Source organism: Necator americanus, chromosome III (genome assembly GCF_031761385.1).
Source record: "Necator americanus strain Aroian chromosome III, whole genome shotgun sequence".
NCBI lineage: Eukaryota > Metazoa > Nematoda > Chromadorea > Rhabditida > Ancylostomatidae > Necator > Necator americanus.
In genome coordinates this window covers 873,837-1,008,250 of record NC_087373.1, presented here as the reverse complement: position 1 = coordinate 1,008,250, position 134,414 = coordinate 873,837, and the positions used below count along the sequence as shown (strand labels likewise).

General features: G+C 40.4%; 11 protein-coding genes across 22 annotated transcripts; 5 read left to right on the top strand and 6 right to left on the bottom strand.

Annotated features, from left to right (window-relative positions):
- Positions 1-746: 746 nt before the first annotated feature.
- RB195_008247 (uncharacterized protein) lies at positions 747-1,058 on the bottom strand (the record flags this gene model as incomplete). Its single annotated transcript, XM_064194661.1, has 1 exon — positions 747-1,058. One exon carries the CDS (start codon positions 1,056-1,058, stop codon positions 747-749), a length of 312 nt encoding a protein of 103 aa, XP_064045806.1.
- An 8,180-nt stretch (positions 1,059-9,238) lies between these two features.
- On the bottom strand, positions 9,239-9,511 carry RB195_008246 (uncharacterized protein; the record flags this gene model as incomplete). The annotated part of the gene is made up of 1 exon (XM_064194660.1): positions 9,239-9,511. The coding sequence occupies one exon, from the start codon at positions 9,509-9,511 to the stop codon at positions 9,239-9,241; it is 273 nt and encodes a 90-aa protein (XP_064045805.1).
- A 14,252-nt stretch (positions 9,512-23,763) lies between these two features.
- Positions 23,764-42,909, top strand: RB195_008245 (uncharacterized protein; the record flags this gene model as incomplete). Of its 2 annotated transcripts, XM_064194659.1 has the most annotated exons (11): positions 23,764-23,941; positions 24,205-24,255; positions 24,314-24,478; positions 25,900-26,017; positions 27,104-27,201; positions 27,419-27,484; positions 35,906-36,075; positions 39,501-39,617; positions 40,833-40,933; positions 41,136-41,253; positions 42,889-42,909. In XM_064194659.1, 11 exons carry the CDS (start codon positions 23,764-23,766, stop codon positions 42,907-42,909), a joined length of 1,203 nt encoding a protein of 400 aa, XP_064045804.1. The 2 variants fall into 2 exon arrangements, with proteins under 2 accessions (XP_064045804.1, XP_013293428.2); XM_013437974.2 differs by lacking the exons at positions 23,764-23,941; positions 24,205-24,255; positions 24,314-24,478; ... (1 more) ...; positions 41,136-41,253; positions 42,889-42,909 and having other exon boundaries at positions 25,917-26,017; positions 39,501-39,632.
- A 515-nt stretch (positions 42,910-43,424) lies between these two features.
- Positions 43,425-53,994, bottom strand: RB195_008244 (uncharacterized protein; the record flags this gene model as incomplete). Its single annotated transcript, XM_064194658.1, has 21 exons — positions 43,425-43,526; positions 43,603-43,752; positions 44,187-44,318; positions 44,911-45,027; positions 45,171-45,249; positions 45,359-45,429; positions 45,579-45,683; positions 45,932-46,042; positions 46,962-47,093; positions 47,321-47,413; positions 47,644-47,796; positions 47,995-48,063; positions 48,115-48,225; positions 48,281-48,367; positions 48,717-48,828; positions 49,639-49,767; positions 49,821-49,936; positions 50,145-50,222; positions 50,335-50,394; positions 50,546-50,668; positions 53,908-53,994. The coding sequence occupies 21 exons, from the start codon at positions 53,992-53,994 to the stop codon at positions 43,425-43,427; spliced, it is 2,217 nt and encodes a 738-aa protein (XP_064045803.1).
- Positions 53,995-55,202: 1,208 nt separating this feature from the next.
- On the bottom strand, positions 55,203-63,055 carry RB195_008243 (uncharacterized protein; the record flags this gene model as incomplete). Of its 2 annotated transcripts, XM_064194657.1 has the most annotated exons (11): positions 55,203-55,278; positions 55,437-55,539; positions 55,618-55,672; positions 56,347-56,438; positions 56,524-56,608; positions 58,123-58,210; positions 58,628-58,788; positions 58,851-58,965; positions 59,019-59,065; positions 60,988-60,996; positions 62,975-63,055. In XM_064194657.1, 11 exons carry the CDS (start codon positions 63,053-63,055, stop codon positions 55,203-55,205), a joined length of 912 nt encoding a protein of 303 aa, XP_064045802.1. The 2 variants fall into 2 exon arrangements, with proteins under 2 accessions (XP_064045802.1, XP_013293430.2); XM_013437976.2 differs by lacking the exons at positions 55,203-55,278; positions 62,975-63,055 and having other exon boundaries at positions 55,424-55,539; positions 58,851-59,065; positions 60,988-61,066.
- A 397-nt stretch (positions 63,056-63,452) lies between these two features.
- RB195_008242 (uncharacterized protein) lies at positions 63,453-85,796 on the bottom strand (the record flags this gene model as incomplete). Of its 3 annotated transcripts, XM_064194656.1 has the most annotated exons (33): positions 63,453-63,465; positions 63,515-63,648; positions 66,566-66,644; positions 66,713-66,792; positions 69,120-69,263; positions 69,323-69,439; positions 69,585-69,676; positions 69,980-70,161; positions 70,218-70,337; positions 71,111-71,194; positions 71,255-71,431; positions 73,334-73,455; positions 73,528-73,673; positions 76,343-76,432; positions 76,576-76,648; positions 76,708-76,794; positions 76,981-77,160; positions 77,218-77,333; positions 77,434-77,574; positions 79,059-79,151; positions 79,341-79,465; positions 80,558-80,562; positions 81,131-81,172; positions 81,301-81,456; positions 82,318-82,443; positions 82,504-82,596; positions 82,743-82,840; positions 83,083-83,152; positions 84,282-84,443; positions 84,531-84,721; positions 84,981-85,131; positions 85,379-85,555; positions 85,647-85,796. In XM_064194656.1, the coding sequence occupies 33 exons, from the start codon at positions 85,794-85,796 to the stop codon at positions 63,453-63,455; spliced, it is 3,816 nt and encodes a 1,271-aa protein (XP_064045800.1). The 3 variants fall into 3 exon arrangements, with proteins under 3 accessions (XP_064045800.1, XP_064045801.1, XP_013293433.2); XM_064194655.1 differs by lacking the exons at positions 63,453-63,465; positions 80,558-80,562; positions 81,131-81,172; ... (8 more) ...; positions 85,379-85,555; positions 85,647-85,796 and having other exon boundaries at positions 63,490-63,648; positions 79,341-79,464; XM_013437979.2 differs by lacking the exons at positions 63,453-63,465; positions 63,515-63,648; positions 66,566-66,644; ... (17 more) ...; positions 79,341-79,465; positions 80,558-80,562 and having other exon boundaries at positions 81,056-81,172.
- Positions 85,797-87,259: 1,463 nt separating this feature from the next.
- On the top strand, positions 87,260-98,588 carry RB195_008241 (uncharacterized protein; the record flags this gene model as incomplete). Of its 4 annotated transcripts, XM_064194651.1 has the most annotated exons (17): positions 87,330-87,412; positions 88,960-89,019; positions 89,230-89,311; positions 89,366-89,475; positions 89,590-89,759; positions 90,084-90,236; positions 90,421-90,527; positions 91,898-92,038; positions 92,692-92,814; positions 92,875-93,000; positions 93,176-93,233; positions 94,491-94,593; positions 95,253-95,343; positions 95,686-95,789; positions 95,952-96,105; positions 96,168-96,279; positions 98,401-98,588. In XM_064194651.1, the coding sequence occupies 17 exons, from the start codon at positions 87,330-87,332 to the stop codon at positions 98,586-98,588; spliced, it is 1,965 nt and encodes a 654-aa protein (XP_064045796.1). The 4 variants fall into 4 exon arrangements, with proteins under 4 accessions (XP_064045798.1, XP_064045799.1, XP_064045796.1 ...); XM_064194653.1 differs by lacking the exons at positions 95,253-95,343; positions 95,686-95,789; positions 95,952-96,105; positions 96,168-96,279; positions 98,401-98,588 and adding an exon at positions 87,260-87,265 and having other exon boundaries at positions 87,321-87,412; positions 89,233-89,311; positions 94,491-94,672; XM_064194654.1 differs by lacking the exons at positions 95,253-95,343; positions 95,686-95,789; positions 95,952-96,105; positions 96,168-96,279; positions 98,401-98,588 and adding an exon at positions 87,260-87,265 and having other exon boundaries at positions 87,321-87,412; positions 94,491-94,672.
- Positions 98,589-100,862: 2,274 nt separating this feature from the next.
- On the bottom strand, positions 100,863-107,362 carry RB195_008240 (uncharacterized protein; the record flags this gene model as incomplete). 2 transcript variants are annotated; one of them, XM_064194650.1, is made up of 7 exons in its annotated part: positions 100,863-100,922; positions 100,992-101,075; positions 101,133-101,222; positions 101,387-101,435; positions 103,226-103,266; positions 104,349-104,443; positions 107,296-107,362. In XM_064194650.1, 7 exons carry the CDS (start codon positions 107,360-107,362, stop codon positions 100,863-100,865), a joined length of 486 nt encoding a protein of 161 aa, XP_064045795.1. The 2 variants fall into 2 exon arrangements, with proteins under 2 accessions (XP_064045795.1, XP_013293435.2); XM_013437981.2 differs by lacking the exons at positions 104,349-104,443; positions 107,296-107,362.
- A 15-nt stretch (positions 107,363-107,377) lies between these two features.
- On the top strand, positions 107,378-107,758 carry RB195_008239 (uncharacterized protein; the record flags this gene model as incomplete). Its single annotated transcript, XM_064194649.1, has 1 exon — positions 107,378-107,758. One exon carries the CDS (start codon positions 107,378-107,380, stop codon positions 107,756-107,758), a length of 381 nt encoding a protein of 126 aa, XP_064045794.1.
- A 227-nt stretch (positions 107,759-107,985) lies between these two features.
- Positions 107,986-108,219, top strand: RB195_008238 (uncharacterized protein; the record flags this gene model as incomplete). Its single annotated transcript, XM_064194648.1, has 1 exon — positions 107,986-108,219. The coding sequence occupies one exon, from the start codon at positions 107,986-107,988 to the stop codon at positions 108,217-108,219; it is 234 nt and encodes a 77-aa protein (XP_064045793.1).
- Positions 108,220-109,622: 1,403 nt separating this feature from the next.
- RB195_008237 (uncharacterized protein) lies at positions 109,623-134,054 on the top strand (the record flags this gene model as incomplete). 4 transcript variants are annotated; one of them, XM_064194647.1, is made up of 50 exons in its annotated part: positions 109,623-109,677; positions 109,803-109,943; positions 110,011-110,151; positions 110,292-110,440; positions 110,878-111,025; positions 111,302-111,372; positions 111,431-111,550; positions 111,614-111,718; positions 111,772-111,916; positions 112,606-112,686; positions 113,018-113,137; positions 113,660-113,742; positions 114,649-114,758; positions 114,829-114,979; positions 115,329-115,504; positions 115,574-115,789; positions 115,844-116,132; positions 116,183-116,293; positions 116,719-116,862; positions 116,914-117,057; positions 118,942-119,112; positions 119,807-119,866; positions 120,069-120,158; positions 120,237-120,295; positions 120,376-120,472; positions 120,532-120,619; positions 122,427-122,509; positions 122,571-122,754; positions 123,462-123,527; positions 123,579-123,668; positions 123,721-123,872; positions 124,087-124,239; positions 124,296-124,418; positions 124,490-124,584; positions 124,633-124,788; positions 124,837-124,969; positions 125,188-125,358; positions 125,535-125,615; positions 125,678-125,754; positions 126,243-126,324; positions 126,416-126,428; positions 126,493-126,529; positions 128,442-128,502; positions 129,473-129,616; positions 129,673-129,764; positions 129,908-129,960; positions 131,514-131,635; positions 131,714-131,790; positions 131,862-131,902; positions 132,400-134,054. In XM_064194647.1, the coding sequence occupies 50 exons, from the start codon at positions 109,623-109,625 to the stop codon at positions 134,052-134,054; spliced, it is 7,206 nt and encodes a 2,401-aa protein (XP_064045790.1). The 4 variants fall into 4 exon arrangements, with proteins under 4 accessions (XP_064045790.1, XP_064045791.1, XP_013293439.2 ...); XM_064194646.1 differs by having other exon boundaries at positions 129,667-129,764; XM_013437985.2 differs by lacking the exons at positions 126,416-126,428; positions 126,493-126,529; positions 128,442-128,502; ... (5 more) ...; positions 131,862-131,902; positions 132,400-134,054 and having other exon boundaries at positions 126,243-126,354.
- Between the last annotated feature and the right edge of the window lie 360 nt (positions 134,055-134,414).

The following is a 134,414-nucleotide window of genomic DNA, read 5'->3' as shown; positions in this document are numbered from 1 at the left end:
CCATTTGATAGAATGAGTACCTTACTGCGCATAGTGCTTGATGAACAGCGGGTGCCATACACTTCGATCTTGGGGAGAGTTCTGAAGATGTGTGACACTAATTCCTCTTGAGTAGGCTATAGCAGAGAAATAGATGGTCAGTTACTAACGTGGTTTTCATGCTACTAGTACTGTAAGATCCTGCGCTGTTGAGATTCACTATATCTTTCCAAACCATTATCTGTACATAAAGGAGGTTCCGAAAGGAGGAGATTTGTCCTCTCCACTGCTTTTGTTCTGTACAGCTTATTTACTTCGTGTTTGCCGTTGCGCTGTTTGTGCATTTTGTGTCGCGCATGTTTCACGCAGACGCACAGCGTCTGCTGCGTTAGCTGGCCAAAAAAGGGAAGCGTGAGTAGAATTAAAGGCGGGTCGTAGATACGACGTCTGCGGAGTATTTGGTCGAGTTACGCTGCAACTGGCCGATGATGTCGACGGAAGCTCCTGATCGTACGGCGAGGGCACAGTGTACGAAGTTAGTGGATCCACCAATATATTCACTCAAACTTGGGTAATTAAATTAAATAAACAGAACCTGTCCATACTCCTCCACCTCGGTGGAGACGGCAGCTGGCCCATCTCCACAAAGCACGACAACCTCTTCGGAGCTTTTCTCTTATTCCCTTGATAGATTTCCTCATTTTCTTTCTTGTTTTCTAATGTATTAAACCGTAAACAGGAATATCAGTTCTACGAAACTCCATAAGTTATAATATCTGTGCTATTCTTCCTCCACAACGGTTTACCGCCTCATAGTGGCGAGGAGGTGACTCTGGGCGTCGAACTGCGATGCACAGCGGAGTACGTCCTCCGGTAGGGTTTCGCAGACTGAGAAGGAATTCGACACATCCGACTTCTCGGGATTGGAAGCCACCTCTTCTCCTTGTAAGATGGAAATCATTACGGAGAGGTTCCACTTGAACCTCTTCGACAGCTCCTGTGACCAGCCCGACCATCCCCACTTTTGAAGCTCCACCACGGATTCTCCCTTCGGAGGCACGAGTCCCTATATATAGCATGAAACCTAGCACAGCCTCTGGACCTGATTTTATATCAACATACTTTCTTCTGGCTGATGGCCATCTTCTTTATTTAATTCTAGACAATAGATGGACTAAAATAACGCCAGAGTGGATCCCAAGAGACACTAAACAGATAGATGCCACGAGATACACTTCGAGGGAGGCCGCCAACGATATGGGATCATGTGCACGGATAAACCAGCTAAGAGCTCAGCGAAATACGGCCATAGGTACGATAGGGAGGAGCCGAACTCTCCTCAGGTGAAGAGAGTCTAGTTCATGGGGTGCGGCGCAAGTGATGACGCAAGTGATGAGTGATGAATCCGGATATGGCTCAAGAACCTCGTCAACATCACTCACGAAACTTGAAAAATCTTGGGAATTGCGAAGGAACGAAGCGAGTGGGAAGGATGCTCGGGGTCTGCACGTCCAGTGAAGACGGACCATCTACGTATTTAAGTGAGTGCTGTTCTTACGTTATTATTATCTAACGTTATTCTTCATTATCCGACGATTACACCAAAAAAAAATTACGTTCTTAGCTAGTTTGGAAGTTTCTTTTCCTGCCATGGATTTCTTCAAATATTTTAATCTACAGAAACTGCATGTCTGCCCTGTCTTTTGTGTGGTTGTTTATAGTCGTAACTAAATGCTGATCGTGCTAATGGAAAAGAAACCTTGTTAAGACAAGGTCATTGAGTTAACGCAACGTACTCATAAACTGCTACAAAAAAAGGAACAAAATAAAGGAAGAAACCCTACAAAGCTTTTCGGCGGTCCAGTTTTGGAAGGGCGGTCCAGTGCACCCTTGCCTAGGACGTGGCGCATTACATCGACATAACATATTCCACCCCACTGTAGTCGGGATATCGCAAACAGATGTTTACCTCTTCCCATCTCAACGATATGAAAGACCCTCATCGTGAATACATCGACGAATGATCATGAATGTGTAATTAGGAAAGTATGAAATCGTGGAGGATATGCGGGTGTAGGAAAAAAATTAGTATCCAAACATAACAAACAGAGGGAACGGCAAACTGGCTCCCGTAGGAAATATGAAAAGAAAAACAGGCGTGGTTTTAGAGCCTAGGCACTTATTTCCCAGCATCCACTTATTTTTTATCACTTTCTCCCTTTCATATTCATATATTTATATTCACATGGGGACAACATAGGCTACAAAACACTTGAAGCTTACAGAATGCCAATTATACGCCTAACTTTTGAGAAGAAATATTATGTGTGGTGATATCACATTTGTATCCGTACCAGAAGTAATATGAATCCTTATGTAAAATACGAGAGGAAGCTGCATCTGATTGTTTCAAATAAAGTATATGAAATAAGAAGAAAATTGGTAAAATTCCAGCAAGACTTCCTTCAAAAGATCCCAATGAATGTGCCTGATTTCCTAGAGCAGTTTAATAGTTTTGAGCTCTACCTTAACGCAAAAGAAAAAGTTCCACGATGAAAAGGTTAACATAGAGCTCCCGCAACTACATTCCCCCAAGTGGCTTCATGTCTACAATGAACCAAATAGATTGGCTTTTTCGAGTTAGAGTAAAACGTCAAAAACGATATATGAAAAGCCCTGACAACTCCAGAGGAACACCGTCAGGTGACGCTGAGGGATGCGGTGAGCAATGGAGCACAAATTTCAAAACAGAGCGCAATATTCTCCGATCAGATTTCAATGGGTTTCATACGAGGATGGCACGTGAGGCTTACAGTGTTGTGGTGTGTTTTCTTCGTTAGGATGTCTGAATATGTGGTAACCTCATGTCTAGTGTTTTCTTACCCTTTTGTTAACTCATAAACGTTCTTGCCCCGCTCCAGTTCAGTTCTTAGGCAAGGTTCTGAATCTTTGTTCAATGTGTTACATAGATCACTAGAAGGAAACCTCTGTATGTTGTGGTTGCTCTGCCGTTTCTTTTTTCTGGTTGTCTTATTGTTGCAAAGAAAAAACCCGTCACTGAGAAAATCCATAGCTGTTCCGTCCAATTTTTTTCCTCACTTCCTGCTATGTTTCACAGTCCCCTTTCACAGGGATGTCCACAATGAGAAGATGCAGAATAAGAATTGAATGCTTGAAATGAGTTAAGCCTAGACCTCCGCAAATAACTAAAGCTGCTCGCAGAGTCCTAAAAGCGCTGGCAAAGTTCCCGCAGATTACCATCATGATGATTATCGATCAAACACTGTGGCGTAGGAGGCCGCAGTCGAAAAATGCCGCACTTACAGCCGCCCATATGTATGGTACCGAAGCACGGTGTGATAGGAACTTAAGAATAGAGCGAACTTTACCTAGGTATAACTAATTCGATACAGTGATCGATATAGACGGGCCAAAAAGGGCTGGAACCCGGTGCAGTTGCAGCAGCGACTCGATGCGGTGCGCTGGAGCGAGCGCTTAGGATCGAGGGAGGCCATTGCTAGCTTCACCGAGACTGCAGTGGTGAGTGGAGCCTCTGAAGATCTTCACTTGATCCTAAACGCTGGCTCTACCACGCCGCTTCAAGCACGCCTGCTTATATAGCTGTACCGAGCTTCAGGTCGTTTTGGGTCGACCATATCAAAGCTAAGATTAATCGCTTCTCACGTCGAGGAAGAACCGTTGTGACTTGTGACTCGATTGATTAGTCGTGATGATTGAAGCCATGTTAGCGACATGCAAGTGCATCTAAGTGCACTCACTTCACTTTTCTCCTTTTCGAATTGGTGTTGCCTTATGGAGACAAACGAGTAAGCAGAACTGAAGAACTATCACAGCATTAAAGGCATCACCCCACGAATCTGAGGTGGTGCAGATTTCAGGTGGAGTATTCTTATAAGGGATAGTAGATTATGGAGAGGAGGGTGATTCCGTCCATTTCTTCAGTTCTTCTTCCTAATTGCCGTAAAAAAAACGGCCCAGAAGACGCGGCCCCGCGCAAGGCTGGCGCGCTCCAGTCGAACTCCCTGTAGAAAAAAGTGCGCCAGAACGCCCGAAGCCGTATCTTCCGGGCCGTTTTTTTACGGCAATTAGGAAGAAATGGACGGAATCACTCTCCTCCCCATAATCTATTGGCCGTATACGAATAATCCACCTGAAATCCGTACCACCTCAGATTCGCGGAGTGATGCCTTTGATTGATAGCTCAAAATCCAAATTAACAGCCCATGAACAAACTAAGCAGCTTTTGTGGCTCCGGTTTTTCTTCACTCCTTTTCATGATTCATCGAGTTCCTACTACGATAGTCAGATTGATTATGCTATATACTACATTTAATATACTATATATACTTTCTCCAACATCAGTTGCTCCGCGAATGAGTTTAAAACTACCAAATATACTGTAGGTTTCTTACAATATCTTCTTCATAACTGCGGAATACCACCATTTGTAAGACGGTTCAAAGAGATCACCGCCACAAGAGCTGATGTTACAAACTGGTGGTTTCTTAACTGTGCAATGAAAAAAAAAACCATCATACGAAAAAAAAGATGTCAGATAACTGTCACTAAATTAGGGAATATCACACACTATTAAAAGAAGAGTTGGACTTATATTTTCGCATTATAAGTGAGATCCTGAAATAGTAAGGCCTGGAGGGAAACCTTTGCAAGGACAGAGAGCTGTTGGAAATGACAAGAATCCCGTTGATTCGTGCGCTTCGTTAGCTGAGCGTCCGGTTTTCACCTTGGCTGCGAGGGCAACTGTCCGCTTGCGCATCGAGTTTTAGCCGTCGAGAATCCGGTATTCCAGGAGAGAATGAGCGTAAGGTATGAGCCTTATTAGTCTTCAGTTCGCACGCACGCACAAATACTGTCAAAATCAGAAAAATTAGACGGGATTGGTCTTGGTTGTGTGATTGTGGTCTAAATGTAGTTTTTTTCTGGTAAAAGCGATACTTTATATTTTTCTTTGACAGCTCTGTCTATCATGAAAATAATTCTTTTTTCCATTAAAAATGAGCATAGAAGTTGAAAGTGTGGGCAAAAAATCGCAAATAATTTGGTAGAGAATTCCTGGCTATACAGGATAGCAGTGATTTGGTTTTTGGATTCTTTTGATGCTTATTTTTAGGGTCATTGAATTGAGTTGCCAAGCGCACAAGACATGGTATTTCTTCGACACCACTTATTTTTTTTTGTGTATGAAGAAGGAACAATGCTTGAATTTGTCGAACGCCGTACAAGATGATTTATCCCGCCACCGTAACCACATCTAGGCGTCAAGTGAAATGTGCCTGCCTAGACATGCGATTTGACGGCAAGGTGGATTACTTACGCTAATATAATAATCATATAGTATTACGCCTTTATGTTTAACTATCTTCTGACGTTTAATGACCGTTCAATGACGGTTGCACAACGTTTACCAACTGTAACAACATGAAGGAAAACTCCTTTTTTACTTTTTGGAAAAAAAACAACGATAACAAGTTGCTCTTCGACACCTCGTTTCGGTTTTTATGTTCCTTTTATGTTTATGTCCTCTAGTTTTTTTTAATGTCTTTCTCAGTTTTGTCCAAAGTTTTTTAATGTCTTATCTGGTGTCCTGCAGTCAAATCTTGCGAGCAGATTCGGCGGGGTTGAAATGCCGCTTAAATGCAAGAAACAGGGTTAAAAGAATACCCGTTTTGGCCTCTTGACGCTTCATTCCAAGGATCTCAAAAAAGGTTGAAAGATCGACTCACTACGGTCATTTAGATTGCGAATAGCTCTATCAAATTGTTCAAGACACTTTGACAGAAGTTTTTATTTCTATGCGCACTTTTAAGTCCGAAAAATTTAGACGATTTTCCCCTCAACCTCGGAAATAAAATATGCTCGGTCAAAATCCTCGATTTATGGGAAGTATCGCGTGGACTATTATGCCTAAAGCGACGCTATTTTTGCACGCGGTGGGTGAGGAGGGGACGCCGCGAGTAACTCATTTTGACATAGAAGATATTGCTAAGCAGGTGTTCAACCACGTGACGGCTACCGTCGATTCGTCGGACACAGAAATATCGGTGGAGGCAACAGGGTGACCGCAGATATTGGACCCGGCAGTACTAGTACACAGTATCCAGGCTAAAATTTGCGATCCGATTTCGTCATCGTGTGTGCGTGATAGAAAAGTGTGCCATAAACAAACAACAAACAAAAACAATTATCAAATGTGTAGTTCATAGCGAAAAGAGAAGTAGCGCTCCTGAGGGTGCATAATCAAAAATAGATTTGATTAGTAAGAGCAAAGCAACAAATTTAAAAAAAATACCGAAAAATTTTCCTATGCGTTCTCTGAGAGGAGAGTCTTGAAGCAACAAAGCGACAATGAAATGATAAAAAAGGTACGAGAAGTACGGATATAAAATGTTGGGCAAAACACAAATTTTTGTTTGTGTTCAGCTCAACAGTCTAACGAAATCTAACGAAACACCCTGCATTTGAGGCAACTTTTACTGCGTTAGTCTTTTTTTGGCTTACTTCGTATTATTGAAGAGAATTGCGGTCTGTGTAGCGTGAAAAGTGTGGTGAAGATTTTCGACCATAAAAAGTCCAATCATTAATCCAAAAATACTAGCCGAAAATCCGGAGATTTATGCCTATTATGTCGATGAGTGGTATTGACAAGTAAATGAAAATAGAATAGAGGCAGAGCGTCAGGAATCACCCAGACAAGTAGATTTAAGGAAATTGATCATAATAAACTAGTCGTTCCTTCAAAGGACAATGCCTCACACTCGAATATCCTACGATAACACAAAAAACTGTTAAATCTGAGTCCACAAAGGCAAGCAAAAACAAACAACTGTTGACGATTTTTGACATAAGTATAAGTGATAAATAGTCGGCCTGAACTACAAAAGCAGTATTGGTTTAAGTGTCATTGAGAATTGGTGGGATTGCCAGATGAAACTAAATACGGAACTAACCACCGTTTACGTGAAGTGAAAGTCAGTGCAGTTTTGAGGTTAGAAGGTCAGCAATGCTCCGATAGTGCGGACGCGGCCGTTGAATAATGGAAGGTACGTAATTGGATGTCTACGAAAATGAAAATGACCAAGAAAAATCCTGTTGTACCACCTTCTTCGAGGATCTTATAGCAGCGGAATAGTTTGGGCTACATTCTGCCACCCTGAACCCATAAATTTTAGCTAAATTTTCTCTTATCTGTTCAAGAAATCCGAAAATGAGTGGAAAGAAAGAATGTTTCTAGAGACGTTTAGACGTTCATGCCATTTCAAATTAATGACCTATACGAAACGCTCGAGGCTATTAGCGGTCTACTAATAAGTCCTACTCATGTGAATCATCATTATACTGCGTTTTCCTCAATTTGTACATAGTGATTGAAGAATGTTTCCTAGAAAAAAAATTCGACATAGGTTAGCCCAGGTATTTGCAAGGATGATTTGGCACTGTCCCCACTTTTTTAGACTCTGAAGAAGATAAACGCCAAAATTTTATTGTAATAGAGATAAAGAATTGAAATATATGTACTTTGATTCGAAGGTTTCGAGTGGAACATGCTTTGTGGCCTGACCTTCCGACACTCGAGATAACCGGTGATCGACAGGTCCTCGTGTTGGATTTTTGGTAGAAATCCAGGATTCGTCTTATGTTTTCTCGTTGTGATTTTTGTTTTGTGTCAATGTGTATTGATTGCTTGAATTGGCTATTTGTATTGGACTTGGGCCGTTGACTGTCTCGTTAGGTGTGCTACGCGGGATACTTAGCAACTTTGTTCGGGACCCTCTCAAAATTGGGTTATTAAACCGATGTAACAGTAGCAGCTCTAATGATAAAAGTTACATGGAATAGAAAAGAGAGCGAGCAAAAGTATAAACAGGATTTTGAAGCGAAGAGCTCGAAAAATGATACAGTGAGCCTTCTGTGGCTACTTGTACTGTACAGTGAGGGGGAAGTAGACCATTATGATGCCCCGCACGTGCTAGTACGAAGAAACCCTCGATCAACCTGTAAACATCTTTGTCCAAGTGAATCATTTCTGCAGCTGCGAGGCTAAGAACTACAAATCGGGGGCCATACAGCGTTAACGAAAGTTACAGAATGAATCACCGACCACAGACATTGTTACAAGGCAAAAAAAGGCACAAGAAACAGTAATTGAGCAAATTAAGTACTACCACGTTCGTGATACAATGTCTTACATTTTACACTAAGGTCACTATTAGAGCGTTTGTCACTTTAATGCTTTCCGAGTGCCAATCTCACATCTCTTTGTTGACATGTAGAAAAAACAGTAGGACTGAGCAAATGAAGGAGTTAATGAAGAACAACGAAATTGAGGGAAAAAAGCTTAAACTTGAACGGAGCTAAGCAGAGACTTTGTCGTGAAGCTTAGACGTTCCATCCAGACAGAAACGAATTAAGGAAGAGCTGAATAAGAGGAGAGTCCTGGTGAGGCTGTACTTGCTCACGCACGGAAGCTAAGAACCGGAAGAAACATACCGATATTGGTGACAGGTATAGAACCTTATAAACCCAGTGGACGCTAAAGTGATTTCTCCCTAATTTCGATCAATGTATTTATCATCCGCCAGTAAATCCAGGTTCTGACTCGAGAATAATGCAGAAAAACAAACCTACAACAAAATAGTAATACATAACTCAGAAAAATGTTCGAAGTCAAAGAGTAGAAATTTCATTAATTCCGGCTACTGAAACAAAGTCGCTTTCAAAAAAAAAACAGCGTTTTTGCTTTGAAACTGTCTTTGGGACATTCACAATGTATATTTATACTAAATATGCTGCAATAGCCTTTTTCAGTTGGTTTAATATTAGACTTTAGTTTGGAGCATTGAGTGCTGAGTTGAGGGAGATGAAGAGGATACTCGGTTGAACCAAGCATCTACGATTAATAGCAATAAAAGTAATATTAAAGTCCAGCGACTATTGGTGTCCCACGGAGCCAGAGAATCGTACTAGTATTAGGTTGGCTACTAATTTCTTTTTACGCACGCATACCCTTCACAATTCTATAGCTTCTTAGGCAAATATTGACGATCTCCCATCGATGTATCCGTAAGTGTTTATCACAGTGTTCCATCTCCCCGGGGAGAGTTACGATTCTTTGGGTCCGAAAAAATTGGAGGCGGGTAAGGCCAAGACTAAGGGAACAACCGAACAAGGGATTCGAGAGCACTACGAGAAGTGAACAGATTTTACGTCAGCTCTATGTTTAAGGGCTTGAAACAAGTGGTAGTTTGGTAGGGCGTGGTCCGAAGAACAGGGTGAATGGGAGATCGTTTCCCAACCTAGTACCCCAAGGCGACGATGTGCCGAAGCGACATTGGGCCGCGCGTTGTCGTGGAGGAAGTGAATGGCGGCACGTCTCGGTCGCTTTTCCCGGACGTCCAACTCGAGGAGATCCCGCGTGTACAATTTCGTGTCGACCGTGTAGTTGTCGGGCAGCAACTGCAACATAATCTTCCCCCGCGAATTCCAGAAGCATTATGTGAGAGGGTGCATCACCGAAGGAGAAGTTCTCCTCGTCGGGACTAGGAAAGCTTCAGGAAAAAAAATTAATCCCAGTGTTCAAATGATAACTTTTTTCAAATGTAAAAAAAAGTGGCCAACCTAATATTTAACTCGGGCGATATATCAGATTTTTTCATCATACTATACGAAATGCCCTCACGGAAAAGAACCTGAGAGTAGAAGGCTTAGTTTTAATTGCCACAAATAGTCACGCATGACTTCATCTTAATCTTCTCTGACGCTGCATTGAGAGGGATCGAGCACGCCGTCACGAACACGTCTCTTTGCAACCCACAGATCCGACTAATGCGATGTGATATCTTCAAACAAGAGCTATTTTCGAGCAAAAAAAAAAATAAGCGATGAACGGCTGAAGGAGTACTAGCTGCCGCTTGTTTTGTTTTCGTTTGCTTCGGATTTAATTCTCCATGGATGTTACGTAGAACGAACTAGTATGTAGAACAAAAGGATATTATTCGAAAACCTATTTGAACCACCTAATAATAAAGACGAATAATTTTCTCATTCGAAGCAAATCCGAATAATAGAGACGAAGTTAAAGGGATCACCACACGAATTTGAGATGGTGCGGTTTCAGGTGGGTTAAGCCTATACGTGGTCGTAGATTATGGAGAGGAAGGTGATTCCGTCCATTTCTTCCTAATTGCTTTAATATAGTGATATTATTATTACGAAAATGTACCGATATTATTATTATGGAAATGTTGATAACCCAAAGGGATTATTAATGTTTTCGCGTTATCAGTACATTAGTATTTGAAAATATTAATTTTTGAAAATATTGATAACCCCAAAGGACTAGGTAGAGTCGTAATTCCAACAGCCTAACGCTGTAACTTTATATCGGTGGAAAATTAAAGACAATATGTTAAAAAGATAACTTTGGGACAGCAAAGGTATTTCTTAATGATGTAAAATTGTCGTGGGCTTAATGTAGTCAACATTTAAATCACAGATAAGGAAACATGGACGTGCACTCAACGGAAATTCTAAGCGTTCACTCTAGGATAGGCTAATAAAAGAACTACACAGGCTAGACGATTTTGAACAGCATGGCCCGCCCCCTAGCAGCTGGACTCTTTTTCCTGCTACAGATCATTCTTTCTTAAGATATACCGTAAACAAATATGAAAGTAAGTATGTAGAATTCATATAACAACCAACAATTACATAGCGAAGGAATCGGGATGTTCGACTTTCGATGAACCTCGAGATGCCGTATTGATTTTTGGTGAGCTGTACACAAGGATTTTATTTGCTTTTATAGGCTAACATTTCGGGAAATCGCCTTCTTGATAGCCTGAGATGGGTGATTCACGATCTAAGCAAACAAATCTCACCACAACCATATATACAAATAATTGTTTTCTTTAATTGAGCCGTACAAGATTTTGTGATAATCCTTTATTCGTGGCTAACATTTCGGCAATATCTACCAGTAGAAGATAACATCGTACCTTAGGATCAACTGACTATCCTTCCACTGCTAGATGCCTGTTGTGAGGTTATATATATACAAACACTAAGCCTCATTTTTCAACCACTACGTAGTACGAATTCGATGAATTAAGCGCTGCCTTCAGATGTGGTTTCTCAGAAGAACAGAGTGAGACAGCACTGTGTCGGTTGTGGAAATAACATCAAACAATTTCAAGATTCAGCCAGTTAAGAACCACTTGTAAGACAACATTTTCGTACTTCCCGAAAATCCATTATTTTTCCCACAGGTAGGCCAAGAGATTGCATTAGCTGCAATATACCTGATTTCATGCACGAGCTGTGGTGGTGAATATGTCGCTGAAACAGCGCGACCGCCATACATTTTTACCAAAGAGCGTGTGAATGGCACGAATAAGTTATGGAACTTGACACCTCTAGGCGCCCATAAAACGCAAAAACACTACGGAGCCAATTTTGTAACCAGAATCCCAGGACACAAATCTGAAACGTTGGCTAGAAAATCGCCGGAGACATTTTAGATCCACGCTAAAAAAAAACCAAGGATAAATAACAAGAAAGAATGTCTGTCGGTTGGGTTGGAACTCATGCCATATTTCGGATGGCTCTTCTGATTAGAGTTAGGCATCCGAATCAATCGCTCTCGCAATCGATCGCAGTCACCGGTCGCTACGGGGCTTCCCCAATCCAACGTGAACATTTAGTGCAGTGGCCACGTTAGGGGCTTTTAAAAAAAGGCTAGAGTTTGTTTGTATTTTTGTACAGAGATTTGATCGCGTAGGTTTCGAATCGAGGCGTTCTTCTCAGGATGTAAAGAAGGTTATTTGCTGCAAAATTAGCCGAAAAAACCCGTTAACAACTTTGGGCACAACTCAAAAGAAAAATCATTGTCATATCATCAGATTTTTCTGAATAAATGATGTAGAATGAAATTACAAAAAGTGTTCCGAGCTTGACGTTAATAATTCAATCCAAAATGGGCAACAACCATGCACAAATTCAATAGAAAAGTAATAGTTAATGGTAAAAAACTTTCCTTCATTATACTAAAGACGCCCTTGGAGTTTCGATCCATTCTCTAAGTGCATCACTTTCGTTTTTGTTCATTTATTTTTTTAGTTCACCACGCAAACTGTTAAAGAAGTCCATATGCAGGCTCCATTGATTTTCGTCTTCCCGGTATTTCCGAAACTTTCTGTGTTTTCTTGTGTTTTCTCGGAGTACTGTTTGTTTATTCTATATTATAATGTAGACGAGTAGATAAATGAGCAAATATAAAGAGGCCTCTTCAAAATACTTCAAATATTGATGTTGATTTTGATTGTTTTTTGGGAAATCTAATTTTCTCAGGAATATGACTTTTATCCGAGAAAAAGAACCAAATGTTATATTTGAACCCATCACGAAGTGACGAACATTCTTCGGATAGAAATTTCCGAATAACCTTGTCGAATGCCATAGTGGTATAAAAAGTGCACATTCTTGATTAGGTTACCCCTCTATAGGCAGCTATGCCGCTTTGTATTCGACCGGAAGCTGCTATGTTATGTGTGGATTAAAAAAAAAACTGCGATTGACAAACGCTTGCCCAAAGTTGTGTAGTGCAGATGCTAGTTTTGTGTATCCTGGTCACAACTCTGATCATCGTCATTGTAAAAATAGGTCAACAAAAGGATTCCTAACTTCCAGTCTTTTTGAATGGGTTTATTTTCTCTATTTATGAAGTGAAAGTGGAGTTAGGGATAAGGATTTTGATTTAAGTCGTTATCGTTTTTCCAAACAGTGTGGCTATGTTTCGGTGCTCGTTTCTGCACCATAAGGACGTGTTCTTTGAACGTCGATCAATAGGTGCTCTTCTTCTTTGGGCCTAACGCCAAAGTTTTGCGATCCTACCATGAATAATTCCACTTTCTAGCTGGAAGATATTTCTCTCTTTCCATATGGTCTCTGCAGCTCTTCTTGTTGTCTTTGTTCTCCACATCCTCGATTATCCGTCTTTTCTGCTGTGTCATCCAATGGTCACGTGATTCCACCGAAAATTCCCCTTAATTTCTTCACAATTATTCCTTCATCATTGTCTTTATGACTGAATATTTCGCAAAATTTCAGGCAAATATCTGGTCGAAAATAAGGGGACATTGTGTGGTTTCTGAATTCCTCCTGATTATTATTGTTTTACCAATGTCACTAACTCCTTCCACTAAAAGCTATGATAAGCAACTCGCACAAGAATATCGTTTGTTTATCCTCTATTGTTTTCCATTTGTAAACATATAGTCGGCAGTGTTCGATCTGTGAGATCAACCTGTTTGCTGCAGCGCACCATTTTCCTCCGTTTGAAAAAAAAACCACCTCTTTCCGACACTGTCTCAGCAGAAGGCGTGTCGTGCTCATCCGGTTGAACGCATTCGACACTGACTTCATCGCCGTGGCTTGTTCCTCAGCTCAGCTGATCTTGATGCACATTCAATTGCAGGAGTTGGGCACACGGCAAATACTGTATGTTAGATACGTTTATTCTGGATACTGACACTGATAATACTTAAGTTCCAGAAATTACATTTATCTTAGTTGTTGGCAGACATTTTTAAAGGGTGGTTTTTCTTCGAACCTCTTGTTGCGTTCTCATGATCGGCAAATACCAGACTTTCTCACTCCTTCTCATTGCATAGATCTCAGCAGAATAGAAAACGATAGGGGATTTGAGAAATGACGGGAATGATAGTAATCTGGGCCAAAATTGGCTATTTGGCGCGAACTCAAAGTCCCGCTTAAAAGCATCACTCCACGAATCTGAGGTGATGCGGATTTCAGGTGGAGTATTCGTGTGCGGGATCGTAGATTATGGAGAGGGGGTGATTCCGTCCATTTCTTCCTAATTGCCGCAAGAAACCGCCTGGAAGATACGGCCTCAGGCGTTCTGGTGCACTATTTTCTACAACGAGTTATGATTGGAGCGCGCCAGTCTTGTGTGGCGCCGCATCTTCCGGGCAGTTTTTTACGGCAATTGGAAAGAAATAGACGGAATCACCATTTTCCCCATAATCTACGACCCGGTATAGGCATAATCCACTTCAAACCCGCACCACCCCAGATTCGTGGGGTGATGCCTTTAATTTGTAATGGAGTTTGAATAGCTGAGACAAAGCAACTGACTCTGTATCAGGAACTTTGCGCATGTTGATACACTAAGTTCTTATTTATCCATTTATTTATCGTATAATCATCGTAGAATCCGCAATAGTAACCGATAGAGGTGTATAGTTACACCTTAATTACGTAATTAGACTAAAATACTTTCAAAACTATTGTCGCCAAACAACAAAGCACTTCCTGGGTTTTCTGTGGGATAGCGTGCATAGAGAATTATTGACTTTTCGACCAGTGCTATATGGGCATTCAACTGCTCACTAGTATTCTCTCCTTCTGTTTTCCATAAAGGATACCCGTAATGGGAAAAAGAGGAAAATCGTGACTGCAGACTGCTCCTTAACTCCCGTGTTAGCGTAACCGTTATGACAAAATTATTCCCTCGGTTCAAAAATATATTTTGGTGGTTTCAACAACTAACTTCTAATCCTCATTTATACGGTCGACGTTGAACAGTGATAAATCGGTAGGTCCTGAAGAATTGCTGGATCTGGATGATCGGACGGGATTTTCCTTTTCTGTTCTTTTTCCGTTTTAAGTGTTTTTTTTAACTGTCATGTTCTTTTAATAGCTTATGTCCTTTCCCGAATGAATGTTCTCGAATAGATATGAATATGCAAAAATTTCTTCTTTTCTTTCTTTTTTTAAATTATAGCATCCACACTGTCAAACATTTTAATGCTTTTCAATGTCTCTAACTAGTCTCTGATTATGAATTTTTAAAAAATCCGTTTATGTCATTGGTCCATTAACTGAGTTATTTCTAACACTTCAGCCTATGGGAAGGAGAGGGTTAGTATTGGTTTTTGTATGGCTGTATTAGATCTGAAACAAATTGTAAATTTGAGCATAGATCAGTTGGCTCGAGGGTATTTAACTTATCATTAATTTTAATTGAATTTCTGAAGTAACTTTCAGTTCTTTTCGCCATCTATGGAATGCAGAAAAGACGCTAAATAATTTCATTTGATTAGGTTAGTTTGTTAGGGATTAGGTTTGATTACTCCAACTTTTGTGGAAATTATAAATACTACAAGAGACGAGTGGGGCTAGTCCTAGTTTCAAATTTTGACTTTCATTACGAGCTCTCGTTATTGCCAACGGTCACTAATGAAAGCGTGCAATGCTTTTTAAGATGTTTCTGATGTGTTCCCTAAGGCAGCAAGGTGAGAGCAGAGAGCAACTCCGACGTTAAATAATACCCTTAAAGGCATCACCCCACGAATCTGATACGGATTTATAGTGGAGAGTTCCTATACGGATGTAAAGGTCGTAGATTATGGAGAGGAAGGTGATTCCGTCCATTTCTACCTAATTGCCGTAAAAAACGGCCCTGAAGATGCTTCGGAGATGCACACGGCTGGCGCGCTCCAATCGAAATCATTGTAGAAAATAGCGCGCCGGAATGCTCGAAGCCGTATCTTCCGGCCTTTTTTCACAGCAATTAGGAAGAAATGGACGGAATCACCCTTCTCTTCATAATCTGCGACTCTGTATAGGCACTACCCACCTGAAACCCGCTCCACCCCAGATTCGCGGGGTGATGTCTTTAAAGGAGAAGAAAGCTCATAACGTAACTACGCAGCTAAATTGTTTTCTCCTATAACAAGAGGGATAATAAATCCAACTTCAGCGGCAGTTCCGAGAAAGTTCTCTACTGTCTAAACTTAGTCGCTTCAAACCTCCTCAAGTAAACTCATCAACTTTCCCTTCTGTGGATCTTCTGATAGGATTTTGAGGTATAAAGATGTGGGATCACTTACGTATCTCTTAATTACTCCATGTCTATGCACTTTGGACCTATGTATTCTCTGTCGTCCCTTTATTTAATCTAGTGTAGTCATTTAATGATCAGGCCATGAAGGTCGATAATTCTGTTTCGGACGTGAATTGGACAAGGACTGCGGAAATCTGGATTGATGCGAGACCAACTTCAAGAAATTATTCAACTAACAGTTAACCTCGGGTATTTCGCATTCGGTTAAGGGTCCACTGTTGCCACACGGTCGATGGTTCGAAACCGCCCCAGTGCCAACCAAGCCCTTCAGCACTTCGGCGTCGATAAATTGATACCAGATTTGTCTGGGAGGATAAAACTAAATTAGATCATCGGCTGGCCCCTGGCTTTGTTTTTGCCTTTTACTTTAACAGCTAACCTCTTGCATTTTACTCAAATCCGTTTCAAAAGAAGTAGTCCACAAGCAAACAAAGTCCTCAGATTTCATGGCTTGTGATGCCGAAAAAGGTACTTCTGAGCACCGCTCCTCCTCCAAACACGCCTAATCTTGGCTTCAAGTCCTTAAAAGGTTCCCTCAGCAATTTTCCATTTTAATGAAAGAAAAATGGAAGTAGATATCAGTAGAAGTAAAAGATCAAACATTTCATGTTGTGGGAGAAAAAAAAGGAATTTCGATCAAAAGACATAAGGAATTTCAGTAGTATTTCTTATTCCTATGCACGCTCATAAATTTGAAGAAAAAACCCTTACGATTTATTTTTCAACCCATTAGATACTGCTTTAAACCTTCATTGTGACAATGCTATGACAGATCACTTAATTTAAAATGACTTTGACAAACTAACAACTGAAATTATCGCTAGATTTCTGAGCATACACTCAAATATCAGAGTCTTCAACAGTCATCATTTTATTACTACTTATTCTGGAGACTACTTCTCTGAGAAAAGAATCGTAGCTGTATGGAAACGAACTCTTTGTTCTCTTTTAAATTGTCCAGTTACATACTATTTCTACTACTACTGCGCTTAGGTAAATTCTAACTTTTACCTTCCGTGACCGCTTTGTGAACAGCAATTCATTTCCGATTCTCTATGGGACCTACGTCGTTCCTTTCTTCATCAAACAACAGCTTTTTGTGATCAGTAAGAATGTTTCCATTGTCTTCTTTTTTACACTTCTTACTAGGCGTACCCTTATTAAAATGATAATGGTCTATGTTAATCAATCCGCTTAGGATGCGCCAACGTGTTTGACGTTTCAGTTTAGAATCGCTCGATGTTTATGAATGCGTATTCGGCTTCTTCAATGATTTGGGGGGGGAGTCGATGCATTTATTCTTCCAGATAAGTCTGGCACCAATTTTTCGACCCAGGAAGGATGAATGGATGAATGAAGAGGATAGTTTGGTTGGCTTGGGAAGGTTTTGAATCATCAAACCGCGCAGTCGCACCCAAACGACTCGCCAACTGGACTATACGCGCCGCCCCGCGCACTTAATGCTTTTTTTTAAATTACTTGTTATGGTATTTGTTCATTTCCGATTACATAGTAAAATTGGCGTGCGCTTATTTTCGTGGAAATAAGTGGCATGGAATTACTTTTCGTTCAATTTCGAACTCTAATTCTAACGAAAAGCTACCAATTCGCAGTCATCAAAAAAGACCAAAGGTTCCGGATCTGATTGCTAGTTATGGGACCTGCACAGGCTAGAAAATGAAAAGCGCCCCAATGCTATAAAATCAAATGTGCATGCGTAATCTTTACTCGAAACGAATGTCGTGCTCCTTTCAGGTTGAGAATGTTTTCTTGCAGTCTTTGTATATTTTGCTCGAAAATGTCCAGGAAACTATACTACGGATTGTTTAATCCACATTTCTACTCTCAACTGCTGCAGAAACCGTACAGAATGTATGTACATAACATTTAATGCTTCATCTTATTTGCAATCATTCTTTACGATATCGTATAGTGTGCAAGAGCACAATTTTTGAATCAAAGAAAATTCAGAGAAATCCCTCTATAAAGTTGTTTTCTATCCTTACGCACACAATGCATCGCTAATAGAACATCATTGTCAGATTTATGCAAAATTGTGAATAGTTTTAACCGGAAAGTTGGCAAAATATATATCGTACAAATATATATATATATATATATATATATATATATATCAAGAAGTAACCTACGACGTTGTGTGCAAGACATTAGATGAACGTTAGTAGGTATTGGATACACATTTATGCCCACAGTAGAGGAAGTACTTCCAGAAACAACAGCTAAGTGAACCTGTGCTAGGTAACAGTAGACAGCAGAATTAGGCCTGACACTCCACTCACTATTCGAGTTCCAAACACTTCCATTTAAATTTTAAAAAAAAATTCGCAGCATGATTTTGGCTAAGACTTTCAACCTCGCCAGTCCAGCATGCTGCTATGCGACCGCTCGCGCAGTCGTTTAAAGGCATCACCCACGAATCTGAGGAGGTACGGATTTCAGGTGGAGTATTCGAATACGGGACCGCAGATTATGAAGAGGGGGTGATTCCGTTTATTTCTTCCTAATTGCCGTAAAAAATGGCCCGGAAGATACGGTTTCAGGCGTTCTGGCGCACTTTTTTCTACAAGGAGTTCGACTGGTCGGGGCCGTTTTTTACGGCAATTAGGAAGAAATGGACGGAATCACCCCCCTCCCCCCCTTTCCATAGTCTCCCATACCGTATACGAATACTCCACCTGAAATCTGTACCACCTCAGATTCGTGAAGTGATGCCTTTAAGTAGATTTAGATGAGGCTCCTTCTTTATTTTAATTTGTGGGATGGTATTATCCTCGACCAAGCGTGTCATCCTTGAACACAGCTTTGCCCATCCTCGATCTACAACAAGACCTCATACAGAATCTATCCATTTTTCACTGTTTACGTCCTGCGCAACTTGATATCTCGGGTGAACTGAACTGAGTGAACCTAGTACCTCAAGACGACAGTGTCGGGCCGTGCAACGTAACGGAAAGTTTAACGAAAGATTCCACTCTCCCTCTAGGAGTTCGAACTATTTGGGTTGGGGTTTTGGTACAGGACAACACCTTTTTACTACTTGAGAAATTTTCGCCATGCAACTGTGCAAGTTGTATAGCTCGTACGTGTCCTGTAGCTTATATACACGCACATATATATATATATATATATATATATATATATATATATATATATATCTCGGTAAAACCGGTAATATAATAATATCGGTAATATCGGTAATACATCGGTAAGTCGGTAAAACCGGACTTCAGACTTTCTGTGGTATTCGCTCCCCTCACCTTCACTGACCAATGAAAATTAATAATACTGGCATTTTCTGTAAAATTAAAATTGTGTTTTCCTAACAACGTTTTCTTCTTCTTTCGAACAAATTTTAGGCGAAAAATTTCATAGTTTTCTTTCTAAACGCGTCAGTTCTTCATTTGAAGAACATTCAAACTTTATCTTCAAACACACTTTTGATTCCAATATAATATAGACATTTTTTGAAGGCATTATTCTATGTATGGACTTCCTCCTCTTTTCCACTAACAGTTAACAGAGAATGATGATTTAACGTAAAAAGACGGGAACGACATGATATTAATAAATGATGATTATCCTAATAAATCCTAATAAAGATCCTAATAAATGATCCTGATAAAAAATAACGTTCCACTTTAGATCATGTAAGCTGTTGGCTAATACTTGAGCAGTCATTTGCAAGGATGTTTCCAATTTTTGAAGAAGGCATGTTACCAACTTGGTGCAGAGCAACATGAGCGGTGGCCACAGTTATGAAACGGCTAGAACATCTCAATTGTCTTTTGCGATATGCACACGAAGTTACTGCGCAATACTACTGCACTACGGCGCACCAACTTGACGCCGTGGTGCAGTAGTACCAGTCCCACCCCATTTTTAGGATTTCGTGACACATACGCGTGATATACCTTGATCATGCTACATAATAACGGGCTTATTCCATCACGTTTGTGTGTGCCAGTCACGAATTTTAAAAATGGGGTGGGACAGATGCCATAGCGTCGAATTGGTGCAACGACGCCAATAACCGTTTTAATGGGGTGAGACTGGTCTAACGGGTTCGAGTTGGTGCGCTGGTGCCATGTAGATGTAAAATGAGATGACTCGGATCCAGAGACGTCGAACTTAGCATGGCGCTATGCAGTACTATTGTGCAGTAACTTCGTTTGCATGTCACAAAAGGTGATTGAGACGTTGCGACCGTTTCATAGCCATATCCTTGCGTTTCACCTCTATGACACCTCCGCGTATCTACTTCCGAGCGCGTTTGCCGCAGTTTGGCAACATGTCTTCTTCAAAGAGTGGAAACACGTGTGCAAACGGTTGCTTAAAGGCATCACCCAACGAATCTGAGGTGGTACGGATTTCAGGTGGAGTATTCGTATACGGCATAGTAAATTATGGAGAGGGGGTGATTCATTTCTTCCTAATTACCGTAAAAAAAACGGCCTGGAGGATGCGGCGCCGCACAAGGCTGGCGCGCTCCAGTCGACCTCCTTGTGGAAAATAGTGCGCCAGAACGGCTGAAGCCGTATCTTCCGAGCCGTTTTTTTTACGGCAGTTAGGAAGAAATCACCAATCACCCCCTCTCCATAATTTACTATGCCGTATACGAATACTCCACCTGAAATCCGTACCACCTCAGATTCGTGGAGTGTTGCCTTTAAATAGTACACAACAGTTTACATGACGTAATTTGGAACGTTTTCTTTGTAAATAAGATGATGATGTTCACGTCATTTTATGCTAAAACATCATTCTGTGACAACTGTTGGGAGAAATCAGGAAGAAAACCCATACTTCGAGTAATGCTTCCAAATTGTAACTATGTTAAATTGGAATCGAAGGAGTGTTTCAAGCTGATGTTTGAATATTCTCCAAATGTAGAGCCGAAAAGAAAAGAGAACTATGAAATCTTTTGCCTAAGTTTATGAAAAAAAGAAGAAAGCTACGTTAGGAAAACGCAAATCTAATTTTACAGAAAACTATTATTAATATTAATTTTTAATTTAATTTTTTAATTTAAAAAAAAAATTTCTCCATTATTAATTTTCATTGAACAGTGAAGGCGAGCGGAGCGAACACCACAGAAAGTCTGAAATCCGACTTTAGCTGGACGTTCATAAATCAGTTCAATTGTCACAAAAATAGTGTCTTTCAATTTTGAAATTCTCGGATATTACGCGTTAAAGGTTCCTATCAGCTACTAAGGAATTGCCAATTTCGCATTAGTGGAATACTTATAGCTGATTTCCATCGATAAAGAACATCCCTCTCCCTTTCGTCTTGCACTTGCCAGGAGCTTTGAATTACTCCTCGGATACCGTGTGAGAAGCAGTTTTCTCATCGTTGCCAAGGTGCATGCATGTGTTCGTCTTAGTGAATGTGTCTCTTGAATCACATGAATGCTTTCATGTGGAAAGTTCCTCGCTCCTGTTATTGGCATCGTACTCCAGAATATTTTTCCCATCTTAGAGCTGTCATTTTGAAGATGTTTTGCAGCGATGTGCACTTATTTTCCCAGTCGAAATCAACTTGACTCAAGAAAATCAATGAAAGGCTTATTAGAGTCTCTCAACAAGCTGGAACTGTAAAGTAGCACGTACTTTCACGCATATCCTGACCATTTCTAATCGTACCATGCGCATAAAACACATTAGAAAATCCATAAGGCCAACATATCAACATACTCTTCACGAGATATTGATTTTTATCCGTTTTCCCGCAAAAAAAAACTCGATACGGGCTCTTGAAATCGCTTCAGTTGCGCAGAAAGTGCTTGTGAGATGAAAGATAAGCATGCAAATAACTGTTTTTTTTTTGTTCGCATCAGCTTCTAGACACAAATGAGAACAGGCGGAAAAATTCGGTGCTGATGCAGGTCGAAGTGACCAAATTCACCAATAAACGTTAAAAAAAAGCCCACTGTGAGCAGCCTTCAATCCCAGCATCAGGTATTTTTTCCTTGCACAAAACCAGTTTTCTCCAACAACTTTCAAATTTTTAATCAGAATTTGCGCACATAGTACTATTCGTAGAAATATTAGTATTTTCCTTTCACATTACAAAACTCTAAGAATAAGTAATCTGGCTCAGACCAACAAGTTTGCTTGATGAGTGAGGCAAAGACATGAACAAGATAGACTGGTCACACCCGATCGTGTGCACTGCAAGTTCCAGACTCTCAGGATTTACTGAGAACTCACAACGCAGGAACTCCATTTGAGTTGTGTTTCCACGTCACGATTTCATTTCTCCCGTTTCTCTCACTCTTTTTTTTCTTTTTGAAGCTTTGAACAGAGCCATACCAATGGTTGAAGAATGCCGAATTTCAATCCTACAATCAGTTTCAGTCGAATCCTACAGTGTAGTTGTTTTTCTGAGACTTGCTGCCATCTGCTATGAATTATGTACACTAATTGAAGAAGAATGAAAATGAAAAAAAATGAAAAACTAACTGAAGAAGGATGGAAAATGAAAAGGAAGTATGTAGATCTTAAATGAAGATAAGGATTGGGGAAGTCTCATATAAAAGGTGTAAACTTATTTACTCCGGTAATCCACGACGCCTTACGCTCCCTGGACTACGCTTATCGGCCATCATCTTCCAAAATGTATCTCTTTAGTGCTTTTAACTCAACGCTTAGAGAGGAATTGGACTGCAAACATCAATTTTCGTCTCACAATCACCTTGGTTGCACTCACTCACTCACGTCGTGGTCGGCGCCGCCACAATTAGCGACGGGGTGGGCGTGGCCACGGTCACGCCCCCCATTCATAGCTTTCACGTCCCGCCTTTGCGCAATGCCACTCGAGCTCAAAGAAGTCATTTCGATACAAATTATGCAGCAACCCGCCGACGTTGACACCACTGATGTTTGACCGCACTTGTGTATCCACCAACTTGATCCGCAGCTTGTTGTTGTTGCTAATTTCTGAGCGCGCCTTCCGGAAATACGGATTTGCATTCATGTATGTGTATGTTTGTTTGCTCTTCTGACACCATCATTTAGCCTATTTTCGCCTATTTACATATGTTGTTAATGTTTCTTGGCAAAGAGCACTAGTGCTATGTTCCCAAAGTTTTGGGTTTTGCGAAGATAACCTACAAGATTTTTTTCTTCTGCTTCCTTCTATATTCTAATCCCTTATCTGTTGCGGATCTCCAACCATACCCTTCTTCAGTGCTAACTAATTTCCTTTACGACTGTTAGTAATTGATTTTGCTAAGCACAACATTTGGTTAGAGTGAATTTTTACAGCGCCATGAACGATGCACCACTAATTTAAATGCGTTGCTGTTGATGTTGTTAGCTACGACCACTTCCGAGTTCCGAGTTCGTGATAGAACTGAGCGCACTCTAAACTCAAAAAGGAGCGAAACTGCTCCCATTTTTGATGCGAATCAGTAATCACTGATGGAAATCATCAGTGGCAAAATCAGTTATCCCGTATGACTGGTAAAACATCAGCACTCTGAAGAAGTTGAAAATGAGGCAAATACTATTCCACTGCATATCCTGAAGTAGAGGATTATGACTTTCACAACAAACAGCGGGGATGCAGTGGTTTCGAGATGAAAATATGGCCTTGTTACAACTATTTTTCTATGAGATTATGTAGGAGTTGCTATTGTGACTAATGCCTGTTTCCCAACTTTCAAAAATCGTAAATGTATGTATGCATGTACGTGTGTATGTACCTATGCATGTATGTACGTATATACCTAAGGTGGTGTGTGGAACTAAAATCCAGAAAGCGAGGAAAAATCTAACGTCAGCCCGTCACCGTTAGAAATGTGCACCTTCGCCAAAAGACAGAGAGACGGGTCGCGCGGCGTCGAGGGATGGTACGGAACACCAGTACGCAGTAAAATGGTGCACGGCATTGATCAATCCCTACGGAAATGGGCGAACACGTTCTACTTCAATTCAGAATCCTTGAAGGTTTATGGAGGCGTGCGTAGCCGAGACAGTGAATTAGGGCGGAGTCTAGTCGTTCGTCGTATGAAGTCAGTGCTTTTGTCGTTCCTAGACAAGTCTGGTATCAATTCATCGTCCTCGGCTGGAAGAAAGTCTTGGCTGACTCTGGGGAAGTTTCGAACCATCGATCGTGCCGTTCCAACTGAGTCCCTTTGCCGAATGCGCTACACCCGCCCAAGAATCCTAACGTCTTTATAATTAATAATATATAACACATATAATATAATTAAAATTTGATCACTTCATTCTTTGAAGACGTTAGGATCGACGCCGAAAAGTATTCGGGACAAATAATCGATGTGAAAGGTGAACGTTACCTTATGACGTCAGTTCGTGGGTACTTTTTATGACTAATAATATCCAGACTCATCACCTAAAACTAAAGACAACGGGCGGCAATTCATTACAAGTGAAAGAAAGCATCCCGGACAGTCCTCCGAAATAGCAGCAACGAGTGAAAATTCAGACGAATATGCTTACTTATTACATGGATTCTCGCTTCTTCTCGCTATCGCTGCTTTTGATCACTGTCAGGATTACTCTCGTATTATATTTGCGAACCAGCACATAATCTACAAGCGAATAAACTCCAAAAACAGACATTTCCGACGCCATCTAACTAGTACAGCAATGTTCTCGTTTTACAGCATTACATCCACCTTTGCATCCTATGTTGACTCTGCCATTCTTTTTTTTTTCAATTATTTAGATGACACAGGTGTAAAGCAGTGGTAAGAGGTCACCACATTTTTCTTGGTCCAGAGATTCCTCACCATTCAACTCTCCGGGATCGACAATTGGTAATCATATCGGATTATTGGTATCAGAATCGCCAGAGAGGATGAGCGGTCTACACCTACTTGATACATACGTCACTGCAGGCAATTGTGCTGGTCGCATGCTCGTTCCCCATTTATTTATTCATGCGCTTATTTGTGGTTTTTTCAATATTCACCCTATGGATAAAAGATAAAGTGCACGGCGTTGATCAATCCCTATGGAGATGCGCCTACGCGTTCGACTTTAACTCAGACTTCGTTTGAGGTTTATGAACGCGCGTGCAGCCTTACAGTGACTTGCGGGGGCTAACCGATGTGACAAGTCAGTGATTTTATCCTCTCAGGCAGGTCTGGTGCCAATATATCGACCCTAATAGGTGAAAGTCTTGGTTTCCACAAGGGCGGATTCGAACCTCTGATTGATTCTTGCAACGCAGGAGCCTCTTACCAGCTGCGCTGCACCTCCTCTTACCAGCCTATGGATATTGTAAAAAATGGTTAGTTAATAGTTAAAGTAAAAGTCAACGAAGTCTTTTTCCTTCCAATCGTCCATTGATTTTTATTGTTTTTGGATTGCGCATAGTTAGGGGTTAATCAGCGTCGAGCAGTTCTTCCTTTATCCTTTGTATTACAATTTCATCAGATTATTTACAAACTGTGGTCACTAAACGGTACCAAAACTAAACTATTATTACCCCAGAAATAAATAACTAATTATTTTTGATCTTACTTGTAAGCTTTTGAAAGTTTTGTAATGAAACTAATAGGTCTTCGGCCAACATTTTAGGTTGTTCGAGTGTGTAAACAAAATCAGTCAACATCCACACATAAAATCTTTTTGCCTTAATCCACAGAACAGAAGAAGCTTAACATATAGTGAAACTGTGCTGCTTTGACTATTGTACTGCTGGTTTGGGAATGGAAAATGTTTCTACAACATGGTGGCAGCACGTTTCAGTTAACATCACAACACAGGTGTTAAGGATCACTTCGTGCTCGTTTGATTAGAATGGCATTGTTGATAGACCTACACAACGTTTCCCTGCTGCTATATATCAAACATTGGTCTTATTCTTCTATTTGAGAAGCTCTATTTATTTATTCTATTTATTCCAGTCGTCGGTGAATTTGCGTACCGTCAATAACCATTTTGTTCACACTATTCACTTAGGCGTGCCGTACCATGTGATGAGGCTTTGGCCGGCTGTGCTGATTCTGATGACTTCTGAGATCGTGTCGTCAACGTCGTATACGGAGAATCAAGTGAAAAAACGATCGAATTGTTTCAGGTACTGTATAAAATCCAGATCACTTCAACTCTTTTCTATAACAAAATCATATCGAGTCAGTAGTCAGTAGTCTGCTTTGAAATCTTACTTCTCAGCTCATGTGCTGCTGTCTTCCTGAATGGTCCATTAAAATCGATCCACTCCATACTGTCTAATAGTTTGCGGAAGCTAAGTCATGTTCTTTGACAGCTCTTAATTTCTGTTTTAATGACTAATCCTGCAAAAACCAAGAATTTCGGGAGGAAAGAAGTTCCCAATTCTTTTCCAGAAAAGAAGTTGGTTCCTTTCCTTTTGCAAAGTTTGTAGCAATAATCCGCTATAATTGCTAGGACTACAATTCATTTCTTTGTAGACTCCATTTTATTAAGATTCAATGTGGTTAATTTTCTTTTAAAGTTAGTGACTGCTGAGTAGTTTTTTTAGTATACAGCAAATTTAGCTCTTTTTTGATGCATGTGGAAAAAATTCCGGAAAAATCTAGAATTAACTCATTTGCAACGAAAAATAAATAGAGAAATAAAGCTCCGCTGTATTTCTTGGCTTATACAAGGGAACACTTGGCTTCAGGTTTGTTTCGTACTGTACTTACCATGAATGTGGTGAAACACGACAAAACCAAGTACTGATAATATTTTCTCAGCACCTAAACTGTCCAAGTTGATAGACTGTTGACCTACACAACAGAAAAAAATATTTTCATTAAAAACTCACTTATTCCATATAGAACTTGCTCAAGTCGACCTCTATTTATTTCATGAAAGTTCCCTTCAGACTGTCAAATACTCAAGTGGGTTGACAGCTGAGGATTTCTCTTCCGCGACTTTGTTTTCGTTCGGTTTCATTAATTTTACAGTATTCGTTCGAGTACTACTGTTTGTACTAAGACTCTTCCAACTTTCTACTCGCTATCCTTAAGTGACCAAAAAATTTTGTAAGATCACCCGGAAACCAGATTGTTTACGTGAACTCATCACATATCCCTTTTATAACCATCTCATCAGCACATGTAGCAAATGGTTGTGCGATCGCAGCTGAAGGAGCTCATGGGATGTCGTTTCCTACACAATCTAATTATACGCTTTTCAGCTGCGCCTCCTTTGCGTATTTACCGTTGTGGAATCAACTTATGCATCATTACTTCCCTCCAAAAAATTTCACCGATCGTTGTTGGCAGCCGGATGCAGGTGATGATGTTGTCAGTTGATCCAAGTTATCCGACGAAATAACAAACATTCTTACGAAACAACTTCTAATAAGCTTAACCATACTAGATTTTTTTTGAAACTTCCTACAAACTTCTAATAAGCTCGAACACATTAGTTCTTTTCTTTTTTTTTTTTTTTGAAAACCTTCAAGACTGCGAATTTCTATCAGAATTCGTTTATCGGCTATTGAGTTCAGGAATTGGAACGGTTCCATGCACGTCAGCGTGTTTCACATTGGTGGAACGAATAGACCAACAAGACTGTGAGTGCTTACTGTTTTAACAACTTTTACATTACTCTGCAACAAACTGAACTTGTTAGTTCTTAACACCTCAGTTAACGTTAGATATAATAGATAATAGGTGTTGTTTCATGGGAAACGATACAATCTACATAAAATTGCTGCGGAATACGTGTTGACGTAGAAGAAATAACTTCTTCCACTGAAAAAAAACACTTTCTACCTGCTTTAAATGTCCAAGCACTTCACGAATCTTTAGCATTGATTTCTCCGTCTTCCGTACTTGGCTGTGCTCGAATTCACTTTTCTTTTTTGCTAGACCACGAAAACGCTTAGAAGTAATAAATTCTGAAGGTTACGTGCAGATAAACTGATATATTGATTTTTATCCCAATATTAATTATTTGCGCTCATCTTCATCCTTATGATGACAACACATTTGCGACAATGCACTTTCTCTATAGACGGGGTTAGAAGTCTGCGATGCAGAAACATCGCGCATAGTCAGGAAGAAAATTTATGGGAATAGGTTGACTTAAAGGCATCGGAGATTCAGGGGAGATCGAAGGAAGAGCACGGAGAGGAGGACCGCCATCTCAATACCGTAAAAAACGGTCCGGAAGATACGGCTCATTCGTTTGGCGCACCATTTGACAAGAGGTCGATGGAGCGCCCAGCCTGTGCGGCCCCACTTCCGGGTTTTTTACGGCAATACCAAGAAAGGAAACCCCCCCCCGTAGCCCCCATCCCGAACAAACCCACCTGAAACTCACCACCCGATTGGTGGGGTGATGCCTTTAAGGTAATTTTTATCTTACATTGCATCGTGAATCAAAATATTTACGTTTTGCCCGGAATTCCTCTGTCCTGTAAGAGTCGAATCACAGCTTTCCGTCAAGGGTCGGTCTATAATTTACAACTACATATCATTGTTCCCGTTTTTCTCATCCTCAGAAAATAAAACCTACGGCACATTCGAATACCCAACTATTCTAAACTTTATTCAGTTGATAGAGTACGTCTATTTGTATTCTCGCTACCGCTAACACATTATTTCTTAACTTTTTAGGAAGTTTAGAATAACATATAGAGATTTCAGACTCTTCCAGAGAAGTCCCACCTAAAAATATTGCTCATTTTTCTAACTTTTGCTCTGATATTATCCGAAAATAGAAGACAAGAAAATCAAAAAGAAAGGGAAAAGCACGAAAAAAAAACCTACTGCACTCTCAGTTACCATTATTGGATTCAAAAAATGCTTTACCTTTACGCACCGCAGTGTTGGTGGCTTTAATGAGGTCTGTACGAGAGAGGCGTGCAAGACTGAGATTATAGTTAGAAAAACATTAAAAACATCCTGGAATTCTGGCAGAAATATCACGTAAGAGAAGCTAAAATAATTGGTTAGCGAATCGCAGTAACTACTTTCTCTCGCATTGGGCTGCGGATTACAGGAAAACACGATCCCAAACATCATCTAGGCGTGTAGATGACTCTCACACAACCGCAGCAGTGAGTGTAAAGGTCGGTGTGGGCATTCTTCGCGACAGAACGACGGAACTGAAGATTGGTTGCGCCTTTCATATAAAAAGTAACCTTAGTAAACTTTATCCAATGTCATTGTGGAAGCCAGAAAAGTATAGGAAGTCTAATGGTTCAAACTGCAATGTTATAACCTCTGAAGAAGCTGTATTTTCGAAGCGTCAGCCGCTCAGAAAAATAAAATTGCTCCCAGCAAGATAAAAGGCTCAAAATAAAAATTATTACAATTCCATTTGAATTGAACACAAAGAATCCCCAAGCTCGAGGATAAGGTAATGTGGTATGTGTTAATATTACTCTCGCATTATATTGTGCTAATTAATTTTTCATTAATCTTTATTATTTTCATTACTTTCATAATTCTATCTATATTTACTTTGTTTATCGCTGATAAGTTATGTCAAAAGCGTTTGGTCGAATTTTCCGACGAGAAAGAAAGCACTCAATGTGTTTCGCATCGTCCCCGCCGAAAAATTCAGGTTGTTTACTTTTCCCTCTCCTCTTTAAAATCGCTCACTCGCCTCCTCATCAGTCTTTAGTTGCATTACTATTGTCGTTGAGGCTAATTGACATATGGTGTCTACACTCGATGACTAAGAAGCAATTACCCAAAGGAAACCATCTTTGAATAAATAAGCAATAGAATTAATCAATAATTGATTGTTCCACAAACTAATGCAAAAATAAAAACTATAAGGACGGAATAGTTCTGTAATAAAAATCCGGAAATTTTTCTAGTGGAAGAAATATTCTATTATGCATACGAAAAAAAAGTCCCTAATAGGATTAATAAGGTGTTTACAGATCACATTAAATTATCGATTGGTTTGCTCACATCTCATTAGGGTATTTACTAGGACACTCATTAAGATTGATGAGTGATGTCCCACACCATGAGACCACTATTGGATCTATTTTCCCACTACCGTGCAAAGCGAAGTTAATTTAAGTACTTTTCGTGTAAAAGCAGGCTCTCCGCGATTTTATCTGTAATTAGACCGCATATATCATCACACTGTTTGAAATGCACTTGTAGCAATCGCCCTACAGTAGTTAAATACTTCCTAAAACCCGAAGATCTACCAGAAACACAACACGTTCTGTTCTGAATCAGCAAACGAGCAACTGGTTCAACAACACATTGGGTCCAGCCCTTTTCTTCAGTTGCCAAACACAGACTTGCGGTCGTTGCGAGGATTTATTTATTGTCAGCCGATGTGCACCATAGAGTTCTAGCATTTGCTAGGTCAGAAGCATATCTGGGCCAAATTTTCGAAAGGAAGAAATCGTAGCGCTCACGACAAGCCGCTGTGGAACACTGGAAGTTGCACAGGTCCACATTTGTAGCTGCATCTTGAGACCTGAACTGAAGCTCTGGGAAGCAGGGTGCATTAAAGGCAGCGTATCGCGAAATCATCTCAATCATTTCACTTCCTCGAACCGCTCTGAATTGGAAACGGGGCCTTCCGAGCAAATTTTCCTACGAGGCGCCGGGCAACGTGTCACGTGTACAAGTGTAGGGCGTAAGTGGATAATCAGAGGGCTTCTGAAGTTGTTTCTCACGCCCGCATACGAGGATCTCGCTGCGGCTAAACGTGTATAAGGAACCCCTTTTGCTTCATTTATTGCTAGAATTGAAACTTTAAACAGGAAAAAGCTACGGTGCTACCCAAAATGTCATTTCTCGATACAGCTTTTCCTACTAAAGCCAATTCAACGCTTTCGCTGTCCTTGACGCCATTACTTTGTTCAGAAGCGGTGGAGCGCATCAAATATGTGTATTCACATGTCTTCGTTTTTCTGCACGCAGTTGAACCACACTGATTTCAGCGAAGGTTTTGAATGGAATGGAAAGAAACCGAGAGTTAAGGTCTAATGCACTTGCAACCGATTGATCTGACGCACATCGAAGTCGCGGATCACTCAGTTACAAATGAATAATATCGAGAAAACTGCATCATGCTTCCACAGACCTAAAGACTTGAAGCGAACACGCGATGAAACAACGTTTGCTCACAAACTCTTCTGTTTTGTTCATTTTATTGTTCAAGCTATTACTGCAACACATTTTCTTCAAAGGATTCCGTGAAGAAATGCAACAATTAGGCTGCTAATTTTTATGTAATGCGTTTTCTGTGTAGTGCATTCTAACCGCTCTCCGTTCTGAACCAACGGTTGCCAGTGAAATCCAACACATGCCCGGGGCACCTAAATCTACATTCTTCGCAAATGTTTGACAGTACATTCGGTCCCTACCATCCGATGGAACAAAATGTAAGACAGAAGTTGGAGCTCCTCTTTTAAAGGCATCACCCCACGAATCTGAGGTGGTACGGATTTTAGGTGGAGTATTCGTATACGGGATAATACATTGTGGAGAGAAGGTGATTCCGTCCATTTCTTCAGTTCTTCTTCCTAATTGCCGTAAAAAACGGCCGGAATATGCGGCGCCGCACGAGGCTGGCGCGCTCCAGTCGAACTCCTTGTAGAAAATAGTGCGCCAGAAAGCCCGAAGCCGTTTCTTCCGAGCCGTTTTTTTTACCGCAATTCGGAAGAAATGGACAGAATCACCCCCTCTCCATAATCTACTATCCCGTATACGAATACTCCACCTAAAATCCGTACCACCTCAGATTCGTGGAGTGATGTCTTTAAGTGCATGAAGCGGGTTACTGCTACGATCACACCATCGAGTGAGCCCGATACTACACCGCAGTTCCCTCCAGCTTCCAAGGTGTTCTCTTCCTCATATATAGATCAGAATCAGAAGGAATGACAGCGTTAATGTGGTGAGAACAGATCCCGCTATTCGTAGTCTTCTTTACTACGTTCTCAATGTTTCTGTATGCTCCTCAAGCGACTCGTTTCCGTCCGCTCTGCACAGAGGCCGCATCGTTCATCATCTTCATTCCTCGACATTATTAAAAAATGCATAGATACACAATTTCAGAGAAGCTTTCACATAATCAGCTTGTTCGCGTGAGTCTGCGACCAAAAAGGTCATCCTCGTCATCCATTGGTTGAGATTCCAAACTTCTTCCTGTGATTGTTGATGAAGGCGAGGACTGGCTAGATCTGACGGGATAGCAAGTGTCCTTCTCACCTTCAGCAGCTTCAGATAATATTGCTGCTCTTTTCTCTTTGAGGTCTTTTTTTGTCGCTTCTTTGTAAACCATTATGAGCTCGCAAGTGAGCACATAGTTGCTCGCAGCTTTACAACACCACGTCGAAGCATCAGCTCAGGATCTTCAGACAGTTCTCTCTGTGTTTTGTGAGCGTTTGACTTTTCCCGTTCACACCTGGTATCTTTGCGCTGTCTTCATATTCTTCTTCGTGGCCTTCGCAACTTTCACTTTTTTGTTGGGAAAAAACTTCCTCGACGACGGTGGTGGCTCGATTCTGTTCAAAACTTTGGGAGAACAACGAAATCAATTAGGCGAAAGCTGCGTTGACGATCATCTCACTACGGCGTTGAACCATGAAATAACTTCTGCGCCCGGCGTAGAGAAAAAGGCTTTCTGAATAGTGAAGATAGTAATTTTTTCGTCGTTAAGCACTTAGAAGGCCTCTCGCCCTGCTCGTTCCATTTTAGTCTGTGAGTTCTTCTGTGGAAATCTTCTGAGATTCTCTGTGAATTGATGTGGACACCATCTCCAGCGGGTCTCCTGCTGTTGCTGAAGAGCCGCTGAAGATGCTGCTCAATAGAATAGCCTTCTTCTTCTTCTCCCATCTCAAGTGAACCTCTTCTCCAGTTTCATCATTCAACAGATGTTGTCATCTAGTTTCGACCGGTGCGTCGTATCTGATCTCTCTGTCTCTGCGTGATCCTAGTCGTTTTCCGTTTCAGAAGCATAAATGGCTTCCACGGCCCTACCCTTTCTGGTTTTGCCATACACCCTTTCTGAATAAACTCTTTTCTTGTGTAAAGGAAGAAAAAGACGAAGACAACTTGCTGATCCACAATACCATGGTGGCTAAATAAACTTATAGGTGTTTAATTTCAAATGATAGCAGGACACCACATCCGTCCCGGAGGTGGACAGCAAGAAAGTCCCCTGACTTTACTTATTTTTATTGGTAGGTTCAATGACATCTGCGGATAATCTACGGGGTTGTGCAATATTTATTTGCTCTGTAAAAGCGCTGCTGCTCAGCTCAAAGGAAAACCTACCATTTCAGCGTACTTCTTTCCATCATTAAAATATTAAATTGCATTACTGAATTTCTGTCAATTCCTTGCAATCATTTAAATATCGTTGATGATTTTTTTCTTTAGATATCCGTTAACAAAATAAATTCACTCTATGGTGCAACCACACAACGTTTGATATCTTCAATCTCTTTGAAGAGCTATCAAATTCGAAAGTACCTGGACCCCTGCGATGTGGCAACACAAAATCATAGCTATAATGGCCTCAGCCCACATTGTAAGTATGAGCCGGCCATAAAACAAAACAAGTAAGAGGTCCGTTCCTTAGATCGACCTGCATTTCAGAGCAAGTACAGAGTCGCTTTTGTCCATGTTTAGCTCCCTTTTCCCTTCTCGGGGACGCGCCATATTTTGACCGGATTCTCTCTAGTGAATCCCTATTCACTCATCAGCTTGGTCTCTATTCACTTAGTTCTTAACGCGTTTTTTCAATCCACCTTTTCCGACGCCAATACTCTATGCACTGCAGAGATTTGCTTAACATTTGAAAGAGTGTTGTAATCATCCCACACTAGGCGAGAAGGAGCAAAATCAACGTGATCTTGGCGCGGCGACGGCACAAATATTTTCATGATCGAGATCGGCGCAAAACTCGTGGAAGGTATGAATAAATTAGGCCAACGATGTGAATGATTATGCACAATTAGCATTAGTAACTACGTTTGACTGAGATAGTAACGAGGTTATTACGAGTGAACTTTCTCACAACAACTCCTGTGAAACTAGCACTAAGCAGACTCCTCCAGGAATCCTCTGCATGACTTCTCAGGCAAGACGAAAAGTCTAATCACCTATAGTATGGCCAGGTAAAAACGACCTGAGCTCGGTACAGTTGGGTAAGCGGCTCGACTCCAGCCACTATGCTCCACCACGTTGCTTCGAGCGCAGTCGCTTACACGACTGCTACGACTCCCAGGTCGTTCTGGTGCGACTGTAAAAAAACAGCTAACGATCCATCTGTTTAAAGGTAGCATCCATGAGTTTGGTGTGTTATGGATTTCTCATAGAAAGCTTCTGTACGGGGTTGTAGATTGCGGTAATCCACGTAGTTCCGTTCATCTCTTCATGATCATCGTAAGAAACAGCATGGGAATCTATTTAGTTCCTACGAGGTGAGTTAGAACGTGCCTCAGTGTGCACATTACCTTCCCCTCAGCTGTCTATTCATTGGTTTCACTTGAAAAGGCTGGTGAGCAGACCTTATTAATTCTCCTTGAAGTCTCGCTCGATGATGCGGGGCGTGCGCAAGGATTGCGCGTTGCGATGCAAGCTGTCGTAAAAAACGGCGGCTTCCGGGCCGACTACGGAGAGATGAGTAGAACCACCTGGTTTTCCACAATCTTGGGTGCTCTATAGAAGCTATCCATTGGGAATACTCACCACGCGAGATTATTATAAGTGGTGTGCTGCCTTTAAGTCAGTTCTCTGAAGATCTTCATTAGAACCACATTATAGGATTTTAAAACATACAGTTTGAAAAATATTATTTGAACATTTTAAAGGTCTGAGATCTAGTTCTAAGTAATCGAACCCACCTTTGGAAGGAGTGCGTGAGCTGAGCCTTTTATGGTTTTTGGAATAAGTGGGATTCACATTTCATCCATTCACATATGCGAGCACCAACCAGCCCTCTACATTACTAAACGATCGTTAATAATTTATCGAAAATGCGGAGAGTGGTGAACGTCGAAATGACTGATTGCGCACGCGTACATACGCATTTCGTTTGGCGGAAAAGGTTGAAGCGGTATTGATTTCAGTTAACGTTAACATGGACCAACCGGCAAACCTGACACTACTCTGAGGGCAAGAGTGAAGCTATGGGCTAAATCTTGGAGTTTTCTATGTTCTAAGCAGTAACACATATTTTTATATTTATATAATATTTGTATTCTTTAACGTTTTCAAATTACAAAACAGTAATTTCCGAATCCACTGACAATCTCTATGAAGTCATACGTGGGAATTGCTTGTTCGCAGCAAACCCGAAACGGCAACACTTGTTCAGCTCAAAATAATCTAAATTAATAATTGAACGGGGCGGGTGTAGTGTAGCGGTTAGAGGTTCCGCTTACTGCACAATCGATCGGAGGTACGAATCCGCCCTAGTGCTCACCAAGCCTTTCATCCCTCCGGGGTCGATAAATTGGTACCAGACTTGTCTGGGAGGATAAAAACACTGACTTGACACATCGGCTAGCCACCGCAAGTCATTGTATAGGCCAGATACACGTTCGTTAACCTCAAACGATTCTGAATTGAAGTGAACGTGGGGGCGCATCCCAAGCGGATTGATTAACGCCAGAAACTCTATCCTTTATCCTTTAATAATTGAACAGTTTCCGGTGATCGGAACCGCGCCAAAAGATAACTTTCAGCACTTGTCGAAGTTTCTTCATCAATGTTCTACTGATAGTATCATTATATTTTTTGCTTAACTACAGATGTTTATTTATGAATCGAGGAGTGATCGGAAAAACAAAAATTGTGATTTACACGGCCATGATATCTCCGTATCAATCCACCGGCTCCCACGCCATAGCGCTGCCGTGAGAGAGTGACAGTGACAGAATTCTTTACGGAATTTTATCTGACAATCATTGACCAAGACACTTTTTTTTTTGTTAAAAGGCAGATTTCGACCACTGATCTACGAAACCGTTGCAGGTTATATAATTCGTTCTTTACAGTTTTCACCGAACAACGCGGAGTACTGCGTGGATGTGTGGATCGACTACTGCTCTTCGGTCTTGACGACGACGTCAGAAGCGTGTTGTCCGCGTATACGAACCAGCATGTTTGCAGAGAAACAAACCGAAAGATCCTACGCCTCTACCCGCTCAGTGATGACAGCGACGTGGTGAATTTGATTTTAAAATCGTGCAAAATAGCGTAATCTATTTTTTTTGTTCTTTCCCCCGTATTACTTCTCTGAAAGGCAGCATACTCCGAAATTGACGAAATTAGGATCTATAAAAAAATAACAATATGTAGTACGGTCAAAACGACATGAAGCACGTCCACGCAATTGCGTACGCAGCTTCTCTCGAGGGGCTTCGGCGGAGCGTTGCAGCTACAAGCGTGGTGAAACCCTTGCTGGCACCATCCATCGGTGCAGTTTGCGACGGTCCCAACTCGGTCCCAACTGCTGCCTCCACCGCACCGTTTCGAGCGCGTACGCAAATCCACCGCAACTACATATATCTCCATACTCAACAAACCAATATTCCCGAACACAACCATAAAGTCGGTAGTTGCCGAATAAGAAGATAAGGAACGACCAAAAATTCTCAAGTGTTTCAAACTTCAAGCTTGTTGCTATACCTCGAAATCTATAGTTCAACGCTGCTGTTCTTGATCGTTATTAGTTCTTAGTGCGATTATTCAAGGCAGCATACCACGGATCTGACGTAGTGAGGGAATCCGCGGGAAAATCTAGAATCAGGGCTGTAGATTGTGGGATCAGGGGTAGTTCCGCTCATCTCTCCCTGATTGTCGTACGAAGCGGCGTAAGAACCACTTTGGCTATTACGAAGTACGCTACAAAACGCTTCTCTATGCACACGTTCCGGTCCGCTCAACAGCCTACTCATTGGTTTCACTTGAATAGGCTGGTGAGAAGACATCGCTGATCTTCGACCGACGGCACATGGATGATGTGCACAATGTGCATTACAGCTGAAATCGTCTTAAAAAAGACGTCGTCTACTACGCCGCTTCTTACGACGATTAAGAAGAGATGAGCGGGACCACCCCTAATCCCACAATCTACAACCCTAACTATAGATTTTCCAACAGATTCCTTCACCACGTCAGATTCGTGGTGTACTGCTTTTAATCACTACTGCATGTTTAAACATCTTCGTCAATACCACGTCAGGGAGCGGGATCATGAGATGCTTAAAGCATAAGGTAAGAGCCAAGCAATGGTCTGTTGATGGTACAACTTCTGCGCAGCGCAGTTACGGATCACCATTTCCAGCCGTTTCCCCTAAAAGGCATCACTCCACGAATCTGAGGTGGTACGGATTTCAGATGGAGTATTCGTATACGGCATAGTAGATTATGGAGAGGGGGTGATTCCGTGAATTTCTTCCTAATTGCCGTAAAAAACGGCCCGGAAGATGCGGCGCGCTCCAATCGAACTCGCTGTAGAAAATAGCGTGTCGGAACGCTCGAAGCCGTATCTTCCGGGCCGTTTTTTTACGGAAATTAGGAAGAAATGGACGGATTCACCCTTCTCTTCATAACTTACGATCCGTATACGAATACTCCACCTGAAACCCGTGCCACCTCAGATTCGACGTTATACAAATTGCTAATATGCACATTTCATACCCAGTACCTTTCAAACTCCTAATTTATTCAATCCTTAATAGCTCTAAATACTCGGCAAACATAAAAAAGGAGGTATTTCAATGAGGAATCAAAGGCAAAGCGCTGCCTGTCTGCAATTCTCATAAATATAAGCAATTAGGCGTTATTTATGTGCCTTGGCGCTTGCCAGGTGGGTAGGAAACATAGAAGCAAATACTCGCTGTGAGCAAAATATGGGGAACTGCCATATATAAAATCTATGATCTTATCGGCTGATTCCAAAAAAGGGCTGAGATGAGCCACTCATAGTTCTCGGCGGTGCTTAGCGTTAATGTAACAATGCGATCGATCAATAATTCGTTAGCGTTCGCTTTTCCATACATAGTTCTGATGCATAGTTCTGTTCCGATTCGTTTGAATATCCATCCAAATATTAAATCATAAAAACACGTTAATAAAGAAAACGATAAGGAATGATTCAAATCCTAAGTTAACGACGACAAACCACCAGTTCACCATGGCGACGTGAGTGGCCGGCGTCAGCCCAATGATCAATCAATTCGCACCGTTTTCGCGCACGTCAAAACACACGCGTTCCCGCACAGGCGCGCAGGGTACCTGGGGACCATCGGGAAGCGAAAACAACGATACGAGTGGAATTCTAGAAGGAAACCTTACACTTTGTTTACCTGAGGAGAATGGGCAGAAAGTTTTGCTCGCATTATGCCGCTAGAATGATAAGCATGTAGCAAATATGTAAATATCGATCCGTTCACCGGTCCACTCATTCATTTTTGTTTCGATTTCAACTGCCTATGTTTTCCCTTCTCTTGCATCCACCAGGAGTCATTCACTCTTAAAATACGTGCATCGCAGGATGAAAAAAATGTTTTTTTTTTTTGCGAGTAGAACTAAGTAACGGGTTTAAGAAGTTAGACGTCTGTTACAGCATGGGGAAATAAAAAAGTGGAAGAAATTACTAAACATTTCGTATCATTCTTCTTCCAATTCACTGCTACCTACAAATCGTCTACATTGATTATTTTTCCCTCCTCCACCTACCATTGCCTATTCCTTGGTCCGTTTTCCGCTCGTCGATTGTTTATTTGCTTGTTTTTTTCCAGTATCCCCACCTCGTAAACAAGTTTTTTTTAAAATATATATCTAACTACTTCATAGTTAGTCGTTTACCTGCTAATTAGTTTAGTTTCAAGATTTATTTCCTGCTATCAGAATTGTTTTATTCCTCTACCTCCTCCTCCAGTTCCACGTTCTCTCATTTAAGTCATTCCTCACTCGTTGTAAATGCACGAACGCATTCATAGTTGATGTGGAAAGAGAGAGGTGTTTCAATCTGAAATGATGAACGACCTAAACGTTTGGCTCTATCTAAGCAACCGGGGAAGTGGCTCGTATGTTATCGATCGGTTAGAGGCCTTGGAAGAAATTACTGATGATTGAAGGCAGTTGGAGACGATGGGTTCTCGTAATTATGGTATCCCAAATAAAAAGCATAGACTTCAAAAAGTCCAATGATTTTATTCTAAGCAATAGCGCGCTGTAGCTCTTTGTTTGGTATTGGACCTGCAAAACAAGAAATTTCTTCATACTGGCCAACCTCAGTGTCCAAGAATAGAAATGTCCCGAATAGAAACAAAAAGTAGAAGACAAAAAAGTTGTTAGAGAGTCTGGTTAGGTTCCTTTTAATGGTCTGATGTATTGGTCGGTACACAATATCAAGAAATCGATGACGATAAAAAACCGTAAAAAAGAACGTAATCACATTCTCTAGCAACTTTCTTATCTTCTAGTTTTACTAATACAGGTCGGTACACAAAATCAAAAAATCGATGACGATCAAAAATGACTAGTACAGGACAAGCTATGGTGAAAGAAGTGATTCAAAATGTTCTTGCTCCAAATTCATTATTTGGCCTGATGAATCTGTATGTAAACAAACATTTCCAGGTAACAATGTGCTCTTGCGTTGGAAACCACTGCAACGACCAGGACATGTTGTTAGCGCTCAATTCGTCCATCAACCAACAAACACTCATACATCTCACTTTTTTGCTCTTTTTATTGGTAATTTTATTGTAGAAGAAATTTTAGCGAAAGTGGGGCCAATTAGAGTTTAAAGAGAAAAATTTATCCAAATTAATGCGCTTCAAAATGAAACTCATAGAAATTCGAACGAAATTAAATTGTGAATGTTTCAAAAACCTCTGCCGTTCCAGCGATGATCTATGCCGGGTCAGTGTTTTGTATTTTCCCGAATTTTCACTCTTTTCTGGTTGTAGATATTTTTTTTATTGATGTGGTCACGTTAGTAAAGCAGAAATACCTAGTTAGTAGTAATATCTGGCTGATTTTTTCCGCATGTCTAGGGTCACCAGTTATTACCAGGCCATGTAACACTTCGCTCCACTCATTTTCTACTGTTCATCTCCATAGTATCGATTATTTGAATGTCTTTCAAGAATCTATCATGCGTCTACCGGTGTTGATATAGTCGTTGATCCTAGAATCAGTCAATTATCAGTTTGTCCTCTACTCATAGAGGACGAAAGTCGGACTTTGCTCAGTTTTTTTTTTTGCCATTTCTCGAATTGGTTACGGTATCCTGCTAGCAAACATGCTGTTTTCTTTATTCTCACCGTCATCGCCACATAGATATGGCATTTCACCTAATCTCGTTAGAATCAGTTCTAACTCATCACGGAGAATAAACGTATCGATTATTGTTGTTGCTGGATGTCACTTCCAATTTTAATGTCATATCAAGTGATCACGTGGTCAAGACGGTTAACAGTCGTACTCGATAGCAGTTGAAAAATTCAGGAAAAATGGAACTTTTACGTTCTCAGCTTATTTAAATTGAAGCCACACATAGTTTAGCACCATTTGTTAGGAAAAAGGTGAAGACGCACCTCTAGTAATAGAATAAGTTGTGAGATTCTATCGTAATTCGTAGAATTGTCTTGTCCCCTTAACTTAGGAAGCAAGGATGGAAGGATAAATGAAAAAAAAAATGCTAGGCACCAATCAACCCTCTTGCGATGCAACAACACGTTCGACTTCAGGATCTCAGGATCTTAAGAATCGTTTGAGATTTATGAACGCATAAGTAGCCTGCAAAATGACCTTGGAAGGCTATCCGATGTATCAAATCGATGCTGTTATCCTCCAAGACGGATCCGACCGCTATTCATAGACACCGAAGGGATGAAAGAGTTGGTTGTTCGAAGACAGTTTCCAAGCATCGAAGTATAAAATGCTTGGGGTGCTCAATCCCTTTAGGATACGCGAACGTGTCCCACTTCAATTCGAAATCGTTACGAATGCGTGGCTGTCCACGTGACCTACGATAATCAGCCTGTCTTAGCCTACTGTATCATCAAGTCAGTGTTCATATCCTTCTAGAAAAGTCTGGTACCACTTTCTTGACACCGAACGGACACTTGTGCCTGTCAACTTATATGTGTACCGCTTATTTCGTTTCTCTAACGCCTCTAACAACATTCTACCACTCTCCTCCTAATTTATGCTAATTGATGTATGATGTGCTCACACATGTCATACATGCCTATTGACTCATTTCAGTTCCATGCCCATATTAAGTTTCAACGTGCCGCCGTGCATGCACGCCACCCGTCTCGCTTCGTTCCTCTGCCATATGACGATTGATGAGGGAACCTGCACCTATAGTTACGTCCATAAGGTATCAATAAGGTTTCTGCAAGACTGAAATTATTTAGAAAGCAGCAAGAAATGGCCGAAATACCACCTAGACGTCCAAAGAAAAAATAAGAGTACAAATTGTGATGGAATGAGGGATGATCCCATGTCGCTTCACTGAAAATCTCACACAGCAAGTGACTTCGATCATTGAGCTATCTTATTTGTTATTTCCCGCTTTCCTTTCTCTCAGAAGCGCTTTCAAGTCTCATGCACACTTCCCACACTTTCGATGATTTCCCAAATCCGCGATAGTTCTGAAATGTGTTCGCTTTTCTGTTGCTCAGGTTAAATTCTCCTTTAACAAGAGTTTCTCCTAAAAGTGAATGGGATGAATGAACGGGTAGATGGACACGTCAAATTTTAGCCAGAAGCACAACTTAAAAAAACTCTCCAATTTTCTGTTGGAATTCAATTCCTAGGTTGAAAACCAAGCTTAAAACCTGTTGTTGAACTGAACTGTTGTTAGGTTCATTGCTCTTTAGCTAACAAAACAGTTACTTCGGAAAGTACTCATGATTTTGCAACTTCACACATATTAGTAGCTGAATCATATTCCACGCATAATTTCCTATAAATAGATGGCCAGCTTCCCCAGCTCACTTAACTGTTATTTCACAAATTCATATTTCGTAGTCGTTTATTAGTTACAACAAGTTTCTGTGTCGCAGTTGCATGGACATCGTTGCTGCTGCTATGAGGTAATAAAATTACCGGTAGTAAAGGTAATCGGGTGGAGCTCATAATGATATGTACGCTGGCGTCATAAAGCCCATTGTAGGGAACAGAAAAAGTACGTCGTCTTGGAAACATTTGTGATTCAGAGGTAAGACCGTGTTTAACACTAGAAATCCTACCAAGAAATATTCCAACCGTTTAAGGCAAGTCGGAGAGTTTAACGAAAATTCCGGAGTTTTTAACTATTATATTTAGTCAAAATTGCTTTATTTGTTGACACACTGAAAGAGATGGGACATGTACGGATTATACCTCATTGTTACTTAAAGAATGAGAAAACTGTTAGGAATCTGGGCGCCGCGCTTGCTCATTCCGAAAATTGCAATTCAGCGAAAGTTTTTAGTTCTCGCCCGCTCTTATCGAATGCGACAGATTTTCCCCATTCTTTTCAGAGTTCCCTACCGCTAAAAAAGTCCTCGTTCGATTTCGAAAATCATCGCAACGAACGCCTGTTTTGCAGACTTCAACGAGATCGTCTACAAAAACTGAATCAACAAAAGACCCTACTACATAATCCGTTTCGACCCTACTATATAATTCTCATCAAAGAGATCTTTGATAGGGATTATATAGTAGGGTCAGGACGACATAAAGGACGGCGCAATTGCGTAAGCGGCTGCGCTCGGGGCGGCGCGGTTGGAATAGATGTGGGACCGTCGGGAACTACAGCGAGGAATGGTGTCAACATTATATTTGGACCACTACTGGTGTAAAATTGATTTATTTCCAATTTATCTGATGAGCTGCACCTAAATGTGTAGATTTCAAACATTAAAAAAACACTTGAAATATAGTGGGTCAGCGTTTCATTCTTTACAATATTCATTGAGGTGTTCACTAATAATACTGTTTAACCAGTTACGTTCTAGTATATTTCTAGATATCGTTCACTGCATGCTGATTCTTCCTCTGAACGGAGATATTAGTTGGAACCTTTCGCAAACTTCGCGAATTTTCGCAAGCAGCAACAAGCATGCTCTAACTGTGCATCCTCGCTCTGGAGCACCGGCTCTGACTACCGCATGTATGCTTAAGTGTATTTTCACGTACTATTTTATGTGAACATTTAAACTTCAGTTCTTCAGATTTTAGTTAACAACCTTTGAAAAACCGGATTTTTTGTTTCCCAGCGCTGCTCCCTTTGTACCAGAAATTTCTCCGATAAAAATTCACGTGAGATCTGATTTTTCCAATGAGAGAGCATTACTTAATAGAGAAATGGAATAGTAAGATAATGGAGAGAAGTAAAGCTTTGCAAAAAACAAAAAAAAAAATCAGCCCAGAAAGATTTTATGACCAAACCATCTCCGGGAAGAAAAAACGTGAAGGACTTCCTATTAACAGCAGAAACCGCCCATTTAATAACAACAACATAAATAACATTCTCCAAAAGAAAGATTTCGCAGACCATCTCATCTACTCATTTTTTACTTCAAATTTAGGATATTTCTGCCGAGCTTCCGTCCATTCCATCCTTTCAGTGACTAACGCATGCACAACAGATCCCACCTCCGTCAGCTGCAAAACAATTCTATTAGAAGAACATAACAAACAAATAAGCTGTTCAGAAATAGATGTGATAGATTGAACTCACATCTAGCCTGATCTGTTCCATACTCTCGGCGTGTCGCAAGGTTACCGTCCATGGTAACTTCTCAGATTCGAAGTCTACAGTGACACCAAATGGAATTCCAATCTCGTCAGTCCGCGCGTAACGACGACCAATCGATCCAGCACTGTCATCCTCAAAAAACAGTGTAGAATCTACGCTCTAAGCAAATATGGATTTCTCTTTCTTGAAAGTATGTTCTGAATAAGTACAATTTCTAGTGATTATAGCAGCTAGATCGTTAAGAGCAATTGAAATTAAAGCGAGCTGAATCAGATAAAGTGCAATACGGTGAAGAAGGTTTCCAAAAGCAGTAGATCCTGTTATGATGCGATTGCAAAATGTTGCGCGAATTAACATCACGATGCTCGCTAGAGAAAAAATGTTGAGCTGAGACACCTTCACCTCCTCCCAACAACCGTTAGACCGTTGACTGTTTGTTATAAAATTTTGCATATTTCTGAGCTCACTTGTAGGACTTCAAATGAATTATCAGCTAAAATTGTACGTCGTAGTCGCTTTAAAAAATCTATCTCGATGAGCAACACCAAATAAACGAGCAAACATACCACGCGATAGCTAAGATCATAGCGAGCCAATTCTTCTCGCACAGCTTCGATAATTGGATTCAACCTCTCGTTGGCAGATATTGGCAGAACTGAACATTTGATTGGCGCTACTAGCGGTCGTAGAGCTAGGAACTGAAATGGAGCATGAACTGAGCTTCTTTTGAGAGGTAATCTTCAAAGGCGCGGGTGTAGTGGTGTGGTTAAAGGTTCCGCTGTCTGCACGATCGATCGGAGGTTCGAATCCCTAGTGCTCATCGAGCCTTTCATCCTTCCGGGTCGATAAATTGGTACCAGACTTGTCTGGGAGGATAAAAACACTGACTTGATACATCGGCTAGCCCCCGCAAGTCACTGTATGGGCTAGTCACACGCTCGTAAACCTCAAACGATTCTGAATGGGACATCCCAAGAGGATTAATTAATCCCACACACTTTATCACTGTATGGATGGGCGCACGCGTTCTACTTCAATCCAGAATATTTTAGGGTTTTTTCTAATGAAATTTTGCGCAGCCTTACAATGACATGCGGTAGCGAACCGATGTGTCAAGTCAGTGCTTCTATCCTACACGATAAGTGTGGTACCAATTTATCGACCACAGAGTGATGAAAGACCTGGTTGGTACTAGGGCAGTTTCAAACCACTTACCGTCTGGCCACAACGAACCTCTAACCAGTTGCCCCACACCCGCTCACGATTTAGGACAAAATAAAAGTAAATTACCGTTCTCTGTTCATCTCCTTCTCGTTGTCTGAATGAATGCTCCAGCACTGCATACATAACTCGCCCAATTCCAAATGAAGGTTCAATCACAGAGGGAGTGATTTCCTCCACGTGAACCTTAACGACATACGCCTATATTTATTTTAGTCTAGTCATGTGCTCACAACAATTAATGAGAGATTACGAATGGTATAAAAAAAGTGAAAGTGAACATTAGATGTAACAACTCATACAAAAAAAAAATCTGCAACAAATCATACCGTCTTCGTAGTCCGCTTCACGCTCACCATTGCTGGCACTAATAAGAATTCATCAGCATCTATTTTGAGTTTGTATGACCTTTAAATTGGAAAAGCTAGGAACAGTATAGGCAAAAATGAAGGAAGAAACAATTAGCATTAAAATGAAAGAAAGCTGAGAAGCAGAGCAGTAAGGAGAGTATGCTCACCCATCCGTCTCTAGCTGTTTCTCTAATGCCGTTAGCTGATCATCAGAGAGTTGGGATAGTGTTACTTGCACCTAAAGGAATCTGCTGTCCATAACATAGCCACACGATAATATTGAGAAGACAATAAGTCGTTGAATGACGATTACAGTACGTATCATAAGCTGTCGCATATAAAGTGTTAACTTATTTATACCTGATGCTTCTCAAAACTTTCACTTGCCTTTTTTGCATCCTTCTTGAATTCTTTTCCCAATAATGCCATGTTAGGTATCGCCTCCACAACATTAACAGTTTTCGGCTCTGACAATTTCTTCTCAGCAACGAGCTGGAAAAATTTGATAGGCAACCTGAACTTAGAAAACAGATCAAAACCCGCCTTAAAGGCAGAGTTCAGAAGATAATCTACAATAGCTACTTGAGAAAAAATTTGCTAAATGATTCGCGATAGGCACCATTTACGATCAATAACCCACTGAAGTAGTTATAATGGTAGAAATTATAATACAACGACATAAAAATGAAAACGATGAACAAATGTCTCAGCGAGGCACCAATAAAACCTTCCGCATTCACCTTAACGTTAGTGGCTCTGGAGTGCTGCATAAGATCGTAGCAAGACCGATCGGCATTTCCAACGCACTCAATCCATCCATAGCTGGTCAAGATTTCAGCATCCCAGCAATCCTTCAAAGGTATTTGAATGTGTTTATTGAAATAGGTTCGAATACATACTAAGAAAGTTTGAATAAATGAATAAATGTACAGATCACAAAATCAATAATGCTCGCATACATCGAGAACGAAACACAACGCAGATAACCACAATACGTTCGTAGGCGACTGCACTTAAGGGCAGCGTATCACAAATTTGGCGTGATACGGAAACCGCAAGGAGAACGTAGAGTTCGCGTTGTAGATTACGGAAGACAGCTTTGTAGCTGCTCAGTTCCCTCTGGTCGTAACAAAACTTCTTTAGTTCCTAGAAGGTACGTTAGAACGCACCCGCTTCGACCCCCTCAGCCAGCCTATTCATTGGTTTTCCTTGTATAGGCTGGTGAGGATACCTTATTAATCTTATTAATCTTCGACGCGGTTTTTACCAACGATTGGGGAAGGATGACCGGAGCCATGCTCGTTCCCGTATAACCCAAACTTTACGTTTCCCCTCAAGTTTCCGTGCCACGTCAATTTCATGATCATAAATTCAAATATGTATATCTAGCTATGATATGCCTAAGCTTTTCATGAAATATTCAATGGCATCAAAAATTGTGATGTCGGGTATCACGAGAACGTTTCAAAAAAAGTTCTACTACTCACTTTTCACCTACTCCAACAACGGCTATGAGAAGGATAAAAGGTAAAGTGGTCGACGTTGGTCAACTGTTTTGGATGAAGCAATGCGTTCGAGTTCAATTAAAGATCGTATAGCATATATGAAGGTATGTACGCAATTTTTACATGAACTTGCGGAGACCACCTGATGTATAATGAAGAACAATCTTAGCAGAATGTAGGGTTATTCTTATAAGAACGAGGTTGTACACCTCAAAAGAAGCATCACGTTCTCCATTACTTAATAATTAGTTTCAAAATAAGTTACCTGCGCATAATGAGCCATCTCATTCCCAAGATGTTGTCGGAACCGTAATCTTCTCGGATCCACTCCCATTTTGACAAGATATTTGTGAGTTCTTGCCATATAGTACCCCAGTGTTTCATTCGCTACTACACCCTAAACGACAACTCGATTTCAAGTATTTACCTAAACACCACTTCAGTTTTCAGTAGGGAACAAGGAACAGGAAAGCGGGCGTTATTCTTGAACCATGCGTTCTTCCAGAGTATAATTTCGTTGAGGAGGGTGAAGTTAAGGAAAATGAAAGTGTCACTAGGAAAATTTTCACAAATACTCTTGCTCGAAAGCCAAATGAACCAAACTAGCTCCAGTTAGCTGCCTACCTTCTTCACAGCATCACCTATCATCATTGTCTGTGCGGGTTGTCCATCCATCTGATTACAGGCTGAAAATAGCACCATCGGATAGGACTCGACCTGGAAAAAGTGGGATTGACTGGAGCTTACATAATGAAGCTAATTTTAAAAAAATACAAGAAACTTCAACTCTACTCCAAGAAATTGAGCGCTATTTTTTCGCACAGACTGTACCTCACTAAAGTGAACACCGTAAACTGTAGAGTTCACTGATAAGAAGTGGCTGCTATGACAGAAATTGTACCATTTCAAAGGAGGAAAGGAAATAGCTAGAAAACCTAGGGCAATACCTTCTTAAACTTTGCGAAGCTCTTGTCGCTAGGATCCACAAAGTGCTCGATCTCGCACATGGTGAATTCTCGAACACGTATCAAACCTTGCCTTGGAGAGATTTCGTTACGGAATCCGAGACCGATTTGGGCGGCTGCGAAAGGCAACTTGCCCTGGAGTAAAAACAAGGAAATTAAGAAAGAAAAGGGAAAAGATCTCAAAGTCCTTAGCTCATTCCCAATCAATAAACTGAAACATTGTTAGGCATCCAACAATTAGAAACATTTTCCACATGCGTAGATTCTAACATCGTTCCAGCTCCGGGAAAGTTATTTAAAACAGAAACTGGAGAAGCAGGGCATAAAAATCACCTGATTGAATTCCAGTAAACGTTTAAAGTTGACAAAGATTCCCTGAGCAGTCTCTGGGCGCAAGTAAGCCTGAATTACTGCTTGAATTTCTAAAGATTTTCATCAGTTGTTTTCTTGTACTTTGAAATCTCCTGTGGGTCCAATTTGTGTGGGGAACATCAAATTGAATGCAATTGCGGAAGAGAGGTCATTTCCTGTACTTGGAGACTTGAAGTTGAACTTTCTGATCACCTAAATGGTTTAACTGCAGAAAATCGGAAACAAAATTCCGTATAACTGTGCTTGCCTCATCCATATCCTTATTATCGAACCCCTCCAGTCTAGCTAGGACATCTTGGAGAGCGGTTTTCGTCGCATTATCGGACTTCTTATCCTAGAACACGGAGAAGGGTTGAAGAAGAGAAAGTCACGATTCGGTCCGAAAATTTGATCCAAAAAGAATAGAAAGCACATGCCTACTATTGAAGTAAAAGCTGTCAAACGAGACTTGGAGGAGAACGTTAAAACATTAAGTTACCGACAGCATTAAAAGTCAGTCGAAAGAAATACGGAGAGAAAATGAATTAGCGAACCTTCACAAGCAGTTCTAAATTCAGAATTGGTTCCGAAGATGATGTCACAGGAAAGCGCTTTAGAAGTTAAAGAACAAAACGCTTTTAAAACGCCCGAACATTTCACGGAAAAAAGCCAAATTTACGCTCCGAATTGCTAAATATACTCACTGCTATGATTTTTTCTGCTGCATTCTTGATTAAATGGTCAGCACGAAAGCACTCGCCATTTTTCAAGTCCTTAACCATCCAATCTGCGAATCGATCAACATGACCGGAAGCTCTGAAACAACTCGCATTCTTCGATGACTCAACAGACTAGTTGGACTGAAATCTACTTCACTTACTTTTCCAACTACTAAACATAAATCATTCTCATAAAACATAAAACAACACAAATCAACTCTTATAAACAGATAATTTTATGATAGGGAGAAAACGTTACGTAACATAAGTTATAGCCGAGAGAAGATACGTCGATGAGAAAATGATGGGCACACATGCATATGAGGTGCGCATAAGGTTGATACCTCCACAACGGTTTACCGCCTCATAGTGGCGTGTAGGTGACTCTCTGCGGAAGCTGTTCGAAAGAATCGGCCGAGGTGAGCTTCGGTGTATCTTCTTCTTGATAACGTGAGACCTAATATGGCTAAAGAGACCCGTCAAAAAAGAGACGAGCTAGGCTGTGACACAGTACCCCATCCTCTCTGATTATCACTTATTCCACTCCCAGACTATCTTGGCCAAGAAAACGTTCACCGAGTTTGATGACATTAGTCGGGAGCTCGCCGACTTCTTCGACTTTCAGCCTCCCGAATTCTGGGAGTAGGGGATCGCTGACTGTTTTTTTAACGGCTTCAAGGATAGAGAAACAGCAGTCAGCCGATTTTGATTTGCCTTCCATGTTTTATTTGTTTAACTAAGTCAAAAAGAAAGTACCATGAAAAAAAACCGATGTTTTATGAGAAATTTATGGGAACATCCTATCACGACATTTTGAAGGAATTAAAAGATGAACAGTCAAACAGAAAAAAGTGATGAGGAAGTAGGGTAAAGTAAGTGAAGTAAAGTAAACGGAAAAAGGACATACTTCAAGACCGGTTCCGGAGTGAGGGATGTGCAGTCAACCTCAAGCATTCCTTCCTCCAGAATGAAATGTTTGCGCCATTCTTGGATCATATTAGCCTTCAAAGCACACCCCATCGGACCGAAGTCATATCTAGGAAAAAAAAGTAGAAAAAATCAATCGGTCGCATCAAGTGTAGTACTAACAATCCTGTCACTCCTCCATAGATCGAAAACGACTGGTCGTAGAAGAAACGACGCTTCAGCAAATCTTCCAACTTTAAACGATCAAAAGAAGCGTCTTTCGGCGCTAAAGCAACTTCCTAAAACTGAATAGCGTTAGGAAGAATTAATTTCAAAAAAAAAACTGGAGAATGGAAACCAAACTCAGAAATACCAAGAATACATGCATTCAAAGTGTGCCAGAAGTGTTAGCACTTTTGGCACATCCGAAATTAGAAAACAATACAAAACGCCGACACATGTTTCCCAAAAAAAGACAGCTGAAACACTTTACTTAACCGCACTCACCATCTCTTCTAGCTTCTTCTTTCTAGCTTTTAGCTCGATAACCGCTTTGTCAACATCGATTTTTGGGGCACCATTTGTCTAAATAGGATATCACGTGCACACGAGCGGATATTTTAAACAAGGAATAAGGAAATATCCGCTTTTCTTGGATTTCATGATTATGGTTGTAGATCACTAAAAACAGTCTCACCTTCAGTTCACGTACGAGGTCTCCATATTCTTTCACAGCAATTCGCAGTGGAGCAAGCTGCTGAAAACATTTGTTCCTAATCTAGAAGAGGAACAACCAGAAATTAAAAAAAAATCCTTTGCCCAAAGGATAGGACAAAATGAACGAATCGTTTAGCTTTACCAACATATGGTTACTTAATTTGAGACAAGAAGTGAAGAAACATCTTTACCTCTTCAATTTCAGGAGAAGCCATGTTTTTTAGGTACTCTGACAGCTTCAACTTCGATTTCTTAGTAAATCTTGAAGGTATGGGCTTTCTTCTTCCAGATGTTCTATTGACTGCTGTGCTTGCCTTAACAAAGACATGAATATTTAGGAGGTAGTTTAGGCAGAAATGCAAGAAAAGCAGGGGTGGTAGCATTAAACTGGATGAGGCCTAGAGCTCTTTATGAACACTATAATATTTTACTCACAACGCTATACGCTTCTTTTTTTTCTTCCCATTAAAAAAGTATACAATTGCAAAGGTAAAGAAACAAAAGCAATGTATGACAACTTTACATCTTAACATGGAGTACTAGAACATGGAGTGTCATGTTTCCGCAATTGCACACTATTATTTCAACACGACAAAAGTAACTGCTACGAGCATTTTTATCAAAACTCTCAGAAATCTGAGTTGTAGTACATTGGCCAGATGCTTCGATCCGATTAAAATGACATAGAGAGTCGTATAAGTACAAAAAGAAACTAAAGGGGAAGGAGACGGAGAAGGTGGCATTAGTAGCTTAGTTTGAAGAATACCTCACAAACGTGAAGAAAGGTACCATTCTTCAAAGGGAAAATTTCTCATGAGACATAGAAAAGAAAGATACTTCTACGTTCTAAGAAATTGCTGGTAATCATATGACTTTTCCTAGAAGAAACTAGAAAACAGCGAAAGCATCGTATTAACAACAAAAGGGAACATGTTCTACTGGAAAAAAGAAGTGCACTGATGTTCCAAGCTATAACCCGTGTGAAATTCCGCACTCACCTCAACTGCATCATCATGACAGCTTTACGTAAGTATTATCTGCAGTATAAGTGGTGCCGTAGAGCTAGCGGCTGTGATCGCGGCGAGACCTTTACTCATCTCAGCACTTCAGCAACCGAGAGTCCCGCCTCGGTTGCAACGGTTAATCACTGCACCTCTCTACTGCGTATCCGCGTACGCAATTGCACCTGTCTTCAGATATTTTTGACCCGATAGTACAACGGTAAATTGCGCAGTAAAGTAAAGCCCCGGAACGATCGAAGCCGCATCAGCCGCCGTTTTTTAAGGCAATTAGAAAGAAATGGGCGGAATCACCCTCCTTCCCATAATCTACCCCGTATAGGCATAACCCACCAGAAACCTGCACCATCCCAGATTGGCGAGATGACAAGACGTGGTATGATGCCTTTAAGGATACTGTACAGTGCGTAGATCTCATGAGCCTTGGGTCAAAATCTGTAAGAACGCGGTGGTTCACCAGCCGTGCTAGTCGGTGAGACTGGTCAGTATGTTTTCCTTTTCGAGTTCTTGCGAAATGTACTTAGAACGATATCGAGGCTGCGCAAGGAGAGAGGAGGAGTTTGATGGGATATGCATATCAAATACCTCGAACCATTTTCAGGCCTTTGATAAAGACAAAAATGTCGGAACGTCAGGTCAGTAGTAAAGTTTCACCAAAACCTCGTTGGCATAACAAAAAAAAAACATAAATACAGTTCTTAATGCCGCGGTTTCAAGAAGAGAGAACTTGGAGGTTTTTGTGCTCTTATATTTAAAACTTTATCTTGCAAACTGCAACTTTTCCTAATCTTAAACCAACTGATTATATGTGCCTTGAAATGTATATCATCCAACTGAGATACTTCAGCAATAGAATTCAACATAGAATTATCCCAACAATTCCTATCAAATCCATACAAGGGAAAAGGAGATGATGATGCGGTAAGAAGGTTCGCAAACTTTTTTCGCTAGTTGTCTCTGTATGAAATTCATACGTCTGAAACAACCGTTTATACTAGCTATGTCATTTGTTTTCTTGGATTAGATCGCAAATGTCCAAAATTTGAATTTTATCAAAATTTACGAACAGGACTTATAAACGTGGGCAGTTAATTAAGTCCAACAAATAGGAAAACAGCATATCAGACGGCATAAATGGATCAATAGGTAGCATAATGCCTTTCAAGTAGTAGGTTGTTTAAAGATCTATTAACAATTGTCGACGGTGCTGAGGATAGACGAAAATAAAGCTCCTCTTTAGACGTCCAGTGAACTTCTCTGTGCCACGAAGAGCTCTCTAATTTCGAAGAAAGTTCCTTACTAAAAAGAGGGCGTACTTCCCAATACTGGATCAAAGCAAAAAACTCCTGAATGAGGAAGATGAATGAAAAACGGAAACATGGCCGCAGTTCGATGAGCTTTTTGATTTCGTGTTTACAAAGTCAAAAGGAATGTTCCGGAATGGTGTAAAAGAGCGTACAAAGCACTACACTTCACATCTTTGTGATTTCAATAACACACTAAGCAAGTGAGCACAGAATCGGCGCTCGCAAGTCATTTTATAGACCACATACACGCTTACAAGCCTCAAAAACTCTAAACTGAACACGAACTGCCCTACGCATCACAAAATAATTGATCAACGCAGAACATCTCATTACTTATTATGCAGTATTTTCAACACGTAAACATGAATCCCTGTCGCACAATAGGTGGTGAACTCCCACACGGTAAAATAAAATGGTATTCTCGGAAATATGCGTGGACAACAGAAAGCCAATGGAGGTGTGTTGGCCGTAATTTGTGGAATGTGGAGAAAATCGAAACTGCGCGGTCGCCACAACGCGGTATTTCAAGGCCAGATCAGAACGCTCAATATGACTCGCGGTTCATTCATTAGGAACAAGAACACTCGATAGTCACCATTTTGTTTGTCTATTCAGTTATAGTCGGGTCAAAACGACATGAAGCACGGACAATTGCGTAAGCGGCTGCGCTCGAAGCGGTGCGGTGGATACAGCAGTTAGAATCGAGGTGGGACCCCGTCGAACTGCAGAGATGTTCGCTGTTAGCGAGGATCACTAAGCAATCGCAACCACTACGCTCCACACCGCGCCGCTTACGCAACTGCCCGTAGTTCATGTCGTTTTGACCCAATAGTACGACGGTAAACTGCGCAGTAAAGTCCTGAGGAGCTTTTTATGCTCTATTTATGTTTTCTTGTTATGCCAATGAGGTTTTGATGAATTATTTTTGTTATTGGAACTTTATTATTTTATTATTTATTCTGACGTTTCGTTAATAACAATATAGCTATAAGTTTACCTTATCTCTTAACTTCAGACTTAGGACATTCTACCTTTTTTTTACAAGTTTTGAAGGATAAGTAAACAGAAAAGTTCACCCAGAGTAAGCTGGATAACAGTACTAACTTAAAGCCAGTTACCCAGGACGAATAACCGTGGACAAGTAGCAGCTTCTCAATTACTCGAATCTACGTCACAGCGGCTTTGCTTGTTGAATTTTTGTGCACTTAAAATAGTTCCAGCACCTACCTTGAAAAACTCTTGTGCAAATGTGACTTTCTGTACCGTTCGAAGTGATGCTATTCTTCTGAGCAGTACAACGCCAGCACTTAGCATAAACACCAGGCAATCAAGCGATAAAGCTTAAGGACGAGAATTAAACAATGATGCATCTAGAATTAATCGCTTCTCATGTAGACGTCTGCTCCAGAACACCTTCCTTTTTTTTGTAGTTTTACTTCAATTGACACTTTTCAATTGAACACTTCGTGTATCCAACTACAAACCGACACTATACGTCAACCTAACGATACCTTTTGCGGATTTAACTCAACAAAAAACATCATAAACATAAAATAATGGAACGATTTATTCAACAAACAAACAATGGGCCAGGTGGTGACTAAAGGAAAGACTTTTTTTCATTTGTTCTCATTGAACTTCGAGCCTATAGTAAGGCACAGCCATCTGTAGTGTGCTTTTAAGAGTAAGGAAATTCAATCATAAAGCTTTCCAAGTAAGATCCATTCATAAATCAAACTCAATGCGCAACAATACAACAAAGATTGGCGTTTTGATGCATCCTTTTCCTTCGATGTATGGTAAAAATATTGTCCATGCACATGAAAATAACAATCGATCATCGGTAATCTCATGTTCTAGTATACACACAAATCCTAGAAAATTATCAGAAAATAATTCAACCAAGCGTTGAACTCCCACCAAAAACGTATAGGAGTTTCGAAGGATCTATGGGGCTGCGAATGCGGGGACAACCACTGAATGCCAAGGCCTAGCATTCTGGTACGGAAGAGATGTGACATTACGCGACTTGAGTTGTCACTCTGGCTAAAATTATCTACCACGCTCAAGTCTTACAAATATTTGGCAGAAAAGAAAAATTACACCAGGAAAATAGATTTCTGAGTAGGATGAGATTAGTGACAAAAAACGATACCGAAATTGCCGCCATAAAGCAACCTGATGCGATGTATAATTGTACTGGATTTTATACAGTTGCTATTAGACAAGTGCCTAGTAGGTATTTTAACATCTTCAAGTTACATAACACATAGTCGGTTCAAAACGACATGAACGCAGTGCAGTTGCGTAAGCGACTGCGCACGAAGCGGCGTTGTGGAGATAGCGGCTGGAATCGAGGTAGGACCATTGCGTGCGTACTGCGAACTGCGGCAGGAACGGTGGCAATAAGGGGCCTCACTCGATCCTAACCGCTGCGCTCCTCCGCAACGCTTCGAGCGCAATCGCTTACGCAGTTGCACCGTGCTTCATGGTGTTTTGACCCTACTGTAATCTATGGGCATCTATTGAGAAGTGTGTAAGCGAAGAATGTGGGAGTGATATAGTGTTGGGCTGCGGGTGTCGTCGGACTCAATCGGTCTTAATTCGTAAGGCAACATTTTGACCACCATTTAAAACAATACTCTTGGATTTCTGCAGTTCTTCAACCTACTACTACCTACCTTTTCTAAAGCTGAGTCAGTTTCCTATTTTAGTTACTCTAGGTGCTAAGACTAGACTGTTATTAAAACAATGACTTCATGAATTTCTTTGACTCTTCGTATGTCACGAAAAGACTTCCCGATGCAAGACAAGTACGGATTAGAGTCGGAAGGAGACCCTTGTAGAGTGCTCGTATACCTAAAATAATATAACAAAAAAGTCGAGTGCTAATTATCTGAACTTTGTCGCATACCCGTAAATGAGATTGCCACCTACCTTCCGTGCGCACAACACTTAACGTTAGTCCTAGGAAGTTGCCTCCGCCAGAGACCTGAAAAAAAATGTGCACAACCACTATTAGGAAGTATATTGTCAATTACATGAAACCCTTGTATCTATAGACTTCACAAGATGACTAGAATATGATTTGTTTGATGATTCAGAATGACTAACTATGACTCAGAAACACTAATTAAAGAGGGAAAAGACAAACTACCATTAACTTCAACACCATTATTAGTTGACGTGCTCTTCAGAAACTTCCTCCGAGGGAGTAAGACAGTAATCGACACTGAAGCTGTCGTGAAGTTAACGACTATCCCTCTACTATTTCATCAGTTGATCTTGGTATGTCATGATTTTGGTGATACTTATGCGTTAGCAAGATAGCTGACTCAGATATGCACACGGTGAAAAGCGGAAAATTGAGGGCATGCCGTACCACAGGGCTCAACTGCCCTATTTCCAAGCACTGAAACTTCAATGAAGGAATCCACGCGACATGGAAGTAAATTTGAAGCATAGACCAGCGTAATTTTCTCTAGAGATGAAGTGAAGCTGGGGACTCAAAACAGAAAACCCCAATCTCACAGAGACTGCAAAATATTGGAATAAGCTATTAGCCCGTATGAGCGGGTCGAGGTTCCAAGTAGAGTTCACGATAATACGAACAATGAGACAATTTGAAATAGAAGTTAGAAGTTGCAAAAAGGCATATCTTCGAACCTGCATCCGAGACTTAATTGAATCAAACGGAAAAATTGCAGCCCAAAGCGCCATGCCGCCTACAGCACCAGATGCCGCTGTTTTCAGTAAACCTTAAGATTTTGAAGTAACGGATAGCAGAAGAAATCGTATTCACATTAATTTGACACTTCATTAACAATTCATCAATACACATACCTATATCGTCCTTTTCTTGTCCTTCTTTAGCTAACATATATCGTGAAGCTTCGTAGGCACCGAAGAAACAGAAATATCCTGGAACCTAAAACACAAATTCTGAACAAAGTGCCAACGGGGTCAAACGACCCGGAGCTCGGCGCAGATAGATACGTAAGGCGCTGCGCTTGAAGCAGCGCACTGGAACGTAGCGGGTGGGGTCCGGGGAAAACTCTCGCTACCACCACTCATCGCTGTTCTTCGAGTGAAACTAGCTATGCTTCCACTTTGATCCCAACCGCTAACTCAACGGCGTCGCTTTGAGCACAGCTGCTTATGCAACTGAATTGAGCTTCATCGACAACACTACGCATTTCGTATCACTAAAACACGCGCTTACTCAACTCAAAGAGGGATGAGTGTTTGTCTCACTTTGTCTCTCGAGAAAAAAGCGACAATTACTTATGTAAATGGGACATTTGTAGTTTTTGCTTTAGCTTTTCCAACATTAGTAGTTTCTGCTTGCAATCTGTGAAAAGCTCGCTACTAAGTCAGTCGTTGAACACAATTCTACGTAACTTGATTTACGTCCATCTTTTCGAAAACCACCAATCGATGCAGTTTTTGAGCAAGTTCCCTACCTGACATCCAAATATGAGAAAAAGCCGAGAGTTTAAAACAGGAACTTTTCTGCAACTATTTTTCAAAATCGTATGGTACCAATAACTTCAAATTAAAAATCTTGAAACTTTTCAATATAGTAGTCATCTGTCCCAGTATTAGGTATTCAATTTTGTTTCTGTGTTTTCGAACCCATTCATTAGCACAACATGCGAAAAAAAGTAGCAGAAATTAGTGCTCCATTAGTTTTTTCTAGAAGAGTAGACTGTCTTTGGCACTACACAATCTTGTGAAGTTCTAGCAAAGATAGGTCGACCTTCTACTGAAACAAAGTCTCTGAGAAACTTAAGAAAAATCAGACCTTGCACTCTCAAAAAAATTGGTAACCTCCCAGATATAATAACACTACTTCCAAATAAACAAATACTAATACAGTCAGTGACAAAAAAGGAGGAATGGATGAAAAACTATCTCAATTGCCCACGGCAGTTGGAAATCGGACATACAATTGGTTCATTTAAAGGCATCACCCACGAATTCCAACGAAAATCCATACCACCCCATCAGGCGTATGGATTTTCGTTGGAGTATACCTATACTATGAATACAGGGGTGGTTCCACTCATCTCTCCGTGCATCACTGTAAACAGACGGCTTCGGAATGCGGTTCCTTACGACGTCCTCTATAGCAACGCACCACCCTTGCGCCCTCGCCTGCGATTCATCGAATGAAATGATTTGCCTATCGGGGTGTCCGAATGTATTTTCAATTATATAGGTATACTCCAACGAAAATCTACACCACGCCAGATTCGTGGGTTGATGCCTTTAATACACAACATAAAACCGTTTTCATGGGAATGTTCGAGATAGCACCTAGTATCTACGTCGGCTAACTCTTTCCTAGCTGACATTCCACCTTCTTATCTCAAAAAAGGCCCGCATACACCCTGACATCAATTTGTTTACAGTTGTGGAAAACATAATTTTACAGTATACCTCTCTTGCTAATGTTGGCGACATTCCAATGAAGAAACCACGGATTCCCCTCTCATTGAACATATCCCGACATACGGAGAATGGAGTGCTAAAGGAACGTTTTGTTGAAGTTACGAGTTAGCCTTGGCATGAACAGCTTGGTGTGCCTTTTCTGAGGACACATCACTTTTTTCATAATATTGCGAACCTGATTCAAAAACCAGGGTTGTCGAGAAGATAACTTTTACACACGTGTCATTACTTTCCAATCAAGAACTAAAATCATTCCGCAGATCCGGAATGGAATATTTGCCAGGCAAGCCCACTGACAGTGAGGATGACAACCATCGACTTTAAATGTACAAAAAATTACTTTGCTTTAATTAAAAGGAAAAGGGACTAGTTCACGACATCCATAGTGTAGAAATAGAAGTGTTACTTCTGCAACAAAGAAGAAAAAAAAAATGAAATTCTCAACTCCAATATCGATATCGGAAAGAAAATAAAATTGTTCAAAAAAAAACACCATTTATGGCCAACTTCACGTGCTGCCTGTAGTCGACATTTCACCAGCTCTGTAGGACACAATACTAGGGCTGCAAATACAGATGCAAGCGATCCGGCAGATGCATTTTCAAGCGGTGTCATTGACTTCACGTCATAGTGGCCGGATATCACACTAACCGCCTCAAAGAGTAGCAGTACGATCGCAAGTAGATCATATGAGAAAAAGTAAATTCACTACTTACTTTTTGGCAGTAGCCGTAAGCAGTAAAAAGGACAGCATTTTCAGCTATATTCGCCACAAGCGCAGGCACCGTTCCAGCGTAAAGACCTCTAATTCCATCCAATCGATATGTATCTCTAAGACACGTCACCCAATTTTTGTAGAGCTTCGGGAAGGTTTGTACTTTTACTTTGACTGTATCAAGTGGTTGACCGGCGTAGACATTTGCAGTTCCACCTAAATGAAGTAACATACACCCGTTTCTCTGTTATTTGCTTGACGATATGACCGCCGCCGCAGATTAACGTGACAATGTTTTTTTTTTTCAAATTAATGATACCACAGCACTGTGACGCTGCCAATGTCTCACGAATACGGTTATTAACGAATCCTCTACTCTCAAGTAACATAAGGAAACTATTTGCTTCTTGTAAAATCATCATTAAAATAAAAAATCAGAAACGAAAAGTATGAGGATAGTTCTCAGAAATCGTAGTTCTGTGCTTTCACTGAGAGCGAATGCTGCTAAACGTGAACTGCATCAAGATTGTCAACGTAACCGCCAGGATCAGGTGGAAAGAAGCGTCTTCTTAACAAAATTTCGGGGAAATACTACGAAAATGCATGTTTTCCACAGTCACTGATGTTTGTCGTGAGAGAGATCGTTAAGGAGATCTAAAGATCCCAGACAACCGGGTAACTGACTTGCTTGTGATGCAGTTAACGAGGGTCCTATCCTATAGGAAATCCAAAAAAAATCTCTTCAAAGATAACGTACTATTTTACATCGGCCATTGGTAACTGAAGTGAGTTAGAGTTGGAATACTACCACCAAAAATGGACAACTTATCTCCTTTTAAGAGAAAGAGAAAGAGGAGAGAAACATTCATCGCAAAGGACCTCAAAAATTAATATCTATCATATGTGTTGAGTCAGTAGAAGTACAATTCATTCGCTAACCACTCACAAGCTTTTGAAAAAAAGTTCTATTAAATAATGCGAAAAACTAAAGTTGTAAACTTAGTCGCGAAACGCACGAGAAATTGTTTTCTTGCAGATTTTATTAGAAAACTACTAATCTAATCTAACTACTTTAACTACTAATGTTAATCATTTCTGGGGTTCAAACATGGCACATTAGTCAAAAAAAAAAAATTTCTAATAAAAATCAATTCTCAACATCTCCAAGGCCTCGAAATGTAGCTGCGTGTGAACCAAAATGTTCCCAATAACCTATACTTTACGAATATGTACATCTATTCACGTGAAGGATCATATATCTTCGGAGTGCAAAAATGTAAGTTGTCGCTATACGTATCCAGAGGCATTTTTTTCAGAAAGTACTTCAGCGAGAAGATTTGAGAGTCCTACCTAAACAAATTCGACATATCACACGGTCGGGAAGATCAAACTGAGGCGAGTTATGAAGGGAAAGTAATTTGTCAGAAGATGAAAAAGACAGAGATGCGCACCTTTTTTGTTTTCTGTTAAAGAAATAGCATTTTTAGTGTACAATTTCATTGGTTTACAACTATTCTGCCTTTCCTAGATCTGGTTTTGAAGGAGAAAAAATCGTTCGATTTTATGAGAAATTTGACGATGCTGAGAGTAAGAGAGAAAACAAACAGAGACAGGGGATACTCGTGATGGCACGTAAAATGTCGCAATCTCTTCATTGCAATACCTACTTTTTCCCATAATCTCTCAAACTTTATTTGAAACAATTCACTCAAAAAATAAAAATAAAAATAAAACTGAACAATTAGTCACATACATGTATTCTCCATGAGTACTCATTTGTTTGGTTTTTAAAAAAAATCCGCTGGCTTTGATGAAGAATTTATTAGATTAATTCTGCAATGTTTATAGTTATTGGAAATTCTTCCTCTCATATTATTCAACAAACATCGAAATAGAAGGTACGACAGAGCGAGATCTGGAGAACACGCGTATGCGAAGAACTCCGAGTTCTTGAATCCCCAATTTTGCCAAATTTACAGTACGATGGCAAAAAAGTTTTTATTTGGCACAGCATAGCTTTCGAACTGAAGAAATAAAACTGAACTTTAAAAAATTACAACAGCCTTTGACACTTTGCTTCTATCTAAATACAACTACAATAATGCAAAAAATTCAAAGCGAATAAAATATGTACTTACCAACGGTCCCTGCTATAAGATCAATGACACCATCCTTGAAGTGGTTAGTGACATCAATTTCTTCGGTGCCGCCATGCATCTTCTATTACTCTTAGAAACTGTTAGTAAAAACATTATGCACAAAAATTCAGAAAGAAACTCAATGAACGAACTCAAGGAATCAGGTGAATATGATACCAACTGAGAACCATCACTGCGTGCACATCTAGCAAGCGTTTAATATACTTTGCAGTATTTAAATGAGTGATACAAAGACCAAGATACAGTGTATTTGATAAGGTTCGAAAATAAATGCTGCACGCAAAAAAAAAACAGCTCGAGAACAATACATAGCTAGCAGTAAAATCGTAAACAAGCAAATGGAAAAGGAAAGAATGAGGAACTGCGGGGAAAGAGGGAAGAGGAGGTGACAGGTCTCAACAATTTGAAATGCACCAAGCTTACAGGTCGTACTTGCCGAGTTAAGTGATGCCATCCATGAACAGTACAGCAATGGAACATGCAGATTAAATACACAGGAATCGTATCTACCTCCTCCTAACTTTGTTAAACCTCTCACAAATTGGCTACAATGTCAGAGAACTGCTTCATAGGCTGTTCCGGTGTGCGGAGAACGAATTTGGGGCCAATTGAGTCGTTTTTTTTTAAATTTCATCCCTCCTAATTGAGATACGATACTTTGAAACTTTTGGTGTTACGTAAGAAATAAGGAGATCACATAACTGATACGAAGACTAGGCAAATGTCTGGCTTAGTTATTCCAGATTATCTAGAACAGGTCGAAGCGACCATCAGACAAAGGGGATATGTTCGAATACCTTAAGATCAGGAGTAAACAGTAGCAACAGAGAACAACAGAAATGTCAATCACAAATTGAGAATAATGATAGGCAGACCCGCAAAAAATGGAGGGCATATCGAGTTTTCGCATATACACTAGAAGAATGGAATAGAATCGCGCGATCGCTGCGCATCAAAATGAAAAAAGATCACAATCTCCGCCCGCTGGAGGCTGCACGTAAGTGGTGTTAAACTCTAAATGACAAACAATGTATTGCTGTATAAACTAAGGTGTTCTTCCGAAGACAAGAAAAAAAAACGGATAAAAACGAGGAGAACCGGTATGGAGATAGAAGAAAGCACAAATGAAATGAATGGAACAAGTTAGCGAACTTTGAAACTGCAAACTACTGCACCACATCAGTAAAAAAAAAAACTCACAACCTCATTACATGCTAGTTTACTAGGTCTTATGCTGATGCTACGATTCTATGATTCTTATGCCATAATTAACGACATACTCAGGGTATCGCGACCGAATTGGAGTGAACTTAATTTGCTGTCTACCGAGTTTTGATACAAATATTTAGCTTAAGCTAAACCGCGAAAACATTCACCAGTAAAGATTAATAAAGCACATTGGAAAATAACCCTCACAAAAGAATGCAGCACAAGGTGATCATTCTGCACCATCTACGCGAAATCCACTACGGACTAGCTGATAAGAATTCCTCTAGGATCAACTTGAACATTTTATGGCCGCTCAAAATCACTAACAACCTTCATTCCTATACGGAATCCATTGCTCTGAATATCCGAGCGAACATTGAAGTACTAACCAATAGAAATCAGAAAATCCGCTTCTAGATCTTCTTCGATCCGCTTAACTCATTTCCCTTTTCTCTATATAATTAATTATAAACACATGTTCCACGGAGTCACTTTTTTGTTATTTCTTCCCATTTTTTTTTCATTTTGGATGTTTTTGTGCTGAAGTGAACCACCTCTCCCTAAAGAAAAGCAGAAAAACATGGAAAGTGACAACCTACATCTGTTTACGACCAATGAAGACGTCGCATGTTTCAACTTCGGGCAGTGCAAATCCCCTCAATCTCTATAATTTTTGGATACGTCCAGAAATATGAAGATATCGTGCACCCAAGTAAATGGCAGCCCAACTAGATGCAACTGGAAATATGAAACCGACGCGTTCACCGGAACAATCAATAGAACTTGAACCGTCACTGAACATCTTCGGTAAATTAATCTCTTCGTCCGCAAAGAACATACGCGCTTATACTCTTGGAAGGAGAGTGAACTCAGAATGAGGTGAACGGCACATAAACGATCTGTGAGAAGAGGTGCAGCACAAGACAGGTGAATGGTTCGGGGAACATCGAGTGTGTTTCGAACAGTTTCTATTATATTATACATAATAACAACGAGGTAGAGCAATAATTTGACAGCGTTCGACAAACTTTAGGCGCTTCGTTCCAGCAAGTTGGAGGAATGAATCTTGCCAAATCAGAACTCTTTGTTCTGTAAAATGAAACGAAGCAAATGATCATAGAAGAAACAACATTTGCAAACATATAACGACTAATTAAAGAACCCTCGTATGACACGCTGACAGCGATAAAAAGGTTATTGTTTGGATGGGTGTGCGATAAGCTTTCAGCCCGCCTTCACATGAAGATACTGAAGATAGTAGTTCTATGTGAATTACAACAGTTTCCTTGTCACCAACTCGTACAGCATCCGTTGTCGATAATATGGCATGTGTTCTTGCGTGAACACTATCTCTGCACGTCTAGATGCAAATTCGGCAAACTTGCATGCAAATACACCGCAATCACTTCCGTTGAGTTGACGAGGAATATCCTAAAGAAGCACTGCAAATTAAACTAAATGCTTCAAAAACAGGAAAAAACGTTGTGGTGTGACTGCATGTGCATCTTCTGCTTTCTCCTGCAGCAAAACAAAAATAAATAAATAATAACATCCTAGGACTAGAGAGTTCTCGTAGATGATTTGTCAGAGGTAGTGCGAATTTAAGTGTCTCCCAGAAAATATGAAAAAAAAAACAAACCCTACAAAAACTTGATATTGTTTGAACTGCAAATTCATTCCATATACTATGAGCTTATTACATGATTCTGAAACAGATACTATGCTACGTGGGAGACGAAGACAATGAGGATAGCGTTATGTATGCCACTACAACTAAATGATTATTTAAAATCAGGCACGGAACTGTGCCAAGTTTCATGCTCCTGGTCGCTAATCGTACTTCCGAAAGAAGAATCAAGAGGTGGAACTTTACGAGAGGGGATGTTCTGGATTCAAACAGTAGTTGACGAACGGAAAAGGCTGGAGTAGAACCTTTTCTTCGTAATCACTCCCATCTTACGACAAGAAGAATTGCAAATCTCACTATCTTAAAGAAAGTACCCAGTTTTCAGGTAGTCGTCCTGTGACCACCACCAAAAATAGTGGGTATCTGACAGTCTTTGTTCCTTACCAGCATGAAAATCAGTCCTCAAATAAGGAGCAATTTCTATTTCTTACCAATGTAATCCCGCGCCCTCACAGAGTGGAGTAAGGTGAAAAGAAAAAGTACATTAATCCATACAAATATAGAAGGATTAAAAAAACAATAAATGAAACGGAAAATGAATGTGAAAATAAATAAAAACAAATAAAACAAAAACAAATCCAGTTCGTCTGCACATTCGATCACTATGAGATTATGCGCACCAGTTAATAGAATGCTTCAGTAGAAACTGCCAAACGCTACAGGTATCGAAATATGTTCACAGATAAAAAATTTGGAGCCTGTGTTTTAGTGGAATTATTGTATTAGGTTGATAAGGAAGTTTTGTCAGTTTTTTTTTTTTAAATTAAAGTCTAGAACTTTCGATTCTTAGTGGATAGTCGTGATGTATCATGTAGTAGTTGTAGAAAATTCTCTAAGCTTCTCTTCAAAAGGTTTATGTAGACGGACACCATTCCTTAATTTTAAGCACGATGTCAATTTGCCATGAGCAGCTTAGCAAAGACATCTTCTATGAATTGCGCCGCGGCAATGGAGCGAAAACATCAGTGCACAACATTAACGGTTCGATACTGTTGATTCCAGGATTCGAAGGAAATGCTAAGAGTTGCTCCCGCATAGTACGCGGTCATCATTGCCATTTTCGCCATTCAGCTCAAAAACTCGCAGAAGTTCAAGACGCCAGAGACGAGCTTCAGGGCATCTCCTTCATGGTAATGCGATAACATGTATGGGTAAGGAGACGTATCGTAGAGCTAGGCTCTGGCTTGCCCATTAGGTGGAGCACAACAATGTTGATCAAACTGCTGATTAATTTCCATTGTAGGCTGAATAGAAAATATGAAAAAAAAACTGATACGACTCTCTTATCAACCTAACATTTCACACTAGTGGTCTGATACTCTTAATTCTACAAAACCGAACCACTTCATACAAATAGCAGTGTAGAAGAACACATTTCTTTAAAACGCCTTTCTTTTTAGTGGAAAATTTAACAGCTACGAACAAGTTCACCCCCATTATAAGACTCCCTACCCTTTCATTGTTACTGAGCTTTTTAGTGCAACATAGATGGAACGTTACCGGAGCGAACATTTAGAGTTTACATTTTGAACTGAAGGAAAAAAAGGAGGAATGAACTAAAGGAAAAAGGATAAAAGAGAAATAACATTCGAATCAACCCTAAATTTATATTTATAGATCGCCTCAGTCACATATATGCAAAAAGGAACTGCCACAAACAATTCGGAGAAAGCGAATGTCATCATCTTAGCTCCCTGTATCAGGTCAAACTCATTAGAATTAAACGAAACAACTGCCGTGAAAGACAGCTTAATTCGATATCCTTCCGTCAGTCAACCTTAGCATGATGAAGGAGACAGATTCGCAGTCAACCTTAGGATTGGACTTCAGTTTATGATTACAACAAAAAAAAAACATGCTTTTTACCACGGTAAAGGATTTAGTGTCGAAGTTTTAATTATCATCAATAGTAATCCGTTCAGATTCAGTTTTTTTTTCGGAAGTCGCATTTCAGGTACCCCTACTTGTTCACGTTGGCAGTAAATATGAGCAACAGTGATAGCGAAAGCGGCTGAAGTGAACTTTGGGATTTCTGTAAGCAAATAAAGAGTTCGGGGAGTAGATTTACGAATATGAGTGTGGGTACGCTCAGTTTTCCCTAATCATTCTGGAAAACGACGGGGAAACCGCCTTCATTCTTACAAGGTAGGTTAGAACGAGCCACCTTCCTACATACTGATTCCCTCGGCAGCGTATTCATTAGCTTTACTTGAGTGAGCTGCTGAGGAAACCTCACTGACTTTCGGCCACTTGCTGGTGGATGCGTCATGTGCCCAGTGGTGATGCACCTTCACGTACCTCGTAAGAAGAAATGCCGTGTCCCATGCAGTTTTACGGGCGATTACGAGAAAAGGAAAAGGTGAAGGATTGAGAAGGTCTAGAAACAAATACAAAACTTTGCAGCATCGAGAATAGGAAACTCTTATCCCACGACAAAAATATTGAAATTCATCGTTTGATTGAAAGTCGATTCATAAAGATTTCATTTTGACCTGTTAGTTAATTAAAAATTTCTGGTACTGTCGTTGGGAGGAAGAGGAGCCACTCAGTGGCGCCCTTATTTCCCACACTCACAATTTCGATATGCACATTTAATTCATGGGCATGAATCAGCAGCATAGTGTACTGCTCTCACAATAAAATGAAAGTGCGCTAGCTCACCTTACGAAGATTAAACTCCCAGCCATCAAAATTAAACAACTGTTTTTTCTTGTCCTTGCACTCTTCTTCGAGATAATTCCTGGGAGAATGAAATATACTGAGAGACGAAAACAACTGTGTCAGAAAAATAAATGAAACTAAACTTACTTCAAGTCGTCAAGGCACTTTTGATTCCTTCCTAGTAACGAATCGTAGTAATCAATATGCTTTTTCCTGAGATCAATCACCTGCAGTGAGCTGATCAAATAATAAAACTACAAGGTTTCCAAAAGAAACTGAATTTGCATGAACAAAACCTCAAAAATAATTAATATACAATGAGCGACAATCAGCAACATCTAACACTGCCTGAGCAGTCATTAATACTTTTTGGAATTACATTAGTCAAACTTTTTACTTTACTACTTACTACTATTACTTTTTTCACGACTTCTATTCGGATCTCTTCGACAGCCACGTCCACTTGCCTCCTTACCATCTGTGGGAAGATGGACATGTCATTCCAAAGGTCCTCCCATGCCATTACGTTGGTGAAGAATCGCACTTCACCTTGTTCCGACAGAATCAAGCTTGAACATCTGAATCAATCCATTCGTCGCTTTTCCATATCCGGCGAACCTTTATGTCTAACCAAACTGCCTATGCACACCAAGGTCCTCTCTCACTACCTCAGTCCAGAACTTCCGTTTTCGGCCAGGTAACCTCTTCAAGATTGAATCCGACAAACTCCTCAAAACTCGTTGAACAAGGCGATCTGCTGGTCTCCTTAATATATGACCAAATAAGCGAAGACGATTTTCTGTATACACTTTCGATGGCGGTGAAAGATGTTGGTATCTTAAACGTGTCATCCGCCGTTACACCACAACGATTCCCGCTTCCGCGATTCACAAAGCTCTTCATTGTGACATATCCTAGGCCAAAATTAGCAAATTAGTCGTCTAAGCAGCTTTCTTTCCATGCAGTCAAGACTGTCCATCACCGTAGTTGGTGCTGCCCAAGTCTCCGATCCGTACATCATGATGGGGCGAATCGCGGATAGGTAGACTCGCAGCTTGATTCCGCTGGTGATGGCAGTCGACCGCAGGCATTCCGTTAAGGAGTTAGCTGCAAAAATGGTAGTAGCGCATCTCTGTTGAATATCTTTCTCGTAGCTGCCGTTGTTCTTCAACATACAGCCCAGGTAACAAAACTCATCGACGAGTTCGATCGGTTGTCCGTCCACCCTGATTCCCGCCCGAGGTCTCGAAAAGATTTACATCTGCTCGCATCTATCAGGGCGTAAACGTAGTTCATAGGCTGCCGCAGCGTCTTCGTCGATACCGAAGTTGAACAGGAAGGGTCCTGCCACTGTCTATCGTCTCACTCCAGTCACCACCTCAAACGGTGTTGTACATCCGGCTGGTTTTCGCGTCAAATCCGCGTCAGCCATGAACACCTTCAGTGGTGAAATTCCACCTCGCATTCTTATTGTGAAAATACGATCAAAAGTATAAGGGCTGGCACAGTTCCGTGAATTTATATCGACACACCTTTCGCAGAGTCAACCCTTCTTTCAACGAAATCTTAGCTGAATACATCAGCGGAGCACACAGCGAAAGGGTAGAAGTCGGGTTGTGGATTGCGGACCCACATCGGTTCCGTGCATATTTTCCTACTCGTCGTAAAAAGGGCGTGGAAACTGCTCTATTTCCTGCGAATTATGTTGGAACTCGTCTTTACCTACACTTTCCGGTCCCCTCAGCGGCCTACTCATTTGTCACACTTGAATAGGCTGATGAGAAGACATAACTGATCTTTGACCGCTCGCAATTGGATGCAGTGCGTGCACAAGGCTGCGCGTTGCAACTGAAACTGACGTAAAAACGGCTTTCTCTCGACATTTTTCTCGACGATTGAAAAAAGATGACCGGGACCACGCTAAGTTCCGCTCCAAAATCATGATACGCTAAAGCAAAATTTCCAAGAAAACAATCCTCCCACATATTGAAAACGCCACATAAAAAGCTCAGATAAGAAAAAAAAACTTATGAAGCTAGATTCTATCTGCCTCCCCCGTACAAGCATAGATCCATTTTCCCATCGTGAGAGCCCGCTAGTCAGTGTAGAAACGAACCTTACACCTATTCGATCAAGAAAAGGACGCGTCTCTTTTTATCCGACTTCTAGCATCGATGTTCTTCCACGACACACTTTTTCATCAGTTTCTGCCATGAAAATTGAAGGCGGTATAAAGGGCAATACGATTGTCTATCACTAAAGTTGCTCTTGGACTATTTTTGGGAGAAAGCGAATGCAGTTGCGCCACAATTTAAGAAATTTTGATCAGGCTTGTGGTGCAACTGGGTATGCATTTTCACCTTCGTTGAGGTCCTATGAACACAGAGAACGATCTGAAGGAGTAAATGATGGAGTAAATATTGGAGAATAAATTTAAAAAAAAAAACATAACGTAGCCTGTTTAACAAGTCTCATGAGTATGTCTAAAAGAATAAGAGTAAACGAAAATCGCCCGTTTGAATTGGTTTTACATGAACACTCAAAAAATACTAACCGCCATGCACCAATGAACACTTAGATGCACTGGAACGAGTAGCATATCATAAGAGAAGATGTCCACCTTCCTTGTCCACCGTTTTACCGAATTGTAGCCTTTCGCAGAAATATTCGCATAGAAAAAGGTGTTAAACGCATATGTCTGCAAAAGTCTGTAATTTTTCTGTATAACTTATGAGCCCCTTTCTAAAAACAGTCCACCTTGGGTAATCCCTTCATCTCATTACTTCGTTGACATATTAGTTGGAGGTAGAAGTTGATCACTTCGTCGTTGAGCCAATCTAATCCGGACAGAGTCGACAGGTCCTTCCGCGTTAGCTGAAATACAACAATGAGTAGTTGCAAGTAAAGTTCATCAGGGTTTCTGCCAGAAATGATAATAGTGCACAAACTATGGCACTCTATAAACTCCGAGAAAAGACACGGAAGTTCCATTAAAATAAGCAACACTACAAATACGAACCTTAATACCAAAAGCCTCAGTGAACTCTTCGGACTGTGGTGAACGCCTGTCCCAAACACGCTGGCATAGATCCAATGCTTCGTCAGGGAGTGCTAAATTATGCAATTTAATGCCTATGACCATGTAGTCGGGTCAAAACGACATGAAACTCGGTGCAATTCGGTAGGCAGCTGGACTCGAAGCACCACGGTGAAGCTAGCACTTGTGATTGATGTAGGATCACTGCTAACTGCAGCGGTGTTAGCAAGGACCTTTCTTCGATCCTAACTGCTATGCTTCACCGCACCGCTTCTGGCGAAGACTCTTACGCGAGTGCACCCTCCTTCATTTCGTTTTTATCCGACTCTACATAGAAAGCCCCAAGTCCGCACAACTTAACGAACCAACATACTCACGCACAAACTCGTCTTTTACTTTCGGCTTCCGAGCAGGGACCCGGACCCCGATAATTTCGAGATTTTTTCGAACATCCTCTTCTGCGGCTTCTCGTCTGAAAAGGCCTGCAAGATTTCGTATTCTTATTTCCTCTCTCAGTGCGATCTGCCTCTCAGATTTCTCTCGCAGCTCCTCTTTTAACCTGAAATTATGGACTCAATCAAAGAGAGCTTTGTATATAACCATACTCAAACTAGCCTTTCGTAAATAGTGTAGGGTGTCGGTCTTTGAGTCACGGTGTTCATTCGACTTAACAATTCTGTAATTTTCTCAACTCCAGTCGTAGATCTTGAGCTCACAGGCGTTCCGGAGCCAGAGCTAAATCAAAACAATTTCAAATTACAAACTAGTAGGTTGACGGTAAGTTATTGCAGATTTGTTTTGAGCAAATGGATTTCATTTAATTTTTTCAGACAACACCTAATGTTGGATTTGTTACAGGAGTTTCAAACAAAATTCTCAGCAAGGTCGAAGGTTTTGAAATAACTACAACACGGTAAATTTTCGAATCTGAACACACATTAGTGGGTGAATATAGACTGTATATCACTTCACTTCATATTAAAAGCTCGTCTTCTCACAAACGATCTTCTTCAAATCCAAGCGTTGGCATCTGTTTTCGTGCACTTTCAAAGCATTTCTCAAAAGCTGCATATATTCAGTAGCAAATCTCAAGAAAAGGATTGGAAACTTTCTGGCTTGTGGCAAATTTTAGATTGTGTAATATAAGAGATCTGTCTACGTAATCTTTCGACTCCAGATAACCTCACAGAAAATAATTGCATAAGAAAACGCTATAATGATGATGAAAGAAACGCTGTGCTTTCAGTACAGAATTTCTCCAGAACAAACGAACTATGTTGAGTATTTCAGGGCTCCATGTTAATTTAAAATGAAATCTAAAATATATTTATATGAATAATATAAATATATTTTAGATTTAGAATATATATGAAATCTAAAATGCGTTTTGATCATGTCGATCACTGAAAAAGGTTTGTTTAAAAATATAAGCAGTAAGCAGGAAATGCTGCACCAATTCCCATCAGTACATCAATCCATCTCGGTACCCGATAGCATTGCCACATTACCTTTGATACTCCAATTCAGTCACAAACGGTGCAGTGCCGACGGAACTGGCCTCCGACTGCTCCTGCTCACAGTCATTATCCTCGCTTAAAACCAGATATTAGAACAAAACAAAGCAGTGTTCATCCAAACTACGAAAATTTCACCTCGCTTGTTCGGAAGACGATTGTCTCTCGAACGATTTATTCGCTCCTATTGACCCGTCTAAGTTTTTCTCGTGTTTTCTTCTCTCATACTTCCTTTTCTGGATTTTGTCGAGAATCTTCCGAATTCTCACTTTTGCATCTACGCAGTCTTCAACAGGCCGACTTTTGCGAAAGGACCTTAATGAAAATGAGGGAATCGAACATACAGGCAGAGGAAAATTCCAGAAGCAGCACAAAGAAGGACAAGCCTAAAGGAAATGTTTAAGATATGAACTTTTCGAAACGTTGTAGTTTCAAAATACTCTTAGCATTACTCTTAGTAATAATAAGTAAAAAGTAAAGTAAATAAGTATAAGTAGTAACAAAATAATTATAGTAGGTAGTAACAAAGTAACTTCTCGTAGAAATCTCTTAGTTTCTCGAAAAAAAAAATTGCTGCAAAATCCGATATGAAAGCAAGAGAAGTGGACTGAAAATCAGTTGTTCAATCGGAATACTAAGAAATATTTAACCTCAACGAGATGGAACTAGAACATTAAGAAAAACGTTATTCTTTAAGCTTGAAATAAGTTGTCATACGCTCCTTTTCTGCAGTACTGCAGCTCTGTAGTCATCTAAGAAAAAAGAAATTGAACACAGGTGTGATAGACTGCAGTAGGATTTTGACAAGAAAAAGAAGGTCGTCTTTAGCAACGTATCTGATGTAGATCCCTCAAAAAGCGTTGGTTCTTCGAAAGATGCAAAACCCCATATTTTACTATATTATATTTATTATTACTATTATGTTACTTTGTTTATGTTATGTTTACTATTACTATTAGCACTACATTTTTACTATACCACCAGCAATATGTTTAAATACAATAGCTTCATTATGTTAAGACTTATCAATGCAGTGGAGGACACAAATACACTTTCAATCACTTCATCCTATTGAGAAACCATTTGGCCCGGCTCACGGTTGGTAGTGGAACAAAGGAAGACATTATTCCCATTAGAGCGGTGTAGTGCAGTCGGTAAGTGGTTCAGCTGTCCTTGCAACATGAACTGTCCAAAGTTCGATCCCGCCCAAGTGACAACCAAGTCTTTCATCCTTCCGGGATCGATAAATTGGTACCAGACTCTGGGAGGATAAAAACACTGACTTGATCATCGGCTGGTCGCAAGTCATTGTACAAGCTAGTTACGCTTTCGTAAACCCTAAACGATTCTGAATTGAAGTGAACGTGATGGCGCATCGCAATTCGATTGATTAACGCCAAGCACCTCCCCATTTTACACTTATTTCCTATTAAGTTCAATCCTCAGAGAATTCTCTCACAATACCACAAACTGAAGACGTCGCAGTATTATTCACTACATAGGTTATGCAGCGTAAAGCCTGCGATGGGAATTTCCCATCGGGGATCGTAAAGGGAGGGAAATGCAAGGGAATGTGGTCGTAAGGGAGTGTACCTCGGGCAGTAGTGAAAGGGAGATAACAGGACAACCAACAATCAGAACAAAATATTACGCAGTACTAGATAATTACATATATTATAAAATAATACAATAAATAATATTGAATGCTTATATACACTACAGGATATTATAAATGGAAATAAATAAATAAAATATATATAAAATAAAATAATAAATAAATACACAATATAAAAATGTGATATAAAATAAAATAATAAATAAATATATAATATAAATATAAATAAATAAACAAATAAAATAAAACAAATAGATAGAAACTAGAAACCTCCTAAAAAATGAAGAATACAATTATAAGTAGCTTTCATCAATTCAAAAGTGGATTTAGTGGAAAATAATTGTCAAAAAAAGCTTAGATTCTGTGCAGAATGTTTGTTGTATAAAAATAGCCAAATCGCTGTTTTTTTTCCTAGTCCTAATCATTTTGGAGTTTTGACGGGACGAAGATGGGAAATGCCATTTTTTACCACCAAAAAAAAATGAAGGTAGGATCCTCGACTGCCACTATCACCTATCACTGAACAATTCGTCTTTTCGTTCGAATATTCTACTCTTCAAAAGTCCTCTGCCACCTGTCATAGAACTAATTATTAAACTCACTTCGTTTTATCCATTGTCTGACTCAATAATGTCTCACTTCTAGACGGATACTCCACGATGTTGCCCATCCTTCCAATCATATCTACAAGACAATCACGAGCCAACAAATTCACATTTGACCCCTGAAACAGTGCAATACACAAGAAAGTTAGAAAATCATTATTTTCACATAACGTAAAAATTTGAGCACTTACTCCTGACATTCCATTCCAGCTTTCATTTCGTAGACGAGCAAAGGTTCTTTCGATGGATCCCAAATGTGACGACATTCTCGTGGATCTTCCTTTGGATATAAGTGCTCTGCGACGTCGCCATGGATCAGTGCGGGGTGAAGGTGTGTCTACAAACTAGGGATTTAGGATGAGCAGGAAGAGAGAAACAGGTTAAATAAGGTCGCTGCAATAGGGGCTACGACGCTGTTGCAACCACGATGGACACATCAGCAAGGGCAATTTTATTTTTAGTATATATGGGCAGTATTCGCTGCGACTATAATCAATATCCAACAAAAACGAAATCGCTACCGAAAGCAGCATATACAACGATTTGCGAGGGAAAGCCCTTGTTAACGCTAATACAAATCTGATGGGGAACCACAGCCGCAACTGCGGTTCAAGAGGATAGTGCTGGTAGAAAAGAGCAGACATATTCTAGATCTGCTAGATTCTTGAGCTCTCCCTCCCCCCACATTCGGACGAAGTCGCATGCGATTTATCTAATGGAATGTAAAAAAGTAAAAAGAGCACGAAGCAACTAAGGCAGTAAATAATGATACTCATATTAAACTAGTTTTTTCTCAATCATATATCTTTATAATACAATGAAAAATTTGAAGAATGCTATGGATCATGAAAACCAAGTGAATGTGAACTCGTGATACTACATAAACGTCAAATTTTTCACGGTGTTAAACATTTGAGTTTATTTCAATCAGCTGCCCAGTTACAATTATAGGTAATTATGCCAGGTTATGAATGGTTATGAATAATCTATTATATTTTCTCATCAGAATTTGATATAACGCGATCTACAATCTTACTGACAAGCGTCTTGTTGGACGCACTTTTCGCATCTAACAAGGGACGCTGCCATTGAGATTGTAGATCAGTAACTGTAAATTAAAATCAACTTGTCAGTAACTGATCCAGGGATGAGACCAGAATCATGACAAAGCTTATGTTTACCGCATTCACAGCCTGGAATCTAGAATGAGGTATGAACAGAGGAAAAGGGCGCTCTATTTTATCTAAAAATGAGCCCAACGACAGACTAATTTATGACGCGTCCGAACAGAAACATATCGAGCAGCACTGGTAACGTAGTGGACGGTGTGCTGAGCTTAGGTTTGGACACTTTGATTAGATACGCGCGTGAAGTCGCTTTTTTCCATTTTATCCTTTTACGTGTTGATCTCCATTCTGAACATCGAGATTCGGACGGTATATGACGCCTCAACACATTTAACTTGAACAAATGATCCATGTCACCTCGTGAAGCGGAATAAAAAGGATAAAAGGATAAAGTCATTGGCGTATCAATCCGCATGGGATGCGCTAACGCGTTTTACTGGAATTCGTAATAGTTGTTTTGGAACGCGTGTTGCCCTATACAATGACTTGCGGGAACCAGCCGATGATCAAGTCAGTGTTTTTATCCTCCCAGACGAGTCTGGTACCAATTTATCGACCCCGGAGAGATGAAAGGCTTGGTGAGCACTAGGGCGGATTCGAACCCTCGACCGTGTGGCTACAACGGACCTCTAGTCGACTGCGCCGAAGCGGAATCACCTATATAAAAAAGGAAAATAGCATAATCACACATATTTCTCGCTTTTGGACTTCCAGTGATGAGGAGTGAAATGGGATTGGAGGTTTGGATCTGACAGATAGGCCAGGTGATCCTAACGACCTGAAGTGGGAGGGGGAGGGGGGAAGATGAGAACGACAAGAATTGGAGGAGAGACACAAACGAGCAAACGCAGGAGAGAACTGTCCCATTTTTCGGGTGCCAAATGATACCGAAGAAAAGGGCAAGTTATTTTCCTACCTTATATAGAAAAAGTGAAATGTGTTCGTAAGCTTTAGGTATTTGTTATCGGAGTAATCAAGTGAGCATTACTATCGGCGCATAATTAATGCAGCTTTTTTTCTCTAAAAATTGGCGTTTTGTTTTTACTTTTTGTATGAGAACGGTCTTCCTATTCGGAGAACTGCATGAACAGGCGAGTACAGAATTGGCGATGTAGATTACGAGTATGAGCTAGTAGTTAGTTAATATGAGTTCCGATCACCTAATATTCCTGAAAAACGGCATGGGAACGGCGTTCGTTCCTACGAGGTAGCACGCGACACCCTTTTGCGCTATGGCTTCCTCAAAAGCCTATTCATTGGTTTTCCTTGAATAAGCAGATGAGTGGACCTCATTGATTTCCGCACGGCCGTTCGTGGACGCATTCAACCTCAACACCGTCAGTTTTGTGATGTACTGCCTTTGAGTGAGGAACGGAGAAGTCGGTACCGGCAGATTCTCCGCGAATGTTCCCGAAACATTATGTGTCCAGTGGATGTGCCGGGGAATATGATATATAAAACGACATGAAGCAAGGACAGTTGCGTAAGCAAGGCCTGCGCAATTGCGCCGTATTTGATGTCGTTTTGACTCCACTATATTTGATGTCGCGAAGACGTTAGCACATCTACCTGCTGCTTCATGTCGTTTTGATCTGTCGAACTATATATGTCCCAAGGCGTTAGGGATCCCGATGTTTGGTCGTAACAAACAAAAACTGCTAGAAAGAAGAAATGCAAAAGAGCGAAGTTGAGGAGAGGCCGAACCAAGGAGCATCCACACCTGAGCTTGTCGTGTCATCCGCTACTCCAGTGCTGTTGAGAACGACTCCTATCTATATACTATACAAACTAAATGTTAATTGCCGCATAGACAAGCATAATTTCTGAGAAGTAGTCAGAAGCTTTGATCCGCACATAAAATTAATTAGTGAAAACATACCGAATCTATGCCCATGTGGTGTTCCCTGCCTGCTCACACTGTCCTCAGGTGCCGGTGATGACGTGCTTGCCTGGTCACCCACTGGTGCCACTAAAAACAAAAATAAGATGCTGAAAAATCGTTTTTACAGGTACTCTTGTGCTGATTCACCACCAGCACCAGTTAATTTTCAGCAGCATTACGCAGTAATAAAATAAAAAGTCTAGCTGTTGCCCAACAACTACAAACGATACCTTCTGTGACAATGGATACCGAAGAGTTCGACCTTGCTGGGCTAGTTGCCACCGATATTGACAAGGAGGTTACCTGTGATTTTTCGTTTTCAACTATTTCGTAGATTAAGCGTTACAATCAAAATCACACACATGATCTCTCGCGGACTCAACCGATTTTCTGTTAGCTACCAGAGCTCCTTTTGGGGAATTGCAGATCTCGGCGACGATTTCAACGTCCTGTAAAGGAAAAACATCACCTAAAAAGCAAAAACGGCAAAAAAGACAAAAAAAGAAACATGAGACTATAAAAACCAAATATATCGCCCTTTCTTCAACAGGACCAAAACAACTTCCTTTTCATATGAAGTCCAGAGAGACAAACGCTGAATACTTATAAATGACAGCATTGAAGTTAATCCTCACATCAGTTTCATCTTGCCGTTCTACTTCCTTTACAAATTCTACATCCTCTTCGTTTTCCTCATCCTGCTTCTCCATTGCACTGCTAGAATGATTTGTTTCGACGAAAACAATGTCGTCATCTTTCTCAGCCTCTTTCGTCTCCAATAAATTGCACCTCCGCTCCATAGTTAGCTCTTGCGGCTTAAACCTTCGATAATAAGAAAACAGAGCGAACTACCGCGAAAAACGACCAAGAACCTGTCTCACTGTAGAGAGGAGTGTATTTTGAACCTCGGACACGACTTCCACATCGGTGTCGTCAAGCTCAGCTGATTCTTGTGTTAGGTCAACAATTGCACATGTTGTTGGAAACTCTAAAAATGTGACCAGGGCTCTTGAATAAAAAACCAAAGCACCGATACCAAATTGGAAAGAAGTTTCTTCGAAAATAATTTTAAAAAAATGAAGACGTACTTCCTACAGAGTTCCGATCACTCAACAAATCTGCACCGTTTTCTCTAAAGGTCGATTCGAAAGCAGAACCTTCGATATTGTCGCTGTCTTCGGCACCGATTAATCTATACACCATTCTCACCGGATTGAAGAAGAAGTCACCTAAAGAGTATAATATCGGTTCTATCAAAAAGCCCATGAGCAACGGAGAGTATACTAACACTGATCTTTTTCAAGCTTGAAAGGAAGAAATACGTGCAAAAATCATAAGTACTGACAAAGTATTACGCATCTTTTGATAGAGAACTTCTCGGCCAACTATACAGTTTTACGTCAATTGTTTTTTTTTTTTAAGATTTTATTGACTATTTTTTTTAGATTATTAAAATGGAGCGTTTACTGGACAAACGGAGCATTTTATACGTCTATTTTTGATAAGACATTTTTAAAAAATGACCAGAGACAATAGGAGACACCAAAAAACTTATTGGATGATACGTGGAGAAAGTTGGAAACGATAGGATGAACAATGACGGGGAAAATACCGCTAATCAATCTGCAGTAATTTTTTTTTTGAAAGGATAATGATTTAGGAGAGAGAAAGGTCTGTCTTGTAGGTCACAATTTCAATTTTTGACGCGACAAAAGAAGACAAATGAGAGTATTTTCAAGTATTGTTTTCACTGTACACAACACCAATCCCAATGTTAGAGCCCTCATCACTTCCCAATTTACTTACTTCTTAACATCCGAAAAAACTCAATTTTATCCATGTGTCTAGCGATCTAAAAAACAGGAATAAACAAAATCAAAAACTAACACTATCTCTGTGTAGAGCGAAAAAGTCTCCACCTAATTATAAATAATTTTTGTCGCACTTTTCATTTCTAGTGGCATTTTTAACTCTGAAGAAAACTTACTCCTCTACCCAATAATATTAATGGAAGAAGAGATCGCCTCTGTAGTCTTAGTGAAACGGGAAGCGTTGGAGTGACAAGAATACAAGCAATGCCTTCATTAAAACAAAGTGCAAAGAAAGTTGCTAATTTGGCTCAAGCAAGATAAGACTTTCGATTGACCTCCAACCAACATTTAGACAGAGTGATTTTAATAGTGAGACATTTTAAAACGAAAGTAGAGTGAACTATCTATAAACAAGTACAAAACTAAACCCTGAACCATCCTGAAATCATTCTTCACAATTCTCTCAATAAAAGGGACCGCTCAAAAAACTTTTCGAGGATGGGATCTCACCACCAATAGGTAAGAGCTGAGAGAAGTTTACAAATATCATGGTGAAAACGTACAATTTCTCTCCCCCACTCTGTGAACGCAGGAATCTCAACGACTACGAACATTCAGAGCTATCACCTTGTCCCAGTTCAATAGAAACACGTCAGACAAAATGATTTGCCCGTACCCACAGAATGAAAAAAGACTACACTTAAGAAAGTTACCAATAGGTTAGGAAAAGATTAGTTACCAAGAGGTTAAGAAAAGATTCTATTGCTCTAGCTTGAGCTAATTTTGTGAAGGTGCGAAAGTTATTTTTGCAATCGAATTACCGAAACAAACAACGCACAGTTTGCACCTTAAAATGAGAAGACTAAATATTCCGGAATGTTTATGTTACTCTCTGAGCTTACCCAGCGAAAACGACGTCGACGACGTTTTTCTTCTTTTTGGCGAATGTGCGCTACTGGAACTCGCCGTAGTGCCGAAGAACTCGCGTTTTCGGACTTAAAATAGTATACAATTAAATAGAGATTTTTAGCCAGCTTTTGGTGCCTGAAATTAGCGGGATCGTCCATCATTTGTTGGAAGCGACTGAGTGAAAATCATTTCAAAAAATTCTATAGTTTTCCAAAAAAGTATCCCTTCAAAATTTCCGTATTTGTAGAAAACGGTATAATGTTTGTTGACTTCACCTTTACGATCGTCTTCTTCGCAGACGATGTCAAGCTGTGGGCTAACTGAGCTCCGAATTGTAGAAGGATGGTGCAGACTAGATGACGGCGTCTCACCTAGCGTCCAACGACGCACAAAACTCATTCTGAAACGCAGCCAGTTTAGAGCCTAGATTCGTGCAAAATTCATATAATTAACTCCAACTGTTGAAAAAAAACCACATTTCTTAAGTTTCGATAGGATCACTGATGACATACCATAAGAAAGAACTTGTTAAAGGCATCACCTCACGAACGCCCTCTGACGTGGTATGGATTTCCGATGGACAGACTCTATACGTAGTCGTAGATTGCGGGATCAGGGGTGATTCCACTCATCTCTGCCTAATCGTTGTTAGAGTGTCGTTCTAACGTTCCTCGGAACTAAAGCGGTTCCCATGCCGTTTTTTTTTTTTGAAGGACCATTAGGGAACCACCCCTGATCCTGCAATCTACAATTCCATCCTAGCTTTTGCAGTGGATTCCCTCACCACGTGAGATTCCCGCTATGCTGCCTTTAAAAATGAAGGGCTTGCTGAATCACTTCTGACTTTCTCGCCATTTAATTTTCATGCAGTTCCAAAAGAACTCAGTAGAACAGCATTGTTTGCAAACGATACAAATGCCGATAAGCAGAATAAACTACGAGCAACGAAAATAAAGCTCAACAATTTCCTAAAATCGAAGTAAAGTTTCCGGAGAAAATGTAGTTGAAAGGCACCCTTATTTTTAGACGCTCCATCTTGCTTTTTCCCTTAGTAATTTTGGCTTACATATTATAGATCCTCCAAGACTAGTGCTTAGGTGTGAGGGCCTCCGACTGATTTGGTTATTTGCTTTCAGAAATAAGTGCGCCACTTTTCATTTTTATATGGGTTTCTTTCTTTTATACTAGCTCACTCCTGGAAGAAATGTCTAAAAAAATACTTCGAAACAGCAATCAAGCGAAATATTAAACGACAGATTATGGAATCAAGACACCTCCTTGACAAGACAACTAAGGTTCAGACATTTACAGAAAATCACCAGCTGCAACAAAAAAAAATTTCAAAACAAAATATCATATAAAGGACAAAAGTCAGAACAAGAATACAGGAAATATTTCTGACAACGTCATTCCAATACTCCTTCTTATCAAACAATGGAGAATATCTTTTAGACTACAAGGACCCGTGGGCAGAGCTGCTCGCAGATCTTACCTGTTCTATGCACTATAGTCCAATCCCTGCTTATATATTGTCCTCAATAGATTTCGCAAATCTTAAACAGTTCACGTATAGTGCAACACATTTGAAACACTTTAATCCGACTCTATTCATATGTGGAAACCAGATTAAGACACGACACATATAGCAGGGCTGTAACCCTTCCCACCGATAAAGAGGCCAAAACTGACAAATTTATAGCATCATACGATACGAACCACATCAAATAAACAACTCACATAACAAACATGTATATTTCAAAAGAAATGAAAATACAAAAAGAGCTACAAAGAACTGATAAAATATTAGTTAATGAACACGTGTAACGGATATCCTAAAAACAATATAAGGAATAATGTATCAGGAAGAGAAGACGTTCAGAAGTTCAACTGAATACCACCTTCTGCCCAGTAATCAAATCGAAAAAAATGAGAAAAAAAACACAAATACTATTGGACAGCCACTATATCAGCAATTCACCACTTTGTGATTTTACATGGAATAAATGCGTAAACTTTTGTCCATTGATGTTGAGTAGACAGATCGTGCGTGATCCCCGAATCGAACAGCTGTGACTGCGGCGGTATGGTTATCGAATGCAGCCACGACCTAGAAATCTCAAGAAGATGAGCATCCCTGACAACGTTGGAATTTCACATTGGAAAATTCATTTGAGGTATGCGTTTTTCGGCAAACCTCAGCAAGCAGTTATGAAATGGCTACAAAATAAAGCTTACCTGCCATGATTTAACGTGTAACACCTCAACATCATTTGATCCCACCGCCAAGTATGTTCCAGAATGATCAAAGCAGATATTGTTAATAGAATGTTTCCCATCGTGCAAGCTCAATGTCTTGAGATTCTTCAACTTGCGCAGATCCCACAGTTTAAGCTAAAAAAGGAAGTGTTAAAAATTTCGGTGAGCACCACGAACTGTGGAGATTGTGCACTTAACGTGGATTTAGGGCCTGAATTGGTTCTGGAAAGCAATTTGAAGCAGAACAACAGTCGTAAACTTTCAAACTTACTAACATGAAGTTCTATTTAAAAGCTAATATATTACCTCACTTACCAGAAAAATGCATTTTATTGCAAATCCAGCCGATGTGTCAAGTTAGTGTTCTCATTCCCCAAGGAAATCTGATACCAGTTTCAAGTCCCAGATATTATTCAAAAGTTCAAACAATTCTAATACGATGCCTTAGAGACATTTTTTCCAACAAATCCTGCAGTTTTCTCACATGTTAGAGGATTTCTGGCGCAACGAAGGGAAATTTATTCCAACTTCACCCAGAAAATGAAAATATGGATCTGAATAGAACAGGGTGCAGCTCAAGTAATGAGTAGTGTGCTCAAGTATGCTAAGCAGCTGCACATCTTCAGCAAATACTAGAAACTGTTGATCTTTTTTCTCAATTAGATTGCATTTATAAATAAGATTATATGATAAAGACGATTGCAGCTACTAACACAACCACTATTAATTCGAGCTGCGAAATAGAGGGTTGAAATCCAAGCCAGAATTACATGAGTTCTTGTGCAAATACATTACCTTCGAAATAAACCGCATAGTCCACGTAAGTTTGGTGTTTAGAAAAATACTCTTTCGCTGCTGCTAATGCGCTGACCTACGTGAACGAACTACGTTTATTCACGAACTTTCAGGAGGTTATGTCCCTACATTTCGGATGAGCTTAACTGAAAGGACTATGCCTAACAAGAAATATAAAGATATTTCTAAAAGAATGATTACTTCTCCATCTTCTGCACCCGTTGCTAAATAATATCCATTCTCCGAGAATGCAATTGCTCGCACTGCACCTTGATGACCTGGGAAGTTTGCCACATTTGTCTGCTCTTTCAAATCCCAGATTTTCACCTAAAACTTTAGATTCATTCTTTTCTTGAGAAACATTGAAGATCCTTTATTAGGACTTACCACGGCATCAGCAGTTCCTGTTCCAAAAATGAGACCATCGGGATGGAACTGTCCACAGCAAACCGCTACAGAAGAGTTCTCATCAGCTCGTACCTAAGGCGAAACAAAATTCAAAAGACACAAAAAACGTTTGGGTAAGAATACTCTCACATCTGTTGAACACCAATCTCTATAATTCTAATATATAAAACATAAACTATTTGGAAAAATGTATGAAGTTGAAACTAAACCCGCCATACCTTGCACAATGTTTTGCCGCTGTTAACATCGCTGAGAGCCCAGTGAGAATCGTCTGAGACTGATAAAACATAGTCACCAGTGGCATGAAGAGAAATGTCTGAGAGGATAGAATGTTAGAATATTCAACATGACCATGAAACATATCAGTGACAATCTCGGCATTGGGAAACGTATCTGTTTTGTTGTTATGCCAACGAGGTTTTGGTGAGACTTTATTATTGGCCTGACGTTTGTCTTTATCAAAGGCCATTCTCACCCACGAACGGGGCTCATGAACCAGCACGTTCTTACAGATTATCTCCCAAGGAGAATGACATAAAAAAATTCAGTGGCACTAACCAGTAACCGGAGCTTGATGGATGTCAATAAGTGCTTTGCAGGTTTCTTCTCCAGTGGCCCAGACTCGCACCTAAAAATTCCCCCAGAAGTAAACAACAACTTTTCTAATGAATGTGAAGAAAACAATAATTGGAAACGTTGAACACTCCTGTCTCAAATAAGAAAAAAATGCCTAACTAAGAGAGCTATGAGCTATCACTATGACTATGAGCTAACTTACTTAACTGTCTCAAACGGTAGAAACTCTTACGTAATCCAAGAAAAAATAGGCAACAGTTACAATAATAAAAGAAAATCATACCAAAAGTTTTGAACAGCGTATCACAAAACCGGCTAGGTGTGGATCATTTGACTTGTATTAAGAGGATTGCAGACGTTGAACAGCGACGAAGTTGTCTACGCTCTACCGCGTAATATCATTAATTAACGTCAATTTCGTGGTAAGCTGCCTTTACGTTTGAAAGCACCTTCAGAAAGGGGACGTCCGGTGAAATATGCAAAATTGGGATCTCTACAGCAGCAGATATCGGCCTAATTCGCAAGTGTCATAATAAATACGCGCAACTTTTCTTGTGAATCCAGAAATTTGAGACATCAGGAACACTCTCAATCATCAGTCTGCACTATCTCTAAGAAAATGACCTATGCGTTGCTACAAAATGAGAGACATTCCCGCGAAAATTCTTTTACACATTGGCGGAGCCCGCAAAATTGAGCCTTTTCACTGTGATACCTATAAACTACGTTTCGAGCTCCACCTACTAGAGAAAAGATCCCAACCTCGAGAATTTCTCTAGCGCTGCCTCTAAACACACCAGTGAAATAATAAGAAATATATTTTTCCATTGCGAAGAGTTTCCTTTTATCAGTTATGCGATAAGAAACGTGCTTTTTCGACATTTACAATATTTAATACAGGCTCTCTGCAGTATGTTCTTGCTTTTGTGTGATATTTATAATTAATAATAATTTTAAGCTTAAGTTTTCCTATTATATCACTAAGAGATTTTCATTATCATTAGTAATATAAAAACCTTAAGCGAAGCTGTTGCTTTAGTACCACACTCATGAACCTTCCGTTCAAAAACAAGACTACTTTCATCTATTGGACCTCCTATCTTTATATCGCTGAACCAATGGTTTCATTTAATAGATAACATCGACTTTATGACTGAATGACTGAAAATTCCACAACTTACCTGAGCATCAGAACTTGCAGAAATAGCATTTTTAGAGTTGGGATGAAGTATAACTGCATTGATTTTCTTCTGGTGTCCTTTAAACACATCTTGCACTTGTTCTTTCTCTGAGTTGAACAGTACAACTGTCTTATCCGCTCCTCCAGTGAGGACCATTTTCCCCTTAAGAAGGATATATTTGCATTCAATGCAGTTATCATCAAAAACATTTGCGAGCAATTTCAGTAGCTTTGGAACTGCACCACATACTTGAACATCCAAAGCAGTGATTCCAGGCGTTCCAGTGCTATGAATTCCTGTATGACAAGCTGACTCGTGAAAGGAACCAAATTCATCCTGCTTCGTGAGCTCTTCCGGAAGATTCTTGCCACGCTGTTTCCTAGCCGCTGTCAACGTTTTTGCCTTTTCGTCCAAACGAGCAAGAACTGCTTCAGAGATGCCTAAAACACTTGTTGACAAGTACATTCTATACAAAAGACAACACCTATATTTCGCTGTTGTCATCCATTACGACAAAATTAGTTATCGTCCCATTTTTCATTTAGTTTCATTTTTGGTACATATTGTTGATCTTGTGTAGATCGATCGCAGCAAACACCGTGTACATCCAACACCTATACGCGCAAAAAAAATCCCATTTCGAATGGTGGTCGTCATTGTTAACGAAGGCAGTGTAGCAGCAACCTGAGGATAACTAACCCTGAGCTTCGTCGACGCTCTGTTCCATGTCGATGTCCCCTGCACCAGCGTGGGCAACATTTGCTGCATGTGGTTTCAGGGTGGATAAAGCTTCACGTGCAGCTGTTAATTCCTTCGTGAGACGCGCAATAACACGGCAAGCAGCATCGTGCTAGAAGAGGTGAATAGAATAGAACTTAGATTTGAATAAAAGCATAAGTAGTAGTAATTTTATTTGATTTAAATGTAAGTTATGCAGGATTAATTGCAGTCATATGCGGCTGCTTCAGGTATCAGGATATGTGGGCAAATTTTCTTTGGAACAGAATTTCCGCAGATCGTTTTAATGGGCATGTGCATCATTATTTTTAGGGAAAATATAAATTTCAGCTCAGCTGGAAACAGAAGAAGAAGAGCACCTGATAAAGCGAATGTGAAAGCTCCTGTCTAGCTGTCTGCAGCTGCTGGCGAAGAGAGAAGCTGTTTAACATAACACTGTCCCATTCATCCTGAAGCATTTTCAGCAGCGATGGAATAGAAGTACCAGCAACATTCCGCGGGATTGTGTCCACGGCGCCAGTTTTGAGAGGGACCAACTAGAATAGGCAGTCTTGACGAAAAATACTCCAGAAACATTTGAACAGAGAGTGATATCCACAGTAAATCAACTTTATTCGAGATATTTACCTGATTCTCCTCCAACGACTCATTACTGACAGGGTCCACGCCGTTCTCAATAATATATTTTAGAATAAGCCGCTTCTCAAAAATATGCCCCGATGGCGAAACCACCGGCTCCTCCGCCGGTTCTCCACTGATCGCACAGGTGAATACCATTCCGAACCAAGTCCTGAGAACAGAAACTAAACTATTGAAACAAGACTCCACAAAATAGAAGCTAAATGATATATTTATTGCATTCCTTCCTCATCTACTCAATATGGAAACAAATGCAGAGAGTTAAGGAAAGAAATTGATGTGTTTTCAAAAGCGAATACACAAATGGTCGGATCAAAAGTGCGCGCGAACGCAAAGGTGGCGCAGTATATTCTTACGCTAATTCACAAGCATTGTGCGTTCCCGCCTAGTCGCGCCTGACGGTACAAGTTTGTAGGTGGTGTGCTGCGGTCATTGCGAACATCTAAGTTCGTCTCCGAAGAAGTTTGATGATCGACGCATTTAACTTTGGTGTGTCAGGAAACAAGTCTATGTTCCGGATTGATCAACGAGTGAAGCCGGTTGGAATCCCCACTCGCAACGTTTTACTCGTACGAGTGACGCTTATCACCATTGAGACGCTTAATATCACCGACGAAATATCAGTTCAGATGTAGGAGAATACTATCCGGTGTTTGTTCCTCAATTACACAAAGAACTAAAGCCACAACGTCAAGTTCTTGCAGATTTTATTTTTCTTCATGAGTATGACCGTAAGCTACTGCGGTAGAGGTACGTTGTTGATGAAAATCATGGCACTCACTGTGGTGACACGTTGTATATGCATTTCAAACGTGTGCATTTTCATCGTTTCGCGGTATGGCTACTACTGCTCTAATTTTAATTGGAGAGCTTCTACAAAAATCTGAAATACAAATGGTGGATCAGTGTTGCCGTAGTTGTAATGTTGCACTGCTTCCTAACGAAATTTACTCATCTACTGCATGCTATAAGTGAGTCAGGAGTCAGGAAGTTGTGCTGCACCTATAATCTTAATAATTTGCTCATGTAACCTCTTGCACTAAGTTGCTTCGATATCCGTTGAAGAACGATTGTATCTCACATCGATTGATCTTGTATTTCGATCACCTAAGTATCCCTGATTAGATTGTGGAGATCTTTTTCGTAATCTCGACTACGAATTCAAACCAGTGTGACCGTCAGTGTGAGGCTTGGGAGCGAAGAAATTAGTGTTGGACGAGTTTCTTCATGCCGCGTGCGGTGACCTCGAAGAACCGTAGCGTCTAATTTTGATTCCGTGTGATGTCTGTGCTTTTTCAAATATTTTGCTTAATATTACTGTTCTTTATTCCTGTGTTCTTCTGCTTTGTCTTTGTTTAGAAGCGATCGTGTGTTATATTGTTGGTACGTTTTTCGGGTCAAGAATTTTGTCACAATTCCTTCATCTGACCATGTCGTGCATGACATCTGTGTGTATGCAGTTACTAGAGAAAATTTTTGCGATAAATGAAGAGACGTTACTGAGTTTATTTGCAATTCTTCAATAGGTTTATAGACTATTATACTGATATAATGTCTTGAAAGCATTCTCTTGTTGAAACATTATTGCTGTGCGGAATTACATGTACGTGAGTAGTACGAAATGTTTTCTCATGCATTTGTGTTCTTTATGTCTTAAATCAGGTTCTGATTATGTACGATTCCGAAGAAGACGGAGACCGACGTAATCGAGACAAATTCTCTCGTGAACGAGATGGTAAACGTGACGATGACAGGTATGTTCCCTACATCCTTTTTGGTGCAGACATTATTTTAGCTCTCGGCATTCTCAGAGCTGTAGATGATGCTAAATCCTATACCTAACATTCTCGTCGAAAAGTCCCATTCAGTGTTAATAAAACAAACCGATTGTATGGTATTATCAATCAGTAGTTTTGTTGGAAAGCAGCCAATTAAATCTGAGCCTAAACATTTTGGTATGCGAATGAAACCACTGTGTCTGTCCTCTTCTGTATTTTCTGAAACTTCTATATTGTATTAGTATTTATCTTTTGCATTTTTTGAAACTAGATCTCCAATATTATCATTTAACCCAACACTCCCGAAGTTCACTTATGTCATATGGAAAAGTATTACTTCTGCATTCTTGAGAAGTGAAATACAAGAAGTTGTGAAAGTTCCCAAAGAGTTTCCAGTTTGCAAAGAAATTACCGTCGAATAGTTACGCACTTGTACCCATCTTGTGCGCTTTTCTTGTACCTAGTCAATGTTCCGTGGTTCATGTCGTTTTGACCCGACTATACATCAATTCTGGTACCATCTAAATCCACTCAAACGGCTGCGCGGGTGGTAGCGTCGCGGTCCTCTACCTCGCTGCGAGTTCTACCAAATCGACGGCCCTTCACAAGCGTGAAGACCTCTAGTGTAAAAAGGCACTCGTAGCTATTCGACCTGAGTTAGATAGGTGAAAAAGATAACTGCTACCTTCGCTACTTCTGCTACATTGCCTATTCTAGCTGTAAATGTCTGCTAACTAAGTTATTTGTAGATGTGTATTCTATGTTGTTATTCTTTTCTCATTCTCTTCTTTTCTTTTCTCATTTGAATGGCCTTGATTTCTTTATATATGCTAGTTTGGAGTTGTTTTTCGCAGGAACGTTAATGATGCGTGGCTTTTACAACCTACGACTGGCACAATCTTCTCTGTTAACACATTCTTTGTGTAGTTGAAAATTGGGGTTATTGTACGAGTTATTGCCATATGCCCACACATTTCCACTGATATTTATCTCTACCCTTTAGAATTTTGTTCCACCGTACTCTCCGTTGTTGCTAAAATTATTCTATTCCTTCTCCAAACCGTCGAGTGTTGATTTTCAAATAATCGCTTTTAATCATTTAGGCAATTTAGCTGACGCCTTTATAGCGTAGCGAAGGTAGAAGTTATCTATTTCCACTATTCGACTCAGGTCGAATAGCTACGAGTTTCTCTTAACACTAAAGGTCCTCACACCTGAGAAGCGCCGCCGATATGGCGGAGCTGGCAGGAAGCCAATGCGCCGCGACCGGTTTGGATGAGACTCATCAAGCGTGCATCTTTTTTGCTTTATTCTTCCTCATGGGCTAAAACGGCATCTACAGACGAGCTAGCATCTAAAGACGAATTATGAAATTTCGACTAGTTCCGTTGTTGATAGAAGAGTCCTTCCTTTCAGTCATGATATCCTCTGCCGACTTATCGTTACGTATGAAGCAACGATAGTGTTTGCTCCAATCAAATTGATCAGTCAACTTTCCTCTTAACCCTGTCGAATTCATTTAGGTATGGGACGAAAAGGTCGAGTTCATCTAGACGGGACGACATTAAGAGGGCACGTCATGAGTCGGTTTTACTCTTCTCTCTTTTATTCTAATCATGTTTTCCTTATGCTTTCCTCCTATTTTCTGTACCGATTACGACTGGTCTATGGTGTTTCTGTAGCTTTTGTTACCTTGATTAATGTCGTCGGCACGACGAAATCTCCTGGCTCTCTGGACGGGCTGACATGGTTTTTGATATTTTCACAATTTTTTTGCTCTCTAACTATTCCAGCAGTGAATCAGACAACGGAGAAGCAAAGAATGATGACTACTCGGGACCGATGCTCACTTTCAAGAAATTTTTAATGACACAGGTATGTAGAATCTTAGCAAAGACGATAGGGTTATTCAATTGTATTTGCTTTCAGGACGACGACATATCAGATTCTGCTGCTTTAGCTTCTTATAATGAATACAAACAAGAATACAAGAAGAGAGAACTTCAACGTTTCTTCGACGCACATAAAACAGAGGAATGGTGAGAAACTTGCGTAATTTTGAAAAAAAAAAAACTTGAAGTTTTAGTTTACATCCTTGCAGTCCTAGCAGCACGTTTTATTCTATCGTTGCTTTTCAAACTTATACTACGTAGGTTCCGCCACAAATATCATCCTGAGGAATCAGCCGCCGTGAGAGCCGCTCGCATGACTGAAATTAGAAAAAGACTAGAGATTTTTAATGATCTGAAAGCCAAAGGATGCTTTGATGATGTCACCCTGGACCTGCAACATGCTCGAGAAGTAATCAGACTTATGGACACATGTGAGTCTAAATGCTCTTTGCTTCATGTTACTTTTCCACACTTATTTTGATTCCAAGTATGGTTATACTAAGTCTTGCTGTATTATCAGTTCCTTAGGTCTGATGAATGTTTTGTTGTTCCTGCACTTCAAATAAATTGCTCACTCTGTGACTTTTCTAGACGGAAAAAGCATCACTATAAAGACCCATTTTGTGCTCTATTCTTAAATTATTTTCTTCTGCCTATCTTACAGAACTTCCTATGTTGTTGCTGTTGTTTTTCTTTACCTTCTACACAAAACCTGTATATGAGTGTTTCTCCTTTGACACATTTATTGCTTCCAGTGGTAGTGAAACTAGAAGGTGGCTCGGAAGAGGACGTTGAAGCATTGAAGAATGAGAAAATTGAAGACGACTCTTTGTTTGATCTTGGTGAGAAGAAATCTGACGAAGACAATGGTGATGACAAGGATGAGGCGCGAGGATCAGAGAGCGAAGGCTAGTAGAGACCTTTTTTGTGTACTTGAGTCTTTTTTTTTATTTAACTCTTTCAAGCACCAAAATGTTCAGTTTTTGTACAGAGATAAAACGGTTTCTTCATCTTTTTTTTCAATTCCCAGTCAGATTTTTTTAAAATGATTCTCTCTTAATGGATATCTATTAATTTGTCATCAGCTTTCAGCTAATGAGGATGGTCAGCAGAAGCGTAGGAAGACACTGTTACACAAGACTAGTTCCGTTTTCATGAGGAATGTTCCGGCAACGGTGAAAATCGCTGACCTTGAAGCTGTAAGTTAAGAGTGTAGAGCTTAAGATGAAATGTAGAAACTACTATGTTGCCTTTGGATAAAAAGAAAACTGCGCATCATTTTCACTACAGGGATGTTGGTATATGAAGGTATTCCATGGGTAGCATAGCAACTTCATGACCATAATTTTCACGTCCTACATTAACATCACAATCGACGTGAAGAGAGGTCAGACAGGTTGACACAAACTTACCCAAATTATCCAGCGCCACCTTCGAGAACCAACAAGTTTCTCCATGTACGACTTTCGATAAACCTCGTGATGATGATGATTCAGTATGTGTTCTTAATTTGAGCCAGACGCAAGGTTTTTACAATCCTTTATCATTGGCGCAACGGTTGGCCGAAATCGCCTTCTTCAGAGTGTGAATGCAATTTATTTGCTCAAAATCTATACATCACAAGCTGTTAGTTTCGAATATTAATCACGTCTTGTTCGGAGAGTGATATCAATAATTTATTATTTACCTGTCTGAACGTCTGTGTGTTTCCACTTTCTGAAGAAGGCATGTTAAAAACTTGAGGAAATAGGTACGAGAAGTCAGCGAAGTGCAGCGCAACACGGGGAGTGGTCGCGATTGTGAATAGGTTCACCATGTCTCATTCACCTTCTGCCACATGCATGAAGTTATTGCGCTATACTTCTACACAGCGACACAGCAATTCCACGCCGTTGGACCCGTGTCACCCTATTTTACGCCGACGCACCATTTTGTCTCCACAGGGGCCGCACCCCATTTTATAGATTTGAGACATCGGCGCACCAATGTGACATCGTGGGACCCGTCTCACCCCTTTTTATAGATTTGTGGTGTCGGTGCACCATACCGATGCCGCTGGACATGTGTCACCCTCTTTTTGGAATTTCATGACACACAAACAAACAGGCACACATGCACGTACACAGACACAAATTAAGCTCGTTGCTATGTATCCTTATCATGATTTTGATCATGATTATATATTTGCAATTTGGGTCTCCAAATATCATATCCCCCTCTGGATATTCTACTGACATTAGGACAAGTTGATAAAAGATAATTTTCCAATAGAGCAGGAGAAACCAACTCTCAATTCCACCGTTTTCTACGGAGAATATCAGCACCGAAGTTGATATTCACTGCGGCTGTGTGAGTATCACTCGAAGCATAGACGCCGATTGAGTTTGGGGTCCACGGCTTACGCAACGATACGAAGCAAGAGATTACTGATGATCGTCAAACATTAGTACATGCTGTTCGTACTAGAACTTTTAGCAGGAATCCAGAATGCATTTAATATTTTCCTATCTGTGATCTCATTCTAGAAAAAGAACACCTCACTGTTCTACAGAGCACGAATTCTTTCCAGATCTGCAGTCGCAGTCCAGGTTTTCTTCGAATCGCTTTAAGTGAGCCACATGCTGATCGAAATTTCTTGCGACGTGCTTGGGCCACCTATAAGCGAGATGTGAACATAAAGGAGATCTGCTGGACCTTGAATCAGACGAAGGTGAGTAGCCCTAAGAATTCAGCACTTCTTTGCCTTAGCCATATTCTGCTTGTGTAAGATCGAAAACCAAAATTATAGTGATGCCCGCGTAGCGCTGGAAGAATCCTTAGCAGTTGTACTACCTGTCGCTCCCGGGCGTATTCTTCTAGAAATTGTGATGAATTTGAGCACACGAAATGTTAGAAACAAAAACATTGTTGCCGGTGTAGACATTGACCTATGAGCCAAAATTTTGTTGTTCTGCTTCTAACATTGTGGATGTCCAAATGGTGCTTTTGGCTTATCACCCTAAAAGGTCGAAAAAATGCGTGGATACAATACTTGTAAAAACGCGGAGGTTTAGTTCGGATCTTACGATCACATAATAGGCTGAAGGTGATACTGAAAATGCGATCTTATGTAGGTGTTGTTTTTTTCTCTTTAGAAGTATTTCATATGCCAGAGACCAAAAGATGTTATCTTCTTTTAAAACATCCTACCAATCTTCCTGACACGCAAACTGGATCTAAGAAATGATTAACATATTGCAGATATATGAGTGAACCATCAACCGGTCACGTATGTATAGCCTACTCCTCACATAAAAACCGGGGTACAATGGGAAAGGATTTACAGCAGTTTTATTTTAGTATACATGTTCAAGAAATGTTCAGCTCAACGACTCGACAGACCTCAGTGTAATATTGAATCGTGATCTGACAAGACGTATTCGAGGCATTAGTGGTGTTTCTTGCCATCAGGATGTGGCACGAAACGATATTAAGCAAGCAGCCAAGGTGCGAATCTTGATTTTATAGATTACCTTAATTAAGTTTGTTTATTTTTGCTTTCTTCAGCTCGTCGCACTCATGGATAAGAAAGTCGGGTTATTTTGTGAGGACGAACCGAAGGAGGAGCGGGATAAGGACATATTGACGGGTGTTGACCTTGTTGCAACGTCGAAAAATCCACTTCTTAGACAGGTTGGGAGAGTGAGCGTTATGTAGAAAGTATTGAAGTAGAAAAGAGAAAAAAACAAGCATGCAGCACCGCTCTAAAGGGGACACCAGAGAAGAATGAGGAAAAGGCAATGAATTAGGAGAAAACGTTAACGGTGAAGAAGAACTGAATGGAGCTGTTATGCTGTTTTTGATTAAGGTGCGACCAGTGCTGAGGGAATGCGACGAACCAAGTCCTGAGGAAGAGGAAATGCTTGGTAGGTGAACCAGGATTTGTTTCATTGTCACCGTTTTTCATTATTCAAGTCTGAATGAGTAAACAATTATGCATTGGAAAGACAATTAGTTGATTTTTGCCTGCTCTACACTATTTTGAGGGAAACTTTCAAAATTACACTGCTCGGAGTTATTTCTTATGTCATCTTTGTGAGTGTAGCAAAATACCAAAGTACATAATACAACTTGTTAATGTGCATGTTTAAATGCGGAATAGAACTTTCTTCTATATTTTCTGGCATTCTAATTTCAATAGATAAAGGTTTAGCTGTAAGCGAAGACCTCTTGTGCAATAAAATTTTTGTGTAGGATCAAAACGATTTGAAGCAGTTGCAGTTGTGTAAGCGATTACAGTGGAAGCGGCGCGATGGAGCGTAGCCGTTAGGAAAGTAGTAGAACCCTTTCTAGCACCATCCATCGCTGTCCTTCGATGTGGTCGCACCTCGATTCCAACTCTACACCGAAACGCTTCGAGCGCAGATGCTTACGCAATCGCATCGTGCTTCATGTCGTTTTGATTTGACTGTAATGCTTGAAAATAGCGTTCTCCATTTTCTTTGCTCTTAAAAATTCCTTTAAAACTAGAATTTTTCCTTAAACACTGATCACACACTGGTCACAATTGTTGCTGGTTGGGGAGGAAACCACATTTTTAAATCTTTAAAATAAGAACTACTACAAATTAACCACTAGCATACCCTCTATTGTTGCTCTTCCATTCGCTTTCAACTGTTTACTTCATCATCATCTTCATCTATAAGAATTTTTTTAGTTGCCTCTTTTTGGTTTTTCTTCAGGTTTATTTTTTTGGTTTTTTTTCATCTTTCTCCAAGTCTTTCATTGTTTTTTTTTTCAAAATTTTCATGCTTCATTCGCTGCTCTCTGTAGCAGAAATATTGTAGACATTTGGCTTCGCCGGATTTGTCACTTTGATTAATAGCAAAAATTTGATGTCGAAAATCCTTCATTTGGTCCACAAGAATCAATGGAATTTTTAAAAAAAACTAGACATTATAATTTTTTCTAGAAATTTCCTTTTTAATGATATACAACCTTTTTAAGTACTTCCTATTCCTATGTGCACTATTCACTTAAAACGCTCGCTTATTTCTCAGTACTCTAAATTTTTTTGAGACAAACTCTTGAACCTGGGGGATTCAAAGTCTTTTCGTTGTTTTGTAAATTTTAGTTTATGTCTTCAGTTTGTGGAGGTTTCGTGGACATCTTAGTGATTTTAGGCATTTCTCGAGGTGCAACATCCACAGTAGCCACCTCTACCGACGAAAAGGTCCCATTCGTGCGTGACGAGCCATTGCTTCATGCGCTTGATCTGCTGATTCTGTACCTACGTATGGTACATTCTATCGATTTCTATGGACACATAGAGTATCCTAATGAAGATGCCATGCCTAACAGATGAGTTCATTTATATTAGTTTTATTAAAGTAAATTACGGTAGAGATAAGATTCTTTAATGTATGAAGTGGTTGTTATTACGGAGTTACATTTATTTTCGTTTAATTAAGTGAACTCCATTAAAGGCAGCATACCACGAATCTGAGGTGGTGCGGATTTCAGGTGGAGTATTGATATACGTGATCGTATGGAAATGGAGTAGTTCCGCTCATCTCTCCCTGCATCACTGCAAACAGTCGCCTCCGGACTGCTGTTTTGAACGGCACCATCTACTGCAACGCTCCACCCCTTGCGCCGCCTCCGCCCTGCCATTCGTCGAAAATCAATTTTCGGACTGCTCCGATAGGTGGTAAGGGACGCTACGCGTGCAAGGGTGGCGTGCTGCAATAGTAGGCATCGCACAGAACAGCATTCAGGAGCCGGGTGCTTGCAGTGATTCAGGGAGAGATGAGCGAAACCACTGCGGTCTCCATAATCTATGATCCCCGTATACGAATATTCTACCTGAAATCCGTACCATCCTAGATTCGTGGTATGCTGTTTTTAAAGATGTGACTGAAAGTATGCAAGTGGCTACTGTTTAGGTGTGGCATGCTACATGTTCGAGGTGTTCTTCCAACGCAATTTGGGACATCAGAGGACGGCACGAAACTTGTTTCGACAAAGTTCAACTCAGTAAGAAATTGTCAAATTTTAATGGCTGAGGGCGTGGAAGACTACTGATATACCACCGATATATGATATAACATAACTAATACATTGTCTGCTCTATTTGTTCGCAAGTAATGCGCGAAACTGTCTTTCTTTTTTCTCTGACTCTCCTTCCTCTCTTGCTCTCCCTTTTCCTTTCCCTCTTCTCTCTTCTCTCTTTTTTTTTCGCGGAAGTCTGCAGTTAAGGGTAAAACCTGTCCACTACTCCACTACGTATTGTCTTACGCTTGTGAATTTTTTTGGTGAAAACAACGAGAGTTCAGATGTACGAGTTTCTACACATTATTTTACGTACAATATTTATAGGAGTTTATCAATGGCTTCAATCAACGTCTAGATTCAAGTCTGATGCAGGTATCGTATGTCACCGCAGATGAAATGGAGAAAATGGGGAAAAAAGATGGAGACAAGTAAGTTTCAGAGGAGTATTGTAAATGTGCAGCAGTTAAGGGTTAAGTTCCGTAAGTGCTAAATTTTGATTATCGCTGTCGCCCTTATAGAAGCAGATAGACAAATGTTGATGAAGACCAAGGTCTGGTAACTTTCCTTGATATCTTAAAGTTTTTTTTCAGAGAAGTCGAAGCGTTCATTCAAGCGAACACTGTTGAACTTTCCCAGGATAAATGGCTCTGTCCGTTATCTGGAAAGAAATTCAAAGGTCCAGATTTCATTCGTAAACACCTCACTAGTAAACATGAAGAGAAGCTTAAAGAAGTCCGGGAGGAGGTACAGTTTTTTAATGGTAATAGTTTTCCTTAAATGCTGCTTACCAAAAATGTATTATTCAGGCGACCTTTTACAATAATTATTTGGCAGACCCAGTCAGACCACAGAACGTCGAGGTGAAACCAGCAGCTCCTCCACCTAGGGACGATGATCGTAGAGATGACAGATATACAAGTGAGTTCATGAATATAGAAATGTATTCGAAATGCTACTAGGAAATGTTACCACTGCTATGCGTAACATCTTAATTATCATTGTTTATGAATAATAGTGGAATCTTAGAAATCGGAAGACCTTCGAATGTACGGTATCCAGAAGGGCAGTATGAACGAAAAACGCAAGTTGGAATGGGTACCTGGTCATTTTTCATTCCTGTTTTGATCATTTAGAGATTTGAAAAACGTGATTGCAGAATTTATGTGTACTTTTAGCTGCAAAAAAAGTTAGTTGTGCAGTTGCTGAAAAGGGGTTTCTTGCTTCCGTGGTTGCTAGGCCTTGATCTTTGATGCGCAACCTTTGAATTGGATCCCAGCAGAAATAGAAGATGTACATGGCGATTTTTTTACGTCCATTTCCCATCTCAAATCTGTTGTGCAATGAAACGGATACAGTACAAAGTTCTCCGTTTCACTTGTTGACCTCATCAATATATTAGAATAAGACGATTTCGATTTATGCATCCATTTCTCATAAATGGAAAGATCCGTCTTGCATTTCAGCTCCATTTTAGATCAAAGATATGATGAAAAAAAACTCGTGTATTATATTTCCGGATTCTCTGGGGGTACTAGCATATTAGAACCATATTGGTAGGATTGAGGTAAACTTTTTTATGTATTGTGGAAAAATACGAAATAAACATAAGCATGTAACGATGTAAAACCAAGAATTGGATTTAACACATCTCGAAAATCATGGTATTGTGGTAATTATGGTGATCAAGACACCGTATTGCACATCTGAGTTCAATCCAGTTCCTGCATCAGCGAGTGAAACTTTACAGAAGTAGTGACGCATCTAAAATTATGCTTTCAGACGTTTTTTTTTTTTTTTGATGTCTTGCAACAATTTAAATTGCGCCGATTTGTACCAAGAATCCACTCATTGAAAAAAATGTAGGAGTCTGTCTTAAAAGTCGTTCTGGATCTACTATCACCGAGAGTTTGCTAAAAAGAAATTATGTGGGTTTCGATGTCCATATTATTTTATATTTTAATTTTAGACCTTTCATCCATAATTATAAAAGCGCTTGTTATAGCCAGGTTACCTAACTTTCATCTTGGTTTCTTGACTCCCGTTGTTCTTCGAACTGGTCGAGCAGGCGCCGATAATTTTTTCATTTATCTTATACTCATCAGATTATCACTTTGGAGCTTTTCCCTTCTCAAAAAGGTCTGCTGCAAAATTTTATCAAAATCGCTTCTGAGCAAACTTTGTACAAGGTGCTTTGAAAGTTTTGCCGATTTTTTCTAACTTCTTGTTTCGGCTTAGCCGGTTGGTTAATATTGTTGCGCACGCGCTCGAAACAGCGAGGTAGCAGTTGGAACCGAGGTGGGACCGTTGTAAACCGCAGCGATGAATGGTGCTAGTTTCACCAGGCTCCTAGCCGCTACGCTCCACCGAAGAGCTTCGAGAGAACGCAATTGCGTACGTGCTTCATGTCGTTTTGACCCTGCGATAGTTGCCTTGCGCCGAAGGTGTTGATTTTATTGATTTATTGGTTCCTTCTTTGTATCTCCCGAAGCTTATTGAATCCTCATTTATAGAGGGTCTCGCATACTCTAAAAGTTGATACAGGAGCGATTTTAGCTAAAATTTGATCTAGTCCAACCAAGTGATAATCTATCCAGTTTTTCTGAAAACGAGCTACATGTTTGAGCATAGTCAGTTAATCTTCTGGATCAGTTTCCTACGTTTGATATTTCATTACACTTGCAAATACTAAAAACGTCTACCGACACGGTCACCATATTTTCTAGTTTTTTTCTTTGTTCACAAAGCAGAAAGATTAAAACATCCCCGGTTCAGAAACTTTGAAGCACGTCCATGGACATGTTTCCTCATGGGTTGGGAGTGATTGCTCTTGAACCATCAGACGATTTTAATGTTAATGTTCAACCACTTTCCGCTAAAGAGTCATGCTTCAAAATTAAAACTACTGTAGATAATCCCCGTAGAAAGTTTTAGTTTATAGGTCCATATTTATTCCCTATCTTTTTGAATATATAGGCCCAATGTGTTGCACTTCGCTATTTTCATTTGTCTTATTTGTTCTCCGTAAACTTCCAATTGTAGGAGATCGCGGCGATCGCGCTGACCGCGGGTCCGATCGCGGTTATGCAAGTAACGCAGACAGAAGCCGACGTGGTTACGCGGGTTTTGGTAGTGGTGGTCCGCCTCGAGATCGCGGTCCACGCTTCACGCCAGAATCGGCAAGGCCGCTCACCTCATACAGAGACCTCGATGCGTTCCCCATTGACTAATTCTCTTTAGCATTTTAATTCGATCAGTTTATTGTCTATCTCTCTGTCATCTCATTTTTTGTTAGATCTTATATGAATACTTTTATTGTTCGATTTCATCCAGATATTACGTCAAGGCAAATCCATGCCAATTTCATGTTCTTTAAACCATTTGACTTGCCGAGATTTCTTGTTTGATGAGAAGGAAGGTTTGTGAGGAATTCAGTCGTGCTTGACGTTGTTAGCAAGGTTCACTCATTTGAATTTTTTGTGAAGTCCTGGTAAAGTGGTAATTGTTAAAAGCTGAGAATGAATGTTCCAATTATTTCTGAATGGGTTAGTAATTTCTACAAGGCAAAATTGCAAAAAAAAAGTCTTCTCTGCATGGGTTCCGTAAACTCCATACTTTCCAAGGGTAGGTCGGGATGTGCTATACTTGGATTTTGGATTTTGCAACGAATATAGAGACTATAGAATCGGAAGTTGATTGTGCTTGAATCACTCCATTTTCCTTATGAAGCGCAGATTTGTATCCACAGATACAGAATTGTTCTCGGCAAGAAATGTTGTTGTTGTCGTTTTCGTTTTGTGATTGTAACTTCCCTCAAGTATGACTAAATAATTAGTTCGGTTGCATCGTGTTAAATTCCTACTAAGATCGGTTATTAGGAAATAAAGAGTGGATCGGCCTGTTTCACTATTCTTCTTTCTGTCCGTGTTTTACTATGTATACGTGGACCTCCCTGATGCTCCATTAGAAGCGTTGGAGGAAATTTTGCAGGTGGGAAGCTCCCTGATAGTTTGGGAGTGGTTGTTCACAAGTATTATGGTGAAATGCGTAATTCGTGGCATAAATTCGGAAAACGACAATCACCGGCTGTCGGAGAATTCATGACCATTCAACTCTTCCAGGAGTCGTAGTCATTTTGTGAGGGCCGTTTAACAAAATACACTTTGATAAAACTTGAAGAGAGAATTACGGTCCCGTCTCTGGAAAAGAAACAACTTTTGCTTCATTCATACTTCATTGAAGAAACAGTCAGTGATAATCGAAAATTCCGCACTCTAAATCCGTACATGAAGTTCTATAAAGGGAAAGTAGAACCACTAAAAAAACCGGCTGAAGAGTGTTAAAGTAGTTCCAAAACGATGTGTTGTTGGTTTCGGTTCAACACAGAAAATCTCATATTTATGGTCAATAGTTCCTCTGACGCGACAGAATCGAACTGCTTTCCTACTGTATGTTGTGTCATCGTGGTGGGTACTTCGACTCCCCCAGTACTGTAATAGCGCGAAAAAGGTAGTGGGGCACAACAGGTGCAACGACGTCCATAGAGCAAAGGGCAAAGGGACCGTTCCCGTCGTTAGACTATTTCATTTGCATAATGGCTGTTGCTAAATTACTGCGTTTTCGTGACTTCCCTCTGACTACTACTTGGCCGGAGCTTGCATCGAAGTCGAGGAAGGAATTCGGCGAGTGGCTCGCTGGTCGTGGGTTGCTGTGGAGGGGGCTAACTGTGGAAGTCCCGTTAAAGCCGCGAAACAGTCGAATGTGCACAGCCTTCATAAAGGCTAACCCAGCGGCCCTTTTTAGGACCACCAACTTGCGAATACGAATTAAAATTGTGAGGATAGAGGTTGCATGCATGCTTAGTCGTCGTGGATTGCTATTGAATCCATTTTCGGTTTTTTTTTTCTTTGGAAGTAGCACATAGTATGACTTGGTTATTTATCTCGTAAGCTGGGGAAAAATGTGTTTGGGGAAGGGGGCACTCAGTGATCCCCTTATTTCTCGAAGAAAATAAGCAAATTAATCAGAGCCCTCAGGCCTAAGCATTAGTCTTAGAGGATCTATGACATGTAAGCTAAACTTACTACGAAAAGAGTAAGACAGATCGTTTAGAAGTAAGAGCGCCACTGAGTAGCCTCCAAACCACATTTTCCCCCTTGTTTGGAGGATTTGGTGAAGTTAAAGGAGTACTAGTTTCAGCTCTGTCTTCCTTTTTCTTAGTAGAACTTTATATACGAATTTAGAATGCGGAATTTTCGATTAAGACTGACTGTTTCTTCAATGAAGCATTAATAAAACAAAATTTGTTCCCCGGGGATCCTTATACTTTATGATCCAAAGCTCAACTTCTCAGTTAAAAGTTTCATTACAACACCTCTATTATCCAAATTGTGGATTGAACGATAAAAACATAACTCAGATAGGGGTCATAATCGAAAAGACAAATCAAAATAGAGTGTAGATAAGATTCTAAATCAACTAGCTGTTATTTGTTGAGCAATCATTTAGTTCTTCTTCTGACTTTCTTCAATTTCCTTCACGCGTTTGCGATGTCTCTCGAGAATCTTAAAGAGATGTAATTACAACTCAGATACCAATGTTATCTGATTATAGTTTCACTAAAAATAACGTACCGCTTTATGATTCTCCACTTGCTTCTCGTGGTGCTCAATCTCTTGTTGAATATGAGCTCTCAGCTCATCCAATTGTTCTTTTTGCTTAATCATAACCCAGTTTTCTTACTGACAATTCCTATATAGTTTGTAAAATCCCACCTTTTTGTAAAAGTACTCATCCTCCCTAGCAGCCTCCATCTTTCCAAAAGCACCGCCAGCATCACGAATCGAACCTCCAGAGCCACCTCCCTGCAAATACTAAGCAGATGTAACTGCTAACAAACTGTTGCTAAACCACTTCAACGCTGGAACACCAAAAACGAGGGTATAGTTGTGTTCCCTTCAAGTCTCTTTGTCCCTCAAGTCATTAAAAGAGGTCATAAAACCACATAGAAATAATGGAAAATATTTACCTTTCCAACCCCATCACCGTATCCACCTGACATCGCACGTACGAAGACCCTGAAACAAGAGCGAACTTTACATTGTATCGAATTATACGAATATAGAATTTCACCAATAGTTTACCATACAATGCAGGAATTTACTAGGGATAGACGGAAGAGAACTTGCAAAACAAGGTTGGAACAGAAGCAGATGACTTCATTAGAAGACAATTGAAATGGGCGTTTCAATTAGAGATCAGCCCAATGAAAAACTAAGAAAAAGATCTCTTTCACAGCTATGAAAATCCCGGAGAATCAAAAACTGTATTTCACCTTGAGTTTGCTTCATTATTTTCGCATTATAGTGTTCCAGAATGATTGAGGCTACCTGATTCTTTACCATCTTCCCGGAAAAACATCCTTCTTCCTAACTAAAAAGTCTTCTCAAATAAAAAGTTCTAGAAAATCTATTAGAAAAAAAAGGGGCGTAGGAACGAAATCACATTCCGATCGTCTCCACAAGCATCTGGACACAATCGTTTGCTTTTTTTTCCAATCAAGAATATCTTCAAAGTCCTCTGCCAATTTCCAGTTAGCCTTTGAAATCTAATGAATTTCATGTAAGTGAAATACTACGCAGAGAGAACGCTAACATGCCTCTCTACAAGTGGTGCGTTCACTACAAAAGTCGTCATGTTTGGAGTGATGAAGCCGGGTAAAAACAACATGAAGCTCTTGCACGTACGTAAGCGGTCGCGCTCAAAGGTCGGTGGGGCGGAGCGTAGCGGTTAGAATCAAGGCAAACCCTTGATAGCACCACTCATCGTTGCAGTTCGCGATTGTCCCAACCAACTCGATCTCAGCCGCGTCTCTTCGATCACAGCCGCTTACGTAACTGCACTGAGCTTCATGTCGTTTGGACCCGGCTATAAAAAGATGCAAAGTCTCACTGTGTTCGGTAACTCTTAACTAAAGGAAGAACCATTGCTGGCTTGAACTATTTCGGTCTCTCCATTCGTAGAAATTGGATTAATTGTCAGTAGCACTCCATGAAGTTACGTAAACCGCTTGAGAAGCTTGCAAGCAAGAAAAGTGGAAAAACTCGCATACCACATTTCTTGCTTGTACCTCCCTCGTCATATATTGTGGAAAAATTCTTTGAGCTTACACTATACGACTTGGATTTAGATTTCGTTGACGTTGCTTTTAAAACGAATGAAAAAGTATGGTTAACAGGCCGAAATAGAAAAACTTTCTTTACATGAGGCATAACAGGTGCCGACGGATTGACGGAGACATCTCAAAGAGCAAAGTCCTTTTTTTGGAGCACTAAGTCAATCACATATGTAAAACTAAAAGTGATTGTACTTTGTTTTGCTGTTCAGCATAGAAGAATTATTCACTCAGAAATTACTACATTCCTAAAAATTGTGAATAAATTCTAGAATAATTCCTACAACAAATAAATCTAGGTGTCATCTCCGACCAAAAGATGGAAATGAAGGAGCATTTATTTGATGAATTTTGAATGGTTTCGTTACGCTTTCCAAAAAAATTGTTTGCCTTGTTCGAATCAAAAATAGAAGTTGGGTGCATGAGCAACTAAGTACATAAACAAATTTGTAACATCACTCATGAGTGAGTGGAAAGAAATGAGAAGAAGAAATCCTTTATTAGTATGAAGGGGATAACAAATAACTTCGGAGTCACGAGGAATACGCTCCGGCATTTGTTGAAGACGAAAACAATCAAAAAATCAATAGCATGACTCATTATTCACGTGCCTAGGGATTCTCGTAGCTAATATTATCAATATTAGAATAAAATATGTAAACTAGGAGAAGCGAAGATAGCGTACACGCTTACCTGACAGCTTGCCTGCCGGAATTTGCTAGACGAAGAGCCATCTGAAAAACAGAGTCGATTTCAACATTTGTAATAGTGGAGTAATTGCGGAAATCATGAAAGAAACTACAAGTGAAAGCGTGACCAATAAATTTTATTATAGCGACAACTGTTCAAAGGAAAAGTTTTGCGTTAGATTTAGTAAAACTTCAGAAAAATGAAGGCACCTCGGTACTGACAATAAAATAAAGCAGTATTTTGATCTTTTTGTAAGCAATATGTGAACTTGTCACCTTTTATATTTTGTGCATCCGCTAAGCAACTTTCTTTGCAGCACCCTAATATAGGAAGTCACCTCAGACGCAGTGTTCCCTCTTTTTAAATAGCGGGCAAAATACGACTTCTAAATTCGCTTACCAGTATGTTGTTCTTCGGGAGGAAAATAGTACAAAATGTACCCGGGTGTCACACATTCTTCGTGTAAAAAAAGTCTCGTAGAGCGCAAATGAACGGTCTGGCAGAAAGGTAGAATAGGTCAGAACGAACTGATTTGTGATGTAATTGAGTAAGCGGTTGCATTTGAAAAGACGCGATGGGATCGTAGCTCAGCCCTAAAGTGCGCCTGGGTGACGAGTGTCTCACCGCAACTGCATCACAAAGCAGGTCGCTATGACCCTCTACAGTGCATAGGCTGTCGTGGAAGAAATCATTAATCTGCATTTGTAGTGTGTGGCATTTTGTTATTCTCAAAAAAAAAATCAAATAAACAAAAAGCACGCTTGCTCTCAAGCTCAAAAATCAACTGGTAGCAGCTATTACTCGCCTAGTTTGCTTTTGACAAATATAATTTCACTACTCCAGTTTTGTAAAACCTGTAGTCAAAAACCGTAAAATGAACTAAGATTTCGGAAAATCCCACTCATTTCAAGTAGCTAAGAGTAAACAGAACTGTGAGAGTAATGAGACACTTTGTTCGCTTGTGCCGTAAACTAATAGATACTGACACATTCTCGTTCAATCTACTACAAAAAACGTGTTGAGAGTGGAGGCGGAGGAGTTTTTGCAATAACCAACAACAAGCTTTAATCAAGGTAATGACGGATAATAGGGTGGAATAGAAAATGTGTTTCTTTCAAATGCTCACTTTTGTGAAAGTGAAGTGTTTCCTGGATGCAAATGACAAGTCACGCAACGAATTCGCGTAAGTGAAGTAGATTAAGACAAGATGACTTATTTTTGCTGAATATCTGGAAATGTGCTAGAGGTGCTCTCGAATCTACCAGAAGGTTCAATCGATGCGACGGAGCGCTGCCAAACAAGCGGGGCTGCGCTCGACCAACGGTCAACGTAGAGATACGCGCGGCAAGAAGGAAAGATTGGAGCCATCCCTTCACGTTTTTCTAAGAACTATATTTGATAAAAAGGGGGGAAATAAGAGCCCAAAATGTGGAAATCATAGGAGAGTTGGCACACCATTAGCTTCTAGTTCGGAAAATAACTCGAGAAGTGCACGGTTGTAAACTGGCAATATATGCGAGTCGTTTCAGCAAATCTCTTTTGGAGACCGTAGTAGTTGTGCGTGCTCAGCTACACTTTGCTTGCAAGTAAAGAAAAGAACGACTAAATATTAAAGAACCAGCAGTGCTGAGAAATTCCCCACAGGACATACGTGCCTCTTAAAGAATGTTAGGTGAAAATGAGAGGAAGTCCTTTACTCTGTTCGTGTTGAAGTGGATCACTAAACAGCACAGTCATTGTGACAACAAGCCTGCCCGCTCGGCAAAACAACAGTGAACTGATGAAGAGCTGCGTTACATGATGACGCCCATATTGACCAATATTGACCAAAATCCACGACCACTGTATTGAGATCCATTGACGGTCAATCACCGAGTTCCCATTTTGCATTATCGTGATGTTGCTAACGACATTAATCGGATGTTTCGCTTATGTGGAAGGCTGAAGGTAACCACCTTCTAAACGAAGCCATGAAGACGTCGAAACTTCCAGAACCACACCGACGTAACTGGTTTTGATTGTTCTGAGCAGATATCGCTTATCTTATCAGTTTATTGCTGTTCCTCACGTTTAAAGCTCCTTAGATATCTGAAAGACAGCCATAATATCAACAAAGAAAAAGAGCAACTAATAAAAAGAATGTGGCTAGAGATTGGATGAGGTTAAGTAAGCAACAAAGTCACTGTGAAGTCATCGGAATAAAGTCGCCAAGTTTTGGAAACGTATGTGTTACGAAGGATCCATTCGTAGACAAAATCGTAATCACAGCAATAAAGTGAAGGTGTCTGGCGTTAATCAATCCGCTTGGCCACCACGTCCACTTCAATTCAGAATAGTTTGAGGGTCACGAACGTGTAACTGGCCTACGCGGTGAGGGCAGTGAGGAGGGGGCTAGCCGATGTATCTAGTCAGTGTTGCCCCCCCACACAAGTCTGCTCCCAATTTATCAACCCCAACAGACGAGTGAAAGGCATGGTGAGCGCTAGGGCGGATTCGAACCTCCGATCGATCAGCGGAACCATTAACCACTGCACTACACCCGCCCCAAATCATAGCAATAAACCACGAAATTCAATCACGGATGTGACTATATGTACAGCACTAAGAAATAACGTAAAAATAAAACAAGAAAGCAACACTACGGAAACGGAGGTCGAAGGGAATAGTCAAAGATTCTATGTCTGCAGTATTGATGAAAAGGTGTAGTATCCACTGAGAGTTAGTTGACAGAGATACAAAACGTTCATTCGTTCAGATCCTTCTCGAGAACCTTTGTTGTTTGTTTGAGATCTCCATTAAGAAAACCGGATTTTTTATAAAACGTTCTGCTTCGATGTCCAAACGAACGTCAACTGTTGCGACACATAAATTTACACCGCATCTCTTTTCGAGCCGGTGAGTTTCTGTTGGATTTACATAACGTAATGCTCCCTCACTAGCAAAGATACTTTATTAACTTATGACTTTTGAAGAACAGCATAAGCATTGTTGAACTAATTTTCTAAGCAAAACCAAGATTGTTATCGATTTTTAACGTTTCGGCGTCGTCGCCTTCTTCAGAGCCTGGAAGATGAAAGATATGTGTAATCTATCCTCTCAAACCGCATCGTCACGCCACAAGATATGACTTAGCAAACAGATTACTCAAAGACAACGCCGGAGAAGCAAGCCACAATAACACTCGCCTTGATAGGCATAAAACCGTGATGTTAGCAGACCACCAAACTAACAATGCCCTTGCATCTGAGCCCATAGGTCAAAACCAGCAAAGGTCCTGATACGGCGACAGGTTGTTGGTCACAGCGATGCATTTTTCTTCGCGATTCATGACCGGACTTATGGTTGCTATACAGAAGGCTTCCAATGTTTCTCGCGTCATAACGTCTGGTTACGTCCCAAGATAGTAACTGCTATCCTGAAAGGAGTTGTCATGATACCGTCTCCAATGAACACGTAAACAGATTGATGACTTTGATGACTTTTTTACGACCCCATACATAGATAACTGCCGATACCACGCAATACCCGTGCCTTCCACGAGGACAGTGTTTCACAAAGGCACATTGAGAAACGACAGCCGATTGTCTTTAGGTTTTTTTTCCTCGTGATTCTTATGTACTAGGATAGCTTATTCAAAAGACCAAAGCAATTGTCCAATTTGGCATGCATTGGACATATTATATATAAATAAATACATGTATATATACAGGGGCGGGTGTAGCGCAGTCGGTGAGAGGTTCCGCTGTCTACACGGGGTAAATTGGTACCAGACTTGTCTGAGAGGATAAAAACACTGACTTGACCACGTCGGATAGCTCCCGCAAGTCTTTGTATAGGTCAGTTACACGTTCCAAAACCTCAAACGATTCTGAATTTAAGTGAACGTGGTGGCGCATCCCAAGCGGACTGATTAACGTCAGACACTTTATCCTTTATATATATAAATAAATATATATACATGGAGCTCATATACAAGTTTGATTGTTACCACCTCGTGGTGACCTTGTTTTTACAAAACGCAATTAGGCACTTGAGTATGCACGTTGAAAGCGTACGGGCAATATAACCCGCACTGTTAATGGCGAAAGCTTCCCATACATTGCCAAAGGTGCTGTTGTTCAACACCATGCCAGAGACCATATTCTGCGAGGTCATATGCCTGAGGAAGACATGGAATCCTTGGGAACAGAAATCCGTCTCGTAACGTTGAACTGGCGGTCGCTGCCAAGTGAACTCCAACAAGCCGCTCTGTCTACCCTACTGCGATATCTGCATCCACCGTCTTCTGCATTGCAGGAAAGGCACACTAGTGATCGCCTCATCATTGGTATCGAAAATTACACCATCTATTTAGGCGATGTTGATGAAAGGAAAGTGGACTACAACAATCTGGTGGAAGAGCTCGGATCAGCACCATCAAAATGCGCCTTTGTACGATTGCGGAATCGCAGAGGACTCGAACTCTGGATCGTGCTCCAGCGGAAACCGCTGAGCACTACAACAAGGACGCGTTTTACGATGAACTCAATGCGTTGATATCCACGATACCAAGACAGCAAGCGGTAATTGTCGGAACTGATTCGAATACAAGGATGGGACTTGAAAAGCAATCCGATAGCTAGAAGAGTAGCGAAAGTAGAAGGTGCCGACACTTAAGTTTCAGCTCGATTGCGTTCTGACAAACAACATCACTTATCCGAAAATGTAGAGATGTTTGGGACGTCGCATTCGATTTCGACCAAAGCCCAGTTCTTCTCAGTTTTATGGTTCGGGTTCCAGAGAAGGAGTCGTGGAGTTCAATATCAACCGAAGGTCGACCTGGCAGGTCGGAAAGGAGACGAATGCAGAAGGAAGTTCCGCCAACGGTCAATATTGGATTACGGACCAAGAAGAGAGTGGATGACGTCGACTCTATCACTGAATGCATTGAGGGCGGTGCAAAGAAAACAATCCCGGTTTTAGCACCGAGGAAGAAGTTCGCATTCGCATCTCCATAGACAAGATCCACGTACAGCGCTGTATGTGTCGCAAGCAGGGGTGGTAATTTCAACCAGAAAAGCTTCTGAAAAGGACGTTGCGTGGTAAACTGAAATAAGACCGCGAATGGACGTCAAAAGCGAAGGATTTTGAAAGACGTGGGAGGACAAAAACTCTAGAAAAGTATATGTTCTGCTAAGGCAGTTTAGCAGCAAGACCAAGAGATGTTCCCCCGTCCTAAACACTGCCAACGGAGTCGCCTCCAAGTAGGCAACCCTGATCATCTAGGAGGAACATTTCAACGCCTTGATAAACGGGCAAGTACCGTTAGTCCCTGAACTCGTGCACGTTCAAAGACCGACATACATCGCGGTCATATTTCCGCTTATATTTTCTATGTTACTATTCTGCTAACAGAAACATGGAAAATATAAACACAATACAAGAAAATTCATGGAACCGGAGAAAACATCAAAACATAAAGGGTTTCCGTTGATTTTGATAATCTATTGGAACCGGGAGGGTATGACACCTTCACTCAGATGTTTGCTTCAGTCCGTCATTCATTTGCACGATGACTGCTGCTAAATTGCTGACAATTTGTGACTTCACTCTCATTACTATATGGCCAGAGCTTGCATCAACAACCAGGGAAGAATTTGACGGCGACGCTGATCTTGGATTGTTATGTAGCGAACAGTGAAGATGCGCACTGGAAGTAAGGAACGACTTTAGTACTCTACTCGGCAAGCGATTGGAGCACTTTTGAGGCGCCCCTGCCTTCTCCAGAACTCCTTTTTTCCCTCTTCTCATCTGCGTAGTGCACTTCTTATCTGCTCATGTGGTGTCAGTAAAGGAACACTACGATCTCGAGAACAGAAGAGAAAAGAGCCGTCTTTTTGTAAGACACCTTTGTAAGCATGTTGATGAAATGCCCACAACTCTTGGAACTGTTTACATGAAAGGGTAAAAATGCACGAAGCCACCAACCATCAAGGATCCTCAGACTGTCTCCGCATGTGCTGTCCATTATGTTCCCGGTGTACATGCACGCGTCGTAATTTGTTTGACGCCTAATGGAGTTTGATTTCGATAGTGGCGCGATGGCTGCTAGTTTGAGCTCCATGGGAGTGTAGATTATTCATATGAGTTAAGCTGTAGAGTTACAAATGTATTTGCCATTTTCGTTGCCGATGTCTTCCAGATTGACATTTTCAATGTGCTGTGGTGTAACCTGCGGTGGTATTTGTTCTTTGAGAGTAGGGTGTCTATTGTAAGCCATCAAATGTTTTGGTTTTTGCGCAAACACATCCGCTCTCTGTGGTCTGATGTTGATGTTATTGTATTTCTGCTGTTTGCTGTGATTTTGCGACAAGCAACCCTGTTTTCAGGAGGTTGTGAGCAAGAGCCATCCGAATAGATAATGTTCGGAAAGTCAACTTTTGGATCGACGGGCTCCACTTTCGGTAGTTCCGGAGGTAATTGCTTTCTTCTCAGTTCGTATTTCTCATTCCTGGTTGTTTTTTTTTCGGTTTCTGCTTGATCTTAGTAGAGGATATTCACAAATAACAATGTTGGAAATTGGAATTTCAATTTTTTAAAGGTTCCCTCTTCGGTCAGAACAAGCCAACAACGAATCTATTCGGGCAACAAAATTCACCTGCCCAAGGTTCACTGTTCGGGCAGAAGTCAACAACAAACCTTTTTGGTCAAAACACAGCATCAACTGGCACCTCTATTTTTGGCAAGTTATGCTTCTGCATTTTTAGTGTTTTAAGTGTCCCGATAATGTGGGAATTATTATTTTCAAGGTTCATCACAACCTGCATCAAATACTGGTACTTCACTTTTTGGTCAATCCAAGCCATCGTTGTTTGGGAGTTCGTCCGCCTCAGGAGGTGGCTCACTGTTCGGTAGTTCAGCAACGTCCGCTGGAGGTGGACTCTTTGGATGTGAGTATCTTCTAGTTATTTCTCTCGATTCTTGCTGCAACAGCAACAGGTTTTGCCTGGACGAAGATTGCAGTTCCTATATTTTGGTTTTTGGTCTAGTTTGTAATGTGTGAGCAGGGATTTAATCAAACTAAGTTTAGCTGCCACTTCTTCCGTTAATGGCACGACAGTCAAATTTGAGCCGCTCATTTCTTCGGACACCATGATGAAGAATGGATCGCAAACGACAATCAGTACTAAACATATGTGCATTACTGCTATGAAAGCCTATGAAGGGAAAAGTCTTGAGGTTTGTGCTTCTTTCTGGTACAGTTCAGTGCTCCTATACATGTTTAGTTTCATGCCTTAACATTTGTAATTTTATAACAAAGAATTTGCCCAGTTGCGTTTATCTAGTTTCAGTAGTTTCATTGTGATGTTGGGAATATTACAATGTTTGAATTCAATGTATATGTTTTTATTATTTCTAAAACGTAGCACGCACTTAATACAAGAGGGCGCTGTTGAGAAGGGGAGATAGAGAACATGGAAAACAATAGAAAAAAAAGAAAAACATACGTAGAGACAGGTTCAGTATTAACTCTTTTTAGAGTCCAGGGCAAAATTGCACCTCTGTGGTATGGCTCCATTCTCATAATATACTTCTTTTCTTTGCTGAGTTACTTGTGTACAGCTAAGGTTTTGAAGAAGCTAGTATGTGTTTACTTTCTCATTTGTCACTCACAGGAATTACGTATCGACGACTACATTGCGAATCGAAAAGCACCAACTGCCGGTGGCGGTCTGTTTGGCAGCTCAACGACCTCTGCGGCTGGTACAAGCATATTTGGCAGCACATCATCAGCAAAACCGTCGCTGTTCGGGTCATCATCAGGTATATTATTCGCAATTTACTTCTGGACGGTACAGTTTTTTTTCAATTTGTTTGTAAGAGGGCATGGTCAAAAATATTGACTGCCATCATTTGTCAAAGTGGAACCTTTTTTATTCTTTTCTAATTGTACTTATCTATTATAGTATATGTATAATACAAATATATAATACAATTTGCGTTGTGTTGAAAATTGCTTAGCTCCTACTCTTGGTAAAATTTGATATTATTATAATGCACATAACTCAAATGAAGTATTCAAGCAGTAGTTTCTTCCAGCAACAACATCTCCATTCGGGTCTTCAAATCAAGGCACATCTTTGTTTGGACAAAACAATAACGCAACACAAGTATTGACGATCCCTGGTTGTTTTTAGCTTATGACCTTTCCACACTTTATCAATTTAGGGTTCCTCTTTGTTTGGTAGCAAGCCAACGGGTAGTATTTTCGGTTCTCCAGCAACATCAAGTGCTTCGACTTTTGGTTCGACTGGAGGAAGTCTTTTTGGAAATACTGCTGGTGCCTCGGTAGGAATAAACAGCTTTTTTTGTTGAAGTTATCGTATAGGCGGGATACAACGAATGTTTCAGACGTTCAGTTCGAACCCACAAACCACTTCGCTGTTCGGTGGCTCTACTTTTGGATCGGTACCAACCACAACGAGCGCGTTTAGTTTCGGAAGCACCACTAACACTGTTAGAGTGGTCTCAAATGTTGTTGAATGACTGTCCCAATTTTTTACGTTAAGACATCTTCACCATTCGGCCAAACTGCAACTTCGTCGACTGGAGGTTTGTTTGGATCGAATACAACTACCAGCACTGGAAGTTTGTTCGGGAAACCGGCTGGAACTAGCAACTTCACATTTGGAGGATCTTCTAACACGACGTTTGGTACTAATTTATCCTTATATTTTACGGCTGGAGATTGACTCGTTGCGTTCTTGTTGGAAATGAGCGCTGGGACGTCTTAACACAGTGCCACAGCCCCCTCGGAGCTCTCTTTTTTGTTTTCTATAATTTCTCTCTTTTTTCGTTTAATAGTACACGCCTAGGATTATTTAGTCTCAGCAAAGTCATTTTCCGCTAGTCTTATAGTTTTATGTGAGACCAGCTCTATGATTTTAGTTTGAAACGAATGATTTTTTTGTAATTGTGCTGAATTAGTGTTAATTGTAGTGTTTTTTTTTTTTCAAAGAAGCTAGAAAGTTCAAAAAAGAGAAGTTTGCTGTGAATTACACAATCACAATTACAGGAAAAATCTTTGAGGATGCCTTGGCAAAAACTGAAACACGAAAAAAAGGAAAAAGAGGTAGAGTGTGTAGAACCATGAGAAAAAAAAAACGAAAACAGCTCCGAGGTGCTTGAGAGGCAGATACCTTCAGCGAAAGCGCAATGCGTCAACCCGATAGAGCACGTTTGACAACGACTGTAGTTGTTTGGTATACTTTTTTTTCGTACGTACGTCGACTCCTCCGCCATATACTGAGAACGTTTTGTCTCTAAGTTATTCGCCAGTTCCGTCATTCTTGTTCCAGAGATTTTTTGGTGTTTTTTAACCTCTGAAAGCACATTTTTTTCAGGCCAAGCTGCTTCTGGTGGCGGACTCTTTGGTAGTACGCAGAAACCAGGCGGATTGTTTGGTGGCAACACAAATGCCACTGGTGAGCGGCCATGAAGAATATGGTTTTTAGCTAACGCCGTAATTTTATTGATCTGAGATATTCGGTTTTTTGTTGGTCCTCATGCTTTAATTAGTAGGGGATACCATTGAGCGGTTTGCGTTTGAAACGAGATACTTCGATTTCGTTTCATTTTGTGCTTTTATCACTGTCTTCTAAAGCGGCTTCATTCTTAGAGGACTTATAGAATCAGTTTTTAACGAGTATGCTTGCTATTGTCACAGTTTAAATTAAGGTGAGGAAACTCAAGCATACTGGAGAGAAAAATGTGTGCTGCTTTCATCCTTCTCTCATCCGCATTCTCTCATTTTAGGTTCCATCTTTGGCAGTCAAAATTCTCAGCAAGGAACAGGACTGTTTGGTAGTAATCAAACTGCGCAACCTTCTTTGTTTGCCTCGAGTACTGGAAACCAACAAGGAACTACAGTGGCCGGTTCGCTCATCTGTCTTTTTATATGCAGCACTTTACTATTATTGTTAGTGAAAAACAGCGTTCGATGAAATTTTTGACGTTAGCTAACTTCCACTGATAGATGACATTCGGCATGCAGTTTGCAAATAGAACAGCGAGAATGCGAATCTCTGTTTATAAATCCTGGAATCTAATCCAATGCAACTCAACTTCTTCCGTGGAGCTGACAAAAAGGAATATCGTAAATTGGACCGCTTTCGAATTGATATGCTAGAACGCGTTTCTACGAGTATGTGTAGTAAAATTTGCTTAACGGCACATTGTGGCCTTTGGCGTCTCTTAAAGGATAACACATTTCAACGTCTCGATGTGATATTTGCGGACTGCGTACCGAAGTTTAGTTACTAGCAAAAGGAAACCAACATACGAACAACGTTCCTCTGAGCTGCTTAGTGTTTCATCCTTAGTTTAGTTTTATTTCTTAAAGGATAACACATTTTAAGTGATTCATTGCTCTCAGTACTCAGTGTATCTTCATTTTAGGTTTCGGTGCAACAGCTCCCACAACTATACAAGTACCAGCAGCTGCGCCCATTGTGCTCGGATCTGATGTTAATCAGGCCCAGGTGAATGGATTACATTTAGCCTGATGGTGAAAACGTCATTGACACTTTTGTTCACTCATTCAGTTCTAAATGTTGATAAAAACATGTTGAGAACACAGAGAGAGTTCCAGGTGACTTGTGCTGCAGAAAATAAGAAAAAAAAAGTTCTGCAGTTGATTACGTAGTGTTTCTAATTGTGGAATCTGTTTAGTTGGCCTTTGGTAACGTTTAGTAACGTTTAATATTCTACTTTTTATTTTTTTTCAATGACAATACGGAACCTCATCCACTTCATTTTACTTTTTGCCTTTCATATTTGTAGTTTTGTCGCGAAAGGAGTAACGCCGTTCCAAAACGGGCCGCTTCAGAATGTTTGAGGTGAAATCTGAACTCGACACCTGGAGTGGTTTTCGGGCGTATTACATGCGCTGGATGAGCAAGCTTTTTGAACAAATGAAATGTGTGCTCACACATCCATGGTTGCTGTACTCAGATATCTGATGAAGTACACACTTTTTCCTAACATGTCACTTCACAGATAACCCCTTCCAGAGGAAGTTTAGTTTTTAGAGGGTTTTGGTTTTGATAACTCCGGAAGGTCAGCAAGTTTTGCGGATATAGTAATATTACAGAGAAATATATCAATGTAATGAGCGGTATTGTACTTTGCAAGATTTTTATTCCTTGTGACTTACTCTGAGTTCTCAGTGGTAATAATCAACACATCCACAAAATCAAAACAACCAAGATTTTTTTATTCCTTTGTCGCGTTGCACGGTTGCACGCTGTTCCCGATTTTCTGTCACTTTCCATTATTTTTGTTCATAATTTTTTTTAGTTCAGAATGCGGAGAAATGTGGGAGGCTCGGTTCGACTATAGTTTTTGTCCAGAATGGGCTAACATCAATTGAATACACATGAATTCAGGTTCAAATGGCACTGTTGGACGCTCAAATAGCAGCGAGCCCTTACGGGGACTCGCCCTTGCTGAAATTGGCGAACGTCAAGGACACGGATGAACTGCCGAATCCTATTAGGCGAGGATTTAGTCATTACTTTTTTGGAATATTTTGTAGCAACAGTTCTTTCTGAACTCTTTATTTTTAGTGCTCAAAGACAACTGAAGTTCTTAGCAGCTAAAAGCGCAGCATCCTCACCACTAAACATTTCCGCAACGAATAGAATCGCTGGATCGCCGTCTCTGGACGGATCCTTGATAAATGTGAAGAGTTCATTTTTACCAGTTGTGCCGCCTAAGGTGATTTTCAATGTTTCAGTGTTTTTTCTGCATATTTCTTTAAAAGATAAAACAAAAAAGGTATTTAAAAAACAAGAAAACATTAAGTATATTCTCTATAGTAGAGTGAAGACGAAATGAAACACGGTGTAGCTGCGTAAGCGGCGAACAGCGGCGCGGTGGAGATAGCGGTTGAAATCGAGGTGGGACCATCGCGAATTGCAGCAGTGAACGGTGGTAACAGGGGTGTTTATTTGATCCTAACCGCTACGCTACACCGCACCGCTTCGGATGCAACCACTTACGCAACTGCACTGTGGTTCATGTCGTTTCGACCCGACTATATCCAAAAAGAAACATTTACTTGCAGGTGGCTGACACCGGCATTTCGTCCCCTGGTATCCGCACCTCTGTAATGCCTGGAAGAGATCTAAACTATACATCACATGTTGCTCCGCCTACGCTTGGTAAAGGAATCCGCACGAAATCGTTGAACAGCACTACCTCTATGGCAAGTAGAAGTCTAAATGGGAGCTTAATTAATAAGTATGTGTATTTATGTGGTATATAGTTTTTATATGCTGCGCAGACGTAAATGTCATTTAACTGGTTCAGGACTGTAGATTCTGCCATTGAAACATCATTAACCGGAGTTGCGAACAAACCCCCCAACTCGGGACGCCGTGGAAACTTGAAACATCTGGATTTATCCACGGTTGTGCAAGTAATTAATTCTCGAGACAATTTTGAAGTGGATAGGGGCCCACGTGATCCTGACGAGCTGCCGACGACTACTGATGTAGCAGCACTGGAAAACAATGGAACTTACAGGTTTTTTGAGAGTGCTTCAGCAATTGCTTGACCTTGCAGAAGTAACATTTTTAGCCCTGAAACAGATCCAAGAACGGGAGTGCTTCAACGAGGTGAGGCCCGACGAGCTAGAGAAGAAGTGCCTCGTTTAGTGCTCGACGGAAGTGCTTGTGAAGATTCATTGCTGATATCGAGCAAGTCCACAGCTTCCACTGCAAAAACCACGACGTCAGTAACGTCGGCTGCATTTGCTGAGGTTGCGGCTTCGCCAAGAGTTGTAACATCATCAACATCGAAACCAATCGTGCAGTTGAACTCACCGGATTATTTCACTGAACCGACAATCAATGCAATGAAAGAGATGGTAAAATTTGAAGTTCTCCCTATAATTTTGGTGTTAATAAACTTTCACAGGTGGTCAATGGAAAAGTAATTTTGAACAATGGCCTCACCGTTGGAAGAGCGACATATGGTAGTGTGTTTTGGCCAGGTCGTATCGAATTAGAAGATGTGACATTGGATGAAGTGAGTTTTTGGCAACTCGACTGGAAAAGACAGTTCCGGAGGGACCGCTTGTATAATGCAAATCTTATTTTCTATTAGATATTTGGGAAATTCTATGCCTTTTGTCTTTTATTGTACGTTTTTTTCTGCAGTTGGAGTGGAAACGAAAAATGTGAAAGAAAAGAAAGAAGAGATAAGTTTATTTCTGGATATCTTCTAGATGCTAAAAAAGCGAACACAAAATGAAAAAGAAACTTTGACAAATACATAGAAGTTTGAAGAAAAAAGATCGGTAATACAAAACGAAAAGTAATTATAGTAGTATTGACGACAGACACGCTAGTACCCTTCCATTGGTTTCAGTTTTCCGTCCTCTTCCAACTTTTTTTTTCTGTTTCTTTTCTTATTCCCCGTTTCTGAACCGCCTGTTATTTTTGAACTTTTAGATTGTTGTATTCCGCCACAAAGAAGTTACCGTTTATCCGGATGAGTCGAAGAAGCCACCGCTAGGGGAAGGTCTCAATCGTCCAGCAGAAGTGACGCTTGAAAGAGTTTGGCACGTAGATAGAGCGACAAAGGAAGAAGTTAGGGTAAGTGCAGGCGAAATTTTTAGCAATGTTTGGAATGGTACATTTGCTTAGGATCCACTGAAACTGATCGATCTTGGCTGGCGTGATCGTCTTGAAAAGGTGACAGCACGAATGGGCGCCACGTTCAAGGACTACCGCCCGTCGACAGGAAGCTGGGTGTTTCGCGTGGAACACTTCAGCAAGTATGGGCTACCGGTGAGGAGAGCTTGATCTGCTGAACTACATTTTACTAGTTATAGTAAACACCTCTCCATATTAAAAGTTGAGGCAGGCACATTACCTTGCAGATTGTTGTTTATCGAAATAGCTCTAGTTGGATTGGGTCTTTTCATTTAAAACCCCAAAAGTAGTAGTCTACACCTGTCGACATTAAGATTCGAAGTACGTAAAGCCTGATTGGTGTTTTGCCAGTGGTGCTTCAAAGCGAAATTTTTAAAGCCAGACTTTGTATTGAAATTAAATCTACCTGTTAATTATCTTTGCTACCCATGATGCCGTTTTCGATCAATCTTATCGATTTACTGGGTTTTATGTCTTTCCCACCTTACTCAAATACGTAGACGCGCTGGACATACTCAAATAGACAAGCAGTTGGGGCTCCAGAATGCGCGAAAAACAATCAATCAGAGCAGTAATATTGATGTTATCGATTTGTTGACTTTTGTATTCTCCTTTCTCAGGCTTAATGAGACTTTGACTATTAATGCTTCAGCGCACACTGGTTACAAATATGACAACAGTTTTAAGCTGAAATATCGATTAGTTGGTTTCAATGCATCTTCTTTCTGGTTTGTGTTTGGCCTTGCTAGCTGGTTTTTCTTCATACGCCAGTCAGGAATGATAATCATCTCGGGCGAAAAATTGATTTTTCGGCTTTCTTGCAACTTTTTTTAAATTTTTGCGTACTTTCTGGAAGAACTCTCTAGGTCATTTCTATAATTATTACGGCCTGGCGGCAATGTTTCTCATAGAGTTGATATTTCCGCTCCTGCGTCCGAGTCCTTTTTGGCCAGAATAAGCATTCTCTAATCAGTTGTGGTCTCAAGAGATGTCACGAACACCGCCGTAGAATTTTGTGGCTGATCGGTTTGAACTGTCTGAGACGGATGAACGGTTTATTGACTTGTTGGGAGGGCTACCCATTCAAATTGAAGCACTTTCAATGAACGTTGTTGCTTTGACAACCAACAAAAGTCGTTATCAATGTTTTTGAAAAGTTAGGTTTTCTTCAAAGGACCCAGAGGATATACATCCAGCTGTATATTGCTCTCTCAAGATCTAAAAGTGGTCCAGGGATCGGATTTTTTTCCCCTATTTAAATGACCTGTGTTATTATGTGAAGGTACTACTAGTTTGGGAGAGTGTAGCGTAGTGGGAATGCGGTTCGGCTGTGGGCTGTAACTGCAGGATCGATGATTCGAAAATGCCTTAGTGCAAACGAAGCTTTCATCGACTAGCTCTCGCAAGTCATTGTATTGGTCAACACGCGTTCATAAAACCTCAACGATTCTGAATTTCACTCAAAACGCGTTGACGCATCTCAAATGAGTTTTTACGCCCGAGACTTCTTTTTTTATAGCAACTTAAGAAAAAATCCAAAAATAAGAAGATACCTCCTCCCACCATACGATCTCCGTGGTTAGCTCAATTAAAATTGGGTATTTCCCGAATGAATTGATAGGGAGCCAACATGGTTTCATAAGTTTCGAACGGGACTACTAAATCTGAAACGGTTTTGTAATTCATGCTTCTGCGCAAACCTTCCAGCGGCAGGGACATGCACGATCGTAATTCTATACTAACGCTGTTCGGAAAAGAGTGGTAGCTTAGGACAATAATTCCGACTTTGACGCACTGCTTTCTTTGAGCTGATTTTTTTTACGCACTTTCAGAAACACCTGACCACCTCTCGATAAGAAAGACCGTGAAACCCATTTTATTTATTTCTTTGCCTCGAGGTTGTGCTAGTTGGAGTTTTTGGCATAAAGAATTTTTATTACACACACCAGTACAATGAATTGGGGTATCTTTGCCATAATATATGAATTATATGAGTAGCACAACTGATGAATTATTAAGGATGATGATGACGAAGGAGATGTGGACGTTGCGTCAAACGGAAAGAAACCCAGCGCTCCTCAGGAGACCTCAGCGCATGAGATGGACGTATCCATAGAGGAGCACCAGTTACAATCACATGTTCAGCGTGCAAAGGTGTTCCAAATCCGAGGTGCTTCGGTGAGAGAGCAGGTAGACTGTACAGCTTGTATAGAAACGTACAATTTAGAAAGGAATGCAAATTAAGAGAATTGGATCATCAATTAATTGTAGGGAAGAGCTACCCCATTTACAACTGATTATACATTCATGACTAAATGTTTTCTTACAAATTTAGATTTTGTTTTATTCTTTTTAATTGTTGCGCATTCTTGCTCTTCTTCATAGTTGTTTTACACTTTCGCGCTTTATTATAATGGATTATGAATAATGAATGAATTATATATGGATATTTAGAACGATTTGAAGGAAGAAGGAAGCATATGTATATGCATATGCATATACATATGTCATAGTATATGTCGGAACAAAACAACATGAATCGCGAGTGTAGTTGCGATGCATTTGCGTACCCGCTCGAAACGGCGCGGTGGAGGCAGCAGTTGAAGCCGAGATGAGACCGTCGCAAACTGCAGTGATGGGTGTTGCCAACAAGGGTGCCCGCACCGCACTGCCTCGAGAGAAGACGCGTACGAAATTAAAGTGTGATTCATGTCGTTTTGACTCTACTATAGATCTATTGGATGTGTAGCTATTTTGAGAGTCCTTATGAATTGGCATATCTCTTTCTCAGAAGCAAAACTGTCTAATTACAATGCTAGCTCAATAGTTGGAAACAACACCAGAATTTTTTTTCCACTCTTTAAGTATTGTATATTATGTTAAGGAGGATGTCAGTTCGGATTTTGGCGAACCGAATGTCGGACCACCAACAGTAGAATTGAAGGTTATTTCTTGCTAATATTATTTTTTTGTTGTTGTATGCCTCAATTTTAGCTGTACTATTCTAAGCGTACTCTGTTTTTCTTTTTTTATATAGCATAAATATGTAAAATTCTTCAATTCAGTTGCAAAAATATTCTCTTACTTTTTCATTTTCTGTTTCACGATGTAATAACCATAATTCGAACCTCATCACCAATTTCCAGCAGGTCAAAGGACTTGGGGGCAGAAAGAATGAGGATTATGATAACGAGTCTTCTTATGATGATTACGATATTGCGAACTGGAGGGATGAGGTGCAACCGATTTCATTCTTAAATAAAGCGAAATAGTTTGCTGTTACTGAGCTGTATGTCAATAATGAGGTATTTGAGGTCCCCGAGAAGAAGCCCAAAATTGAAGATGTGCTAGACTATGTGTACGAAGAAAGCAAGTGAGATTTTCCTTTCTCCATTCTAGAGTTTGTTTTTGGTTCCTCTTTGTAGAATGTTGCAATATAATCACCTGCTTAAGACGTCTTCTTGAATTGTCGACAATGTCTACGAGACCTGTTCACCGGATTAACCTGAAGTGTACAGAACCTGCAAATATTTTCAGAGGCGGCGTAGAGGTGGATTTACACTTACTCTGATCACGCTTAAAGTCGCTACACTATTCAAAGGTATTTAGGCTAGAAAGGGCATAGGCTACAGGAAGAGCAGAGTGATGAACATAGCAAGTGCTTCTGGTTCTTCTTGTAGGATTAGCTGGAGCCAAGGTGAGCGAACTATTGAACTGCCACTAAGCCGCTATTGTTAAACATCCACTATTGTTAACTGTTAATTTTGTATTCTACAAATTCACGAGAGAAATTTCCTTTCCTATCATTTTCCTTAGTGACGCAGTGTTTCTCTCACCTGTTCTTGCCAGCTATCATTCCGCTCACTGTTCTTGCATGTTACTGAAAACGAGAAATTCTAGAATGAAGATATAATGAATGTGACACAATAAAAAGTAACAAGAATGGCAGTCACAATGCTGCATGCAAACATCGCTAACTGCTGCAGCAAACGCCATAAACGATAATATATCGTCTCAAAAGGTTTTTTTTCGGCTGTCTAAAATTCGTCACCACGGCAAAAGGGCTTGAGTCTGGACTGCCTCTCCATTACCACTGATGAAATGCACGTGCTCTTAACAGTTAATGTTTATCAATGGGGAGGTTCGGCACGGCAAAGTTGGACGCCACGAACGAGAAAAGGACAAGTTTAGTGGTGCTCGTGAATACGATAACGAAGGGCGATGTGCGGACCTGTACTTCAGTTTGAAGGCATCATCCCACGAATATAGCGTGGCATGGAATTTCGTTGGAGTATACCTATATCGGGTCATAGATTATGAATGCACGGGTGGTTCCGCTCATCTCTTCCTGTATCACTGTAAACAAACTGCTTCAGAATGCTTTTCCTTACCACGTCCTCTATTGCAACGCGCCATCCTTGCGCCGCGCCCCCGCCAGCGATTTTCGAAAATCCATTCGGACGCCCCAAAAGGCAATTCATTTCATTCGTAGAAACGCAGACGGGGGCGGAGCGCAAGGGTGGCGCGTTGCGATGAAAGACGTCGTAAGGAACCGCATTACGAAGTGGGCTGATCCAGGGAGAGACGAGCGGAACCACCCCTGTATTCATAATCTACTATCCGATATAGGTATATATACTATACTCCAACAAAAATCCATAGCACGGCAGATTCGTGGGGTGATGCCTTTAACTGAATGCGATGCAGCTGTCGATGCCATTAAAAGTTACTCCGACACGACTCACCGCCGATGACGATTCCCCGCCAAGCGACCTGCGTTTTTTGATTCAACTTGGTGGTTTAATTCTGCTAGCAGCTTGAACGTGCACTCTTCTGGCAATACCATGACTTAGCATTCCAGCTTCGCCGGTGACCTAGTTTGGGGGATTTTTTGGGCAGCTTTTTTTTTACTTTTTTTCACTCAAGGGGTGTATATCACGAACCTGACATGGTGAGGGAATTCGCTTGAAAAAAGTAGAGATGAGGATGTAGATTGCGGGACCCCGGGATGATGGTGCCGTGATTATGGGACCTCAAAAAATTAATGTTGTTTGAGATCTCTCCGCGAATATACAGGAGTAAGGGTGCATGCTCACGTTCAGTTCCCCCTAGAAATCAAAAGAAAGGACAGGTGTGAAAAAACCTAACGTGAAAAGTTTCCTCAACAATTCACGGCGATCCGTGAAGTCGTTATGATGAAGTTTTGTATTTGAAAGGCAAAAAGCTTCAAAGTTTCTCATAGTTCTCTTAATATAATTCACTGGTTTCATCTGTAAATTCATTGTGAAATTTTTTTAAGTACGTGTTGCTTTTTCACATTAGAGATTATGCCAAAAGTATAGTGGCTAAGCTCGTCGTTTGCGTAGATATTATAGTGAAAGAAGGAATACAACATGATATGTCTTGCTAAATGAGCTAGGCATAAGGATTATTGCTAATTTTGTCGCAACATTGACGTTTGACACCCGGAAATGACTAATCTACTACCAGTTGTGATAGTTCAGGGGGTCAGTTCGCATTCATTGTGCAACCTAACTCAACCGAGGCACGGATCTGCACTCTTCAGTATGATAGTAACGTGCCAAAGGTGTTTACTTCTTTTTAAATTTTAATCTAGATGTAAGTGATACAGAGCGTGTGTATTTTAGCAATTAATTGTTGATATGCTCGAGCACAATGTTCGATTATCCCGATCAATACGTCGTAATTCGTCAACCAGTGCTCGAGTTCGACACTACGAAATTGAAGGTCAGACCACAGCCCCGCGGGTGAAACCGGCTGAGGATTCGTCGGCACAGTTACTCGACTCTTTTTTGGCTACAGCTACACAGAGTTTGTTCCTCTTTTCATTTCCAGACATCAAATGTGAAATTAGTCAGTATAGGAAGGAAACGTTAAAGGCATCACCCCACGAATCTGGGGTGGTGCAGATTTCAGGTGGAGTATTCGTATACGGGATGGGAGACTACGGAGAGGGATGTGATTCCGTCCATTTCTTGCTAATTGCCGTAAAAAACGGCCCGGAAGATGCGGCGCCGCACAAGACTGGCGCGCTCCAATCGAACCTCTTGTACAAAATAGTGCGCCAAAACGAATGAAGCCGTATCTTCCGGGCCTTTTTTTACGGCAATTAGGAAGAAATGGACGGAATTACCTCCCTCTCCGTAGTCTCCCATCCCGTATACGAATACTCCACCTGAAATCCGCACCACCTCAGATTCGTGGGGTGATGCCTTTAAGACAAAACATTTTTCATCACTGTTGAAAAGAAACAGAAGTCTTAGAAAACCAGCTACTGAATCAAGCAGAGTGCAACTTCACTCTACTAATATTTGTATAATTTCGTTGAAGAAATCAGAGAATTGTCAACTGATGTTAAATAGTTTACGATATTTAAAAGAGGAAGAGAGGACAAATAGTCTTTTAAGAAGAGTAAATTTAAGAGTTCTAAGAATTTTCTGGTGTAAAACAACTGAAGTTTAAGAAGAACTTTGTATGTTTTCAATTAGATCCAGCTTAACTTATGCTTTCGTGTCAAGGTGAATGCACAGTGCAAGAAAGAATTTGGAAGCTTTGTCGGGCTCTTTTTCCTGCTGATAAAACAGGTATCGAATTACGTTTTGTAAATGGGTACAAAATAGTCATTAACGTTGAAGGCAGTTGGCAATGGCAGCGTACACACGATGTGGGTAATTGGCTTCGCGAGGAGGTCGCAAGTCTATCAAAGAAGAACATCGGAAGTATAGGTGGGATCGATTCAAGTTTCACAACTTTTACGCTTTCACAGCGTCATTGTAGCTTCCGCAACTCAAATATGGTCGTTGTTGTGCACTGGCAATGCTGAAGAAGCCGTTCGAGTTGCTGCTGAAGGGGGAATGATCCTGCTATCAGTGATAATCTCAACGACGTTATCGACTGAGCAGATTGGAAGGCAGGACTGTGCGAATATGGTGTGTGTTGGTTCAAACTGTTCTATGTATTCCGAACGAATTGCTGCTCTACAGGTGGCAAATAGTTTTTTTTCTGTGATGTAAACAGATAACCAAGTATAGTTATTCTTCCATCAAAATCACAAGAAATTATGGAATTTCTCAGCAGCCATTTTCTTCGAATGGATTATTCTTATCTTCGATAGATATGACGAACCAACTAAGAAGTTTGTAGGTTGAAATGTGGGAAATGAACGGAGATCTTGGAACAATGGATGATGATCTGATCAAAGTTTATCTCGTGTTAGCTGGGAAATCTCACACGGAGCTTCGTCGTAAAGGAAAAACGATAAAGTTGAATTGTCTGGAAGGTTTGGATTGGCGGCAGGTGAGCCCTTTTTGTCCCAAACAGAACACTTCATCTTGTCAATTATGACAATCCAGGCATTTGGCATTCACTTATGGTGGATTAATCGGGGCAGTTTCCTGGAAGATGCCATTGAGTCTTTCTCGAATGATGTTACAGCTGGTAGAGCAGCATCCCCAGAATCGCATGTGTTTGAACAGGTAGTAGCTAGTGATTGTTGCTATACTAACAAAATACTCCTGTCTCACTTGCATCAAAACGTACTATCTAGCTGATCAAACTGGCATGCTCTCCAAGTCATCAGATTGAAGCTGTTTTGGATGCTGCTGCCATGCTTACGCCGAATCCATTGGATGCTCATTTAAGGTAGTTGTTTTATTTCCAAATTTGCTCCTTTTTTTAATGGAGTTTTAGTTGGCACTTGTGGTCTCTTTTGCGAGCGCTTGGCCACCATACAATGTCACCAGCTGCTGAACAACGGCTTCATATGCTGTATGCAGCCCAACTGACGGCAACGGAACTATGGCATCTAGCAATATTCGTCCTAAGCCATATTAGTCATGATCAGTGGTAAGCATGACTGGTGCTGAAAGTTTGTGGTAAAGTGCTAATGTTTAGTCGTTCGATAGCGATACGAGAGGTTCTGGATCGAATGTCATTTACTGCTAGTTCCCAGGATTATGAGAAAATCCTTGCCATCTGTGATGTTCCAACTACATGGATTTCTGCCGCAAAATTCATGAAGGCAAAGGTAACCGGTAGTTTGCGTTATCATTGCTTATCACATAGCATTGCCAGCGGTCGTTTCCTCTCTTGTTGATGCCAACTTTGTCATGTTAATCTTCTTGTTATTAGATATGTAATTCTTTAGTTTTAAAAACCACGAAGTGTTTGCTTCACAAACGTCGACGATTTCGTGCAGAGATTCACAGTTATGACGTTGATCACTTCGAATTTTCCTATTTTAAGGCTCAGGGTAATCTCGAAGCCGCATGCTCGCATGCGCTATCGGCCTGCAATTACGTTGCAGCCTTGCGACTGTTCGCCGATGATGTGGCCCCGAATGCGATAGCCATGGGTGACTTGTTGCGGCTAAGAACAATAGCTGAAAATATGGAAAAGAGCGCGGATAAGATTGCGGTTAGTAGAGATCTTAATAATATATATTTCTGATCTGGAAAGGCTATAGAAACAATTTATTGGTGAATTTCACTTCGTTGTCACTATGTTATTGTAACATATACTGTAAAATCTGTAAGGTATCTGAGTGACAGCAAAGAACAACACTTTAAGTTGGTCATGCTTTGTTGTTTCAGGGGTGGGGAGCGATTGGCCAGATCTATGCCGATTACTGTATGCTGAGAATGATGGATGACGAAGATGATACTCAAGAGAATGTAATTCGCGATTGTTTGTTATCTTATTTTGTCATTTAAGAGATTGTATATAACTACTTCAGGAGGAAAGATTGCACCAATTTCTAGAATCAATATCTGCAAGAATTCAAGCACCGATATTCAAAACACCAATTCAGCGGTACGTTGATACAGCAAAAAAAAAACCGTCAGTCACTTATATGTCATTGCAAGTGATTTAATTCTCTTGAGCTGATTTTCCCAATTTTTTTTCTAAACTTAAACACTTCTAATTAATTTCTGCTCAGGAACTCGGCTTGTACTCATACAAGTTGAGAAAAAACGATGTAAACTGTTGGCTTCGCTCTTCTTTTCTAGAGTAGTGTTTGTTTGCAGTTGCGTGAATCTTCCTACCGTCATGTAGAGGGGTATGACATCTTTAGCATATCACCTTTTTTTGAAGCCCCAGAACAACCATGGGTCACTACCCTACTTGTCTGCCCCTGTCCTCTGAACTTCTGCGTTGGCATCTCATCCGCTTCCATAAATACTTATCGAACACAGTTTATTGGCGTATGGTTGGAACAAATAGTCAATAAAAGTCCATCGTTTCATGTTAGAGATCATCCAGGTTCGCTCACTGTCGTTAGTTCATATACAATATTTCAGGCTATGTATGAAAACAATGGCTCGAGAACTGTTCGAAATCCAAAAACTAGCGGGAAAAACTGACATCAATCTGCCGTTGAGTGTAAGCCAATTACGGCGCCTTGCCGTCTGAAGTAGTCTTCATTTCGACCTACCGGTTTTTGTTTCTACATTCAAACACCCGACATGTGAAGGAATTAATTGATTGTACGTATTCTTTAAACTTCTAAACTAAACACATATTCCGTGCTGTGCTTGCTGTTGTCTTCAGGTAACTCTACACATACCTTTATGATTTTGACTATACGGTTCCTATCACGATGTTCTTCGTTCCACGTGATTTAATGACGTAAAGTCTGAAAAACGAATAAATCTCATATTTCCATTGTTTTGTAGAGTGAGATACTATTTTCATTAAGTGTAATATCGTTGCAAATAATTCACAAAATTTATTATGCAAGTGAACAGAAGACGGTTGGCGTTTTTCGTTGTGATGTATGAAAAATAAGATCTTTGTCACATTTTGTGATTTTTTGAGTATCCTCATTTTAAGCTATCTTCGCTAACAAGTTTCGACTCAACCTCAATCATTTATTCAAATATTGGACGAGTTTATTTAAAAAAAAAAGTTGAGTATGACCACCTCCTTATGACATGTGGCTCTTGCTCTCGTCACCCTTTTCCGATTCTCTGTTAGGAAAATCCGAAAATCCGTCCGTGGTACTCAGTACCACAGCAATTAGATTGTCAGCAGATGGATGCACATCACTTTTTACCTTTCGTCAGCTGATCGAGTACCGGCGTGGAAGTTCGGTAGTTTTACGAAGTAAAAATCTGGATTTTTATATCTATTACGCATTTTTTGTTACGCCTCAAAGGTTATGGTGTTCCCACTAAGTGTCTCAGCAAATACCTGAATTCCGCTCCGGACAAGGAGCACAGGATGAAGGGTTGACTCTTTTTGAATGCTGTAGGGACCTCCTTTCGAGTTTTTGGCCTGTGAACGAGGCAATTTTTGCAAATGATTCTCTTAAAGCAATACCGTTGCAACTTCTTGAAAAAAAAGAAAACAGAGGGCTGGGAGAGCATAACTACTAAATAAATATTTTCTTTGAGTAATAATTTAAGTCAGCGAAACATGAAACCCTACGAAATTAAAAAATAAGGCAACAATTCACTCATTTAGCTTTCTCTTCTGTAATATCTAACTATAAGGATTTCCAGTATTTAAGTTTAATTCACATCACAATCACATAAAAGAGGTTCTTTTCCAAAAATTTAGCAACAAACTGAACCACAAATCGGCAGAAATAAGGTGCTGCTGATCTAGTGGGATTCTCTCTTTGTCTTGGATCTTAGCTTTGACATTTTCGATGGTGTCTGAAGCTTCAATTTCGATATCAACGGTCTTCCCAGCTAGGGATTTAACGAAGATCTGCATCTTCTTACGGGACGGAGCATAGGATGCAGAGTAGATTCTTTCTGAATGTTGTAGTCAGAGAGTGTAGGGCTATCTTCTAGTTGTTTACCTAAAGAAATGAAACCATGACTTCTAAAGAAATAGTCTTGCTCTTGTAAGATTTCGTAACCTGTAGTTTGAACCACGCATTTATAACAGCTGCTTGTACTTAGAAGTTGAACGTTTTTCTTAAAGATAGGAGTGACAAGTGACCAACTGAAAGGAAGCATACCAGGCTCTGACGTGGTGAGAGGATCTGCGGGAAAAGCTAGAGATAGAGCTGTAGATTGCGGGATTCGTGGTGGTTCCGCTCACCTCTCCATAATCGTCATTAAAAAATGGGGTCGGAACTGCTTTAGTTCCTACGAGGAACGTTAGAATACGTCCCCTGCACACTTTCCGGTACCCTCAACAGCCCATTCATAGGTTTTGCTCGAATAGGCCGGTGAGGAGACAACACTGATCTTCGGCCGCTCGCACTTGGATGCGGCGCGTGCACAAGGGGCAACGTTGTCCAGAAGAACGGTGCTGAAGACGCTGTTTTGTGTCAAATTTTGCGCGGATACCGCAATCTACGAACCCATCTCTATCTTTTCCCAGGGAGTCTCACACCAGTTCAGATTCGCGGTATTCGATTTTTTTTTAGGACGCTTAAGGAGAGGTGAGCGATTTTGCGTTTTCATGTAACATTAAATCTCATAAGATCTTAGCAGAGGGTAAATTCAGCGTTGTAGTAACAACCGAAATCTATCGGTCTCTAGAAGCGTAGTAAACACTTCAAACCGGCATGGTTTACTTCACAACATAGCACACTCTCAAATGGTTGGTTTTTGCATATTGTTGTAGACCTTGCATCAAATTAATAACTAATAATTGCTTATGATTTCACCTCTTATTTCTAACAGCTGTTATGTATTTTTTTCAAATACATTCTTTTTCTTCAAGAATTCGTCCCATCCAAAAGAGGAATAGGCGAGAGACAGGCGAGCAACAGAGACAAAGTATCTGTTGAGCGATGATGTTTGCTTACTTTTTTCGGCTAAATGGGAGCAGAATTCGTAACAAGAACAAGGATTTGAAATGATTTTTAGCTACGACGTAGAGATTATTCATCATGGACAGAAGTTAGCTTTAAAGGCATCACCCCACGAATCTGAGGTGGTACGGATTTCAGGTGGGGTATTCGTATACGGGGTCGTAGATTAGGGAGCGGGGGGTGATTCTGTCTATTTCTTCCTAATTGGCCCGGAAGATGCAGCGTGTGCACACAGCTGGCGCGCTCCAGTCGATCTCGTAGAAAATAGCGCGCCGGAACGCTCGACGCCGTATCTTCCGGGGCGTTTTTTACGGCAATTAAAAAGAAATGGACGGAATCACCCTCTTCTCCATAATCTACTATCCCTTATAAGAATACTCCACCTGAAATCTGCACCACCTCAGATTTGTGGGGTGATGCCTTTAAGAAAGTCCCCATTAGGGACTGCTCATGTTTGCCCATCTGTACTCGTTCAACCCAATTCGCTCAAAACATCTGTCAATTGCTAAGCTGGAAGAGTTGTTCACAATCTACAAGTGGTGAGATTTTGGCGGAAGTGCAGATATGCAAGTTTTTCATGGGTGGAGCTGAAGAAGCCGATACTGTTGGTTGTGGCAATTTTTCTACGTGCATTGTTGCGCGCGAATTGCTGATTGGGTAATGTACCATCCTAGATAATAATGTACTACTAAAAACGCAGTGTCGGCTCACCTGAAGCAATTCTATGTGATTGCAGTAATACGACTGTGTTTTCAGTCAACAACCTGCCAACAATCAGACCACATCTTAACTCCACCACTAGTGGTGCCTCCCGTGTTTCCATCGCTACTTAATACGTGGTCAAATCCTACAGTGACTTACAGTCGTATAACAGTCGAAGATCTGCTCGGGATAAACACGGTGCGTAATAACTGGTCCTTCTAAGTGAGATGCCCAAATTGGAATTACAGGTGAAGACTCATTCGAACAGAATGTCAATGCAGACATCATTGAATCCCCTCGCATGTCCATTCCAGCCTGGCTTTCTCCATCCTTTGTTTTTTCAGTCGTAAGCTATCCTTAATTACTGCTAAGGTCTTTGTTCTATCAATAAGATGGTATAAATCATTCTTTGAAAGAATCACTCTTAGCAAAAACCACCAGTTTCAAAAAAATCCTGGTAATGTAGTGTGGAATTTCTTTTTTATTCAGATGCAAAGGTTCTCGCCAAGCACAACCGAGCAATCACACTGGCAAAGCAAACGGTAAGTGTTCATCATAAACAACCTCCATCTCTCTATTTCCATTAGTACTTCCAGTAATTTACAGTCGCTCATGTTTATTCACCATTTACTCACTGAAGGTTAACGGAGCTACAGCTAGTCGGCGTAGCTTGATTATTTTTGAAACATGGCCTAGCTTTACTACCTTCTTTTGTGTAACAGTCTGATGTAACGATTGGCCCGTCCATGTTCAGTAGTTCAAGTGTTATATTAGGTTGGTGCAAACATCTTGCACCAAAATCTATCTTCGATCCAGAAGTTTCGAAGTCTTGAATTGCAATTCTTTGGCAATTGAATGTGGTAGAATGTTCTAGAAGCTTACAACAGAGGGGTCTGTAAGAGCGTGAATTTCACTGATATTCAACCATGACATCAACAAACCAAAGTCAAGTTCGAACCATCGTGTACTACGAATTCCTGCAAGACTACAACGCATGCTATGCCACCGTTCATAGCGGTGTTTCGCTTGGACTCAGAAGACGTTTCGCTTAAGATCCACCCCTCTCTGGTTGCCCGACTGAGTGGAATGATGAAGCTTTGCGTGACGCTCTCAGAGGCACATCCAATACCACTACACGTGAACTGTCGACGGCACTTGGGTGCGGCTGTACAACAATTGTCAGACGCCTTCACGCTTTGAGTTAAAGAAAATTGCATTTGGTTCCCCCACGAATTGAGTGCCTCACAGCTGTTGACAAGAGTGAGTGCGAGTCAGTCCATGCTTCTATGCACACACAGGTAGGCTTTCTCCGCGAAATCATTGAAGAGGACGAGTTTGATGTTGTATGTTAATCACACACGGCAGAAAAGTTGGCTCCCGCCTGGCGAACCACCTCCAAAAGAGTCGAAAGGAAAACTGCACCCCAATCCCCAACTTCACGTGAAAAAACTTACTCGCCTGAAAATTGCCGAGCTTGGTTGGGAAATTCTATCGCCCCTGCTTATTCTGCTGAGCTGTCTCCATCTGACTACCATTTGTTTCGGGGCACTGAAGCTGCATCTACCAGGGCAATCGAGGATGAGAAAGACCTGGAAAGTGAGATTTTGCTTCCTCGACCCACAGCTGACAGAGTTCTAGACTTCTGGAATTGATATCATGATGGTCATTATTTTGTTTATTGATATCTATGAACAATAAACAAGACTACAATTGATTGAGAAAAGTGTGAAATTTAGTGCAAGACTTGCGGGCTAACCTAATAGTAAATCTGATATCATGAAGATACTCTTGCTAATTCTATATGTGTGTACAGTGATTGACAAAGATATGATTCAGCGCAGAAAAGGTGAAGTGCCGCAATTAATTTATGGAATTTCACTGGTTAAAAAGATAATTAAGTTTATCATTAACATATTGTACACTACGTGTTACAATAAGCGAAAAAGTATACCCATAATTTCCCAAATGACCAAATTGGTTTATAACCGAATTGGAAATTCTAAGTATTTTGTAATTTCTTTCTTTTTGTATTTGTATTTTCTGATATATATATATATATATATATATATATATATATATTCAACACCTCATACAGGTCAATTAATAAAGCCGACACCAGTACCACCCTCCGTGAACCCTGGATCGAGTCAGAATCAGCCGTCAAACGCTTACGTTAGCAGAGGAACTACGTATTTTGGACAACTCTACTGTTCATCGGTGAGTGAGAAATGCGTAGAAGGCTGTACTTTCCAAGAGAGTTTTTAGTTTCGTAAAAGTTTGTAATTTTCTACCTAGAATATCCCTGAAAAGTTGGATAATAGTCTGGCACCATACTCTGTGCAAGAAGAACCATATCATTTGAACAGTCCAAAGTGAATAGTATCTTCTCTCTGAAATAGTTGAAAATGATTTTATACCAAGTATGCTCAAAAGTATATTTTAGATTTCAAAGAGATATCGCAAAAATGATATGGGAAATCGAAGGTAAGGAGTGCGTGAAAATTCAATGAACTTTGAATATCCGAAAACACGCTTAGATGGGTTAGGCATACGATACGTGGGATACTCTGGAAATGCTGTGCCGTTGTTAGCGACAGTGATTTTGTTCTGGATAGTCAGTGAAAGGGGCCGTGCAGTGACAGGAATCACAACAAACAATACCTAACACAGATGCAATGTTATCTCCTGTCTAGATGTTGGGTCGTCAATAGCAAAAAAAAAACTTTTCATAAAGTATTCTCATAAAAAATCAGTAGTCAAGTCTTTTTGCTGGGATGAAAGACATTAAGAAGATGAGATAAAGATAAAGAAAGATAAGAAAATAAATCTAGGATATCGACAACAGGTAGGGGTGTAAATTAGCTGTTATCACATCTCATTTAAAAAAAAATCAGTTGTCTCATAGGCAAGCAGAAAGAAAGAGGTGAAGCATGCATAATTAATCATTCGGAGACGAATTAAATATGTAGAGGTTCTTGCAGATCTCTACGATAACGCTTTGAAAGTAATTAGACAGCGGAGAATGGAATGGAAAAAGGAACGAAAAACAAGAATAGCAAGAAAAACCGGACCTCCGTCATCTTCATCATCTTCCTTTTCTATCAAGCGGGAAAACACTGGACCAACTAAAAACGATAATGGTGCGGTTGACGTTGATTCGGTCATTCGAGATATTCTTACGCATTCTAGTAAGAAATCATACGAGAAGAATGAAGAGCTGGGGAAGAAGCCATTCGTTTATCTCATGCGAGATCGACACTCAAAGTTCTTCGTTGAACATATAGAGTCTGAGGATCCTTGTCAAGAAGAGAAGAGTACTGATGAAGAGAAAAATCAAGTGCCGAAGAAGATTCTTCGATTTGTCGAACAGACTTTCACAGGCAAAGAACTCACAGTAGAAGAAATAGCTGACGCTATTTTAAAGGTAGAGGTAAATGTCGACGAGGAAAATGATGACTGCCTGAAACCTACGAAGGAGACGATGGTAAATGTAATTGAACGCGTGCAACGATACATTATAGATGAGCTGAAACTCGATCCCGTTAAGTTTATCAGTGTACGTCTTCACTCCGCTAGCACTACAACAAAGCTGCTGCTAAAAGCGCAAGGAAAAAGCTTCAGTGGAACTCGTAACATACGTAGATTGCGACTTGAGGGCATCCTACAAATACAAGCAGTTGAAAAGGAGAAACCGGACGACATTAAAAGAATGAAACATGGAATTCTGACGTACGACGGCAAACAGGTGACCGTAGCTGCAATTGTGAAGGCTCTCGCGAAACTAGTACATGAAATCTATGGGAGAACTCTGCCTTTCAAGATATCCAAATCAGGGCTTTCTTCGTTTGTGGCGCGAAAAAAGGCTAATATCCTTAAAGCTCTTGAAATGGATTCCTTTGTATCTGACATGCAAAACCAAACGTATGCTGCAGGTTATCGCACACTTAGAATCGAAATTCCAAACAACATTGTACTGAACCGCAAAAGAAAAAGAAAAATCAAACCCATATTTGTAAGAAGAAAACAAAGTTCAATGGATAATAAGGTTATTAACCTGAAGGAAAACGAGGAAAACGAACGAAGTTTTCTGAGTGCAGACATTCAACGCAATGTCGATATCGCTCTCGAGCCCAACAAAGTCCTGATTGAACCTATAAAGAAAGTAGTTTTTAAGGAATCATTGGAAATCGAAGATCTCACTCAAAGTGAGGGCGAATCACAGGACAAATTCCCCTCCATTATCTCCACCAAAGCTAACAACCCATTCTTGAGCAGAAGGAATAACGTTGCAGGGAAAATTGAACTGCACAAGAACAAAAACACCAGGAACCCCCTAACTCCGAGGTCATACCGGACAGTTTCTCGAAGAATTAATATCATAAAAAGCTCTCCAAAGAAGTTAAGAAAAACAATAATGAAGATTATGTCTCCTAAGAAGAAAGATGAATCCTTAAATGAAAAAAGAAGTTTTGACAGGATTGGAAACAATGGGGCGTTGAACAATGTTCATGCGCTTGCGGACTATCTCTCATTAAGGGGAAGGCTGACAGCAGCACCAACAAGTATTGTCATAAGAACAATCGAAAAAAAGGCGAAGAAAAGAAATAAGAAGGGTTGGCGGAAATCCTGGATCTAGATGTAGTAAACATAGTAGTGCATCAGGCATATCGGCACACTAGGCTGGTAAGATTTAGATTCTCTTTGTACATGAATATTTGTGAACTTTCGAAATAAAATCTACCCAGAAATGTCCACACACTGGTTAGAAGATTAAACTCGACAGTACTTATTTATTTGTAGCGGAATTCTTAGCACACTCAGAGATCTGATACGACCATAATGCGTTGCATGCAAAAAAGCCTCAAGTGAACTCACCCCAACCGCGTTCTTTTGGGGTGATGCGTTGCACCATCGGTTAAGTCGGTTAGTAATATAGTCGGGTCAAAACGACATGAAGCACGTACGCAATTGCGTACGCGGCTTCTCTCGATGCGCT